At 31.8% G+C, this 141169-nt stretch overlaps 17 protein-coding genes, 1 long non-coding RNA gene and 1 pseudogene across 26 annotated transcripts; 9 read left to right on the top strand and 10 right to left on the bottom strand.

Moving 5' to 3' along the window:
- Window positions 1-1116: 1116 nt before the first annotated feature.
- LOC121218662 (hydroxycinnamoyltransferase-like) lies at window positions 1117-2953 on the top strand. The gene is made up of 2 exons (XM_041096243.1): window positions 1117-1532; window positions 2307-2953. The coding sequence occupies exons 1-2, from the start codon at window positions 1332-1334 to the stop codon at window positions 2343-2345; spliced, it is 240 nt and encodes a 79-aa protein (XP_040952177.1). The 5' UTR covers window positions 1117-1331; the 3' UTR covers window positions 2346-2953.
- Window positions 2776-3225, top strand: LOC107961081 (shikimate O-hydroxycinnamoyltransferase-like). The gene has a single exon (XM_016897321.1). It carries the CDS (start codon window positions 2776-2778, stop codon window positions 3223-3225), a length of 450 nt encoding a protein of 149 aa, XP_016752810.1.
- Window positions 3226-7056: 3831 nt separating this feature from the next.
- Window positions 7057-14251, top strand: LOC107960289 (transcription initiation factor TFIID subunit 12b). Of its 3 annotated transcripts, none has more exons than XM_016896603.2 (9): window positions 7057-7804; window positions 8993-9199; window positions 10507-11070; window positions 11173-11247; window positions 11809-11887; window positions 12320-12381; window positions 12693-12752; window positions 12817-13059; window positions 14047-14251. In XM_016896603.2, the coding sequence occupies exons 1-8, from the start codon at window positions 7145-7147 to the stop codon at window positions 12997-12999; spliced, it is 1890 nt and encodes a 629-aa protein (XP_016752092.2). In that variant the 5' UTR covers window positions 7057-7144; the 3' UTR covers window positions 13000-13059; window positions 14047-14251. The 3 variants fall into 3 exon arrangements, with proteins under 3 accessions (XP_016752092.2, XP_016752094.2, XP_040952178.1); XM_016896605.2 differs by having other exon boundaries at window positions 12693-12728; XM_041096244.1 differs by lacking the exon at window positions 12693-12752.
- Window positions 14252-17272: 3021 nt separating this feature from the next.
- LOC107960288 (lipase 1) lies at window positions 17273-20889 on the bottom strand. 2 transcript variants are annotated; one of them, XM_041096246.1, is made up of 5 exons: window positions 20511-20883; window positions 20094-20427; window positions 18677-18769; window positions 17604-17671; window positions 17273-17487 (listed from the first exon to the last, which is right to left on the bottom strand). In XM_041096246.1, exons 2-5 carry the CDS (start codon window positions 20319-20321, stop codon window positions 17370-17372), a joined length of 507 nt encoding a protein of 168 aa, XP_040952180.1. In that variant the 5' UTR covers window positions 20322-20427; window positions 20511-20883; the 3' UTR covers window positions 17273-17369. The 2 variants fall into 2 exon arrangements, with proteins under 2 accessions (XP_040952180.1, XP_040952179.1); XM_041096245.1 differs by having other exon boundaries at window positions 20094-20889.
- Window positions 20890-31627: 10738 nt separating this feature from the next.
- Window positions 31628-34238, bottom strand: LOC107960287 (pollen receptor-like kinase 3; annotated as a pseudogene).
- Window positions 34239-38998: 4760 nt separating this feature from the next.
- Window positions 38999-44628, top strand: LOC121218664 (oligouridylate-binding protein 1B). Of its 2 annotated transcripts, XM_041096248.1 has the most exons (13): window positions 38999-39279; window positions 40442-40503; window positions 40864-40966; window positions 41139-41215; window positions 41292-41353; window positions 41456-41543; window positions 41702-41777; window positions 41895-41925; window positions 42265-42384; window positions 42488-42573; window positions 42802-42978; window positions 44074-44378; window positions 44495-44628. In XM_041096248.1, exons 1-12 carry the CDS (start codon window positions 39178-39180, stop codon window positions 44356-44358), a joined length of 1269 nt encoding a protein of 422 aa, XP_040952182.1. In that variant the 5' UTR covers window positions 38999-39177; the 3' UTR covers window positions 44359-44378; window positions 44495-44628. The 2 variants fall into 2 exon arrangements, with proteins under 2 accessions (XP_040952182.1, XP_040952181.1); XM_041096247.1 differs by having other exon boundaries at window positions 44074-44628.
- Window positions 44629-47059: 2431 nt separating this feature from the next.
- On the bottom strand, window positions 47060-50231 carry LOC121218665 (protein FLUORESCENT IN BLUE LIGHT, chloroplastic). Of its 2 annotated transcripts, none has more exons than XM_041096249.1 (5): window positions 50032-50171; window positions 49330-49535; window positions 48591-48753; window positions 47835-48155; window positions 47060-47423 (listed from the first exon to the last, which is right to left on the bottom strand). In XM_041096249.1, exons 2-5 carry the CDS (start codon window positions 49513-49515, stop codon window positions 47221-47223), a joined length of 873 nt encoding a protein of 290 aa, XP_040952183.1. In that variant the 5' UTR covers window positions 49516-49535; window positions 50032-50171; the 3' UTR covers window positions 47060-47220. The 2 variants fall into 2 exon arrangements, with proteins under 2 accessions (XP_040952183.1, XP_040952184.1); XM_041096250.1 differs by having other exon boundaries at window positions 47139-47423; window positions 49322-49535; window positions 50032-50231.
- Window positions 50232-52300: 2069 nt separating this feature from the next.
- LOC107960284 (uncharacterized) lies at window positions 52301-55598 on the top strand. Its single transcript, XM_016896597.2, has 4 exons — window positions 52301-52530; window positions 52963-53541; window positions 54622-54966; window positions 55163-55598. The coding sequence occupies exons 1-4, from the start codon at window positions 52450-52452 to the stop codon at window positions 55436-55438; spliced, it is 1281 nt and encodes a 426-aa protein (XP_016752086.2). The 5' UTR covers window positions 52301-52449; the 3' UTR covers window positions 55439-55598.
- A 653-nt stretch (window positions 55599-56251) lies between these two features.
- LOC121218666 (trihelix transcription factor ASIL2) lies at window positions 56252-58092 on the bottom strand. The gene has a single exon (XM_041096251.1). It carries the CDS (start codon window positions 57654-57656, stop codon window positions 56484-56486), a length of 1173 nt encoding a protein of 390 aa, XP_040952185.1. The 5' UTR covers window positions 57657-58092; the 3' UTR covers window positions 56252-56483.
- Window positions 58093-66444: 8352 nt separating this feature from the next.
- LOC121218667 (phosphoinositide phosphatase SAC2) lies at window positions 66445-74645 on the bottom strand. Of its 2 annotated transcripts, none has more exons than XM_041096253.1 (16): window positions 74281-74645; window positions 72969-73173; window positions 72725-72890; window positions 71916-72087; window positions 71286-71362; window positions 70808-70995; window positions 70609-70706; window positions 70366-70499; window positions 70147-70272; window positions 69496-69802; window positions 68934-69055; window positions 68580-68690; window positions 68099-68269; window positions 67544-67717; window positions 67192-67282; window positions 66445-66851 (listed from the first exon to the last, which is right to left on the bottom strand). In XM_041096253.1, exons 1-16 carry the CDS (start codon window positions 74362-74364, stop codon window positions 66729-66731), a joined length of 2349 nt encoding a protein of 782 aa, XP_040952187.1. In that variant the 5' UTR covers window positions 74365-74645; the 3' UTR covers window positions 66445-66728. The 2 variants fall into 2 exon arrangements, with proteins under 2 accessions (XP_040952187.1, XP_040952186.1); XM_041096252.1 differs by having other exon boundaries at window positions 71916-72138.
- A 6029-nt stretch (window positions 74646-80674) lies between these two features.
- Window positions 80675-82450, top strand: LOC121218668 (uncharacterized). The gene is made up of 2 exons (XM_041096254.1): window positions 80675-80726; window positions 80979-82450. Exon 2 carries the CDS (start codon window positions 81033-81035, stop codon window positions 82356-82358), a length of 1326 nt encoding a protein of 441 aa, XP_040952188.1. The 5' UTR covers window positions 80675-80726; window positions 80979-81032; the 3' UTR covers window positions 82359-82450.
- A 5242-nt stretch (window positions 82451-87692) lies between these two features.
- On the bottom strand, window positions 87693-90972 carry LOC121203587 (ethylene-responsive transcription factor RAP2-12). The gene is made up of 2 exons (XM_041096255.1): window positions 90486-90972; window positions 87693-88806 (listed from the first exon to the last, which is right to left on the bottom strand). The coding sequence occupies exons 1-2, from the start codon at window positions 90778-90780 to the stop codon at window positions 87911-87913; spliced, it is 1191 nt and encodes a 396-aa protein (XP_040952189.1). The 5' UTR covers window positions 90781-90972; the 3' UTR covers window positions 87693-87910.
- A 2499-nt stretch (window positions 90973-93471) lies between these two features.
- LOC121218669 (translation initiation factor eIF-2B subunit alpha) lies at window positions 93472-97168 on the bottom strand. Its single transcript, XM_041096256.1, has 5 exons — window positions 96612-97168; window positions 95018-95170; window positions 94405-94546; window positions 94031-94272; window positions 93472-93912 (listed from the first exon to the last, which is right to left on the bottom strand). The coding sequence occupies exons 1-5, from the start codon at window positions 97074-97076 to the stop codon at window positions 93706-93708; spliced, it is 1209 nt and encodes a 402-aa protein (XP_040952190.1). The 5' UTR covers window positions 97077-97168; the 3' UTR covers window positions 93472-93705.
- Window positions 97169-99154: 1986 nt separating this feature from the next.
- On the top strand, window positions 99155-103951 carry LOC121218670 (uncharacterized protein C23H3.12c). 2 transcript variants are annotated; one of them, XM_041096257.1, is made up of 8 exons: window positions 99155-99851; window positions 99941-100005; window positions 100121-100219; window positions 101316-101363; window positions 102270-102339; window positions 102459-102530; window positions 103582-103644; window positions 103733-103951. In XM_041096257.1, the coding sequence occupies exons 1-8, from the start codon at window positions 99657-99659 to the stop codon at window positions 103874-103876; spliced, it is 756 nt and encodes a 251-aa protein (XP_040952191.1). In that variant the 5' UTR covers window positions 99155-99656; the 3' UTR covers window positions 103877-103951. The 2 variants fall into 2 exon arrangements, with proteins under 2 accessions (XP_040952191.1, XP_040952192.1); XM_041096258.1 differs by lacking the exon at window positions 99941-100005 and having other exon boundaries at window positions 99227-99851; window positions 100134-100219.
- A 746-nt stretch (window positions 103952-104697) lies between these two features.
- On the bottom strand, window positions 104698-108572 carry LOC107960279 (26S proteasome regulatory subunit 7A). The gene is made up of 10 exons (XM_016896591.2): window positions 108122-108572; window positions 107736-107817; window positions 106671-106762; window positions 106502-106579; window positions 106347-106408; window positions 106010-106154; window positions 105689-105907; window positions 105425-105606; window positions 105104-105279; window positions 104698-105011 (listed from the first exon to the last, which is right to left on the bottom strand). The coding sequence occupies exons 1-10, from the start codon at window positions 108206-108208 to the stop codon at window positions 104854-104856; spliced, it is 1281 nt and encodes a 426-aa protein (XP_016752080.1). The 5' UTR covers window positions 108209-108572; the 3' UTR covers window positions 104698-104853.
- Window positions 108573-109722: 1150 nt separating this feature from the next.
- Window positions 109723-113773, bottom strand: LOC107960278 (probable serine incorporator). 2 transcript variants are annotated; one of them, XM_041096259.1, is made up of 7 exons: window positions 113622-113773; window positions 112800-112986; window positions 111966-112205; window positions 111679-111790; window positions 111415-111589; window positions 110611-110851; window positions 109723-110227 (listed from the first exon to the last, which is right to left on the bottom strand). In XM_041096259.1, exons 2-7 carry the CDS (start codon window positions 112981-112983, stop codon window positions 109944-109946), a joined length of 1236 nt encoding a protein of 411 aa, XP_040952193.1. In that variant the 5' UTR covers window positions 112984-112986; window positions 113622-113773; the 3' UTR covers window positions 109723-109943. The 2 variants fall into 2 exon arrangements, with proteins under 2 accessions (XP_040952193.1, XP_016752079.1); XM_016896590.2 differs by having other exon boundaries at window positions 112800-113023; window positions 113622-113766.
- Window positions 113774-115522: 1749 nt separating this feature from the next.
- LOC121218671 (DNA-directed RNA polymerases II, IV and V subunit 12) lies at window positions 115523-118018 on the top strand. The gene is made up of 4 exons (XM_041096260.1): window positions 115523-115724; window positions 116579-116652; window positions 116745-116837; window positions 117720-118018. The coding sequence occupies exons 2-4, from the start codon at window positions 116613-116615 to the stop codon at window positions 117740-117742; spliced, it is 156 nt and encodes a 51-aa protein (XP_040952194.1). The 5' UTR covers window positions 115523-115724; window positions 116579-116612; the 3' UTR covers window positions 117743-118018.
- A 4685-nt stretch (window positions 118019-122703) lies between these two features.
- LOC107961532 (uncharacterized) lies at window positions 122704-123733 on the top strand. The gene is made up of 2 exons (XR_001701317.2): window positions 122704-123017; window positions 123294-123733. It is a non-coding gene; the product is annotated as an uncharacterized lncRNA (long non-coding RNA).
- A 5826-nt stretch (window positions 123734-129559) lies between these two features.
- On the bottom strand, window positions 129560-132874 carry LOC107960276 (transcription factor JUNGBRUNNEN 1). The gene is made up of 3 exons (XM_016896585.2): window positions 132586-132874; window positions 131196-131500; window positions 129560-130051 (listed from the first exon to the last, which is right to left on the bottom strand). The coding sequence occupies exons 1-3, from the start codon at window positions 132809-132811 to the stop codon at window positions 129635-129637; spliced, it is 948 nt and encodes a 315-aa protein (XP_016752074.1). The 5' UTR covers window positions 132812-132874; the 3' UTR covers window positions 129560-129634.
- Window positions 132875-141169: the final 8295 nt, after the last annotated feature.

A 141169-nucleotide genomic window follows, 5' to 3' on the forward strand; every position in this document is an offset into this window, starting at 1 on the left:
AAAGCCACGTGTTTTTTTTACACCTAATTTCTTCTGCCAATTATTGTCCGCACGTGTCAACTCTTTATCATCTTTTAATGACTTGTACGGTATAGATAGCATGTCTTCAATTTTTTTACTTGCCAAATTATGTTATTAGTCCTTGTATTGTATGTAGTTTGCGAATTTAATCTCTATATTAAAAAAATAGTCAATTTTAGTCCTTATACTTTTTAGCATTTAAAATTTTAATCCTCCACAAAAAGTAGTAATTAAATATGTTGGATAACTTATGTCGCTAATCTTGTAAACAGTATAAAGTTATTCTACGTTCTCCAATTTGATCATTCATAATTCTTATATTTTTTGAATTTTTAAAATTTAACAAGCTGATATAATATTACATATATAAATAATATTTTGACGTATAAGATTTTAAAAATAATAAAACTTAATGAATTTAATGGTTATCGTTTAGATCAAGATTGGAATTTCAAATTTAGAAAAATATATGGACTAAAATGATTAAATTAAAGTACATGGACTAAATTTACAACTTGCCCATTGCACAAGTATTAATAGCAAGATTTAACCTATTTTTACATTTAAACATGTAAAAATATCACCCATCCACTGCCTCCCAACAGAGAAGATAGGCTTTTTTTGAAATAATAATTATCTGATAAATTATTTTGTGGACATTTTTTACCTTATTATCCATGATTTTGTCAGTTAGAAGATGACATGTCATCTTTTTTTTTCCGTATCATATGTACATTTAGACTAAACTTTCAAATCAAAGATGACGTGTCTTATTTTAATTAGGAGGAACTATGGATGATGGAGTGGAAAGTGTCCATAAAATGATTTAACATTATTACATTGTCTTCGAACACAAAAACACAAGCATTAACAAACAGATTTCGCCCATCCGCTACCTCCCAATAGAGAAGATAGGTTTTTTTTTAAGTAACTCAATTTTTTTGATTAATTATGAAAATAATTAACTTAAAAATTATATACGTAAATGATTTGATTTTTATAGTGCTTGTCGATGCTTCCAAACACACCCGCGGCACCGGCCCATCATCAACCAATAATTTTATTATTTTAAACATTTTCAATTCATTCCCTAGTATATTTAAATTTAGATAAATTGAGATAAATTTTTGAAAGAATATTTGAGTAATTTAAATAAGACTTTTAACTTTATTGATTTCAAATCTGGAAGTGGTGGTGGCAACATCCATGTCCCTTTGCCGTTTTTCTACAAACCAAATGGCTCCTCTGACTTCTGCAAGCCTCAAGTGCTACAGGAGGCTTTAAGCAAGACTCTTGTGCAATTCTATCCTATGGCTGGGAGGTTGGGACGTGATGAAAATGGTAGGCTCGAGATGTTATGCAACGCAGAGGGTGTTCTGTGGATAGAAGCTGAAACTACATCGGCCATGGATGATCTTGACGGGTTGACTCCCTGCTCAAAACTGAGGAAACTGGTTCCCACGGCTGATTACTCAGGAGATATCAGTTCTTGTCCGCTTATTATGGCTCAGGTAAGTGAATGAAGAACTATTATCTTGTTATAGATGATAACAGTAACTTTCAGTAGGAGACCATGGATAAGCTCTGAGAAAACTCAAACAGCCTGATACTGAAGTTAAAGCACAAGAAAAACTAAGCTATCAGCTAAGAAGTTGATATATATACACGAGAATGACCCGTTTTCTACCTTAAAAGTCGGTGGCGCTAGACTAATTAGCGACACCGATATTTTTGTAGAAGTATTACCATCAACAAAGTATCAATACTTTCCGTTCATCTTCACTAGAAAGTGCTAATTACGGAGGTCCATAGTAGTGGCTTAGTAGTGAAGAAGATGAAACCTGTAATAATCCTCACCGAAAAAAAAGAAAGAACAAGATTAATCAAAGCGAACAAGATTATTACAAATGAGTCAGGCGAGATGTTCATTGAAGAAAAGGGTTTCGGTTTCATCTTCTTCACTGCTAAGCCACCACCATCGAACTCTTAGCACTTTCTCGTGAAGCTAAATGATACTATCAACAAAGTATTAATCCTTTTTACAAAACTGACATCGGTACCACCAACGAGTCCGGCGATATTAAAAAAATATATTTTTAAAAAACAATGGATGGTGCCTTCAATGGAAATGGTGGCACCAAATTTTATGATAGAAAATAGATTATTCTCGTATAAAATTTTACACTTGAGTAATTTTATAATTAATCAATTTTTTTGGTCAATTTTAAAAAAAAAATTAATATTTTTATTTCAAAAAGTCAATTGTTGAGTATATATTTTGCTAGGTACTACTCTTAAATGCGGTGGAGTCAGTCTTGGAATAGCAACTCACCATACTTTGACTGATGGCACAACGGACTTTCATTTCATTAATAGTTGGTCTGAAATGGCAAGAGGTTTGCCCCAAATTAGTATGCCACCACTTATTGACCGAACCCTTCTCCGAGCAAGAGTGCCACCAATCCCTAGATTTCATCATCTCGAAAATGACCCATCTCCTTCTTTAAACTCCTCTACGTCACTTGGCCCTAATAACCATAAACCCTCAACTTCAAGATCACACAAAATCAACTTAATACCCTAAAAGCCAAGTCATGGGAACATGGAAACAAAACCAATTACAGCACCTACACCATTCTAGCTGCATACATATGGCGCTGTGCAACTAAAGCTCGGGGCCTCTCATATGACCAACCAACCAAGTTAAACATGCCAATTAATGGACGTCCCAGACTACATCCTCCCCTCCCATAAATGTACGTAAGCAATGCAGTGTTTGCGGCTTCATTAATTGCTCTATCTGGCAATCTCCAATCAGAACCGTTTGTAAATACCCTAGAACGAGTTCATGGAACATTGAAAAGGATGAATAATGAGTATCTAAGATCAGCTCTTGACTACCTAGAAACACTGCCAGATATAACAGTTGCCATGAGAAAACTAGACAATTACCAGTGCCCAAACCTACATATCAACAAATGGACACGACTATCTATATATGATGCAGATTTTGGATGGGGTCGACCAATACACATGGGTCCAGCAAACGTTGTCCATGAAGGAAAAATATACATACTACAAAGTCCAACCGATGATGGGAGCTTGACAGTGGTAGCATGCCTACAGACTGCTCATATGAAACTCTTTGAGAAACATCTATACAAAGGCTTGAAGTCATTTGACAAGATCAAAGCTCGATATTAGTTGTTTGTTCTCTCTACCAATATATGTATAAACTTATGAATCTTCTACTTCTGTTTCTTTAACTAAAACTTTGTTTGAATCTTGTTTATTTGAAATTTAGCATCTAAGCTGCCCTGGATGACGGGTTTTTTATTGGTAATTGTTATACTTGGTAATAGTAGTAGGATTAACCGCAAAGTAATAGGAAATAAAAATAAAAATATATAGATTTTGCGTGAAAAATTCTTATCTAGAAAAAATCGTAAAGGAGAAGAAATTCACTAATGTTGAAAAACAATAATGCAAGAGGTTTTTTTACTACGCATTTTAATGATTAAACAACCTTTTCATAATCAACATTTAAAACGAGATCGCCCCCACATATCCTCCAATTTTGTATTTCTATTTCATTTCTTTAACAAGTGAGTTACACATCAAACTTTTCTGATCAGATCAAACGGGATTCAGATCACACAACTCTAACAATAATCCAAGCAGAGGAGGAGCAGGAGCTATAATACGGAAAGATTAGAGGGCCTGGGTATTCATAATTTTAACTTTAACCTTCTGTGGTTGATACATTGACAAGCTAAAGCCTTGAGAAGAAAAACAACTTATAACAAATGAACCCAAAAAACAATGTCAATTCCAAACAGCATCATTTGGTATGTTCTTTTTACTGTTTCAGAGGTAAACAATGGAGGACGGAGAAATTAGTGCTATATTAATACAAATTGAGCAAGAAGAAAACCAACAGATCGTACAAGTAGACATAAATATATGATTGATAATATTTTTAACATGATAAATGGATAACGACTGTATGAAGTAAAGATGTCACATCATCTTATATTTTTTATTAATTATTTAATGTCATTTCAGTATCTTTTTTTCAGGTCATTAACACATAATTTTGGTACTTTTTATAACTTAAACCTTAGACATTGAACCATGAACTCTAGACTCTAAAACCCTTTAATTTGAACATTGAATTTTGAACCCTTTATCCTGAACATTAGACCTTAGACCCTAGACCTTAAATCCTAACCTTTGATCCTATACCCTAAACCTTGGATCTTGTATCTTGAACCCTAAGTTCAAAGTTCAGGTTTTGGAGTTTAAGATTTAGGAATCAAGATCTAAATTCCAGAGTCCAGAGTTTGGGGACTAAGTTAAAAAATTATTAAAATTATGTGTCAATGACATAAAAATGCTGAAATAACATTAAATAATTTGTAAGTGATACATGATGACGTGGCGTCTCGTTTTCACACAATCATTTCTCATTATCAAAATGTTAAATTTTAGTTTATTTTCGATACTTTGTCTAACATGATTTTAGCCTATATACTTTAATTTTGAGACATCAAGTCCTTATATTATTTTATTTAAAAATCTTAATCATTCGTCTAATTTTGTAATTATAAAAAGATAGAATAGTTGATAATACACTTAATTGACATATTTTTATTATTTTATTTAATTAATTTTAGACATGTATTTTATCTAATTTAAAACTTAATTGATCAATTTTTATTTTGGTACAATTGTTATTTAATGTGTTGAGAAATGTGAGGATACTTGCATAAAAGATTTAACATGAGAACTTGAATTGAGGCGTGAAGGAAGAGGAGGCGCATTAGTGCACATTAGATCTGATTATAGGCAGGTTATCCATCCAGACCTAAAGGTCTGTTTAAAAAGTAAGAGGGTTTGAATAAAAATATAGACTCGAAAAATAAGTTTGAAAAAAAAGGGCTTCAATGGGCTGAGCCTTGGGTGAGTTTTTTTTCACTCAGGCCTGGCCTAAATTAGTTGTTCTGCTACCATTTCGCTATTATATTACTACTATTTTATTTTTGTTATTTAAATATTGTATAACTTTTATTTTATTGTTAATTTTCCTATTGTTTTAAAGGTATTTGCTTGCTAAGTTGTAACTATCTTAGTATTATTTAAATATAATAAAATTTGTAATGTATTTTTAATTTGTTGGGAAATATTTATTTTATTGTTTTTAGTGTAAAAGTTTATTTTATGTAAAAAATAATTTTAAAAAATTAATACAGACGTGTCGGATTAGGCTAAGTTTAGCAATTTTAATTTGGACTGGACTTGACAAATTTTTAAGCCAAATTTTCGAATCAAATCGGAACTAGACTAAAAAATAGACTAGAATTTTGTATCAACCCAGCCTAAACCGAGTCCATAATCAAGTCAAGTGCATACGCATCCCTCTAGCATTTATTTTTATTTTAGGATTAGGCATTAAAAAGGTGAGGAAGCACTTTGCGCATAAACCAAAAACCATTGTTGCTTCGTTTTTATGAAGTACTTTTATTTTAGGGGAGGGACTTTGCGCATAAAATTTCCATTTATTTTTATTTTATTTTTTCTTCTTTAATTTTATGAAGTAACTTGGTGGAGCTTTAGGCAGATTTTTTATTTGATTTTCGAGGATCGTGAGATTCGAATCTGCACATAAAAATTTTGATTTCGGTATTTGTTTAGGAGATAGATGTCGATGTTTCATAAAATTATATTGACACAAAGTAAAGAAAGGTTTGTTGATTCGTTTTTGATAAGTATACAGTTGGAAGAACTAATATTCGGTATATTGAAGAATACATTGGTGTGTCTAATGAAGTAGTTGGTTGGATTCATTAAGGAAAATAGCAATTGAATCTAAACGACCTACGTAGTTGAAGTTTGTAGTTTAATTTGGGCTCTTTTAGTTCACAAGGCTACTGGAAAGCTAAATCGTGGACACGTATTTTGTGATTGTTTGTTCAGGGAATGCTAGTTGTTGGGTGTTCTCGTAATTAATTTACACATGGAATGGTTGGCGGTCTAAGATATCCTCGATCACTAAAATCGACTTGTCGGTTGAAGGAGAAAACTTGTTATCAATGATTAGTTCGAAACCAGAGTAAAAATTGAGCCTGAAGCTAGAATTTGTTCATATCAATTTATTCAATTTAATTTTGTTTCTATTTATTTTTATTGTTATTTTGACTTCAATTATTTTTATTAATTTTACTCTTATTAGATTTAAATTCTCCCTTTTTATTTCTACACAAACGTCACATGTTGTGGGCACGATAGTTACTTGACATGCAATCTAGTTAAATCGAAATTATAATTTTAGATATCTTAATTTCTATGGGATCGATTCTACTCTCTATATTGTTATTTATTTATTGTTTAGGTGTAAAAATAGTGTTTTTTTAGTGAATTAATCACCCATCAATAAACTTTCTCAATCCTCAATATTTACAATTTTTATCAAATTGGTACTTACTTTTTAAAGGTACACAAAAATTATAAAAAAAATTAGAAGGTTTTTTTTTACATTTCCAATAAATCCTTAAAAATTAAATAATTTTATAAAGTCTCTATTTATAGGCATAAGAAATATAAATGAAGTAGAGCTCTACTTCTAATAACTATTAGAATTTAAAGTACATTTTGATGAACATCCATTGAATAAGATATTTTTTTTTAATTTAAGGAAAATTTTTATTTTTTAAAATTGCAAAATTTGAAGGAATTTTTTATTGAAAATATAAAAACATTTAATTGTTTTAATAAAATTTTTAATGCACTTTTAAATAGTAAGGACCAAATTGACAAATATTATAAACGTTGAAGGCTAAAATGGTTATTTTTATATTTTTATAATTGCAAATTTCAACAAAAGATTCAAGATTTTTAGATTAAAATGGTACAAGGATTCAATCTCTCAAAATTAAAGTACTATGACTAAATTTTAACTTGTAAAAGAACACAGGGACTTTTGAGAAATTTAAGCCTTCTTTTTTATTTCTATTAAAATCCTCTGCAGTGCAGATTTTCACCTTCAATAATTAAATAAAAAATTCTCAATTCCACCATGGATTAACAAAATTCGAGCTCCCCAAAAGGAAACATCAACAAAGCCATGGCTGAAACTACTTCTTCAACATCATCCCCCAAGCATCTCCAGTCGCCAAATCCCTTGTTGATGGACCCTTCATCATCGGTTCCGACACTGCCACCGCCATCGGCGGCGGCGTCAAATATTAACCCGACGCAGACGGCGACTCCGCTAACAGCCCCATCTCCGACAACGACACCAACAACAAATCCCTCAAGTGATCCCTCACTGCAAAATTTGCAGCAGCAGCAGCAAATCTCGCAAATTTCGTCTCCGCCTCTTTCAAATCTCGCCCAACAACAACAACAGCAGCAAATCTTGCAACAACAAACGCAACAAGGTGTTGGGGGTTTATCAAATTTTCAAATGCAGCAAAGCCTTCAAAGATCACCGTCTATTTCACGCATTAATCAACTCCAACAACAACAACAACAAAGCCAGCAGCAACAACAGCAACAGTCTCAATATGGCAACGTTTTAAGACAACAAGCTGGGTTGTATGGGCAAATGAATTTTGGTGGGTCAGCTTCAATTCAAGCAAACCAACAACAAAATCAACAGATGGGCAATCCTAATTTATCAAGGTCAGCTTTGATTGGGCAAAGTGGTCATTTGCCTATGCTCGGTGGTGCAGCTGCCGCCGCCGCTGCTCAGTATAATTATCAGTCTCAGCTTTTAGCTTCGGTATGGAACTCTATGCCTATTTTTTTGTTTGATTTTAGTGTTTAGAAATTTGGAGTATAGATTTAATGTATTTGATTCGTTGTTGCTTTAGAAATCATCATATTCCTTCTGTTTGGAAATGAGGAGGCAATTTAAGATCATGTAATTGCAACTTTTATATTATGTTTGGGGACATGAATTTGAAGATCTTGATTTGGATGTTATTTGCTATGCATACATTATATATGAATTAATTGAGATTCAATATGATTATATATTTGAAAGGTATTAAAAACACGAATTTCAATTTTCCAGGTATCTATAGGAATTTGAATTTCTTTACTATATAGACATCCGACAAATCAATGAATTTGAAAAACAATCATGAATGTTATATTTTTATGTGTTTATACAACTTCAGTACTTTTAAAATCTAAATTCATTTTTTGAAATTCAAGTTCCCAAACATTATCTTACACATTTTGTGTGCAAGTTTTTCTTTGCACAACCTGTGTGCAATCTGCAATTTTTAGGTGTTATTTTGTTTCCTTTTAACCTTTTACCTTCCTGCAGTGTTGGGGGATTTGAAGATTGTTATGTGCATGTTTTAGTAAGTGATTTAAGCAAGTTAAATTTGTACTGGAGGTCTTGCTGTTAGCTAAAGTTGGCTAATTTGATGATTGCCTATGTTTCTTTTAATTCCAAAAGATTACCGTTACCTAGTAAACTTGTACTGGAGATCTTGCTGTTAGCTAAAGTTGGAATTATTGATGATTGCTGATGTTTTTTTTTATCCAAAAGATTAAACGTTACGTAGTTGATGGTTTTTGTTGGCGAGTGCCTTAAAGTCAAATATAATTTGTGCTTTTGATTGCATTCCTTGCTTTTTGAAAGTAATAATTGCATTGTTTCTACCCCATAAGCACTTTAGAGTTACTAAGCGGTGTAATTTTTTCTGATATCCTTTCTTGCTACAAATCAATTTAAATCATGCTCTAGTTTTTGTCTAAAGTTATACGATATTAATGGTTTCTTGAGATAGACCTAGTTTCATATTGAATTCATTGTAATTGTTTTCTTAACGGTAGTAATAACCTGTTCATTGCAGAACTGATTACTTTATAGGGCTTGATAGATACCACTCCTTCCTCATTTCATATTTTAGATATAAATTTTCTTTTCTTAAAACGTCTGAGGTTTTCTATGTAGCCGAGGCAGAAAGCTGGGTTGGTACAAGGGTCTCAGTTTCATGCAGGAAATCCAACCGGGCAATCTTTGCATGGGATGCAGGCAATGGGGATGATGAATTTGAGCTCACATTTAAGGGCTAATGGAGCTCTTTATGCTCAACAGCAGATGAATCAGGGACAGATGAGGCAGCAGTTATCGCAACAAACTCAACTCACATCTCCTCAGGTATTTACTTCTTTTTTCTCTTCTTTCAATGATGTATTGACCACTTTCCTCATGATGGACCTGTGAACTAAATGTTTTTTTCCTAGTTTCTCTTAGTTCTTCAATTTGAGAAATCATTTTCATCTGTAGGTGTGATTTGTCCAGTTTATCTATGGGTAGTGAAGTTCAATTTGCACTAATATAGAAGTTACTTTATGTTTTATTGGACTCCTTAAGCTATGATGCAATTTTGAGATTTCAATCTGCTGATGTTAAGTTCCTAGGAGTACAGCTTTTCTTCGTTTACTTCACGTTGCTCTTTATGTTTGGCGAACATTAGTTTACTATCCTTTGACTTATGCCTACTCAGACTAGATGAAGAAAAGTTTTAATTATTTAATCTTATAACGGAAGCTTTAAGCTGCACATTCTTTTTGTAATATGTAAAGGATTAATACCTACACAGTGAAAAAGAAATCATGAATCTCTTTTGACACCACTGTGATAACAATTTTCTGGGTAAACTGGCTTAGGGAAACTGTTAAGTTTCACAGTACTCTATATACTAATAATTATGTTTAACTTCTCATGCAAACAATACTTTTCTTTTTGATCAAGCTGTTATAACCTTGAAGGTTAATTGGATTTCCTGTGAGACATGCTCCCTCACCTTTAAAAAAATAATTACATGTGAGATATTCTTTGTATTTATGGAAGTCTACGGTTAGCACTATTTATCTGGATTTTGTCATATGCATTGTAAAATGTTATTTTAATGTATCAAATGACCATTGACTCCATGATCATTTAATATCTAGTCTGTTGGTGAAGACTTGGAAATTAGTAGCCAGATTTTGCAACAAGTAACTGTTCCTTTTGTTCAATAAACTATTTCATATTGCACATTGGCTGAAGTAGAATCTTGTGTAAAATGTTTTCACAACTTTTCCATTATTAGATAAGAGTTGACATGTTTATGAATGATTACACTTCTTCTGGTGCATTGTTATTGTATTGAATTCCTGCAAAATTGTTTTATTTGTAAATGTCCTAATTTCCTTTCACTATAGTGAGAAGAGATGCAAGACTTACCCATGGCATGCGATTTTTAGGTTCGTTAATAGAGTTAATGTAAAACCAAATATGTTATGTTTTCCCTTTAATTGAATTTTATTTCTCAACCTGTCTTGTTATGCCATTGCACCTTTAATGAAAATTTTATGGGGGTAGGCAATAATAAGAGATTTTTGTCATGTGGTTTGGTTGCTTGTTTTCAAATTATTTTGTGTGCGCGATCTCATTATATGATATCCCCTCTGTAACTACAGGTTCAAAGCTTACAAAGAACATCATCTCAGGCATTTATAAACCCCCAGTTATCAGGGCTGGCTCAGAATGGACAACCGGGTATGATGCAGAACTCTCTCTTGCAGCAACAGTTGTTGAAGCAAATACCGTCAATATCTGGTCCAGGGTCAACTCCCTTCCGCCTTCAGAGGCAGTCACAAGTTCTCTTGCAACAGCAACTGCCTTTTTCTTCTCCTCAGTTGCAAAATTCTATGGGCTTGAATCCTCAACAATTGTCTCAGCTCGTACAACAACAATCACAAATGGGACATCCTCAAATGCAGCAGCCACAGCAACAACTACAGCAGCAGCTGCAACAACAACCTCAACCGCAATTACAACCACAACAATCACCATTGCATCAGCAACAACAGCAATCTCCGAGGATGCCCGGACCTGCAGGCCAGAAAACTCTCAGTTTAACTGGATCACAGCCCAATGCAACTGCATCTGGTACAACCACACCTGGGGGAAGTTCAAGCCAAGGAACTGAAGCGACCAATCAACTTCTCGGAAAAAGAAAGATACAAGATCTAGTTTCACAGGTTTTTCCAGCTTTTGACTATTTGTATTTCATTCTTTTCTATTAGTTTCCAATAATTTGCTTCCTTCTTTTGTTGTGGTATTCATTTTTTGCTTATGTCCAGGTTGATTCGCAAGGAAAGCTGGAACCAGAAGTTGAAGATCTACTTCTGGAGATTGCTGATGATTTCATAGACTCTGTAAGGCTCTGCTAAGCTATGAGTAAAGGCTTTACCATGTTGATATTGCCTTTCTCTGTTTGGGATTACAGATATGTGCATGTGCCGCTTGTACTTTTTAGTTTCTAGTGGTAATTAACCACATATCATAATATAAATAACCTTAACCTCTGAGATGTTACAAATATAGATATGTTTAGCATTAGGGTACTCTTCATGTCAAATATAACTTGAATATTGCAGAATATTTTTAAAAAACTATGACATTCTTTCTGCAATATTTTGTGCTTAGCCTGAAGAGAAATTGAATATTTTGGCCTCAAAGTTATTTGATTTTTATAACTATATTTTAGAGAGGGAAAAGAGTGTTTTAATTGCTTTAACCTAATAAAACTTCAAATTAGTGCTAACTAGCCATTACTCGTAGCTTGCACAATTAAACAGTCCCTACCTACAGCTTCATTATCTTTCTTTCAGTCTTCTTATTTTTTAACTGTTTCCTTTCTGCTTCTGGAGACTTTCATTGGTATTTAAGTAATGGTTTTCTTGGTTTAAGGCTTATATCATTTTACTTGTTTTCAGGTGACTACATTTGCATGCAGTTTGGCAAAGCATCGGAAATCTTCAACATTAGAGTCCAAGGATATCTTGCTACATTTAGGTATGCAATTTACTAACTTGCATTTCTTTGGAAGAGTTAAATGTTAACTAAGGATACAACAGAACTAGATAAATTCTGTTACTCGTGTCATGGGCCGAGACCAAAGCTCCAGGCTTGTGTGGCTCTTGAATCCTTGAATTTACTCTTCACAGATTCAAGATCCACCTTCTGGGCATGGAACTATAATGGCCCCATATAGAATTTCTGAAACTGTAATTTATGCATAATTTTTTTGCCTTCCAAGAGTTGCTTGTTATGCCCTTCCTATACTTTATATCTTATGTTAAATGATGTAGTACTTTACTGTAAATAGTGCGAGATTGCAAAAAGTTTTGTGTTGTGCCTAAATAAGACTACCTTTCAGAGTTTCTTCTGTAATTTCTAAGTGAAGCTATGAAGCTGTAATGATGTTTAACGTGGGATTATGTACAGAGAAAAACTGGCGTTTGACTATTCCAGGATTTTCTAGCGAAGAGCGGAACCAAACAAGACCGGTAAGGATTTATGTTTATCATTTTTGAGATCTCACTGCATAAAATTTCTTAGAATCTTGACTTTACTGAATCTGACGTCAAATTTTTCAAGGTGATTCGTTTCCTTATTTAGGAACTCGTTTTGACATATATGTGTGGTAGTCAAAATATGTTCTATTATCTTTCCATTTTACATTTTTATCAAATTTTCTAGCATTTCTTCTGATGTTATTAGCGTAAGCACCTTTTATTTGATATGGAAATCTTTGATTATTTGCTAAATAAGAAAGATTACAACTGATGAATTTGAATAATGTTTCTAAAACATGCAGTTATCGAGTGACCTCCACAAGAAGCGTCTTGAGATGGTGACTGAAATTTTCAGTACTAAAGTATAACTATTCTCTTACTCTCCTTAAGCGATAAAACTTTTACTCATGCAAATTTCTTGATTAGATACGGGCACTGATGGAATCGTCACAGCCCGAAATAAATGCAAATAATCCTAAAGAAATGATAAGACAAGGACTTGGCAACCCAGTTGGTGCAAACAATTTAATGAGACCTTCACCGAGTTCCGAGCAGTTGGTTTCACAAGCAGCTGGTTCACAAATGCTGCAGCAAATAACACGGTATTGATGGAAAGAAGTTGCCATTCATAATTTGCACCTGGATTCCTTGTTTATGGCTACATTGTAGGTGAGCAACATGATTCACTTTTGTGTCTCTCTTTCATTTATCACCATGCAGTTTATTACTATGTACTTGGACTTAGGTGTGAGGGTAGGATGTCTCTCTTTCATTTATCACCATGCAGTTTATTACTATGTACTTGGACTTAGGTGTGAGGGTAGGATACAGTCATGCAGTTATTCGTACGATATGGGGATATTTAGTTTCGCCAAGGTTATTTCTTTGTTTTTGGAGGGTCATATCTCCATGCCAATGTCCAGAAATATGTTGGACAGAGATATTTCAAGAAAAATAAAGAGTCAGAACGGCATAACTTTATTATCTACTTATCTATGCTGTATCTTGATCTTATAGGATCCGAAATAGCTTGACATTCTGTGCATTATTGGATTATAATCCAAGGGAAAAAAAGAAATCCGACATGCATTATCCATTTTCAAAGATGGAATATAAATTGTTTCTTCACAGAGAAACCATTCCAACCTGGATTAAGCATTAGTACTTGTCTTTTAGTCTAATGAGCCAGGTAGAGATTACATGCTAACTTTCTCTTATGATTTAAGTTGTATTTGATACCCAAACATTCTTTCCTTAAATCTCATTGGCACATTCTTCCACTCATTGATACCCAAACATTCTTTCCTTAAATCTCATTGGTACATTCTTCCACTCATTTTTCCCAAAACTTTGGTACTACTTATATGGACCCTTTATTTAGTTTCAGTCATTTTTTGGTTTAATAATATGTTACTTTAATCTAAAAATACGAATCATTTTTCTTAAAATCTTGTTCGGCTGCTAGTTTCCATGTTTCTGTGACTCTTGAAGTTCCCTTGCCCGACGCATAAATACAGGGATATGACCTATAAGGGTCTTCTAAATACATGGAAAAACTTGGAAAATTAACCCGATACATCGTTCAATGCTGTTGTTTGTTCTTTTGGCATTCATCCAATATAAGCTTTCATTCTAATTCAATTGCCTCCTTTGCAGGTTTTATATAGTAACTGAAGTTTAAGCTCTAATGGATTGACAAAAAGCTGTAATTACCTGGTAAGTATCATAAGACATTGAACTATTGAAAAATGATTTTACACCATTTTAGACCTTTTAATTTATCATTTTCCTATTCATGATTTATATTGTAAGTGTATTTTATTAATGGAGTCTATAAAAGCGAGTCTGTTCCCCGGTTTAAGCTTATTGTCCTTGGTCGCATATAGAGATCCACGTCATATTTTTCGTTATTTTTTTATTTTATTTTATTTTTTAGAAATATATATATTTTTCCTGATCCCTCATTTGTATTTTAGGCATAAACTACTAGGCTGTCAAAGCACATTGTTTCAGTGATATCAAATTTCTTTTCACTGAATGTTGCATTTTCTTAATCTATGGGATTGAGGATTGAAATATTGTTCATCATTGTTTGATGTTAACCTTACTGGTTAATAGACCAAACATTTTTCTTCTGGCTTAAATGCAAAAGTGGCCCTCAAATTATACTGTTAAGTGAGATTTAAATTACTAATCTCATCTTATTTTATTTTGAAACACGAAACCAGCTAATAAGAATGTGACATGTGGTACATTCTTATTGGATATCGTATTTTTTTGTTATATAGTTTCTTTATTTCGGTGGTATCAGTTTTTCTTGTGATTTTGGGAAAATATATAAAAAAAATTTTATACTAATATTTATTTCTTTATAATTAAATTTAAATAAACACTTTTTAAATTATTCAATAAATGCAAAATACAGAGTTTACAAAAAAAAAAAATGTTGTGAGTAGTGTGTATTCATTAAACGATTGTTGAGTTGCTCAGTTTTGTAGGTTTGGTCGGTAAAAGTTCTATAAAAGCTAGTATTATGTTTTGAATTGCATTTTAGTCTCATTATTGAAAAAGTGGATATATTATTATATTAGTCCTTGTACGATACTTGAGTGAGTAAAAGAGTTTTCCTGTTAAAATTTGGTGTTTATATTTTTAAGGTATAATAACAAATTTAACCAATAATTTTTACACATATTTTGTTCGATCCCTACTCTTCCATTGGAAGTAAATTAAAAAAAATTTTAAACTAACAGAGCTAAAAAATAAAAAATGTCTTGATAACAAATTAAAAAAAAAGTTTAGCCTTTTTAAATTTTAAAAATTATTTAAAAAATCATAAAAATTATAAATAAAGTTTATAGAAATATTTATAAGAATTTTATAATTTAAAATTTTTATTAAAAAAGTAACAATACCAAAACATTAAGATCTAATGGTTATAAAATTTTTAAAAAGAATTTTATCTCTATTCCTATTCCTTTTTGGGGTTGGCATTGTTATTTAATTTTAAATTTTTTATAAATTTTGTTTATATTTTATATGATTTTTAAATAATTTTTAAATTTTAAATGGGTTTAATTGGATTTTTTAAAATTTGTTATTAAGGTCTTTTTGACCTTTTAACCCTATTCGTTTGAAAATTTTTTAATTTACTTCCAATAAAAGAGTAGAGTCAAATTGATTAAAGGTGTAAAAGTTGAGGGTTAAATTTGTTATTATATTTTATATTTATACACCAATTTTTAATGGAGGGGCTCTTTTTCTCATTCATGTAACGTTTAAGGGTTAATTTGCATATTTTTTAGTAGAGGGGCCAAAATACAATTTAGGATATAGTAGAGGGGTTTTGTAGTAGGCTCGGTCCTTTTGAACTTGATTTTAAATTATTATTTTAATAATAAATTTTTTATTCAGATTAAATTATAAAAACCTATTAAGATGGAATAAATATTTTTATTTTTCAAAACAATAAAAAAAAATATGGATTTTGCACCAATTTGGACTTGAGTTATGAAGGGTAAGTATATTATTTGGATTTTAGTTGGGTGTCAATGTTTAAATTAGTATTTATTTTTGGTTTAAATTTGTATTTGAATTTGGTTTTCATCACATGTTTTTGCAACTCATGCTATATATTTTTCATATGCAATTGGTTGACATCATCTAATTTTAATGGAATTACAAAAATTAACTCAAATGTGTGATGAAAGTCTAATTCGGATATCAATTTAAAGTCAAACTTAAGTAAGAGTGGAGATCGAAATTAAATTATAATTTTTATGATAATAGAATTGTAATTTTACCATTTGAATAGCCTATATTTTATCATTTTTAAAGGATTAAATTAAATTTTTATCATTTTTAGGGGAAATTAAAAGTGCAATTTTATATTTACTAAATTAAAATTTTAAAAATTTAAATAAAAAATTTTCCCGGGGTCGATACCCTGCTAGCCCTCCCTAACTATTCTCAGAACTTAAGGATAAAAAAGGTTATTTACTTGATTTTAAACTTGTCATATTTCAAGGAAGGTGAATCACTGATAATAATCTTCGATGTAGCTAATAATTGGAGTAAAATATTCTAGGTTAATATTTGCTATTAGTTTTTGTATTGTGCGCAAATTGTGAATTTAGATTTAATATTTTAATTTGATATTATTAGTGTTTATATTTTTTAATTTTAAAGTTTTAGTCATAATCAAATCGTAGTTGTTAAATCCATTACGTTATGTTATTTCTAAAAACTTATATGACAAATATATTATTACACGTGTAATGTCATGTCGGTTTATTAGTTTTACATATTATTCTCTCACACACAAAAAAAAAAAAACTAACTAATGAAGGGACTAACAATGATATAATTGAAGAAGTGGTTAAATCTACAACTTTACATGTACAAAATTAATGGCATAACATAACTAAACAAAATTAGTTGTTACGATTTGATAAGTATATTGATTAAAATTGACCAACTTGAAAATAATTTTTTTATTAAAGTATAATAGTTAAATCCACAATTTATTCACAATATAGAGTTTAATAGTAAAATTGGAACAATATTATAATTACTATTAACAAATTCATTATAAGCTTTACTTTAACAAAAAAAAAATTTTAACTTTCATTTGACTTCTTAAATTCTAGATTTGAACATTCAATACAGATTCAGAGAGTAATATTTTTTTGAGATAATGTCGAGAATTACTTTAACTCCTCCCTAACTCATAGATAAGATGATAATGTGTTTTAGCGCACTCGAACCCACATTTTCCTGTATTGACAATAATATCCATGCCAATCGAGCTATGATTCAATCGACATATTCGATAATAATACTTAGTTTAATATTATTACAAAATTGTAAATATCATTCCTAATTTTACTAATAAAAAAAAAAGACACTTATACTTGATTAGATATGTCTGAAATACAAAGCTTATATGAAATTATTATTTGATAATCATTGTTTTATGATTAGGAACAACCTATAACAAATGAAAAAATCAACTTATTGAGTTCATCAGGTGACTCCAAATTTGCAGCATGTCCTACATTCTTGATTATCTCTAACCTTGAATTTTTACCCAAGTGCCTAAAATTTGTACCCCAAAAAATATTCAAAATTAGAAATTAAATAAAAAAAACTTAAAAATATAATTAGTGAAAATAAGGGGAAAAAAGATTATGAAGAGAATTTACTTTGTTTACCTTTGCAAGTTATATGCAAGTTCTAATGGGAAAACCTTATCTTGATCTCCCCAAATTATTAGTGTTTCCTTCAACCAAAAATAAACCCATTATGTGAATTAGTAATCTTTATTAAAACTAGTTTTATGGTAAAGAAATAAAAATAATATAAAATTTAAACAATTGTTCTTTTTTAAATTAATAATTATTGTTAAAGTAATAAAAATGTAAATAATTTTGATAATTAGATTTTGGTTGTGTTTGGGAATATTGAAATATTTTACCTTATGTAACCAAGTTAAAATCTTTTAGATTTTATTTTATTTTATTTTTTAAAGAAAATAAATTATCTACATAACCCTTTTAATACATTATTTTTTTTTTAAAAAAAATAGTAGTTTAGTAATCTTCTAAGATGGTGTTTATTTTAGCGACGAAAACATTTGTTGAAAATAATAAGGTTTTCATTCCAAAATGATAATTTTTAATAAGAAAAATCCATTGGAAATATTCAAGTTATTAGTTGGTTTAACTCGACTTTCTCAACCTTAAAGAAAATGATAAGGGCAATCTCAACATCTTAAAGGAGGTTATAATTGGGCGAGTCTAGCATCTTGCTATAAAATGTCGGGATAAAGTAACATTTAGTTCATAAATTTAGTAATTTTTTTCACCATAATCTTTCAATTTTTTATACTCCACATTAATCTCGAAACTTGACACATTTTTTTCAATGTGATCCTTAAATTTTAATTTTCTTATAGTATGAAAACGCGGCACTTCAAGATTGTACCAAGTCATAAACTTCTTTTTTCTAACTTTTTTTAAATATATATAATTTCTTCATATATTTTTAATACTTATTTGTTTTTTTTAGATTTTATATTATGTTTTAAAATTTTCTAGTGATACCATGACACAATCTCATAGTCACGTCATCACTCATGAGTGGAATACAAGTTCAAAGATTAAATTGAAAAAAATTATCAAATTTTAAGACTAATATGAATAAAAAATTTCAAGAACTAAATTAAAAAATTATCAAATTCAAGAACTAAATGTCTACCAGAAAAGAAAGGATTCAAAGAAGCAACCTGAGTTAGGACATGAAGGTTAGGATCAGCTTTCTTCTTCACCAAGTAATCTGCCAGCTCAATCTTTTCCTTTCGACAATGATCATACATTAGCTGTAAACATTCAATATAATTGGGTGAGTAAAGAAAAAAAAAGGTAAATTTCCATAGTTAAGTGATTAATTTTTAATTTTTCATAATTAGATAATAAAAAATACTATAGTTGAATAATTATTTTGTAATTTTTTTATATTTTTTAATAATTAGATGACAAAAAAAATACCATAATAACTATTAGTTTACACAAACAATTAAAGGTTTGAAAGCTTGAATTTTTATCTTAATTTGACATGTCACAATTGTTTTGGTATTTAATCTAGATTTCTATTTATGCTATTAAAATTATTTTAACCTATTAAATATTTTGGTAAATTACACCAAATGTCACTAAACTATTATTCAGATTATGTTTTTGGTTATATAACTTCAAAAAATTACAAAATGACTACAGAATTCTTTGTTCGTAATATGTACAAAAATGCCTTTATATATATGGTTAATATTTGGTACACTGTCAATAAAATTTTTAGACTACACAAGTAGGGTAAGAAGGTTAATATATAGGGTATCGTAAAATATTAAAAAATCAGATTAAAATCAAATTTTCAAGGCACTTATGGAATAGAAAAAATACACTGTTAATGTACCAAATACAAACCTAATATATATATATTAAAATTTAAGTTTAAACTAAAAACTTATTTGTTTCAAAATAATAAATAAAAGAATTAAAAATATAATATTATTTGTTTCAAAATAATAAAAAAATTAAATAATTAAATTAAAATTGAATTGGGTCGGGTCGGGTCGGGTCTCGTATTAAATTTCAAATTTAGGTTCACACACAACTTTTTCCGTAAGAGTTAGGATTGAATCAAGGTGAATTGATCTAAGCTTATAGTCTGGTAAGGGTGAGGCAGTACAAAATCCGCCGACCTCAACTCATTGTCGTCCCTAACTAAGCCATCCTAGAACTAAAAAGTATCCCCTCGTCTCATTGTGATCCCTAATTAAAGGTGAGTTTGGATGGGCGGTTAGTGTAAAAACAGCGGTGGCGGTGAGATTAGATACTGTAACAACACTGTAGCGTGAGAGAAAAAATAAGCTAAACGCATTGCACCGTACCCAATTATCCATCCAAATTCACCCTAAGCCATCCTCGGACAAAAAAGTATAACCTCAATTATGACCTAAATCTGGTTGCGTAGGTATGAACGCCTCTAGCTTACTTGAAAAGATTTTTGGTTAACACTAAAAAAAGTAGAAATTAAATAATGTCAAATTAAAATGAAATGACATAAATTTTAAATTTTAGCATAGTAGAGGGACTAAAATCAAAATAGACCATAGTTTTAACTCTAAGGAACATCAAACTCACCGTTATGAACTGTCGAAGCAAAAAATCAGGGACCCATTTGAGAGTACTTTGCTTAAACGTTGATAAATTCACCAATAACCTCAAATCATCTGGTTTCTTCGGAACCAAAATCTCCGACGGATGCCGTCCGATTGTTCTCAACTGTTGATCCCTCTGTTCATCTGTAAAAGACAATCCACTACTCACTATTGCCACTTTCTCCACCGCATCCGGCCGTATCTCCGCCATCCTGTACGCCACGAACCCACCGTAACTAATCGCGTAAACAGAGAACCGATCCACTCCGATCCTCTTCAACCCATCGGACAAACACTTAGCCTGGAAAAATTCAGATCTGAAGGGACTTTTGGAGTGAGATTTCCCAAAGAACAACAAATCAGGAATATACAAATTAAACCTCCGTGACAAAGGACCCACTTGATAAACGAATTGCCAAAGTGGATTCCCGCCGTAGCCGTGGATCATTACGAGTGACGGCCTGTCGAAACGGCGGTGATTGGTGACCCAAAAATGGATGGTGGTTTGATCGTCTAAATCAACGGCGCAGGGTGTGAGATTACATAAACGGAAATAAACGGATAAGATTAAATCCATGAATTTGATTATGAATGGAGATTGATTCAATGTGAGGATGTGAAGGACAAGGTGACGGAGAAGAGCAAGGGTGGTTGAGAGATAGAAGGAGATGAGTTGCCATAGATGTTTGGATTCCATCAACCAAATTTTTTTAAAGCTTTTTGGAGGAATTTGAAATCCAGAAACTGTATTTTTTGAACATTTATTTTGAACGCTTATATATATATAATATTATATATATGTATGTACATATATTTGTATCATCTTTGAGCACGTTGATTATTTTGGTTTTATCTGAATTAACGGATGGAAATTGAATTTTTTTAGGGTTAATATAACTTTTAGTCCCTGCACTTAGCAATTAGGTTTATTTTGCTATCTGTATTTTCTTTTTTTGTCTACTTTGGTACCTAACTTAGGGGTGTAAATGAGACACTAGTATTCGCAAGTTATTGGAGTTTGACTCGAAAAATATTCAAACTAGATTCGGTAATTATTGAGCCAGCTCAAGTTATCGATTGAGCCGAATTCGAGCTTAGGAATACTTGATATGGCTTGTGAGTCTTATTGAGCTTTTCATATTTTTTATATTATTAAGTTGCGTTATTACCAAAAATATATTATTAACCCTAAGTTTAATTATCGAGTCGGGCTCAAGCTTGAGTGCAAAAATTGACAAACAAGTTTAATCGAGCTCGAACGCTAGTAGCTTGATTACATCTCGAGCCGAGATTAAGCGTAAAAGCGGATGCTTGATTGAGCTTGAGCTTGGCAATATTCAAGCTCAGGTCGATTAGATTACACCTTTAACGTAACTTTGCAACTAAGTTTATTTTGATATCTGAACTTTGATTCCATCAAGATTTGATGATGTGACATTACGAATACAAAAAGTGGACAAAAAAAGTACAAGTATACGTCACCAAACTTTAGACTTGTTAAGTTTAGGGACCAAAATAGACTTAGTTGTCAAGCTTAGATACCAAAATACACAAAAAAAGGTACAAGTATCAAAGCGAATCTAATTGTCAACTTCGGGGATTAAAAGTTATATTAACCTTTTTTAAAAAGTTATTTGACGGTTATATTGGATCCTAATAAAATTTGGAGTCGAGTCATGTCCGACTCTTAAACGGGGGGCAAGCTCATATTGTATCGTTTTCTTCATCCATAAAATTGGAACCCAAAATTTTGCTTAAGGAACATCGAGCTCTTTACCACTCAACCCAGTAGACCTTAGTGAATTTGGTTTTATTAATATATTAAAAGAAAGTTTTCTATTTGGTTTGAAAAAAAATTAAAACTTTTTATTATCAATTGATTTGGTTCAAGTCCTTATGTAAATTATGTGTGAGTTCTCTTCAAATTTATTCTGCTTTAAGGCATACCATGTGTGAGTTGTACTAGAATTATACTTTTGTCGATAAAAGTATCATGGATGTCCTAATATTAGGGGTTGAACTATATTTTGCCCCTTTTTATTTAAATTTGACAAATTAGTCCCTATACGTTAGATCATATAGCAAACCAATCTTTTTATTAAAAATTGGTCTCTATATGTCTCCATAAGATACACGTAACACGTCACATATAACTGTCTAATTATCCCGTCAACCATTCCAAAATTTTTAATAATAAAAAAGGCTGAATTTTTTAACAGAAAGGATTAGCTTGCTCTTTAATCTAATTTACAGAGACTAATTTACTCAAATTTTTAATAAAAACGAAAAAAATACAATTTAACTCTTAATACATAAATTTTCACATTATTTTTACCTATTTTATCTATATGTATGTATATTTGGTACTATCCTTCTATATATAAATAATGTTACCTTTGGAAATATCATTATCTACACCTGAAATTAATCAGCTCCACATGCAGTTGCCGGCAAAAAGCGAGCATGAAAACGACTCAAGATACTTTGAATTATTAAATGAAATATAAATATAAAATTTAATTTTTGTATTTTTATTTTTTTAAATTAAGTCTAATTATTAACGTCATTAAATTTTTATTAAATTTGTTGGTATGAAGTTTTGAAATTAAAAAAAAACTCACTTAATAATTATGTAACTAAAAAAATAATGTTGTAATTAATTTTAATTTAACAAAACAAATAATTGTGTCAATCTGAAATGTAAAAGACTAATTTTTTAAAAATAAAAATATGAGGACTAAATTTTAAATAAATAAAAAGTACAAAGACTTACAACACACTTTAACTTAAAGATAAATAAATAAAAACAATATTAGCTCTATGTTTATATAAAAAGTATTAAAAAATAATTATTTAATTGAAATGGTAAATAAAAATGAGGTTTAAGGATTTTGGTGTTTTAAGTTAATATTTCATGGATTATATTTTTAAAATTAATTCTTATATATTTTATATAAAAATATAAAAAGATAAAATATTATTATAATAATAATTGTTTTTTTTCTTAATTTTTTAATTAGCTTATGATATTAACATCGATTAAGTCTTAACTGAATTGGTATAGCGTTGTTGTCAATGTTGGAGGACGTGGGTTTGAGTGCGCTGAAATACATTATTTTCTATTTATAGGTTGGGGAGGGACTATGGGTAGTTTTAAGCATTATCTCAAAAAGAACATCTATGATTAGAATCTATAATGAAATTGTTCAAAAAGAAACTTATATATTAACACAGAGAAGCAAAAATAAGAGACAAACAGTGATTTTATCCCCAAAATAATAAATTCGTTTAACCTTTTTAAATTTTATAAAATTGTAAATTAATATAATGGTAAAATTATAATTTAATCCCTTATAATTTTTTTTCTTTTCTTATAGCAATTTTATGAGAATCAAAATATAATGTTGGTTACATACCCTTAACATTTTTCTTGGGTATTATTTCATGAAAATGGAATGAATTTTGAAGTCCAATTGCTTAAAAACACCTTTAGGCTTTTCCATCCAATATATACGTGGAAGGCATGCAACCTTGCGGTGGAGCAGCACTGGTTTAGATGAAAATCAATTTTTTAAAATCGGATCGGTATTCAAAATCGATCACGTTATTGGTTTATTAATTTAATCAGTTTGACTATTTTTAAAAAAATAAAAAATTCAGTTCAATCACCGGTTCAACTAATTTTTTAGTTAGTTTAACAGATTTATATCGATTCTCGATGCAATCATTTTAATACCATTCTTCAAACCAATACTCTTAACCAGTTTCCAATTCAACCAGTTGGTCTAATCCGGTTCAGATATCATTTATGCAAAGGGTAAACTACTAAAATAGTCACTTTTGTTTCCTTTAGGTTATATTTTAGTCACTTATGTTTAAAATGTTACGTTTTAGTCACTTAAGCTATTGTGTTGTAACGTTTTAGTCATTGAACTGTTAATTATCATTAACGATGTAACCTTAAATCATCATTTCAAATAAAAGTTTCAGGTTAAATTATACAATCGATCCACATATCTTTTCGTTTTGAGCAATTTTTTTTCTTTTATGTTCTTTTAACTTTTTTCCCATTCTCTTCTGCTTCTCCCCCTATTTTTCTCCCTTCTCCTTCTCTTTTAACCTAAAAGAAAAAAAATTAAATTGCTCAAAATGAAAAAAAATATAATGACCAATTGCATAATTTAACCTAAAATCTTCATTTGAAATGATGATTTAACATGCCACACCAACTTACCATTACACCGTTGACGGCAATTAACGCTCAGTGACTAAAATGTTACAACACGATAACGTAAGTGACTAAAAAGTAATATTTCAAACATAAATGACTAAAATGTAACCTGAGAGAAACAAAAGTGACTATTTTGATGATTTACCCTTATGCAAATTATAAAAAAATATTTGCACTTAAATTAAGCGTTAGATGAGTAGTTAATGAAAATTTTTAATTTCTATTAGCTTGTGTTATGTAACACATCAAACCCAATCCTACAATAGGATCTAAGAATGATATGTCACTATTTAAAAACAGTCTGACTTAAAAACATTTCAGCGGAAGCTCTGAATAATTATTATAAAGTTATAGTTATAAAATATATTTCAACTGTTATTTTACTAAAGTAAAAGAAATATCATCAATTTGAAATATTATACGAGACATATGGCTTGTAAAGTAATAAAGTTTCAGCTCATGGAAGTAAGAAGGAACTCTCTAGAAACTCTCACACAAGTCTATAAAGTAAATCCCTTACCCTTATCACTTGGACCTTCGTTATCTTCTTGAGCTAAAATAAGGATAATTAAACATATCAAATCATCATTCTATTAAATCAGATCATGCATGCAAGAATCAACAACACTTATACAAAATCAGGAAGTTTCCTGCCTCACACACCATTCTAACACTTATGCATGCAGAACGAAGAACACGTAAATGACTTTAAGAATAACCTAGGGTTCATCAATAATTATCAGTAAGCTGGAACTAACATATAAGTTGGCTGAATACTGTGAACCTTACTTCAAAGAGATTTTTCTGAACTTAAGTTTTCAAAGAGTTTTTCAGAGAAAATCTTGGAAGAAGAAGAAATTGTAAAAGTGTTCAGAAAGACCATCATTTAACCTTATATACATAAGCTTGGAGACAAAGATTAATGGAAAAATTAGATAAATTCACACTAACTCTCTTGATTCCCATGATTAAGTGCTCTTAATTTAATTTAAGTCCTATCATCTACAGTACTAAGTCTCAACTTAACCTTATTTCCAAATATTATTCACTAAAAATCCAGTCAATTGGATTAATGATGGTCATTTATGTCAAGATTAAAATTTTAAAATTTGAAAAATATAAAGACTTAGAATGATCCAATTGGAAAATATGAACAAAATCTACAATTATATGCATAATATAAAACTGGTAATTGAATTTAATGTTGCGGAAGCGACGATAATATTAATAACAATATTATCAGAAATATTTAGATAATTATTATGCCAACAATTATACTAAGAAAATTCCCAGTTAAATTGGAGGGGTCACAAATGGTCCCACTTAAAACCTAACAACTAGACAGAACTCACTTAGTTATTTATAGCAATAATAACTAAATAAATATAACCAACATAAAGTTATTAAATATAAGCAAAAAAATAAGAAATAAAACACCAGAATTTAACGAGGTTCGGCCAATTTAGCTTACGTCCTCGGACACTACCATATTGCATTTTGCAACATTTGCATCTTGCGGAGTCTTCCCTTTTTTCTTCAATTTTGGACAATCTTTCTTCCAATGTCCTTTTTCTTTGCAAAAGGAACATTCATCTTTGGCAACAGCTCGACCTTTGGACTTTCTTCTCTTCCCCTTAGACTGACTTTGCTGACGACCTCTTGTTACCAATGTTTCCACTGCTGCTTCACCTGAACCTTTCAACTTATCCTTTCGGCGTAGTTCATAACTATACAATGCAGCAGTTACTTCATTGAAAGTTACTTCTGACTTTCCATGAAGTAGAGTAGTTTCAAGGTATTCAAACTCCTCAGGAAGCGATCCCAACAACATTAACGCCAAGTCTTCGTCTTCAAAAGTCACATCCAAATTCAACAAATCAGCCACCAGCTAATTAAAATTGGTAATGTGCTCGTTCATCGTGGTACCAGGAACATAACTGAAACGAAACAGTCTTTTCTTCATATGCAACTTATTTTGACTGTTCTTCTTCAGAAATTTCTCCTCCAATGCTTTCCACAATTTACTTGCAGAAGTCTCTTTACTGAATGTATACTTCTGCTCTCTGGAAAGACATGATCGAATTGTACCACATGCCAATCGGTTGATGGTCTTCCATTCTTTATCATCAACCCCTTCTGGTTTTTCTTCCTCAATGGCAATATCTAGACCTTGTTGAAAGAGGGCATCTAGAAGCTCACTTTGCCACATGCCTAAATGACATGTTCCATCAAAAATTTCCACGGCATTAAATTGGCCGAACCTCATTAAATTCTGGTGTTTTATTTCTTATTTGTTTGCTTATATTTAATAGCTTTATGTTGGTTATATTTATTTAGTTATTATTGCTATAAATAACTAAGTGAGTTCTGTCTAGTTGTTGGGTTTTAAGTGGGACCATTTGTGACCCCTCCAATTTAACTGGGAATTTTCTTAGTATAATTGTTGGCATAATAATTATCTAAATATTTCTGATAATATTGTTATTAATATTATCGTCGCTTCCGCAACAATTGGTATCCGAGCCAAGGTTTTGTAGTATGCTCTGTGTTTGCAGCTTAGTCTGATCTTACACATCAGAAACATTTCCTAAAGCTTGTGGGTATTCCGCATTTGGTGGCTATTAAATAGAAGCTATGGCAAAAATGACAGAATAAAAACCATCCACATCAACAACTTCCACCTCGTACATTTTGTCGAGGGTTGGAACTGCAAATACGAGATTTACAGTTGAAATTTTTGATGGAACAGATCATTTCAGCATGTGGCAAAGTGAGCTTCTAGATGCCCTCTTTCAACAAGGTCTAGATATTGCCATTGAGGAAGAAAAACCAGAAGGGGTTGATGATAAAGAATGGAAGACCATCAACCGATTGGCATGTGGTACAATTCGATCATGTCTTTCCAGAGAGCAGAAGTATACATTCAGTAAAGAGACTTCTGCAAGTAAATTGTGGAAAGCATTAGAGGAGAAATTCCTGAAGAAGAACAGTCAAAATAAGTTGCATATGAAGAAAAGACTGTTTCGTTTCAGTTATGTTCCTGGTACCACGATGAACGAGCACATTACCAATTTTAATCAGCTGGTGGCTGATTTGTTGAATTTGGATGTGACTTTTGAAGACGAAGACTTGGCGTTAATGTTGTTGGGATCGCTTCCTGAAGAGTTTAAGTACCTTGAAACTACTCTACTTCATGGAAAGTCAGAAGTAACTTTCAATGAAGTAACTGCTGCATTGTATAGCTATGAAATACGCCGAAAGGATAAGTTGAAAGGTTCAGGTGAAGCAGCAGTGGGAGCATTGGTAATAAGAGGTCGTCAGCAAAGTTAGTCTAAGGGGAAGAGAAGAAAGTCCAAAGGTCGAGCTGTTGCCAAAGATGAATGTTCCTTTTGCAAAGAAAAAGGACATTGGAAGAAAGATTGTCTAAAATTGAAGAAAAAAGGGAAGACTCCGCAAGATGCAAATGTTGCAGAATGGAATAGTGAAGCAGAGTCAGACTTTTCTTTTAATATGTCATCTTCAACATCACATGCAGATGAGTGGATCATGGATTCTGGTTGTTCCTATCATATGTGTCCCATTTGGGAATAATTCTTTGAATTTCAAAAACTAGATGGAGGGGTTGTTTACATGGGTAATGGTAACACATGTAAAACAGCCGGGATAGGTTCAATTAAATTGAGGAATCATGATGGATCTACTAGAATTTTGCAGGATGTACGATATGTCCCAAAGTTGAAGAAGAATCTCATCTCTTTGGGGTCTTTAGAATCTAAAGGCCTAGTTGTGACAATACGAGATGGAGTTCTTAAAGCAACTTCAGGAGTATTGATGATGTTGAAAGGCATAAGAAAGAACAATCTGTATTACTACCAAGGTAATACAGTGGTCGGGACAACAGCAGCAGCAATTTCGAGTACCAAGAAGGACGCTGAGGCAACACCTGTGGCATATGCGTTTGGGCCATGCTGGTGAAAAATCCTTGCAAACTCTAGCCAAGCAAGGATTATTGAAAGGTACAAAGACTTGCAAACTTGAATTTTGCGAGCATTGTGTTCTGGGAAAACAACGAATGGTGAAATTTGGCACTGGGATTCACAATACCAAAGGTCTTCTAGATTATGTGCATTCTGATGTATGGGGACCGTCCAAGACTCCATCACTTGGAGGAAGATGTTATTTTGTCACCTTTATTGATGATTTTTCCAGAAGAGTTTGGGTGTTTCCTATAAAGAACAAAGATAAGGTGCTTGAAGTTTTCCTTAAGTGGAAAACTAAAGTTGAAAATCAGTCAGGAAGGAAGATTAAGGTTCTCCGATCAGACAACGGTGGAGAATATAAAAGCGATCCATTCCTGAAGATATGCCAAGATTGTGGCATAGTAAGGCACTTCACCGTAGGTGGAACACCGCAACAGAATGGGGTGGCAGAGCGTATGAATCGAACGCTTGTAGAGAAAGTTCTATGTATGTTATCTAATACTAGATTAGATAGAAAGTTTTGGGCTGAGGCTGTGACGTACGCTCAACATCTCATCAATCATTTGCCATCATCTGCTATAAATGGCAAGACTCCTTTGGAGGAATGGTATGGAAAACCTGCTACTGATTATGACACCTTGCGTATTTTTGGTTCTATTGCATATTATCATGTGAAAGAATCAAAGTTAGATCCAAGAGCAAAGAAGGCTCTATTCATGGGCTTCAATGCTGGTGTTAAGGGATATCGTTTGTGGTGTCTAGAGGCAAAGAAGACGATAATCAGTAGGGATGTTACCTTTGATGAATCTGCCATGTTGAATAAGGTAAATCCAGAAGGAGTGAGTAGTACTTCAGAGCAGGTGGAGTGTACTCCGCAGTAGGTGGAGTTTGAGCAGAGTGTAGTAATTCCAGCAGAAGGTACCACTAGTGATTCTTCATTGGCAGATGCAGAGTCAGATGAGGAAGAGGTTTCTACCCAAGAACCTCAACAACAATCAGAGCCAATTGCAGTCAGAAGGCAGAGACGAGAAATTCAGAAACCTGCTCGTTTCACTGACATAGTAGCTTATGCACTTCCAGTTGTTGATAATATTCCGTCCACTTACACCGAAGCCATTCAAAGCTTAGAGAATAATAGATGTTAGGTGCAATGGAAAAGGAAATGCAATCTCTAGAGAAAAACAAGACGTGGAAGCTGGCACAACTACCAAAAGGGAAGAAGGCGATTGGTTGCAAATGGGTATTTGCAAAGAAAGAAGGATTTCCTGACAAAGAAGATGTTCGTTACAAGGCAAGGTTGGTGGCTAAAGGCTACGCTTAGAAGGAGGGAATTGACTATAATGAGGTATTTTCTCCAGTTGTTAAACATTCCTCCATTAGAATTTTGTTGGCCTTGGTAGCGCAGTTGAATTTGGAGCTAGCTCAACTTGATGTGAAGACCGCGTTTCTACACGGTGATTTGAAGGAGGAAATCTATATGACTCAGCCAGATGGATACAGGGTTGCTGGTAAAGAAAATTGGGTTTGTAAACTTAGCAAATCGTTGTACGGATTGAAACAATCTCCGAGACAATGGTACAAACGATTTGACAGGTTCATGAAGGACCAGAAGTACAAAAGAAGCAAATACGATCATTGTGTGTATTTGCGCAAGCTTCAAGATAGTTCCTACATCTACTTACTCTTGTATGTTGATGATATGTTGATTGTAGCAAAGAGCCAAATGGAGATTGATAGACTGAAGGCTCAGTTGAGAAAAGAGTTTGAGATTAAGGATTTAGGGGAAGCCAAGAAGATTCTCGGCATGGAAATAACTCTGAATAGAAAGAGGGACAAACTTTGGCTGTCACAAAAATAGTATTTGGAGAAGGTACTACAACGTTTCAGTATGTCTGAAGGTACAAAACCTATAAGTACCCCACTTGCTCCTCATTTTAAACTGAGTAACCAATTGTCTCCAACGACTAAGGAAGAACGAGAGTACATGGCAAAAGTCCCATATGCAAATGCAGTTGGAAGCTTGATGTATGCAATGGTATGTACGAGACCAGATATTTCACAGGCTGTTAGTGTTGTTAGCAGGTACATGCATGATCCGGGAAGGGGTCATTGGCAAGCTGTGAAATGGATTCTGCGGTATCTCCAAAATACCATAGATGTCGGATTGGCATTCGAGCGGGATGAATCACTTGGTCAATGCATAGTTGGATATTGTGATTCTAATTATGCAGGTGATTTGGATAAGCGACGGTCTACAACTGGCTATTTGTTTACTTTAGCAAAAGCGCCAGTTAGTTGGAAATCTACCTTACAGTCCACAGTGGCTTTGTCTACAATAGAGGCAGAGTATATGGCAATTACAGAGGCTGTGAAGGAAGCAATTTGGCTTCACGGATTGCTTAAAGACTTGGAAGTTGGTCAGAAACAACTTAAGGTATATTCTGACAGTCAGAGTGCTATTCATTTAGCAAAGAATCAAGTCTTTCATGCACGAACGAAGCACATAGACGTTCGCTATCACTTTGTACGGGAAATTCTCGAAGAAGAGGAGATACTTCTCCAAAAGATTCACACTACGGAGAATCCTGCAGATATGCTGACTAAGGTGGTTACAAGGGCCAAGTTTGAACATTGTTTAGACTTGATCAATGTCCGACACATTTGATATGGCGTCGTTGGCGCAAATTTGAAGACACTATTGAAGTTTGTGTTATGAGAAGATGTTCGAAGATGTGGAATATCGCCAAGGTGGAGATTTGTTGAATATTGGCAATATCCCACATTAGGAAAAGATAGAAAGGGAGGGGGTTTGGTTTGTTATATATAGAACCCCTCCCCCTTAGGTTTCATCATCCCAAAAATCTCATTTTGAAAATCCAAGTAGCTAATTGTAACTTGGTGTTGATCTTCTCTTTTGTAATATTTCTAGCGGAAATATTAATTTGGTAGTGTGACTACCAAATTAATATTTACCAAATTAATATTTCCGCTAGAAATATTACAAAAGAGAAGATCAACACCAAGTTACAATTAGCTACTTGGATTTTCAAAATGAGATTTTTGGGATGATGAAACCTAAGGGGGAGGGGTTCTATATATAACAAACCAAACCCCCTCCCTTTCTATCTTTTCCTAATGTAGGATATTGCCAATATTCAACATTTAATCCAGCAGGTTTAAGTGTTACTATTTGAGTTAAGACTAAAAGTGATCAATTCATAGAATACAATGACTAAATTTGATCAAATAAAAGTATAAAAATTAAATCCACAACTTTCGTATACGTACTAATAGTAGAATTTAACCTTTTTTTCAAACATGTTCATTTTTACTCATGTACATCAATGGCCTTACAAAAAAGCATTGTAGAAAGCCACTTGCAACTCATTTTTCACTGTGGGAACTATATGCATACAATCATCCTAAGGTAAAAAAAATTAATCTTTACATTGGTTTGTGCCTGTAATTGCTTTGTAGCCCAATAAATTATCACCCCGTCTCGATGGCGGCTTGATTGATCTTCGAAAATTTTTCTAATCCTATGTATCATCGTTTGCGTGCTCACACGTTGCTTTCTTGGATGCTAGACAAGTCGCTGTTTGATTTTGCATCACCAACTTCATCTTGAACAGACGGTGAAACTTGGATTGTTATAGCTTGAGGATCAGACTCCGACTCGGAGGTGTCGTTGTCTACTCGTATTTCTTGTATCATTTTAATGGCTTTTTTCAAGTCTAACCTCTCGTCTGGGCTTGCTTGCGTGCAAAGCGAGCCTACTTGAAGGAGTTTCTCCATTTCTTGAAGCGATTTTGAGCCACTAGCGATCTCTGGATCAAATAGATTGGCTTGCTTCCCTTCGTAAGTTGTCGTTGTCACCCAATGGACTACATCGATTCCACCTTCACCGTTGTCGAGATATTGAGAAGGGAATTTCCCTGTAAGGATCTCGAGAATGATGATTCCTAAGCAATATACATCACTTTTATGACATACTTTTCCATGTTGTATAGCTTCAGGGGTCTTGTAAGCAATTAGGGTTTTGGCCCCTTCGGTGCTTACCACCGAACAAAACCCGTACTCCGAAAGCAACGGTTGGTTATCTGGACCAAGCAGAACATTGCTCGATTTAAGATTTCCATGAGGCACATCAATAGAAGCAAGTTCAACGTGAATATAATCAAGTCCCTCGGCGATTCCTTGTACTATATTTAGTCTCGTAGGCCAATCAAGTGCAGAAGATGATGTTTCGTGATCACCTAGAGAAATTGTATGCATTTTTCATCAGAATCCATGGATGACGATAAAGTATTGCAAACAAATATATATGAAGTTTTCTCATACCGTGTAATAGGTAAAGCAAGCTGCCATTGGCGATGTAATCGTAAACGAAAAGCTTTTCTTCGACCCGGTAATGGTAAGCCAAAGGTGTCAAAACATTAGGATGTTTAAGCTTCCCAAGCCTTTTAGCCATTACATCAAACTCATCTTTACCTATTGAATTCATCTCTTTGGTCCTTTTCACAACCACGGCAAAACCGTTCGACATTGTGGCCTTATACGACGACCCGAGCCCACTGTTTCCTAGTACTTGGGCCGTTGCTTTCATCAAACTTGGCAAACCAAAGACACCCTATTCGTCATTCACCATAACTAGCTCGGGCACCGCACCACCACGGACCATCCCATGGTAATTACCAGGCCAAGCCTGATGGCTCGCGGTCTTCTGACCTACTTCTCTGATGGTAGCCGGCAACGAAACTTGGATTTCAACTGGCTCATTGGATCTTCCCCTTTCGACGGCAGCAGCCCCGGGGGCACTCTTTCGCTTCTTTCCTCTCCATTTCATTACAAAGAAGATAATCATTGCTAGAAGCATAACACCTAACGTTATTACAGCAGCAATGATCTTCTTAATGTCGTCTTTATCGTCTCGTCCGCAATCAATCCCTATTTGTGATCGACAAAGACCTGGATTCCCTGCAAATGCATTTCCTTTGAATTTCGATAAACTCGAAGGAATCTCCCCCTCGAGTTTATTGTTCGATAAATTGATGGAAATCAAATTTTGCTTATGAAAATCCGGGATTTCCCCGGAAAATTGATTATTCTCGAGGCGTAAATAGATAAGACGGGAAAGTTTAGACAAAGAATCCGGGATTTTCCCGGAAAATTTATTATCCGACAACCAAACTTTCTTCAACGATCTCATTCCGGCGAAAAAATCTGACGGGATTTCACCGGAAAACTTGTTTTTTGACAAGAACAAAGATTTCAAATAACCCAAACGATTGATTTCCGGTATGTTTCCGGTGAAAGAATTGTTTATAACACTAAAAGATCTCAATTCTTTAATCAAAAGCAAAGCATCAATGTCGATTTTCCCTGATAATCCCATCCCTTCAAGGCGTAAACCCATTAATATCCCATTAAAACAAAGTAAACCTTTCCAATGACCCTCTTTATTACAAGGTGCAGAATCAGGGTTCCAAGAATCAAGAGCGCCACCACCGGCATTGTCGAAAGATTCCTTAAGCTTCAACAGAGCTTGGGAATCCGACACTGCACACACCAATCTCAACAACAACAATAACAATGAAACAAAGAGAAATGGTCTGAAAAACCTTAAAGAAGTAACAATGGCGGCCATTACTTGAACCAAAAGCAAACACAGTGAAGCTTTGGGGTTGTTTTGAACAATGAAATCTCGGTGTTATAACTGTTGGAAACACTTGTTTTGATGATTTCTAGTGTTCCTTTTGATTGTCGTAGGGTGGTGGTGTTCATGGTGGTCGGATTGTTTTTGCCTGGTGCTTTTTTTTGAAAAGAAAAGGCTTAGAAACAGGGAAATGGCCTGAATTTTGAACAAGTCAAGCTGTGAAAAAACAAAGAACCCATTATTCACGCTAATATGTATGGATTGAAATGATGATCATTGCTCAAAAACTGGGGAATTTTTTTTGCCTATACTTTCTGCAGTAAAATAGTGTCTCCTTTGACTTTCATAAGACAATTCACTTCGTACAGGTTTTCATGATATAACATGCACGGGCGAATGTAGGCGCGTGGTGGCAGGGGCCTGCACCCCTAAAATTGAAAATTTTCTATTTTAACCCTTTAAAATTTTTAAAATTTTAAATTAGTAAAGGTCAAATTATAATTTGGCCCCCTTAAAATGATAAAATTTTAATTTAATCTTTTAAAAATTACATTTTTACATTCATAAAAATTACAATTTAATTTTGGCCCCCTTAAAAAAATTTTCTGACTTCACCCCTGATAACATGCCAGATAAATTATTTAATCAATAGATAATTATTTTTTTTTTAAAAGAAGGCTTAATACATCATGGTGCTTCAGTTTGACACTTCTTTTTTTAATGTGGTACAAATGTTATTTTTTGATCCAATATGGTACATGTATTTAACAAAAGTAGTACATTGTGGTACTTGAACGTAATAATATTGTTTTTTTAGTGTTTAATTCGAGTTTTATAGTTGATTTGATGAAAGTTTCTAATTAGCTAATAATATTAGGAATTAACCTTTCATCAAATCAACCCTAAAACAGGAATTAAATATAAAAAAGTTAAGACACTTAGTATCAAAATATGTAATTTTTATCAAATACAGGTAATAAACTAAACAAAAAAATAACACAAATATTATTTTAAGAAAAAGTATCAAACTCGGATACTAAATAATATGTTAAACCTTAAATAAGAAAAAAAGCTTTTTGATGCCTAGACTTTAGCTATGTTGGTCTTAGTAAATCCAAAAGCTTTATTATTTAGAATAATATTAAAAGCAATGTCATATTAAATATTTTTAAATTAAATTTAACTAAAATTTTTATTCATTAAAAATTAACAAAAAAAGTCTGGGAATTGTTGACAATGATGTTTAATTTGGATTCGACCGAACTAGTTGATTGAATTGGAAATTCAAGCGGGATACAAAAATGAAGAAAACCATTAGATCAGTTGATCTAGGAATTGATACAAATTGGTTAAACCAACAAAAAAATCGATTGAATCGAATTTTTGAAATTTTAAAATATTTTTTTATTTTAATAATTCATTTAATTGAATCGATTTGACCAATAATTCGATTTTGAAAACCTTGATTGTTCACAATTTTCTCCATTGCGTGAGGAGTAACTAAGACTTTAAGTTGCCCAAATTGTATGAGCAAATGGACAAAAAAATAAAAATAGTAGTCCGTATACATTAGAAAAAAGAGTAAAATGGTAATTTTTATAATAGTTGACATTAGTTTAAAACGCGACATGGTATGTTCACCTAATTGATCCATTATAGCAGAGGGGTCAATTGCTCAAGCCAAACAACCCCGTGGGCATGCAGTGATTTTGATCCAAAGCTTGCACTCTCTCGGTCGATTGATACTTCCTTGATCAGGGGCGAAGCCAGAACAATTTTTTAGGAGGGCCGAATAAAATTTCAATTTTTTATAGTCTATATCTTTATAAATTTTAAAGGATTAAATTGATTTTTTATAATTTTAGGGGGGCAAAGTATAATTTTACCTTTACTAATTTAAAATTTTTAAAAAAATTTAAGGGCTTAAATAGTAATTTTATATTTTAGAGGGGCCGGGCTCCTGCCAGCCCCCTTAGATTCGCCACTGTCCCTAATCATCAAAACACAACCAAAACAAACCATAATACAACATAAAAACTAAAAACACACACCGTAGTGTCGTATGCTACAAATGGCAGTTGATTCCCCGATTAGATTGAAGAAACGAGCTCTCGACAAAATCTTTCGAGCCTCAATTGATGGTGGGACAGTAACAAGAAAATCCTGCTAACGAGAGTTGATCATGGTGGCTCAGTCCGAAGGTCCACCTGAAAAGTGAGAGAGATTGGACAAAAATATAAGCCTGATGAAAATAGGCTTGGACAAAAAAATAAAGCTCGTTTTCTAAATGGGTCATGTCTTGAGTAAGTTTTTTTTTTGCCCTGACAGGGCTAGCCCCAAATTTACAAAAAAAAAATGTTGTTGTTTTGCTGCCATTGATTTTAATGTTTTTAGTGTATTTTATATATATTATATTTTTTAAATTTAATTTTTTATAAAAAACTAATATAACAAATTTTAATACGGATGGGTCAAGTTGGGCTCGAGTTTTAACATTTTTATTTGAATTGGGCTTGGACAAAATTTTAGGCCCATTTTTTAGGCTGGATTGGACACAAACCTAAAAAATGGGCTTAGAATTGTTGCCTTGCTCAACCTAATTCGGCTCATGATCAACTCTAGTGCTAACCATAATGTTTTTAGTGTATTTTACGTATTATACACATGAAACTTGAATTGTAGTTCATATGTATACATGCAACTTTGATTTCGGTTCAATCTTACACATTAAAGAAATAAATACATACATTTATTTCCATATTAGATTAATATAACTTTTTGTGTATGCAATATATCAATGTAAAATGGTAATAATCCGATTATATTATTAAGGGTAAACTACCAAAATAGTCACTTTTGTTTGGCTCAGGTTACGTTTTAGTCACTTATGTTATCACGTTGTAACATTTTAGTCATTGAGCCGTTAGTTTCTGTTAACGGTGTAACAGTAAACTGATGTGGCACGTTAAATCATTATTTCAAACAAAAATTCTAGGTTAATTTATACAATCGGTCCTCATATTTTTTCGTTTGTAGCAATTTAAATTTTTTCTTTTATGTTTTTTTAACTTTCTTTCTTTTCCATTCTCTTATGCTTCTCCCTTTGTTTTCCTCCCTTCTCTATTTCTTTCAACGTAGTTTTTCTATGTTTTATTTTTTGAACAATTTAATTTTTTCGAGTGAGGCGAGCTTGTAGACTAGTTACAAATGGAAAGCTTAGAAAAACTATGTTAAAAGAAATGAAGAATGGAGGAAAATAGAGGGAGAAACATAAGAGAATAGAAAAAAAAGTTAGAAGAAATTTTTTTTTAAATTGTTGAAAATGAAAAAATATAGGAACTAATTGTAGAATTTAACCTAAAATTTTCGTTTGAAATAATGATTTAACATGCCACATCAACTTACCTTTACACCATTGTCGACAATTAACGACTCAGTGACTAAAATGTTACAACACCATAACGTAAGTGACTAAAACGTAACATTTCAGATATAAGTGACTAAAATGTAACCTGAGTCAAACAAAAGTGACTATTTTAATAATTTATCCTATTATTAAGGATTTTTGAAAATTGAATCAAATCACGAAATCAAAATTTATATATGATATTACATATTACGTTTAAAATTCATGTATAATTTTGAAATTTTTTTTTTTTTTTTGATATTATAATTCTAATAAATCATACCTACCGACAGCAAAAAGAAAAAGTTTCAAGAAACATTCGTACGCACGTGGCATCTTCTGGTTCATTATTGCCAAACACAAGTAACATTGAAAGGTGATCTTTTCCTTTCCGTCAATGATAATTTACTGTGCGAATTATTTTTATTAAATTTAATTATAAATATATATAAATATTAATATAATTTTTAATTCTAGATTAACGATAATTCGGTCCAAAAAATGGACCCATAAAAATTAAATTTTACATGAAAATAGAAGTCCAAGACATGAAAAAAAAAATTATAAGTTTAAAACATAATCGTATCATCAGTTGGATCAAGAATCAATCCGTATATCGACTTGAATAAATAATTGGACTGATTTTGAATTGGGTTGTGAGCGAATCGTGCGGAATCGATTGAACTAAACTAAAGAACCGATTGAATCAATTACATTGGTTTTTCTCTATTTTAATATATTATTTTTTATTTTATGATTCTTAATAATTTATTTAATTAAAATCGGACCAAAAGATTGAATCAGTCGAACTGAGAATTGATAGTTTGATTGGTTCAATCATTGATCCGATTTTAAAAACATTGGTATAAATTTAATTAAATTTTTATACAATTCCTATGAATTTTTAATCCATAATTTATCAAGGATGTTTGGACTGGGAGCCGATTAGGGTATCTGTTCGAAAAATGACATTGAATCGATTGGGTGAGGAATTACTGGTTGAATCAACTAAAAAACCAATTGAATTGACGATTGAACTGAATTTTTTTTCAATGTATATATTTTTAAATAATTTTTTATTAACTTGATCAATTTAATTAAAATTGGACCGAACGATTGAATCGATCGAATTGAGAACCGATAGTTTGACTGGTTTAATCATTAATTCGATTTTAAAAACATTGGTATAAAATTAATAATTTTTTGTGCAATTCGTATGAATTTTTTATTCAGAATTTATCAAGAATGTTTGGATTGGGAATTGACTAGAGTACCGGTCCAAAGAATGACATTGAATCGATTGAGCGAGAAATTGGTACGGGCCGGTTGAATCAACTAAAAAACCAATTGAATTGATTGATTGATCTCAAATTTTTTTTAAAAATATATAATTTAAAATTTTTAATAATTTTTTTATAAATTTTAAAAAATAGATACAATATTATTTCAATTAAATATTTATTTGTTTCTGTAATTATTGATTGATCTAGTACTGGAATTTAATTCAATTTAATGATGAAATTATATGTAATTAAACAAATATTGGTTGTGATTAGTGCAAAAATTTCCCAATTTAGTAATAAGCCACTTTGATTAGACCACACACATAGCTAACACCCAACTTAAAAGGCCTCATTTATTTTCTATCGGTTTTATTATTTTCTCTCACTTTCTCGAGGCCCTTTACAGTTGAACCCTATCGAAGGAGGAAAAAAAAGGTAATTTTCTCGGATACCAAACAACCCGATTAATTTTCCCTGGAAAATCGCCTTGTAAAAGAAAATTAGACGGAAAATGCAGCACCAGAGGCTGAAGCAACAGCAACAAGCCTTGATGCAACAAGCTCTTATCCAACAACAGTCTCTTTATCACCCAGGCATCTTAGCTCCTCCTCAGGTTTTCCACTCTTTTGAATCTCTTATCTATTTAATGAGTTTTTGATCCGGTCTTTAGGAATGATTTGTTGGATTTGGCGAAATCGTGTTTTGATCTTCGAGCTCGTGTTGATCTTCGAGCTCGTGTTTTTTTTTTTGTAATTTGACTGGTGGAGCTAGGGTTAGTTGGGGGAATTGAATGCGATGATGATTTAGCTTTTGAGAAACAAGCTTCCTTTTTTTTTTCTATTGGTGTTGCTTGAATTCGGTGGATTTTGCTTCCATTTTTGTTTCTTTCAGCTCTTTGAATGCATTATTGATCGGAAAGTTGGATTTTTGCTTTGTTTCTGGAACTTAAAAGAAGTCTTTGTCTTTGATTTCTTAATATTTTTAGATTTTCATCATTGATTGAAGTTCTGATGTTATTTCTCTTATATGATGTTGCAATTGGCAAGCTAGTAAGTTTTGCTTGTGTTTTTATTCTCATTTATTTGTGTTTCTCACTACTTTTGGTTTTGTATGTAACTTACTGCTGATCCAAATCTTAAAGTTGTTTTGCAAATATTGAGAAATGATTGAATGTGGTTTAGTACCCAATTCCATCTCTCTTGTACTACCAATCCTTCTATGTTTCTATCTTGATCTTTTGCTTGCAAATATTGGGTAAAAATTGACAATTTCTTTCTTTCTTCCGCTCTTTCTTATTTCAAGTGTTAGAGCAGAAAACATGGTTCCTGAGTTTCATTTTGGGACTCTTTAGGTTTACGTTGCTGGGATATAACAGCATGAAGCAAATTTATGAAGTATAGGGTACTTCCAATATATTTGATTCTTTCAAAGTTACATTTAGGGTAGACAACACAATTCTGCTAATGTTCTTTCATTTAGATGAGGTGAAATATTTTGGTCTGGTTGTCACCAAAAAAACCAATATTTTTTTTTGGCTTTAAGTTGAAAGTGTTTTCAAAGAGGTTGGAGAAGTGATGCACTTGTTTCTGATGGTTGTAGTTAGCATCTCGTTTGTTTTTTATAGGTTGAGTGTTGGGATACCTTCAAAAATCCGTCTTCTTTCCAGGATTTGAATGCTTTAGAGTTGAGTTAGGTGGGAAGGGACATTTTGTACATCACTTCTTTGTTTTCCCCTTTCTATTTTTCTATTTTTTTTTCACTTTTTTATTTTGCAGATAGAGCCAATCCCAAGTGGAAATCTGCCTCCTGGTTTTGATCCAAGTACTTGCCGCAGTGTGTGAGTGTTTGCCTAGATGTTTTTACTTTTTTTTTTAATTTCCTTTTTATTCTTTTGCTTTTTGTGTGTGTCTTATTTCCCTTTCTTGACTAAGCAACTTCCCTAGTCATTTTTATGCTTATAAGTATACACATTGGAGACACTTTCCTTCATTAATCTGGTGATTGAAAATGTCATTGCTACCTTAATGCTAAATTCTGAGCTATTATCTGTTTTATTTGATGGTTGAATAGTTTTGGGAATGTAATAGATAGTTTTTATGTTCTGTGCTCTTTCTAACAACTCAGAAAGTTACTTATGGCCATTTATTTTTTTTTTCTTTTTTTTTAAACTTCTAGCTTTTATTTTGAGAAACTGCAGGTATGTTGGAAACATCCATACACAAGTGACTGAACCACTACTCCAAGAGGTTTTTGCAAGTACCGGTCCCGTTGAAGGCTGCAAGCTTGTCAGAAAGGAAAAGGTATTGTTTTCAAAATAGTATCCTCTTTATATGCATGTGTATATATCTGGAACTGTGAGGATGCTCTAATTGTGCAATGGTTAACTTTCTTTACTTAGTTTTCTCCCTTTTCCTTTAGCCTATTGATTTCCATATGATTGGCATGCCTTTTGTTCTCACTCTACTTATGCAGTCATCATATGGATTTATCCACTACTTCGACCGCAGATCAGCTGCTCTTGCCATATTATCTCTAAATGGAAGGCATTTGTAAGTATTGATTTTTAGTTTTTTCCCTCTTACTTTATTTTGATCGTGCTTTTACCTCATATCATGTAATCTGCAGATTTGGACAGCCTATCAAGGTCAATTGGGCATATGCTAGTGGTCAGAGAGAGGATACATCAGGTTTGTGCATGTTTTTGTTTGCAAAGTTTTGCTCTGATATAGTTATGATGTGCTGGCAATTATTTTATAATCTACTTTTTGATACTATCATGATTGGTGCAGGACACTTTAACATTTTTGTTGGGGATCTCAGTCCTGAGGTTACTGATGCAATGCTGTTTGCGTGCTTTTCTGTCTATCCTAGTTGTTCGTAAGCATCTTTTACTTTGGTATTGATTTTAGTAAATGCATAAACTTTCAGGAAAACCTATTTGTTAGTAAACCTTGATTCCTGTATTCATGTTGCTTAAAGTAGTGATCAATCAGTGTCACAGTGAATAACAAAGCTGATACCTTTACTGATTGCAGGGATGCGAGGGTAATGTGGGATCAGAAAACTGGGCGTTCAAGAGGATTTGGGTTTGTTTCATTTCGCAACCAGCAGGTACTGTTGCTTGGTTAAGTTTCTGGTGGCTTTTTGTGTTTCTCAGTCTTCCTTGATAATGTTCTTCCTTGATAATGTTCTTTCATCTATTGATATCAACTTTTTTTATCTGTCCAGGATGCACAAAGTGCAATTAACGACTTAACTGGTAAGATTTATGTTCTTTGCTCAATAAATGTACTTCTTTATCTTATTGAGCACAGCTTTAGCTCATCAAATAAGCTGTGATTTTTAGTGTATTTCATAACTTGCATGCTTTGAAGTAATCTTATTTTTTCTGAAAAAGATTTTCCTCTCTTTTTAGTCTGTTATTCTTTCACGATTTTTTCTGCAATCACCTTGTTTGTAGCATCAGTTTATTAAATTTTTGCGGCTGAGCTTGCTGAATTGTAGTTAGCACTAATTTTTGAACAAACCTCGACTTGTATAGATTGCTATTAGTTGTTATTGCAGTAAAAATCATACGAGCTTTGATTTAATTATATAGGAAAATGGCTTGGCAGTCGACAAATTCGTTGTAACTGGGCGACAAAGGGTGTCAGTAGCAGTGATGACAAGCAGAGCTCTGATGCCAAAAGCGTGGTAGAACTAACCAATGGCTCATCAGGTGTGTTTATTGAAGCTTTAAAATCAAACATTCACATTTTTATTGTTTCACTAAATTTGTGCCAAATATGAAATAAACTTACATATATTAGCGTGGGATGCAGAGGACGGTAAAGAGACGACCAATAATGAGGCTCCTGAGAGTAATCCTCAATATACTACGGTTTATGTCGGCAATCTTGCTCCAGAGGCAAGTAACCATAAAGATCTTCAGAACTCTTTCTAATAAAGTTTTCAACCAATGATGATATGAGCTTGAACCGGCTATCCGTATTTGGACCTCAAGAACTCCCATGTTCTAATACGGTTACCAGTGCTTGCAAGAGTTGGCCTTGTGTTCTGCAAACTCCAGTTAACTTTGTACCGTAAAGGAACATGTTAAGTTCTCAAATAAAACCAATTATTTTTATTCCTGCAGGTCACTCAAGTAGAACTCCACTATCACTTCCATGCTCTTGGTGCTGGGGTGATTGAGGAGGTCCGTGTCCAGCGTGATAAAGGCTTTGGCTTTGTGAGATACGGTACTCATGCTGAGGCAGCTTTGGCTATTCAACTGGGGAACACACACTCATTTCTATGTGGCAAGCAAATTAAGGTTTACTCTCTTCTTTTACTTAAAATTTGACTTCCTTTTCTATCTCAGAGATGTGACCCTTTTTTCCCTGGAAATTACAATCATGATCTATCATTACTTCCATATATCACCGAAAACTAACTGAAATGTCAAACTAATAAATCAGGACGCATTTGGCAAAACTTCAACTAGACTAAATCTGGATAACTCCAATATAAAAACCTAACTCACACTTGGGGAGGCTTGAGCCTGTTATCTCAAAATTGCCTCTTTGCTGTTAAATCAGGGCCCCATCAGCTATTTCAAAAAGGGTAAACCGCTTTTTGGAGCTTGAACTTGACAACAACTCTCACATTGGGGCTTGAACCTTTTTTTTTTTTTGACCAAGTTAGTCCTTGAACTTGGCTATTGTTCCCACATTGGGGCTTGAATATTAGGGTTTTCAAGGAAATATCATGAACTAACTTGGACAAAAAAAAAGTTCAGACCCCAATATTGGAACTGGGAACAATTGCCAAGTTGAGAAACTAAATTGGAAAAAAAAGTTCAGGCCTCAATGTGGGAACAATTACCAAGTTTAGGGACAAACTTGGACAAAAACAAAATTTAGGCCCCAATGTGAAATTAGTTGCCAAGTTTAGGCCCTAAAAAGTAATTTAACCTTTTGAGAAATATAACCATCTGAAGTAATGTGCATGTTTGAAGTCTTTGGAGGAAGATGTTCAAAAAATTCTTTGATAGGTTTTATGTTTATTGAATCTTTTACCCTTAAGTATGCTAGAATGAGCCATGGAATGAGTTCTATTATTGCCTAGGAGTCAAATTTTCATTAGATTCATTTTCTCTAATCTAAATTCTTTTAGTTGCAACTGTTGTCTATGTTGCTCAGATTCTTCATTTTCTTGAGGTACTCATGCCCAACACACGTGTTTGAACCGATATGACCTCCAAAGATCTTTCAAATACTTTTAAAAACTTAGAAGAATTTTATTATAACTGTGTTAGATACATACCAGAAACCTGAGTTTGAGTAGCATAAGTTGTAGTTACAACTTCATTCAAAATTTAATCCCTTGGATAATTGGAAATTTACATTATTAATTTGTTTTTGTGTAGTGTTCTTGGGGCAGCAAGCCTACACCACCTGGGACAAGTTCAAACCCCCTTCCCCCACCTGCTGCCACACCTTTAGCCGGTCTTTCTGCCACTGACCTTTTAGCTTACGAGCGACAACTAGCCATGAACAAAATGGGTGGTGTTCATGCACTAATGCACCCTCAAGGACAACACCCTCTCAAACAAGCGGCAATGGGAGTCGGTGCTGCTGGAGCAAGCCAAGCCATATATGACGGTGGATTCCAGAACGTGGCGGCTGCCCAGCAACTAATGTACTATCAGTGATCAAAACTAGAGTTTGTGTGGTAATTATATATATCCTTAATTTCCTGGCATTTGCAGGTTTTATTTGAGTTCTAAAGAAAAAAAAACATTTAGGAGGCTTTTTAATGTGTTTATCCTTTTTTTCTCTTTTTTTTAGGAGCGAGATTGCTTTGCGCCCTGCTTTTATTTATATATATATATATAGCATGCATATGTGTTTGCCTGATTGTATCAATCTCACATATTTCTTGATATTATTTTGAGTTCTAAACGGCTATGAAGCTTTTTTAATGTATTTCTCCCAATGAGTGTGTATATAATTTTCTGATATATATTCCATATGGTTCCCAATGAGTATGTGTGTGTGTGTATAAGCAATGCTTGGCCCGTAATAGTAGTTTGTAATTTTGTTTGAGTTCTGTATTTGTAAAGGTTAAATTCTGGTATTAGTGCCTGTAATTTGGGAAAGTTGTGGATTTAGTTTTTATATTTTAATTTGATCAATTTCAGTCTTTTTATTTTTCAAATTGGTCAATTTTATGTCTTATACTTTTCAAATTTTATTCCTAACCCAAACGGTAGCAAATACGTTCAATTATTGTTGTATTATTTGTATAGTTGTAGATTTAGTTCATGTTTTACAGTTGGATAATTTTAAGCATGCGCTTTTCGAATTTTGAAATTTTAATCTCGACACAAATGACAGATGTTAAATCATTAATTGAACTTTTAAGTAACATATGAAAATAATAAACTGATATGATGATAATATGTTTAGTGTAGACCTGTCCATGGGCCGGGCGGCCCAGCTTGGCCCGACGGTCCGCCCGGAATATGAGAGGGTTCGGGTAAAAATATAGGTTCGAAATATGGGCTTGGGCAAAAAAATGAGGCCCGTTTAAAAAACGGACTGGGCCTCGAGCACTATTTTTTTGGCCCGGGCCGGGCCGGCCCGAATATAATAAATATATATTTTTTATTTTATTTTTTAATTTTAAAATACTTTTTTTATTTTTTTATTTTTAAAATAATTTTTAATGTTTATTTTAAAAATGGGCCGGGGCGGGCTCGGGCTTATGATATTTTTCCCGGGCTGGGCCTAGGCAAAATTTTAGGCCATATTTCAGGCCTAGCCCGGGCCTAGGAGGCGGGCCAAAAAATTTTGGGCTCGGCCCATGGACAGGTCTAGTTTACTGCATTAAATTTTGGAATTAGTAGGTAAGAATTTATATTTTAAAATTTGAAAAAGTACAAAATTAAAAATTACGAAACTAAAGTATAGAGATTAAATTCATAATTAAAATAGACTAGTATCAAAATTAACCATATCTAAATTGGCAAACTTTATTTAGTTTAAGGATACCAACAAATTTGAATATGTTAATTTGCTTTAAAATTCAAAATTATCAAAATTTTCATAATTGATCAGGTGATCGGATCAATCAGGTCATCGATTTGTTTGGCTTAATTAAATAAATTATTAAAAATTAAAACAAATTTTGACTCAATCGCCCAAGTCAACTTATTCGTATCAATTCTCAAATCAATTCTTAAATCAATTGGAACTAGTTCTTATGTCAATTTTTGGTTAAACAGATTGATTTGATCCGATTCAAATATTATTGAAATTAGTTTATTATTTGAATATGAAATAATAAATTATCCATTGAATATTTGAATTTGTTAAATATCAACAAGTAACAAATATAAAACTATTTTTTAATTAAAATTTTATTTTATTTAAAAAATTAAAGCAACACATTTAGATATCCAAACCTGAATATGTTATTCACAAAGTAAAATAAATTCGGTTATTTATTATTTGAATTTGCATCCATAATAGAAATATTAGGATTAAAAATTGCATTCATTTGATTTTTTTTAATATAATTAGAATATTTAATTTTAAATGTTATTTGAATTTAAAATATCTGAATCTACAAAAAAAAAAAAGTTGAATATGTAATACTATTTCGTACTATACATTGCCATTCTAATTTATTCCGTTCCTTTTTTTTTAATTTTGTATAAAATGTTATTTCTATTTAATAATCATATATATATTATTTAAAAAAACTATATTTTTATTTATTAAAAATTTTAAATATAAATAATATTTACATTTATATAAATTACATCGTATATAAAAATAAAACTAAGGGACTGGTAAAATTAGAAAACAAAATCGAGTTGAATGATATTCGAACTTCAAATATTTAACCGTTGGATCGGATTTGATCATTAAAACTCAACCTCGACTTATTTTTTAAATGGATTTATTGCTTTTGTCTAACTTCATCTTTAGACCTAATATTTTTATCTAAGCCCTCTAAAATAATCCTCTCATCCCCTCAAATATTGTCCAAGAACTTGAATCTAGACAAACATGGGTAAAAGTATCATCCATGCCCTTGTAGTATAAGTCAGATTGCATTTTGTCTTCTTTGCTCGAAAAATAGGCATTTATCCATTTAAACTATTAGAAACTGATGTGACTGATGAAATAATCTGGCAATGACAGATGACATACCATTTGTACCTCATGCTGACGTACAATGATCATTTCTTAATAGTAAAAATGGATAAAAATTTATAACAAAAAAATCAATTTGCTCTTCGATCGTGCAAGAACTAATTTACCCATTTTTTGAGTAGAGGAGATAAATGCAATTTAACTCATAGTATAAGGATCTCCATGGTATTTTTACCACAAACGAGCAGATTACGAGAAGTATCATGCACTGTTACCCAGATTTAAGCATGATTATCTGTTACGTGCATGTATACGACAAGGATCGATATATGTTGAACACGGATACTTCAGAAAAAGAAAATGAAGAGTCGAAATGTGTACAGCTAATTTGGAATCTCTAAGTTGCTTTATCAGTCTTTTTCTAACCTAGCAATATATTTATCATAGAATTTACCTGCTTTTTCGAGGTCTCCGAGCTCGGTGTAACAATCGGCAATCGCTCCGTAAGCTTCCATGTTTCCTGATTCCTCTCTTTCTCGATCGGAGATTGCTAAAACCATCGAATGGTATTTAATGGCGTCTCGATATTTGCCTTGCCTTTGCAATGAAGCACCTAAATAAACCAAAACTCATGTTTAGACTTCAATGTATACTCCAAGTCCCTGGTATGTTATCGTGGTGCTATGCCAGAGGCAGACCGAAATGGTCTCTTAGGGAGCCTTGATCAACCAAAATTTTGAAAATTTTTAATTGTTCCCTTGAAATTGTTTTCAAAAATTCTCATTAAACTCCTAAAACTTTTAAAAAATTTATTAGACCCCCCAAAACTTAACCTCAGTATCCACCACTATGCTATGCTATTACCAATGATGGTATTTTTCGTTAACGAATATATGGTTCTCGTTGGCACGATCTTTTGAGATTGAGATGATGACCAACGACCTAATGGAGCAAGTGGTTGAGGCTCCTTGTTGGCACATTAAGGACAAAGGTTTAAACGATGGATAAACCGAGAGATACATACCTAAACCCCGAGCAGCCTTTTTCTCCTCGATAGGATCTTTTAGACTCTTAGCAAGCTCCAAGGCTGTTTGAAACTTGAGAAAAGCCTTCTCGTGTTCTTGATTCCTTAAAAAGTTCTTCCCACTCTTCAAACAAGAAATCAACTCTTCTTTTCTTGGATCCACGATTATGTCCTCTTCCGATATTCTACCGACAACGGGAGCGTAACTCAGTGTGGGAGCATATGACTCTATCTTTGCCTGCCTCTTTAGAGCGGCATTGATTTGGCGCAGCTGCTCGTTCAGTCGCCGTAGTTCCCCTTTCCTTTGCCGTGCAAGCAATCCTAAGGTACAAATTGTGGATCATCAACGAAAAAACAGTTTAAGCAAAATGGTTTTCTTGTTTGAACAACGAAATACCAATAGCAGAATTGTGTTTTGTATGTCATTTTCAAAGCAGTCAAAGTTGTATTACCGACGAGAAGAAAAGTCGATAAAAAAAGGGTAAACTATACCTTAGGTCACTAAACTATTAGTAAGTTTACGTTTTGGTCACTAAACTTAAAAAAGTTACAAATGGTTGCTGAACTATTCTAAAGTTTTTATTCAATGGCTTAAATGAAAACTTTTGAATAATTCAGTAATTTAAATGAAAACTTTCAAATAATTCAATGATTATTTTATAAATTTTTGAAGTTAAGTGATTAAAACGTAATCTTACTAACCGTTTAGCAACTTTAAGTATAGCTTACCCTAAAAAAAATTACAGAGACATGTACCTCCCACTGTCGCACCAATAAGGGCTACAAATAGAAGTAAAGGCATGTTGAAAATCGAGTTATCCGCTTCACATGCTTCCGCCACGGCTTTGAAAGGAGCCGTATATATAAAGATGTTAGTAGCAAGAAATGCCGTCACCGGAACTCTTAACTGTTTACCTCCCTGCCCCAACACCAGCGGCAACCATTTAAAAAAGTTTAAAAGGCATAGGCATATAAATACACATATACGGTAAAAGTCTCATAGAGGCCCCTGTACTAGAAGCTGGATTGCATTTTGCTCTCTCTACTTAAAAAATGAGCAAATTAGTCTTTATATATCAGATCAAAGAACAAACTAATTCTTTTGTTAAAAATTTCATCAATTTCTACTATTAAAAACAGATTCGTGTACATCAACATGAGATACACATGGCATGTCATGTGTCATTGCTCGATTGTTTTATTAGCCACGTCAGTTTTTAATAGTACAAATGGACAAATGGATGGAATTTTTAATAAAAATGATCAATTTACTCTTGATCTAACCTACATAGATTAATTTTTCTATTTTTTAAGTAAAGGGGACAAAATGCAATCTAATTCGCTTCCATGATACATTTACGACACATATACACACATATATACATTCATATTGAAATAAGCTTAAAATACGAAGCTAACTAGCTCGATCTTTTATACCATGATTCAAAACTAATGATAATAGTAAAAAAGCTGCCTAGAGGACTCACCATCGTACCTCAAGAGCAGCTAAATGTTGTGCAAATTCATTGTAATGCAATGAAATACGATCCGAGACCCGATCTCCGACTGACTCTTGGAGATGGGGTAAATACCGTTCACCCGTTTCTCGGAATAGACGATGAATCTCAACCGGCTCATTAACATCTTTGAAGGATGATCCAAAATTTTCCACTTTACACATAAAAGATGACAGCTTCTTCCCTGTTTTAAAATCATCAATTTTTTTAAGGATAAAACAGATGAACATGGCATATAACTAAATTAAAAACAACCCCAAAAGCTTACATTGTATCATCATGATAGTTTATTCCACCACTAATTCAATTCTATTAGTTTCAATCCATTGTTTAGCTAATTCTTCAAAAAACCAATTTTCAAAACCTTAAATTTATTTCCAATTTTGCATAAAAAAATCATATTTTTTTCAAGGACAAAACACATGAAACACGAAATATAGCTGAATAAAACGACCCCAGAAGCTTACATTTCAATGCCTCCAAATTTATCCCAATTTTGCATCAAAAATTCAATTTTTTTAAGGATAAAACAATGAAATATGAAATATAGCTAAATTAAAAGAACCCCAAAGTTTACATTACAGCAAAAATAAAACACTCACAGAAAAGTTTTTCTTTTTAAGAAAATAAAAGAAAAACTACTTAAAAAATGGGAAAAGAAAAAGTGATGGAGCACTAACCGTGAAATTGGGGTTTGGTGAATAAGCCTGGAGGAGTAAGAAAGCAAGAGGCAATGGATTATCATGGATGCCATTGCTTTGGATAAAAAGTTTTACATTCGATAAAATTAAACGCAGTGTTTTATTATTACGTAACGTGTTGAGAGCAATGAAAGACAGATATGACCTTTTGTCAACATCACACTTACGCCATTTGGGTCGAGTTACCTGTTCAAACTAAAATATTTATTTAAATTCGAAATTTAAGAAAATTTAAATAAAAATATTAAATTTTAAAAATGGTTTTTGACAAAAGAAATAGCTTGAGTAGTTAGAGTTATTAATTGAGTCGAATTCGAATAGCTCGCGAGTAGAATTGTTCATGAGTCGGGACACTCGATCTGTCCCGAAGACCTCCCTATAGGCTCAAAATATGAGCTTAGACAAAAAAAAAAAAACAAGACTCGTCTTCTAAATGGGTCAGGCCTTAAGTAAGATTTTTTGGCCCAAACCCAGCCCAACCCGGATACATGTCTATTTAAATTTTGTTGGAAAACATATGTTTCAATATTTTTAATGTATTTTCAATTTGTTGAGAAACATTTGTTTTAATTTTTTTGTGTATTTGATATATTATATTTTTTAAATTTATTTTATATTATAAAATAAGTTTTTTTAAAAACTAATATGGGCTAAGTCCGAGTTTAACATCTATAATCTAGGTTGAGCTTTAATAAAAATTTAGGTCCATTTTTTAGATCGGGCCAGGCTTTAGCCTATCCATTGGGCCTAAAATTTTGTTAGGGTCCGATTCATGGACAAGCTAATTGAGATTTTCATTTTAATATATTTCAGGGTAGAGGTCCACTTACATACGTTCAAAACTAAAGTTATTTTGTACTCTTTCATATATCTTTGTATGATTAATATTTTAATATCAAACCATTGGAACTATCGATATAATTGTACTTGTCATGCATGTAAATTTTCGAATTGATCCAATATCTCTATCGTATCGATATACAATACTCAATATATTAATATATTTAATATTTTTTTACAAAGAACAAATAGTAGTGAATTTTTAATTTATATCAAATTTGACATGTATGATCAATAATAATAAAATATTAAATTTAACGGTTAAATTATTAAAATATTATTTTTAGAAACATATACAAAATGGTGTAAAACTAAGTAGTTTTACATCGGTGTAAATGGATTCCTTATTAGAGGTGTTCATGGGCCGGGCCGGGATGGGTTTGGGCCGGGCTCATAAAATTTTTGGCCCGCATACTAGGCCCGGGCCTAGCCCAAAATATGGGCCTAAAATTTTGTCCAGGATCGGCCCGATAAAATATTCTTAGGCCCGACCCGGCCCATTTTTTTAAATAAACACCAATTTTTAAAAATATAAAAAAATATTTTAAAAATATAAAAAAATATTTTTTATTATATATTCGGGCTGGGCCACCCAGCCCATGAACACCTCTATTCCTCATCTATATTTTATATAAAATATAATTTTATCATTATTATATCGAGAGAGCTTATGTACGATCAAGATTAATTAAGTTTGAGTTTGAATATAAAAAATGATAAACCAGCTTAATCGATTCGAGTTTGAGTAGTTCGATTATGTCTTGAACTAAGCTCATACTTAAAAATTGATGTTCAAATGAGTTCGGGTATCAATATTCAAATTCCCAGTTGAGCTCGAGCTTACTAGTATTCAAACTTGGCTCTATTACACTTCTACTCGTAAAACGACTTAATATATACTATAGATTTTTAATTAGAACAACATTCTTTTAGAAAAGGAAAAAAAAAGTATAAAAATTATTCTTAACTTAAATGCACATAATTTTCAAGGTAAATGTACTGGAAAGGTCCGTCTATTATAAACATCTGATCAAATTAGTTCCACTACTATTAAATGAATAAACTCAATCCCTATAGTATTAAATAGAATCAAATGAAGTTAAATTAAAATAGAATTAATATTTACTGTATAGCAGAGTTAATATTTTTAAAGTTTTTATAGTTCTGCAATTCAAAAATATAAATTTCAAGATATTTTTTAGATATTTTTTTATATAGTAAAGATTAACTCTATTATAATTTGGACTTATTTGATTCTTTTAAACCGTATAAAAATTAAAATCCATTTAATAATAAAGAGACTAATTTGATCAAATCCCTATAATATAGGGACCTCCGAGAAATTTTGACCAAAATTTAATATCATCGTTATCATATTAATAATTATTTTAATATTTTCACTTTACTAAAATAACTTATTTATTGCATATAAGACTCTTCGTTTTTATTTAAATTTGAGTTCAGAAACATATATATATAACCTTTCAGATTTCCGCCCAATATTATTTCCCCGCCAATATCCTAAACCCTCTTTCCCCATTTGATTCGCCGGTGAATATGTATCGTGGCCGCGGTTGTACCACTCGCGGCGGCCGGCCCTTCTATCGCGGAGGTTATTCCGATCAGAGTAGCAACCCCGTAAGTTCCTTCTCTAACTTTACCAATTACTCCTTTTTTTTACCTTTTTTTTTGGTAAATTACTTGAAAAAGGGTTTAGTTCTTACTAATAATTGGAGGCGCTCAGGTTGCTAAGTTTGAAGAAATTTTCTTATTCACCGATATTAAATTTAATTTATATAATTAAAATTTAATTATAAAGAAAGTAGATTTGTCGAGCATGTTTATCGTTGTTACAAAAGTATTAATAAACTTTAAAAATTTTTGGTTAATTATGAGTTTTTTTTTATAATGGAATCTTTTGTTTTAACTACGAAATCATGATTTTTTTTTCTATGTATGGATGGTGCTAATGCTTTTGGCAGATTTTTTTCGTATTGATGTTTGGAATTAGGTCATAAGTGATGAAAAAGTGTTTTTTTTTCTTCTTTTAAAATAACTTTGATTACTTAGGATTATGGAATGTCTGAAAGCCGAGGAAGGCGATCACCGTGGAGCGGGTCAAGGCATTCTAACCATGAGAATGCTGCCGTTTATAGGCCGAGAATGCCGTTGCCTGTCGGATCTGGATTACGAGGGCAAAATGATACACTTGAAACCCAAGGCACCTCAGATGCTTTATCTCATTGCTCGAGTTCTATGGGCTTAAACCCTAGTGTGGAAGGAGAAAAGATTGAACTTTCCTTAGTTGAGGTGACTGAGAGTTGTGCTGTATCTTTACTGCATCATGATCTTTCCCACAACGTTAACATCTCCGGCTCAGTAGACAAGTCTGAACCGTCCCAAGAAAGGAGTCCCCCCCAAAGTAGTTCAGGTATTGATGATTTGAATCAAGTCAAGTGCCAAGCTGTGATCGAGCCTTTTGACATTTGCTTGCCCAAAATCGGAACTCCCATCATGCTTAAACCGTCTTTGCTTGTAAAGAACAGAGAAAAGAGGAACGAAATCAAACGATCGGCAGAAGGTCAAATAGGAAATGTATTGAGACCCGGGATGGTGCTTCTAAAGAAATATCTGTCTTTAGGTGATCAGGTGAGGCTTGCCCTATATATGTTTTTAAAGAATTCTCTTGATAATTGCCACCATGCCTCCAATTTAATCATGCATCTTATGTTTATGTTAATGAGAGTCAGGTGCAAGTGTCGGTTATGACTTTGGGTCCATACATTAGAAATAGTAATTTCCCCATGTTGTGTAAAACCCGCACTGAAAAAATGGAAAAAAGAAAATTTTCTCCTATCAAGAACCTTTTTTGTAAAATCGCGTCTACTAATACAATAAGTTTATATTCCAACACGGAGCCAAAAGGACTACATACAGGATGGGTAGAAGAAGTTGTGATGATTGGCTTGATCCATGCTCCGAAACCGTGGTATATAGGATAGAAAAGAATACACCAATCCTAAGGATCCATAAATAGGATTAATTATGGACCCAGGAGAAATTTTGAGTTGTATTTAGTCTTTTATTTTTGTATTTAAGATCTTGTATATCTAGATAAAAATATATCTATCAAAATATAGACAATAGAATTGGCTCAATCCTTTTAGTAGAAGATTGGGCTGAGTTTAATTGCAATTAAACAAACCGATAGTAATTACTGGATTACAAAGTATCCATCGCTTCGAATTCAAACTTGATTTATCAAGCTGGTTTATCTAATTTATCCACTGCGTCGAATTTAAATTTGATTGCCTCTTATACTTCACAAGCAGCAGCTAGTTCAGGACTCTATTTGCTAGCCTCGCGGATAATGTATGGTCAGATTTTTTAAAAATTTCTTCTTTTTATGTATTTCGAGAGTCTTTAAGAGGTCATATCTTCATACCCCACATGTTGGACATAGGTGCTTTTAAGAAAAATGAAATGTCGAAGCAACATGGTCTTATTCAAGTAAAGCTTGTCTAAGCTACGGTTCTCATGGCTTTAATAACCATGATGGAACTTGCAGCAACCAAAGGTACCCGTATCAAACACTCAAGTCTAAGTAACCGAGGTTGTTGGTGTTTTCTATATGTTTTAAAGTGAATTCTTACCATGTTATAAAAAGTTGATTGCAACCGAGGCTTCAATCTCTGTTAATTTACTTTGCATCCTCGTATATGTGTCTAGGTCAAAATTGTAAGAGCTTGTCGAGCTCTGGGTTTGGGTTCAGGAGGTTTCTATCAACCAGGCTACCGTGATGGAGCGAAGTTGCATTTGAAAATGATGTGCCTTGGTAAAAACTGGGATCCTGAGACAGGTAATTATGGAGATCTTCGACCAATTGACCGTGCTGTTCCCCCTGGTATTCCTCGCGAATTCTTTCAGTTAGTTGAGAAGGTGATAAAAGATTCACATTCTCTTGTACAACTAAAGACCAAGGCTAGCCATGTAGAACACATTCTCCCATCGATGAAACCAAATATCTGTATTGTGAATTTCTACTCGGCAAGCGGTCGACTGGGTCTCCATCAGGTCTGCTCTTTTAAACCATTTTTTTATCGTAGAAAGTCCTTGCCGGTATCCAACTCTTTCAGTTTTAATCGAATCACAATGAGTTTTATTGTGCTGGACAATCATTTCTCTAGGATGGCTTAAATTTAATTTTACTCCCCCATTTGGAGTATATCCTTTCCATCTCGACTGAAAGCTCGGGTTGTGTTGTTTGCAGGATAAGGATGAAAGTCCGGAAAGTCTACATAAAGGATTACCTGTGATATCCTTTTCCATTGGCGATGCAGCAGAATTTTTATACAGTGACCAAAGGGAAGTCGACAAGGCTGAAAAGGTTGAACTTGAATCTGGTGATGTGCTTGTATTTGGTGGGAGCTCTAGACTCATCTTTCATGGCGTGACTGCAATTAAGCAAAAAACTGCACCCGGGAGTCTCTTGGAGGAAACGAACCTCCGTCCAGGTCGTTTAAATCTAACTTTTAGAGAGTATTAAAATCCTGTATAGACATTTGAGCTACAATCAGTCTTTCTAGGTATGATCTTTTATGCAACCGACTCTTCTAATCTAAAAAGAAGAAATATCTAAGGTTATTTATCATGTGTGATTTCTGTATGAATTTGTGCCTAACAGTAAAAGAAACATGCTTTGGATACGTTGAATTGGACAGTTCTACGAGTTCAAGTCTTATTCCATGTTGATGATCTGCCATAATCTGAGACCCCATTTTTCTGATGCCCTGTTTTGGCAGCCAAATTTCAACAGCCATAACCAAAAAGCCTGTGTTTAGCCATGGTTTCTTGATTTGCATTGCACTCACCAGCCAGTCAACTATGACTCGAGCCTGAAAACCCTGTCTGATATGAGAACTTTCCCAAGCCGAACCTGAAAATGACCTGAGTCTAGAATGACTTGAACCAAGAGCCAAACCCCAAAAATGATCTGAAGATTTGACTTGATAATCTTAAAAGATTCGATCCTGGAATGATCTAAACCTGAAATAGTTCAAAAATTTTGAAACCCAAATAGACTTAGCTTGACCTGCCCAATTGAGTTTTCGGCTTCTTTTTCTGCTTATCACACCTGTGTGAATGTGCATGGCTAGTCCCACATGCAACTGCATTTCACACAAGCAGTGTACCCAACAACAGATTTGATCATGTAAAGTCAACAATCCAACTGCCCAGCACAAACCCAAAAATAACCCGAAATGACCCAAACTAGAAATGTGAGATGGAGTGAGGGTATTAAACCGATCCTTTCAACCGGTTCATCTCACAAAAGCAATGTAGCCAAATAACAAACAGATTTCATGTGACAATATGCAACAACATTCACATTGAATTTAAGAGAGTTCTTTGGATTACAATCTAATTCATAAGAATCTAATTACCGGCACAAAGTACACACACATGAAAACTACACTTGAAGGAAAAAAACACTACCAATTCCAATACAAATCTAATGTCTTTTTTACTCTTTACCCACAAATAAACACACAGAAATCTAAAACCCTAATCAAATTCCAATTCTAAGAAACTTAATTACTACTATCACTATTGTTATTGTTGTTATTATTATTAGCTTTACTATGATGATTTCCAGAGTTGAAGATACCAACACCTTTTTTCCCTTGCTTCAATTGTGAAATCTCTAGTTGAGTCTTCATGAAAAACTGCATCCTCTGCAACTCAAGCTCCTTAGCAAATTTCATCCTTTGTTTCTCCATTTCGACCACTTGTTGAAGCTTTGCGGTCTCCGCTTGCTCGTAAGCTTCACCGAACTGTAATATCGCCTGAGTCAGTTCCTTAACTGAGTTCCCCCATTTTCTTCTTTTTTCACCTGCATTGACACTCTTATTATGAACCACCCTTCTTGCCCTTTTCCCGGTTGGAGGAGGCGGTAAACTATCGAACGAATCTGCATCATCGTCACCGTCATCATCGTCATCCTCGGAATCCATATCCACTGGACCTTGTTTCCTTTGATTCTTTAATACAACCATTCTTGGTTGCTTTTCTTGTTGTTGTTGTTGCTGCTGCTGTTGTTGTTGTCGAACCTGAGAAACTCGAAATGGGTTCAAACTGGACCGGATCCCGACCGGAATCCCCATCGGTACTTTAGACAAAAAGTCAGCACTTCCACCACTACTACTACCACCACCACCGGAAACGGCCGCGGTAGTACTAGCAGAAACCTTCGCTGTTGGCCCTATAAGTTGATCCAATTTCTCAAAAAACACCCATTTACTCGGTCCACCACCGGCGGCAACCTTAGCTTTCTCTAACTTATACTTCTTCTTCACCGTATCGATTCGATTCTTACACTGTATATCTGTCTTAGGAGTTTTTGTATAATCCTCTCTGCTACTCACAATGTCTGCCACTTCTTTCCAATGTTTCTGCTTTAAATTCCCACGGCTGAGCTCCAAATACCTCTCTCCCCACGCGTCGATCAAAACCTCCGTGGCGCCTTCGCTCCAGCAGTCCTCCCTTCCACCGCCGTTGCTCTTCGGCTTCTGAGGCGGCGGAAGTGCCAGCACTATAGCCTTCTCGTGCTCATGCGGCTCATCCGTAGGTGGCGAATTTGGAGGAGGAGCAGCGGCTACCGTTACGGTTATACGACTATTAGACGCCGGTGACGGCGACGACGGCGATGAAGATCCGGTAGCGGCAACCGACGGGTACGATTGGATCTCTTCGTCTTCCTCCATTTGAGATCCAGAAAACTCGATGATTTCAGAGGAAAAAAAGGAAAAAAATTTAGGGTTTCGACGAGAATTTTTTTTTTTGGCTTTTTATTTTCGGTTTCATTTGTTTTTTTATTATCGGTTGACGGTACGGAAAGTAGAGTGGGGCGGGAAGGGAAATGACGGCGTCGGTGCAGGAGGCATTGCATAGGGACACGTGGAGAGATATGATGACGTGGAAGGATTTGATTGGTGGAATGTGGAGATCCCGTCACCGGCGTTAAATTTGGTAATATCGGTTTTGTTTTGAGCGTTCATTTTCCGATGGTGTACCGAAATTACCCTTTCTTTACCCTATTTGTAAATAGCTCTTTGTTGGTTAACGTCAACACTTAAAGTCAAAATATATCATCTTTCTTTTTTTAAGTAGAAAAATAAAATATTAACAATAAAGTTTTTTGGTATAATGATAAATTTAGCCCTAATCTTCACATATTTTGTTAATTTGACCATTTATTCTTTTTTTAGTTAAATTTGACCATTGAAAGGGCCAAATAAAATGTGATTTTTTAACGATATTGGAATGAAATTTTACGTAGCAATCTACCTGTGCTTCATGTCGACATGCCATTATTTGTCTTATATGTAATATCACAAATAATTTAAAAATTATAAACATATTAAAAAATTAAAAATATATAAAAAGTTCGTAAAAAAATCACAAAAAAAATTAGCTTAAAGTATACATGGATTGCTATGTGCGTATTATATAATTTATTATAATTTATATCACATAAAAATTATATTTATAATAATATAAAATAGGGTAAATTATATTAGTAGTCACCTTGTTTTGGTTTTTTTTTCATTTTTAGTAATTCAACTATGAAAAGTTACAAAATGGTCACTCGACTATTCAATTTTGTCTTTTCTGATCACTCAACTATCTTGGATTTTTGGGTGTTTCTATTTTTACGTTAGCCAGTTAGTGACCAAAAAAGACAAAATTAAATAGTTGAGTGACAATTTTATGACTTTTTATAATTTGATAACCAAAAAAGAAATTTACTAATAGTTGGGTGACCAAAAAAGAAACATAATTGGGTGACTTCTACCGTAATTTACCTTATAAAATATTATAATGTAACATTAAAAAAATACGTTAATTTGTTTATATATTAAAATTTTAATAAAAATTATATATAATTATTAAAGATCAAAATAAAAATAGCACAATTTATTGTATTTTTTTTATAAATACGATGGACTTATAATAAAGCAAAATTTAAAATTCGTATTTCCGATTGAACCGAGCTTAACTAAATATAAATTGAAAATTCTATCATACACGCATGCGTGTGGAAACCATGTATTTAGAACGTATGGATATGTTTATAAATAACATACAATAAATAATGAAATGTAATGTTTTTAACTAATAATAATAACACATATGCAATACGTACGAAATTACAATTAAAAATAGTTTAAATTGCTAGTAAAAGGAAAGTTAAATAGGTAAATATCATCATTGTCATTTTTCTTGAATTGGAATCGAGTTGACTTGTGATACTAATTCAAATAAAATTATAGCATACCGACAATGTGGGTGAAAATATTTATTAAGAACTCATATAAAAATCAAATCTTACTTTAGTTGAAATAGGAAAGTCCAGAAAGTATATGTTTAGTGTTTTGGGTTTAAATCCCATTGTAAGAATGATTTTTTTAAAAAAATTTATATAAAAAGATAAAAATACCCTTAAATTAATATCTATTGCTTTGTTCAATTAAGTGTATTTTAGTAATTTAATAGTTGAGTTGGAACCTAGAGAAATTATTTTATGGATCATTCTCATCACATCATCCATGGTTCATTTTCAATTATCTAATGACATTTCAACTGATTTTTTAATGTCATTAATACATAATTTTGGTAATTTTTTTATCCCGAACCCCGAACCCCGAACTCTAAACTTTAAATCTCAAACTTCGAACCCCAAACCCAAACAGTTTGTATTTGGGTTAAAAAATCATCAAAATTATATATCAATGATATGAAAAAAATTGGGCAAAATACCATTAAAAGCCCTTTTTTTAAATTTACCAAAATGGGCTCGGTATTTTATTATTTACCGAAATGAGCCATTTTCCCTGAAAACGCGTCCATGTCAGCTCGATGTCAGGGGACGTGTCAGCAAAACACGTCCCTGAGGGCGCGCTTTGCCTACGTGGCAACAAAGCGCTCTTACGTGGACGCGCTTTGTTGCCACATAGGCAAAGCGCGCTGACGTGGACGCGTTTTGCTGCCACATAGCTCGCCCTTGGGGACGCGTTTTCCCCGCACGTGAACAGTGCAACGGTCATTTTTTTACTGTTGCCCCCCAACGGTAAAAAAAACTATAAAACCCCTCCACCCTTTCATTTTTTTCACAAACTAATCCTCTCTCAATTATTTTCTCAATTTCCTTTCAATTTGCTCTCAATTTCCTTCCAAATTTCTCTCAAATCCATATTTAATTTCAATTTGCTCTCAATTTCCTCTTAAATTTATCTTAAATCCCTATTTTTAATTATTTTTAAAAAAATTAATTTTTTTAAATCGTAAAAATTTGTACGAATTTAGCAATAGCAGGAGAATTGATTTGTCTTGATAACCAGCACATATCCGTCGAACAAATGAAAATGGTAAGTGTTAAATTTATTTTTTAAATATTATTTAAGATTTTTTATTTATGCATTTTTAGATAATTATTAATTTATTATTTGTTATAAAAGTCTGTAGATCGGATATTGGAATGCTATATCCGGAATATGCATGGTCCTCCATCATCGTTGGTAGAGAATTACTTGCGGGAAGCGGGTTTTTGGCACGTGGCGGTGGTAGGCCGGGGATGCAAGTTAGACCCAAAACTTATCAGTGCGTTGATCAAGATGTAGAGACCCGAGACGCACACATTCCATCTTCCATGTAGAGAGTGCACTATCACTTTGGAAGATGTCAATCTGCAATTGGGATTGCCGGTGGACGGGTACCCAGTCACCGGGTCTGTTCAATATGGCGATTGGGGAGCGGTGTGCTACAAGCTTTTGGGCGCTATTCCGGAGAAAATTAACGAAGGTCGGATCGAGATGGGCTGGTTATGAGATACATTCCCGGATCCGGATAATGATTCAACCGAAGTAGAAAGAATTCGATATGCTTGGGCATACATTCTTCAGATAATTGAAGGTTATTTGATGCCGGACTTGTCACGGAACTTCGTACATCTAAGATGGTTGCTGAAACTTGTTGATTTTAGAGCAGCTGGTGAATTGAGTTGGGGGTCTGCCGTCTTGGCAACATTATATCGGGAGATGTGCGGGGCGACGCAACCGAGTAAAGCGAAAATCGGAGGTTGCCTGTCACTACTGCAGTCATGGGCACAGTTTCGCTTTCCATTTCTACGTCCTCGAGTGGACCACCCATATACATTCCCACTCATAATGATGTAAATTTTATATTAGATTTTTTACAATTATTATGTAGATTTTTAAAAATAATAGTATGCTAAAAATTTATTTAATTAGGTGGAACCATCCGGCAAGTTATGCTCGATTACCTACCTCTCTTGAAGATATACGGCTTCTATTAGACCAACAGTCGGAAGCACATGTAAGTATTAAATAAAATTGATATTTCCATCATGAGCTAGTCGATTGGTATTTAGTATTTAGTATTATGTATATAACTAATATTTCTATCATGTTCATATAGTTTCAATGGACACCATACGAGGATCCGGCAATTCGGACAGTAATTCCGGATGAGTTCTTCCAAAATGCAAACGCTTGGCACGCGAAAGTCGCGTTGATCAGCTATGCGACCGTGGAGATGCACCAGTCAGACAGAGTGTTACGGCAATTTGGATGTAGACAACCGATTCCCGTGGCACCTGAGGTGTTTGATGATCACCACAAAATCGACTTACGGCAATTGCAAATTCTATCATACGTGCATGCGTGTGGAAACCATGTATTTAGAACGCATGGATACGTTTATAAATAACATACAATAAATAATGAAATGTAATGTTTTTAACTAATAATAATAACACATATGCAATACATACGAAATTACAATTAAAAATAGTTTAAATTGCTAGTAAAAGGAAAGTTAAATAGGTAAATATCATCATTGTCATTTTTCTTGAATTGGAATCGAGTTGACTTGTGATACTAACTCAAATAAAATTATAGCATACCGACAATATGGGTGACAATATTTATTAAGAACTCATATAAAAATCAAATCTTACTTTAGTTGAAATAGCAAAGTCGAGAAAGTATATGTTTAGTGTTTTGGGTTTAAATCCCATTGTAAGAATGATTTTTTTTAAAAATTTTATATAAAAAGATAAAAATACCCTTAAATTAATATCTATTGCTTTGTTCAATTAAGTGTATTTTAGTAATTTAATAGTTGAGTTGGAACCTGGAGAAATTATTTTATGAATCATTCTCACCACATCATTCATGGTTTCTTTCCAATTATTTAATGACATTTCAACTGATTTTTCATGTCATTAATACATAATATTGATAATTTTTTTATCCCGAATCCCGAACTCTAAACTTTAAACCTCAAATTTGAATCTCAAACCTCGAACCTCAAACCTCGAACCTCAAACCCAAACAGTTTGTTTTTGGGTTAAAAAATCATCAAAATTATATATCAATGACATGAAAAAAATTGTTGAAATGTTATTAAATAATTAGAAAAGGACAAAAAATGATGTGATGAGAAGGGTCCATAAAATAATTTCTCACGATTATGGGTAACTATTAAAAACTATTAATATTTTTATGTTAATTTAAATAAAAATATTTAATTGTTTATTTATATAATTGTTCCCAGCTGGTGTTTCTTCTTGTGTTTATATTGTCACAATATATAAAAAAAATAAAACTTTCTCCATTATTTATTAAAGGAAAAATGGTTGTACATTTAGGTAGGGACCCTTAAATTTTGTCTTTAACAAACAACTTAAAATTAATTTTTGGACAAATTACATCAAAAGTCATTAAACTATTAATAAGTTTACGATTTGATTATTCAACTTCAAAAGTTACAAAATAGTTACTAAACTGTTCTAACAACTAACTAACTTCTCAGCTTCTGGAAATACAAGGACCAAGTTATGACACATTAAAGTGGATAAACTAATTTCTCAATTTTCGTAAAGTAAAAAGATGAACCTTTAATATATTTTTGTTGAATATTAATCTCATTATATGTTTTTATTATATCTGCTCTTTTTTTATACTATGCCTAGAATTACCCATAGCCCCTCCCTAAATAGGAGGATAATGTGCTTCAACGCACTCGAACCCACGTCCTCCTGCACTGACAACAATATTAATATCAATCGAGCTAAGACTCAATCGACAACTTTAATATTTAAACATCGAGTAAATTACACTGCATATGTGTTACAAGGATAAGTACAAAACTTGTACCTCTAGAATGTACATTAACATGTTAGGATTCAAGAACGTGGAAGCAACCCAATGTTATTTACCTAATAAACAAACATATTAGCTAAATACATTAGGACAATTTGGATTATTTCTAGATGAATTGTGGTCAAACATGTACAAAAACCAAGCAACAACGTTAATCCCTAAATTAAGGACACAAAATTTGTCCTTAATTCACAACAAGTTATTCTAAGTTGATGGGTTTTGAATCTTCATTTCATTTGAGGTTAAAGTTTGTCGCAAGTCCTTATACTAAATCATAAAGTTCATTTTGATCCTTCTATTATTGAAAGAAACATTTCAATTTCTTTAAGAAGTTGATATTTTAGTCTAATTTGTATGTTAATTTGTTGTTAATGGAATAGCGTGACTTAACGTTGTTGACAGCAAGTAGGGAAAAATTGCAATTTTACCTCTAAAATGTATAAAATTATAAGTTAATAATGGTAAAATTGTACTCTGACCCCAAAAATGGTAAGATTCTGATTAATCCTTTCAAAAAATTATAAAGATATTAGCTAATAACTATTATTAAGATATATAACTTAATTCCGATCTCTCAAAATCTTTTTCTTACTTCGCCACTAGCTGAGCAAGTTCAATAACAAATTTGAAGGCTAAGTAGAGGTAAGAAACTGATTTTGCTTTTACCCCAAATTGTTTTCGATTTTATTTAATTTTTGCACATAATGGTTGTGCTTAAAATATTTGTAATTTAGTCCACGTTTAATCATTAGCCAAATTATTACATTTGTTTTCAAGACCAGTAAATTTTTTAATTTGATTTAATACCGCGTTAACCACCGTTAAACCATGTCATTCCATTAATTATCAACAAAGTTAACGTGTATGGACTAAAATGTCAACTTTTCAAGCGTATAAAGACAAAATGTTTTTTTTAATAATAGAGGGACTAAAATGAATTTTTGATATGATACAAGGACTTGAAGTAAATTTTAACCATGTTATAATCAACATTGTTGTCACGGCATGTTGCCTTCACCTACCATAATTTTATTTCAATTGAATATAATAAATCGCTTTCACTAGGATAATTACTTGTATATATAAAGGGTTAAGAAATTACATTGTGTTCAATATAGATCTTTTATTCAACTAAGTTTTATTTTTTTTATTTTTATTTATAATGGGGGTAAGAGGGAGTAAGTTGATTGGAGATCGAGCGTTTAAGCGAGTTGGGTTTCGTCCGTTAACACCTAAAGGTTACATTCCGGTATGCGTAGGGTTCAATGACGATACGAGACGGTTTATCGTGCACAGAAAGGCTTTACGCGATAGAGATTTCTTGGAAATGTTATATAAATCATCCGAGGAATATGAATTTCATTACGAAGGTGTTTTGAGGGTTCGTTACGAAGCAAAGGATTTTGAAGAGTGGATTACAAGAAAAATGAAACGGAAGAACATCATTTATGTCAATTGAGCATTTATTAACAGTCAATTTATCATCTTCGAGCCGATGGCAACTAAATATTAAGGTATGCTTGTGTTTAGAAGAGGGGTGTTAACAAAAATGAAGTGATTTGAATATGTTTTAAAAGTAAATATCTGTAGATATACATTTGGTTTTATTTCAAATTTGTAATTTCAAGCTTACATTTTACATTAAGAATAGATCGTTTTATGTTTCGATAGTAGATTATATTTGAATTAATTATATAGATTAAATATCAAATTTTAAATATAAATTATTTTATTTTTAATTTATAAAAGAATTCGATGACAAAATTCAGAAGAAAACACCCAAAATGTTTAAATTTCTCTATTTTTAATTTCTTTATCCATGCCAAAATATACAATTACGAGCATCAAACATGAATATTTAAAAATAAAAATAAAAATAAAAAATCAAATAAAGTTTATTGTATCTTCTTGCTCTCGCAGATATAAACTAAATTTCTTTCATTAGTTTAATTTCTCTAAGAATGAATACTAAAAAAATGTAAAGAGATGGGTTACTTTACAACTGGTTTCTCCATTAATGACGACATTTAATAATATTTACTTTTTGAATAATGAATTTAATAATTTTCGATTAAGTTTGACGTTAAACCGAATTAGATATTTAAATTTAATAGTTCATAACTATTTTTCCACTTTTTTTAGAAAAAATCTGATTAATATATTACTCTAAAAAAATGAGTCTCTTATAAATATTTAGTCATAATTTATATTTTATTAAATTTTAATTTGATTAGTATAAAAATTCTTGTCAATATAATAAAATGTAAGTTCAAATATGTTATAAATAATTCTAAATATTATATAAAAAATTAATAATATAATTTACATAAAAGAATACTTGATGTGTAAATTTCTATATGTTGAAATATGGATGATCACATTAATCAAATTAAATTTACTAGCTTTTCACATTTGAAAAAAAAAATAGAAGTTATAAAAAATACATATTTAAAAATAAAAAGATTGTACTACTTCTAAAGTTTACTGTTACTTGAACAATTGAAGCATAAAATAAACGGAAAAAATTATGGCAATTGTAATACTAATTTAAATTATAATAATCAGTTAAGATTTTGATGTAAAGAGAAATTAAATTAATTTTAATTGATGTAAAATAAGATTATTACTCTTAATTATCACTTAATTAATTATATTAATTGGTTATTGTTCTAAATAATGTTACTTATAATATGTTAAATTTTTTAATTATAGTTAAAAATTATTATAATATTAATAGGTTTTAATTATATTTAATAATTCAAATAAGAGATATTATTTTATTTAATTACTACAATTAAAAATATAATATTTAAAAAATTAATTAAAAATCCAACAATGTACAAGACATTAAAAGCTAATATTTAGTATTTCTGAAAGTTGAGTATTTTATTTATTTATTTACATATTTAGATTTGATTATGAGCATAATTTCTTAGACGAAATTAGATTAAAGATCTTACTAAAACAGCCTCTTCATCATCTTTAGGCTTGCCTTCACAACTTTAAACCTACAATCAATGACTCGCTTAATAAATATTGACTAATATTGATAGGTTTGATATTTTGAGTCAAAAGTGTTGTAAAAATCTCGAGCTTAATATAGAAAATTAATTCTGATAATATTTTCAGTAATTTAATTTTTTTTAAAACAGTACATATTATAAAAATATTTAAAAATTTAAAAATAATAAATAGATTTAATTTTTTTTTAATAATAAAGAACATTTGGTTTCAAAAAATTGAACATTAATAGACTAACAAAATTTTTCAACGATTTTAGTGAAATAGACTAAAATAAAACATAAGATGACTAAATCATATCAAATTAAAAAAATTAAATTCTAAGTTAAGTATAAAATATGGCTATAATTTAGCTACTTAATTTTATATCTATTTCTCAATGTAGAAAAGATATGCTACCTCTAACATAGATATATCTACTTAATAAAATATTCACAGCATTGAATTAGCTATTATGTACCACTTTCCATAACCCTTCTTTGTCAGCCAAATTCATATTTTTTACTATCTTGAAATTGAACTCACATCCTTTGGACGGGTTCGGGTCGTCGTTTGAAATGAATTTTTTAACTACCTCGAAGTGATCATTATCGGAATAAGCATATCTCCGTGAGTTACCCAGTTCACAAAGATCTCGGTGAATTCGGCCGGGATATCATCAAAAGTGAGTTCGGATGTGGTTCGATACCCTCCCTAAACAAAAGGCAGGAGAAACATCAAATGGATCTAAAATCATGTACTTGATACCTCTTCAGGTTGATAAAAAAACACAAGAATGATGAATAGAACTCTTTCAGATGTGGTAATTTACAGGGATGAAGCTAAAAAAATTACTTTAAGGGTGGCTAGAGGTAAATCATAAATTATTAAGAAGGCCAAAGTGCAATTTTACCATTATACTAACATGTAATTTCATAAAAGTCTAAGGGGATAAATGAAAATCTACCATTTCAGGGGGACCAAGGCCACTGCCTGACCCCCTTTGCCATTAGCTCATATCAGTTAATCAATCATTAAACAACTATTTACTAACCTTTATGCTTGAACCAGACTCACTTGAAGATGTTGCAATTTCGGTTTTTAGTTCCACACCGATGTTTTCAGAGAATGGACCTGTTGTTGACCTGCAAGCAATAATACAGACTCATTTACGAGATGACAATGCAGTCAAATGAAGGTCTTCGAAAGCAACGTAAATTTCCTACAAACGCTGCACATATAGAGTTTTCACCACAATTAACCTTATTTTTACCAACATTATTACAGTAAAAGTTGAACATACACAAATGGTAGTTGGCATAATGATCATTGGTTTACGAAAAAAAACATCTGGAAAGTTTTCTGCTTTCTTAAAGTAAGCTTTACTGAAGATGACATTTAACTACCTGTCACATGTATCATCGTCACATGAATTTCCTGAAGATGAAAGCCAGTCCATATCGAAATTGGTGCAGTTACATTCATCTCCATTTTCATCAAAACATATGCGATTACCTTCGAAAAAATGGTCCATCTCCATATCTCCAAAAAGCTGCTTGCAAGACATTCTGGTAGTAAGACTAGAAAACCAGCCCGAGTCAGTTTAATGAAGGTGGTTTGTTACTGTAGTTCCTCGGTACAACAACCAAAAAGTTTCAAAATATTAAGATGTTGCCACCTTTAGGATAGCTATAAACCAGAAAATTTGAAGTCCAAGAGCTACTGTTTTATTATATTAACCTTTATGCAGGGGCGTAGACAGGGGGCAGTGGCAAGCCCAAAATGGTAAATTTACCTTGTAACTCCTTTAAAACTTTTAAAAACCATAAGTTAGTATAATGGTAAATTTGCACTTTGGGCCCCCAAAAAATTTATGATTCATCTCTGGTCCCCCTAAGGCAATTTTCTAGCTTTGCTCTTGCCTTTAAGATAGTAAACTTGGAAAAATAGTGTGTGCACACCTAGAATAAGAAATTTCTGAAGTTGGCATCTCCGAAGAGGAGTCTGAAAGACCTCGAGTAGCTCCTAAATTTTCAGACAAAGGCTCAAGGTGTCCAACATTTGAAGCAGCCACAGGAGCGTTAGTTCCGTAAAGAATGTTGCCATCAGAGAGTGATCTTTTGAAAGATGGCCTGCAAATATTTGAAATTGATCTCATTAGCAATTTATGCCATATTAAACTGGGATCACAAAACAGCAGCAACATTCCTTTCCCGATTGATTAAATCCGAAAGTTGTGTAGTTTCTGAAACATGGTGATAAAATCGTAAAATTTTTAGATTTACAAGCACAACATTGTATATAAAAACATTAGAACATAGTTAAGCATCTGCATATTCTATTCAGAACTACATTTATTAGGCAATACGTAGTCTCAAAGAAATAATTTGAACTGGAAACTTTGTATAAAATGTATTTACGACACAGAGATTCGATATATACTTTGCATACTCGTCGGAATTAAGACCATGACTTCCAACGGTATAGTGCTGGTCTGAATCCAATTCCCAGAGTGCTGGTTTACCTTGTTGTGGCTGAAAGTGACCCAAGAACCTGCATAGCATAATGCAATTTTCTAGGAGTGTTATCCATCACAATCCGTATGAACTACGAGTGCTTTTGGTAGCACGTGGCAGTGTGGTGGAGGGACTCCCCATCACACTGAGCGCTCCGTGTTATCGCACATCCCTAAGCATCATACATCAAAACTGCAATTTGCAAGACACTAAAAGATGTGCTGTCATAAGCCACTAAAGGCACACTGTATACGAAGAACGAGGCTAGTTTTTATCTTACAAATTAATGGCACTTTGCTTCTCTGCATCCAAGTACGCGTTCCTATAGTAACGTTGCAAAGTTCTAAAGAACTCCTGGGACTGAATTGCTGCTTTCCATTGACCTCTCATTTGGCAAAATATCTGTTTAACACAACCAGTGCAGAATAATATACTATACTTCGAACCTAAGACTTTAAGGTTCCAGTAAAAGAAAAAACTCATGAAACTCCCGGCCAGGGGGGGGGGCAGGCAGTGGTCTTGGCCCCCACAAAAGTGAAAAATTATTTATATAGTCCCTTTAGATTTTAGGAAATCACTAGTATAATGATAAAATTGCACTTTGACCCCAAAAGAAATTTATTCATTTTTGGCCCCCTAAAGCAATTTCTTGGCTTCGCCCCTGCTCTAGGCTAGCCACTCCATGTTACTACTACCCCAAGGTTTAAAGTCTTATGCTAACATCTTAAAACCCTAAAAGGTACATTAATAGCATGGATGGAACATATATTAATTGGTTTTATTATCATCAATTTCTTTTCGGGTGACTACAAAAGGTCCCAAAATGTCTTAAGAAGAATTACCTTGTTGTGTGCTGCAGACCCACCATACTGTAGAGCAAGTGTGTCACCCATTTCTTCATAAACTGTCATTAATTCATCGACCAAAGGACTATTTTGATCAATAGTATGGGATTCTATGAAGCTCATAGCATGGAGCTGGCGTCCAAGAGCCATCAATCCATGGGCATACTGCGCAACATTTGTTCGATCTAGACAATCAATGCAGTTCGTTCTAAGGACTCCATTTTGAAACATGGGTGGTTTTACATTCTCACTAGAGTTCTGTTTATCGTTACCAGCATCCTTTCCCAATTTCTCATCATTTTGCCTGAAATAAATAGTTAACATGGATAATCTAATAAGCATCCGCAAACCAATATAGCAAATACCTAAAAGGCTATATTTTTCAATAAGGAAGCAAATGAAAGAGGGACAAACAGCACTGTAAGTTAAGACATTTCTAAATGATGTGCATGCTATTGTAATTACAAGTTGAGATAATTCATGACATAAAGGGCAGAATAAACAGATATTTTTTTTATCAAATAAGTAGTAACAAAAAGATAAGGAACTTTACAGTTTATATTTGAAAATTGAACTTTTAACAAAGAAGGAAGAAAAATGTTACTTACAGGATCGTGAAAACATGATTTAATAATGTACAAAACTTACACTAAGCAAGATAAATTCAACAACCCCTCTGGTCTACAATTTGGTGTAACTTGACAGTAAAAGATTCCCGTTAAGTTTAATGCATAATCAGCCACTCTGCCCAGAACTGCCACCGACTTTGTAGCTCTGCAGAAAAAGATCACGTAAGTGAACCATTGTATAAAAGATCAGTAAGCAAGAATTTTGCAAAAGCAAGGGGATTAGGGGACATAAAAGTACTTTCTGGAGTGTCGACTCAGGTCCCAGTGAAGGAACCTCAGACAGTCCTCCTCGGTTAAACTCTTATTGAGAATTCTGATGGAATTTGCAAACTCAGCACGTAGAATAGTTTCACGAGGTTTCTTCTCACACCTCTGTTGACCACCAGAACAGAAAACAGAACAAATCAGGAAACCATTGCTGCTAGAAAAAGAAACATCACAAAGTTTATGGAAGCTAATACACACTTGGCACAAGGCCTACCTTTATCAAATTCAATATGATTATTGGATTTCCATATCTCCTTACAAGATTTTCAAAATGTAGTCTTGTGGCATCATAATTTGGATCCTTCTTTGATACTGGAAACAAATGAAGAAATTAAGAAAATTTACACTAGTTAGCACATAAAACTACAGATTTGTGGCTCTTGGTGCATTGTTAAACAAGAACGAACTCATACATATAATGTCAGGTCTCAAATTCAAACGTGAAGTTTCTTGCGACCAGAAAAGTGGGATAGAGCCTCTATTCTGGACAACAGAACTTATTTGTGTGGGGCAGCCTTCAGGAACATCTTCAAACACAATTTGTTCAGTCTCAACATCATTTGCTACTCTACCTTTCTCATTCACACCACGTTTCAGATATCTATGCAATAGAAGAGAAAAAAGAAAAGTGAGTTCATTTTTTGAATCAAGAGCAACAACAGAAGTAGGTGAAAAAAAGGTTTATCTATAATATGACAGGAGCAATTACAAATTAGAACTCAAAATTAACTGAAGCATACACATAACAAGGTAAAATCTCAAACCATTTGACAATGGAAGATAGCAAAAGGGTTAATTTTCCCAATGAATTGTGGACCAAAGGAAATGGCTAAGGGCAGTTCTAACTAATCCAGCAGAAATTTAAATCAGTAGCAAGTAAAGCATCTAAACCTTGTTCCAGCATAATGTCGGGAACGTCTTGCAATGAGAGTAAACATAAAGTCCCTGCCAGACACTGAAAGTTTGACCTGGATCTCAAAGTAGGGAATAATGAATGTTAGATCAAAACTTTAAAACCATGAATCAAAAGGAAACAATAATTCTAGCAAACATGTATAGCAAAAGTTTGAAAGTGAGAACCTGCATTGTTTAACAGCTATAGTAAATTTTAAGGTGGCTAAAGTTATAAGAGAGCGCTTTGTAAATGGGTCATTTATACTCTTAAAGTTATTGACCATGGAACTCTGTTTAATAAGATAGAACCAAAGAAATTATAAATTTGATAATTAGTTCAAAATTGAGGATTTAACAAATAAAAATACCAGTTTGTAAATGCAAAGCAACACATCGAATTCGAAAGCTATTCCATACCAGAAAACATCCACAGCCGCTGAAAATGGTATGAAAGTTTAGGGTTATCAAGATTCCTCTAGAGCAACATGTTTTATACGTTAAACAATCCATAGAGATGGAAACTGAAAGAAAATAATATAACTACTTCAACTTAACCATCTTCCTCCAAATCCTTACTTCCCTTTTTCACTTATCACTAACAAATAAGAAGCCTAAAGTGTATCATACCTGCTTGAAAAAGCCATATACCAAAGCAACAGTCCACAGAGTATTATTGAGATTATTCCGGATTCCGCGAGTTAAGAACTCATTCCAGACAAACATTGTTTCATAGTGACCTAGTCCTGTCTCATTCTTACGTAAATTTCTTTGAAGACTATGCATGACATTGTATGAGTAGCTGAAAAAGAAGTCTTTCGTAAGATCCACTGCGCAAAGGAGCTTCTTATATCTAGTTCCACAAGTAAAAAGAAGAAGAAAAAGGGCAAGCCACGTTAATGCATGTTTAGTCATTATTTTAAGGAACAAATGAAATGAAACAATTACTTAAACTATAAATTTTAACTGGGAAATAAGAGAGTAATTTCCCCCAGAAACCCTGATGATTGTTGTTTCATTCAGCATGTTATACTAACATGACACAACAATGAAGTTTGGCCCTGTACATATGCAGGAAATGGTCTTACAAAAGGAGGAAGAAGACTCTAACCAGAAAAAGTGCTTTAGATAATTTCAAGTTGCATGGGCCCATGTCAATGATATAACATGAAGGAATTATCAGAAAAATAGAACAGAAATACCTCCTCACCTTCTACTTTTAAAAGAGAACTCCAGAAATCGATTATAGCCCCAGAGATCATAATTAATTGAGAATAAAATAAAATACGAGAAAATAACATGATTACATCTAAATACAATGGGCAACGGATACTTTCAGTGCTAATCTCATAATGTATCCTAACTTCTGTGCTAGTCTCATATGTCTCCTGTTAAGTACCAAGTACATAATACATTTACATGCAGAATTGGCAAAAGACCTCTTTTCATTCTTAGAATAAGCCACATTGGACTGGTCAGGAGAATTAGAAATTGGAATCATCTCGCTCTTTGTAACGGCATAGATGTTATGGCCACAAATTGCACCAATCTTCCTTCTCTTCTTGATCAGCAGCATGTAATAAGGCCCCAAAAATTTTACAAACCCTAAATTAATTGGGAGAACATTAGCTTATACTGAAAAGGACAGAGAGAAAGGTGGAGAACCTGACATATATAACATACCAACGATTCCATAACAAGCTGTAACAAAATTAAGTCCACCTGTGGACCTGTTTCCATCATGTATCCGTCTTAACAGATCAAAGCATTCAAATTCTGAGTATGTTGTAGGATCTTCAAGAATGGTTAGTTCAGATGAATCTAGTCGATGAATCTTTAGTACCCTCCAAACAGTTTGGTTCTTATCTCTTCCTATCATATAGAAATTCTGTTGCACACCAGGAAAATACAAATGTTGCATTAATCTTGTGTAATGGGAATGGAAACACCATTTATTAGCTCAAAGAAATTTTGAGGGGAAAGGAAAGAGATATCAAATCAAAAAGCTGCTCTTATCTATTCCTATCAGCACCATAGCGAAAACAGGAAAACAACAACATTGTCTGATCATCTAGGATTTGTTCAAGGCATAAAGACTTTTTCTATACCAAGCAAGAACATGCTTGTGACCTCCAAAGCACATTAACAAATAACAATCCCAGCCCATAACCTCCGACACAATGAACCTACTTTATCAAATTAAAAACAGTCTAACATTTCGTAGGAGATGATTGCAGTTAAAGAGAAACTGTACACAGAAGTAAACCCGAACACAAAAATACCTACATTCATAAGCCTATTTATTAAATGAAGACTTCACCTTGTTAAGTTTAATTTAGAACACTGAAAAGTTTGAGTGGAGAAATAACTAAAGAATTCTAAAATGCAAAATTCAATCCCTATGATAATAACAAGCACTGATATTTTTTTTTAATACAATACCTACTAAAGAATTCTAAAACATACTTGTGTGCTCGCACCCACTTGCTACGGATTGCTACAATATCAATTGTGCCAATAGAGCCATTGAGCAACAAGCAGGAATGTTGAAACAGGTAAATTGCTTACTTAAACTTTGTATTGCGAATTAAAAAAAAAACTGGTTCAACCTCACAAAATACGATACCACAACTGATCAATCATCCATTTAGTAAAAAATTCAAATTTTATTTAAGAAACAGAAAATTCAAATAATTCCAATATCAAGCTAACAAGCAAATCATTGACCAGCTTTCAAACCTAAAGCTAAAATTCATAATATATACTAAAAAAATTTCATTTCCTTTTATAAATGAAAGAATTTGGATAAAAAATCGCCAAAAAAACAGCAATGAAAAACATATAATCAACTTCAATGATCAAAACTAACAATTCAAAATTCTCAAATCAACATCCGTATACGCGTTAAAACAAATACACAAGCATACGAATATTGTACAAAAAAGTATATACATACATATATATTTGTGTGTGAATACATATAGAGGAAATATACCGAGCATGTCGAATATAATCCGAATTTCTGCAAATAACAAGGATTCGAGTCGGGTCCACCATTACTGTAATTCTCGGCTGCCATTTTTCGGATCCTGAGTCCCGAGCTTCGAAGCTCCGGTTCACTCAATACACAGATCACCAAAAAAACAGCCAAAAATAGTTACAAGAAAAACAAAAACTCTATTGCTTTATAATGTTCGAACTGTATAAATACAATATATATATGCAGATAAAAAACAGAAAATCAGAAAGAAAAAAAATTAATTGGAGAAGGAGGCAGAGCTCTGATGGAGACTGTAAACTCAGAAAGTAACAAAAAATGATTATGAGAAAATATTATTTTCTGAAATTAATAAAAATAGGAGAAAATATAGGGGTATTCTCGTCAATAGGAATCTCCGTTTTTCGGTTTCTTTTTTTTTTTTTTCCTTTTTTGTTTGGTTTAATGATTGGTTTGACGAGTAATGACTCGTCAATAGAAATTATTATAACTCGGTTGAAACACTCCACATTTTTACATATATTTGGTAAATTTACCGTTGAGACCCCTGTATTAAGAGTTTGATTGAATTTTATCTTTTTTATTTAGAAAATGAGTAAATTAGTCATTTTATATTAAATCAAAGAGCAAACTAGCCCTTATAATTGCAATTTTCATTCATTTCTATTGTTAAAAACCGACATAGTTGATGTAATAACTAGATAATTACATATGGTGTGCCACGTGTATCTCGTATTGATGTATAGGGACCAGTTTTTAATTATAGAGATAAATGAAACTTTTAATGGAAGAATCAATTTGCTCTTTAACCTATAAGAACTAATTTGCTCATTTTCTGAATAGAAAGACAAAATGCAATCTAACTCCTATGTATTTTTAATTGGTTAAAATATGCTCCAAATACTCGTATTCTTCATACATTTGAGACTTAGTCACTCTATTTTTCAGATTTTAATTTGCAAATTCAATCATTCTCTTAAATTCGTCAGTCTGACATTTTGGAACAGAAAATTTTTAACGATGTTAACAATTAAGCTCGCAATTTTAAATTCAAAAGGTATAGGGATCAAAATTCAAATATAAGAAGAGTAAAGGGGCTTTTAACCTTTTTAATATTATATATATTTAAATATGTTTCAATAAATATATTATTGATATGATATTTAAAATATTTTTTTTCGAACTATTAAAATAATTTTTTAGAGTAATATGATATTTGAATTCGTATTAAATACTATCTAATTTGAATAAATCTTTAGAAGTTATTTAGTTTAGATAATACTTAAACATAATAATTTGAATTTTTTATTTTTAATATTATAAAAAATAAAATTTTTTTATTTTTTAATATATGATGTTGAAATAAAATTTAAAATAATAATTTATAAAAAGTGATTACATCACTAAATAATTGACTCTTAAAATTATTGAAAACTTAAAATTTTAAATTTTAAAAAAATAATTAATAATAAATAAGTTGGGAAAATAGTGTTTGAAAGTGAAATCTTTTTAAAATAAAACAGAACTATGACTAGCTGGAAAAAAGGAAAAAAAACTATAATAAATCAATATTTTCAAAACTTTACCTAAAAAGTAAAATTTAATTGATTGCAACATTAATTAAATTTATTGACCATTAAATCATATATGGAATAAAAAAATATGTTTAAATCTCCAGTTGATATGTATTTCAAATTCAATCTTTAATTAATCTTTATTCCTTATTTAATATAAAAATATTAAAATTATCATTTAATTTCAAGGAAAATATTAAATTATGTTGATTGATATCAATTAAGAATTTATGATTTTTTTAAAAATTTAAATTTAAATTATTTTGATTGATATCAATCAAATCATTTAAATTTTATTTAGAATAATACAAAACATTTAAAAAATAAGTAAAAAAAATTAATAATTATATTTCATACTTAATTTTGAATAATATATTAAAACAAATTTTATAACTTAAATTTAATAAATATTTTTTTGTGTCCAGAACTGCCTTTCATTATAGGTTCTGTTTATATCTATTTTGTTCTTTTTACATAATGCCATACTAATCGAGCTCACATCCTCCAGCATTGACAACAATATCTATATTAATCGAGTTAAGACTAAATCGGTAAACACGATGGGATTTAAATATGAATATTTAAAGACACAAAATCATTGACTTAATATTTATTTTAAATTTACACCAAAAAAATATTTATTTGAGGGTAAACTATAAAAATAATCACTTTTGTTTGCCTCAGATTACATTTTAGTTATTTATATTTGCATGTTACGTTTTAGTCACTTATGTTATTATTTTGTTATGAAATAGTCACTTTGCCGTTAAATTTCATTACCTCCCTGACGGCAATCTTACGTGGCAGTTTAAATGGGTTTTAAATGTCAACTTGGATGTCCAATTAGGATGAGAATAGTTTTTCAGTCAAAATAGAAAAAGAAAACTAAAAGAAAAAAGAGATGAACTATTTTCTTTTATCGTGTAATTAATTTAAAATTTTTAAGTAATTAAAATTATTTAATTAAAAACCTATTCTCGTCCAAATAGGACATTCAAGTTGGCATTTAAAACTCATTTGGATTGCCACATAGGATTGCTGTTAGAGAGGTAATGGAGCTTAACAACTGAGTGACCACCTCGTAACAAAACAATAACGTAAGTGACTAAAACGTAACATTTCAAACATAAGTGACTAAAATGTAATTTGAGACAAATAAAAGTGACTATTTTTAAATTTACCCTCTATTTTAAAATAAAAATAATATTTAAATAAAAAATTATTAAACCAATTAATAAATTATTTTTAAAATTTGAGGATAGACATGAACAAAAAGCAAAAATGGCTTGTGATGATCTTTGCATGAAAATTAAACAAACCCCTAACATGGGGCTTAGCTATTTCCAACGTCACAACCTTTATTTTCTTCTTTTTTTTTCTTTTTAAATTAAATTACTTTTCTCAGATAAAGACAAATTTTTAATTTTTACACTTTTTTAAAAAAGTTAAATAAAAAAATTACATTTATTAATCTTTATGTTCAATCACAAGAAAGAAATAAAAGAAATAAAAAAAAGTCGACAGTGAAATAAAATAGACTATGGGGGAAAGCGAAGTGGCCAAAATTCAACGTGGCAATGATCTGTGGCGTAGCTGGGGACAGCTGGCATTATGACGTGTGCAAACGTGGATGTTTTACTTGCGAGGCACGTGATATTGTGCTATTTCTTCTTTGGATTAACTATGCCGGTCGTCCTTAAACTATTGATTATGTTTTAAATTGATCCTTGAATCTTAGAAATGTTTCGATCAAATTCTCAAATTAAAGGTATTATTTCAATTAGATCTTTTCATTAGTTAAGTTTATTGGTTTTAGTTGTAAGTGCTTGATTGAATCTAATGTGGCTTTGTTTTTTAAATATGTTGAGGGTCAAGGGAGAAATTAGACATTTTATAATGGTGGGCCGAAATTGAAATGAAAAAAAATTGGGAAGGGCCAAAATAGAAATCTTATCATTTTTTTACTTATAACATTACAAATTTTAGTGTCCTAAAAAGTAATTCCACCAAATCAAATAATTCTAAGGCCTCAACTTGCTCCTTTGGTGTCAACTATAACCCATGTTAAAGATTGCTAAGTCAAGTGATAGCATGTTCCTATTAATGATTTATATGTCATAGGTCATTGAGTTGAGTCAGACAATTTGCACATTGTTGAGGGGAATCGACTCTTTTTGGAGAAATCTTCGAAGTATCATTCGTCAGGTAGTTGATACTACCCTCAACAATTGATGGTATTATCTTGTGTTGGGATTTTACCTCTCGACTTCATAAAGAGCCTTATGGGTTCATAGAGTGGGAGCATATTCGGTTAGTGGAGGTATGTATTTGGAAGAGAGGTAGAATATTAATCATAGAGAATACACGCTTTGGAATTCGAATCACCAACGAAGGCATAAGTAGCCTTTTCCTTGGGAGCATGGTACCACATGGGCAAGCACTACGGAGTACTCTCGCTTGGTGAACTCGTTAGGCCTCTCAAAAGAGTAAGAAGTTAAAATCCCAACCAAAGACAATATCAAACTTGTTAACAGAGGCAAAGCTAGAAAATTTTTCTAGGTGACAAAATTAAGTCGTATAATTTTATGAGATCTAAAATACAATTTCATCACGTTTGGGGGGTCATAGTGTAACTTTACCATGTACTAACTTAAAACTTTTTAAAAAATATTAAAGGGCCAAAACTTAAATTTTCTATTTTAGGGAGGACCGACAGCCCCTTGCTACCACCCCTACTTGTTGGTGCACCCTCAACCTGTGAACTAGTAAGGTTCTTGAAAAAGTCAGGGCATATAAACAAAACACGTATAAATTAATAAATATTTTAAAATATATTAGATCTAAATTGATATTTAACACCAAAGATTACTAATAGACTAATGAAATGAAGGGATTAAATTGAAATATTTTAAAATTTAGGGACTAATTTATAATTTTGACTTAATATAGTTTATAAAGGAAGTTAACCTTTTTGTTGTATTTTTCTTGTGCCGACAGTGACGCCCCTTGTCCACCACGTGATTGGTTTAAATGATTGAAACAAGTTTACAACACAGAGCACGTGCATTGTCGGGTTGTACACTCGCAGGTGTTCTTGGATGCCTAAACTATCGCTTTCTTTTTTACGTTAAAATGCATTTTTAGGATAAATTTCAAAATTGGTCCTCAATTTTCATAAATTTTCATTTTAGGCACAAAAAAATAAAAGAATTGCAAAAAGGGTACCATCGACAAACTGTTTTCATTTTGGTCACTTTTCTGTTAATTTGGGGTTAGACAATGTTATATTATTCATTAATTTTAGTCATCTAATTTTAATAAGTTTTCATTTTAATGGCTCATTTTATCTTTTTAATTTTTATTATTTTTTAGCTTTTTTGGTAAAGGGGGAAAATCTAGGTTTTATAGAGATAAACTTGAATTTTTATGAGGAAAAACATGAATTTTTACATGAAAAAAGCATTTTATTTTTTTTATTTTTAGAATTAATTATAGTTTTTTAATAAAAGGAAAAACTGGGTTCTATAAGAAATTACTTGATTTTTATAGGAAAAAATATTTTTATTTTAATTTCCTTTTTTTTCCTTCTTTAGAATTAATTTTAGCTTTTTTTTCAATAAAAATAGAAAATTTTGAGATTTTTACAAGAAAGGAAAAAAAATTAAATTTTATTTTTGCAGCTAAATAACTTGATTTCCCATAAATCACAGGTCTCCCCATTTTCCTAAAAAATAAAAAAAATCTAAAAAGGAAATAATCATTTAATTTTAATATTTTCATTCACCTGACGTGATAAAATCTAGTACTAATAATGTTGTTGACTGAAATTGTGTCACAAATTAACTCGACACCAATTTAGGGTTGATGACAATATTATGATAAATAATTGTATTCATTTAGTAATTTTGCTACGATGTATTCATGTGTTTTAATTTCGTTTTACTTACAATTTAATCTATTTTTTTTATTTTAATATCGTACATATTTTATGTGTTATTATTAGTAGTATTTAGTTTCAAACCATATGTTTCATTATTTATTATATGTTATTTTTAAACACATATTTGTGTTCTAAATACTTGGTTTCCCCACGCATACGCATGTGATAGAGTTTCTAGTATATCTAATAATCGAAAGTTTTTTTATATAAAAAAATAATTAAACATTTTTAATTGCGTTAATAGTTTGTGAGAATTGGATCAAATCAAAATTTCTTGTATAAAATTGCATGTTAGACCAAAGTTAATGTATAGTTTTGAGATTTATCCCTTTAATAAAATCTTATATACTACAAATATAATATATACTTGTAACGGGATGAACTGGCCAATATATATTTGAATTGGATTTTGAATGAATTGTTCGAAACCAATTAAGTTGGACTAAAAACCGATTGAATTAATTTTCTCTATTTTTTATTTTTTATGACTTTTAAATAATTAATTTAATTAGAAATGGCACCAATGATTTAAATGATTCCACGACTACCATTACAGAAAACTTGATTGCTTTTACGGATTGAGATCCTCTCCATTACTCTTTTACCAAATGGGAAATTATGGTCATTTTTAATTATTAAATATAAACTTTTTTTCTCGAAATTATTAAATATAAAATTGTTATTTAATCAAATATTAACATATATAAACATATTGAACTATAAAAACATTTACATTATTATTTAATTATACAAATTTTATTTATTCAAAAAATTATAATTACAAAATAACCTCATAAACAACAATATAAATAAATTTTAAATGAAAAATTATGACCCTAAATTTAAATATAAAATCATAAACTATTAAATTCAATTCAATTGACCTCACATTTCTCTCCCTCATATTTTCTCCTTTACTCATAAATAAGGTAATCTTCCAAACACTAAACTTAATTTGAAGATTTCTACTTGAGTAATGAGATTCTGAGTTATTTGCTTCACTTTCGTATTTAATTTTCTGTTTTCGTTATTACTCTACCACCATTTGAAACCCTAAATAGTGTAAATTTTTTTGTTCTTTAAATTAATTAGGGTTTCGATTGTTTTTGCGGTCATCTAATTACTATTTTGTGATAACATGAATAAATATCTAATACTTTTCATAATGTTCATTTGTTTAGAATTCTGATTAGAAATAAGGAATCGCCCAACTAGGGTTACAAGTTGGGGGTGAGATGGTTCCTAATAGATGGCTTGGCGTGGGATCGAGAATGTGGAATTCGAGATATTATGACCCATCCGTGGCTGATGCTAGATTTCCTTTGGCCGGACAGAATCAATCATTTTGTCCCGTAAATGAACAAGCTGCGAGTCATGGTTATCTTCCTCCGCTTCCTTTACAAGAATCGCAGGCAGATGGTAATAATCGGTTGAATCGAGCTATCCAACGGAAGGTTTTACTTGCTTATATCCAGTGCAAGAATTCAGCGGCAGTTTCGGGGAATGACGCTCCGGCTTGTTTTGCGAACTATTTGCATTCGACTGTCTGCTGTCGATATGCCTGTAGATGCACCAAATTCTTCTCACTTGCATCCCATTATGACGGCTGTCATGATGCTAGATGTGACATTTGCAACACTGTTGGGTATAGTGCTGTCGTCGATACATTCCATCCTGACTTTGAACATGTAGAAGGAGGTAGTGGAGACTCTGGCCAGCCCACATATGGTAGTTCAGAAGCCATGCAACCTTTGCCGAAGCGTTTGAAGCTGGAAAACCCTACTGCTCCTGTATCTTATAATTCTGAGGAGGGAGTTGAATTGCTACCAAAGGTTTTAGATGATTGGACCATTGCCAACAGGATGGGTATGAATATGGAGCTGAACACTGAATTCCTACCATATCCTACAGAAGATTCTACAAGTGCTAAAGAAATGAGTGCTCCTGTATCTTATAATTCTGAGGTGGGAGTTGAATTGCTACCAAAGGTTTTAGATGATTCGACTATTGCCAACAGGATCGGTATGAATATGGAGCTGAACACTGAATTGCTACCATATCCTACAGAAGATTCTACAAGTGCTAAAGAGATGACTGCTCCTGTATTTTATAATTCTGAGGTGGGAGTTGAATTGCTACCAAAGGTTTTAGATGATTCGACTATTGCCAACAGGATGGGAATGAATATGGAGCTGAACACTGAATTCCTAACATATCCTACAGAAGATTCTACAAGTGCTAAAGAGATGAACATTGAATTGTTACCAAAGCCTAGTGAAGATTCTACAGGTCCTAAAGAGATGGAGGAGTGGAGCATGGAATGGATATCAAAGCTTATAGAAGATTCTTCAAATGCTAAAGAGATGGCAGAAAGTTTTCCTGGTCCTCCAGAGGTGGCTATCGCTGGTTATAAAGTGGTGGAAACTGATGGTGTTGGCAGTCATAGAGAAGAGGATATCGGCTTCATAAATGTTATTGATAATGCAAGAGGCCACTTCAACAATGCTTTGCCCAGCTTCTCTGAAGAACTTGCAGCTGGTTGTGAAGAGGGAGAAACATGAGCTTAGTGATCCACATACATTTATATCTTTTTCATGAATAATATTTTAATAGTTTTGTGGTTAAATTTATTAATATAATTATATTTGTAAAATTTTATATCCATTTTATATATCCTTTAAAAATATCACTTTTATATATATATATATATATATACTATTAATAAAATCTCTGAATGAGTTGGTCAGAGTTTAAATGTATAAATGAAATTTTAATTTGATTCAATCATACATATTTAAAGAAATAAATACATCAATTTATTTTTATATTGAATAAATTAATTACTTACGTATGCAATATGTAAAAACAAAATGATGTTATGTAAGTAATTGCGTTAATAGTTTGTGAGACTTGGATCAAATCAAAATATTTTATTGTATAAAATTACACATTAGACTAAAGTTCATGTCTAATTTTGAGATTTATCCCTTTAATAAAATTTTATATACTACAAATATAATATATACTTGTAACGGGATGAACTGGACAAAATATATTTGAATTAGATTTTGAATGAACCGTTCAGAACCAATTAAGTTGGGCCAAAAACCGATTGAATTAATTTTATTTTATTTTTTTTAAAATTTATGACTTTTAAATAATTAATTTAACTAGAACCCGGACTGATCAATTTAATTGGAACCAATAATTTAAATGATTCAACTACTACTGTTATAAAAAACTTGATTTCTTTTATGGATTAGGATCCTCTCCATTACTTTTTTACCAAATGAGAAATGGTTGACCATTTTTAATTATTAAATATAAATATTTTTTTCGAAGTTATTAAATATAAAATTGTTATTTCATCAGGTATTAACAAATATAAACATATTTTTTTCGAAAGCAACAAAACATATTAAACTATAAAAATATTTACCTTATTATTTAATTACATAAAAGTTATTTATTTAAAAAATTAGAAGTACAAAAGTACCCTCATAAAAAGCAATAAAAATAAATATTAAATAAAAAAATATCACCCAAATTTTAATATAAAATCATAAACTACATACATTCTTCATATATTTTTCTCTCTCGTGTTAAATAAGGTAATCTTCAAAACACTAAGCTTAATTTGAAGATTTCTACTTGATTTTGAGTTATCTGCTTCACTTTCATATTTTATTTTATGTTTTCATTTTTGCTGCTTGTAACTCTCTCTCCTTGTGGTTAAGTTTTTTCTTATCATGACTGTTTACTCCACTGCCGTTTGAAACCCTAAATGGTATTTTTGGAGTTTTGTGTAAATTTTTTTGTACTTGAAGTTGACCGGGGTTTCTGTTGTTTTCGCTTTCATCTAATTAATTACCAATTTGTGATCATCTGGATGAATGAATATGTCGTGCTTTTGATAATATTCACTCTTGTAGAATTCTGATTGGGTCAAATCAAAATTTCCTGTATAAAATTACACATTAGACCAAAATTAACGTATAATTTTGAAATTTATTCCTTTAATAAAATTTTATATACTACAAATATAATATATACTTGTAACGGGATAAACTAGCCAATATATATTTGAATTGGATTTTGAATGAACCATTCAAATGTACTAATATTGAATGTAATATTCAATATACTATGATGTTAACAGCAATATTAGTACTATGGACAGTACTGTCACATAAAATTTTATTACACATGAAAAATATATAAGCTTATGTAAAATTAATGAATCAGTACTCCTCAATAATATTTATACACTAATGCAATTTTAAAATTGTGGCTTCTGTTTCTCCCTCTTCACAACCAGCTGCAAGTTCTTCAGAGAAGCTGGGCAAAGCATTGTTGAAGTGGCCTCTTGCTGTATCAATAACATTTATGAAGCCAATATCCTCTTCTCTATGACTGCCAACACCATCAGTTTCCACCACTTTATAACCAGCGAGAGCCACCTCTGGAGGACCAGGAAAACTTTCTGCCATCTCTTTAGCACTTTGAGAATCTTCTATAAGCTTTGATATCCATTCCATGCTCCACTCCTCCATCTCTTTAGGACCTGTAGAATCTTCACTAGGCTTTGGTAACAATTCAATGTTCATCTCTTTAGCACTTGTAGAATCTTCTGTAGGATATGTTAGGAATTCAGTGTTCAGCTCCATATTCATTCCCATCCTGTTGGCAATAGTCGAATCATCTAAAACCTTTGGTAGCAATTCAACTCCCACCTCAGAATTATAAGATACAGGAGCAGTCATCTCTTTAGCACTTGTAGAATCTTCTGTAGGATATGGTAGCAATTCAGTGTTCAGCTCCATATTCATACCGATCCTGTTGGCAATAGTCGAATCATCTAAAACCTTTGGTAGCAATTCAACTCCCACCTCAGAATTATAAGATACAGGAGCACTCATTTCTTTAGCACTTGTAGAATCTTCTGTAGGATATGGTAGGAATTCAGTGTTCAGCTCCATATTCATACCCATCCTGTTGGCAATGGTCCAATCATCTAAAACCTTTGGTAGCAATTCAACTCCCACCTCAGAATTATAAGATACAGGAGCAGTAGGATTTTCCAGCTTCAAACGCTTCGGCAAAGGTTGCATGGCTTCTGAACTACCATATGTGGGCTGGCCAGAGTCTCCACTACCTCCTACATGTTCAAAGTCAGGATGGAATGTATCGACGACAGCACTATACCCAACAGTGTTGCAAATGTCACATCTAGCATCATGACAGCCGTCATAATGGGATGCAAGTGAGAAGAATTTGGTGCATCTACAGGCATATCGACAGCAGACAGTCGAATGCAAATAGTTCGCAAAACAAGCCGGAGCGTCATTCCCCGAAACTGCCGCTGAATTCTTGCACTGGATATAAGCAAGTAAAACCTTCCGTTGGATAGCTCGATTACCGATTATTACCATCTGCCTGCGATTCTTGTAAAGGAAGCGGAGGAAGATAACCATGACTCGCAGCTTGTTCATTTACGGGACAAAATGATTGATTCTGTCCGGCCAAAGGAACTCTAGCATCAGCCACGGATGCGTCATAATATGTCGAATTCGACATTCTCGATCCCACGCGAAGCCATCTATTAGGAACCATCTCACCCCCAACTTACAGCCCTAGTCGAAGTACTCCTTATTTTGAATCAGAATTCTAAGCAAAAGAATATTACGAAAAATATTAGATATTCATTAATGTGATCATAAAAATGGTAATTAGATGAAAGCAAAAACAATGAAATCCTAATTAACTTAAAGCATAAAGAAATTTACACAAAACCTTAAAAATGTCATTTAGGGTTTCAAATGACGGTGGAGTAAGAACATAACAGAAATCAAATATAAAAGTGAAGCAGATAACTCAAAATCTCATTACTCAATTAGAAATCTTCAAGTTAAGTTTAGTATTTCAAAGATTACCTTCTTTATGAGATAAGAGAAAATAGGAGAGAGAAATATGAGTTAATTGAATCAAATTTAGTAGTTTATGATTTTATGTTAGAATTTGGGGTCATATTTTCTCATTTAATATTTATTTATATTTTTATGAGGTTACTTTTGTAATTATAATTTTTTGAATAAATAAATTTTATATAACTAAATAATAATTTAAATGTTTTATACAATAATTTCAAAAAGAAGAAGTTTATATTTAATAATTAAAAATGGTCGATCATTTCTCATTTTGGTAAAAGAGTAACAGAGAGGATCTCAATCCATAAAAGAATTCAAGTTTTTAGTAACGGTAGTCATTTAAATTATTGGTTCCAATTCAATTGATCGGTTCGTTTCTAATTAAATTAATTATTTAAAAGTCATAAAAAATTTTAAAAAAATAGAGAAATTTAATTCAATCGATTTTTAGTCTAACTTAACAGGTTTCAAACGGTTCATTCAAAATCCGATTCAAATATATATTGGTCAGTTCATCTCGTAACAAGTATATTATATTTGTAGTATATAAAATTTTATTAAAGCAATAAATCTCAAAATTATACATGAACTTTGGTCTAATGTGCAATTAAAGGGAAAGTATGAATATTAATTTTTAAAAATTAAATATTTTGTATACTTTCAAAAGAAATTTAAATAGTATGTAAAAAAATATTATAAGTATTATTTTGTTAATTATCTATTTAAAATATTATTTTTAATTACAAATTTAAAAATATTTATTATTTTATTTTTTACTATATATCATTAATTCCGTTTAAGGATAAATTAGACACTTTATATGTACTCCTTATCTATTCTTTAATAGCATTCTAATCAACCAAACAATGCATCAGTATTTTTTACGGAATTAGCCTGTAATGACTATTTAAAGAATAGGCCTTACAGCCAACCGAACAATTGAATAGTGTTGCCGTGTTGAATAAGGTAGGAATGGCTATCTTATTCATGTAAACCAAATTTTGTAAACATTATCGAATCGAACTCAAACTTAGAGTTGAATTTGATTACCCTAATATTATCTAAATTGAATGGGTAATTTAGATCCTAAGTCACTAAACAACAATTTTCATGTAGGTCGCAATACTTTAATTCATAAATTATATCATTGGAATTTCATACATATTCAACCTCTTTTTTAATGGGAAAATCCGAATTATTTAATGGAATTGGCATTAGTGACTTAATTTGTTCATAATTTATTATTTAATTATGTAAAAGGTTTAATACCCATCTGAAATTTGTGACCTCAAATGTAGATTACCCTTAAACCACATTATTGAATTAATGTCCAAATCACCAATTTAATTATAAAACCACAAAAAAATACATCATTTTTTAATAAAATGATTGAAAATTATAAATTCGAAATTACAAAAGTCATGTGATTTTTTTTTTGTGTGGCCAAAATATGCTTTTATGTCTTTGACACTTACTATATTAGACTTTGAAAATGATACATTATTTAAAACTTGATAAAAATAGAGACGATGTATAAATATATCAAAATTTATATATCAACAACGTGCCTGAGCCAAAAAAAACATACACCCCAATGTAAGAGAAAACTCGATCCGACCCGAATCTGAACTCGGCCCAACCCAACCTAAATTGGCTACTTATGGTTTAAGCACTGAGCACGAAAATAACCCAAACCGAAATGACTCGAACCAATGTGAAGACAAAATAACCTGACCTCAAAAACTTGATTGCCAAACTAAAATGACCCACACCCAACCCAAATAGATCATTTATGGTTAAGGCCTAAACCCGAAAATGACCTAAACCAAAAGCCGATTTGATCTGACCCAGATTAACTCGATCCAAAACCAACCCAACCAGCTCGATCAACACTCGAATGTGTAGTCACAAGATCATTACACTTTAAGGATAAAAACCTAACTTTATAAAAAATATGCAAGAAACAAATAGCACAAGGTTAAACATTCATAGGAGTTTCAAAATTTCATCATAAATCACACATAATCAATGTTCTAAGTTCTAACAGTCACTTGAAATTTAAATTCGAATTTTTCGATGTTAGAGATATCAAAATAGAAACAATAGTCAAGCAGTTGCCAGAGGGTCGAAACTCGCTAACACGATGCCTTATTTACGGAAACGGATAATAAGTAAGGAGAGTTTGTTCAGAAAACACCTCCATCTATGGAAGGGAAGTCATCAAAGCTCCAAAAACCCATTTCGTTTCCGCCATCCTGAGTTGCATCTCCATTAAGGAAGTCATCGATCGAAACATTCCAGTTCTCGTCAATAAATGGTGTCTGAAAGTAGTTCACATGATTGTCCATAGCTAATAGCTCATCGGATAAACTCTTTACCGAATTGTCTCCTCCAGTAGGCATGACATTATTCGAGCTTGGTTTCAACTTCTTTGTAGGGTTTGCGTTGTCCAGAAACTCGTTGACCTCTAGAGTTGGTTCAAGAGAAGATGATATTTCAGGAGTCTTGGCACCCTGTTCTCCCCAGACAAGGTCGGAACTGTCAAAGTTGTTACTTCCCTGGTCTGAGTTAAAATACAAAGCGGTATTCTCAGGTTCAGCAAAGGGTTTTAACCCATCATCTACAGCAGCTCTAACAGGGTCTGCATATGCAAACTGATCCATTAGTGACTTCTCTTCTATGAAACCCATGGTATCATAATAGCCCTGCTCATGTTTGTTTGAGTAACTGAAATCTGGGTTGAGACTTGATTGAACAGAACTCAAATTTGACCCAGAAAGAGGTTTCTGGGAATTCATTTTAGCAGCATTCTTTGGAGAGGTACGTGGAGTCTCATCAGGGAAGTTCACCTTTGCTTTCTTACCCCGAATTCTCAGTGCCTCAGCATCATAAGCTCGTGCAGCTTCCTCAGCGGTATTAAAAGTTCCAAGCCACACCCTAACCCCTTTCCTTGGATCACGGATCTCAGCAGCCCATTTACCCCATGGACGCTGGCGAATTCCGCGATACTGGTTCTTCCTCTTTCTTTTTGCAGATTTCTCAGCTTGACCATTGAATTCCACAGATTTTATGGAGTTTGAACCTTCAATATATATATTTAAAAAATCATTATATAACATTAAATCAATGAAAATGTATAAACCACTAAATCACTTTCACCAAGCAATAAAAGAAAATTTATCAATTTCACCATTTGGACATTAGAAAACATGACCCTTCTAAGCTATGTTACTCAGACGCAAGTGCGAGTGTATGATTTAGGTATGTGTTTTTCTAAATTTATCTACGTATTTAAAGCATCCTTAACAGATCAGATCCCTATTCAAAAAAGTGAATAACCGGAGCAAACTTATTATGATTTCAAATATCAATAGACAAAAAGGAAAGTAGAAATATAAGAACCATACTGATTAAAAGTTAATCTTAACAAATTGTACGTAACAGGAAAGATCCTTTTAAGCTATGTTACTTGGACGCAAGTGTCCCATTTAGGTATGTGTTCAATACAGATATGGTTAGGTTTTTCTAAATTTATCCATGTAAATTGAAGCATCCTTAAAAGATCAGATCCTTACATCCAAATGTTGAACATGAGTACTTCAAAAAAGTGAATAATCGGAGCATCATAGACTCTACGTATTATGGTTTCAAACATCAATAGACAAAAGGAAAGCAGAAATATAAGAACCATACTGACTAAAAGTTAATTTGAACAAATTTGTACGTGACCTGAAAGATTCCAAACAAATAATTTACACAAAATGATGTCAAAAAGGATTGAACAACATAAATTACAATTCCCTATATTAAATTCTCAAGGAAAGATGAAAAGAGAAACAAATGATCTTAACATAAAAATATGCATTGATGCACCTAAAAATGATCATGAGTGCTTACCTATAAATCAGATCATATGTGCTTAACTATGTTATACGAGACTCCCCGTTTTCCACGAGTAATACATATTCAGACTCCGGTTACACAACTCTCCAATAATATGAAAAAGCTTCAAAAAAATTATGCATAGGCGTGCTGTACACACAGAACGATGACTCGACACTCACCCGAGTTTTTGTTCGAGTAACATAGATGCTTACATAAAAGCTCAACATTATTAGTTACTGCAGATCATTACTTGTCTTTTTTTCTAGACAATTTCCAGCTAATAATCAAATCTTTAAGGGCATGAGGGACATTATCAAATAAATAAAAGCATATAAATAGAGAAGGAAAAAGGGAAATGAAAAAAGAAGAAGCAAAAGCTTATATATTTACAACTGAAAAAGAATCCATTGTTTTTTAAAGAAAAATATTAGTAAAATTTAAGAATATTAGTCAATGCATTCAAAAGGCCTAGTTCAATCTTCAAACAATAAAACAATCCAGGTAAATTTAATAATTATTCAACAAATTTTTTTTAAAAAAAAAAAGTAAAATTCATGTAATCCAATATTACCCAATGACCTAACCCAAATAAACCTTCAAAGTTTTCCTGGAAAGTTCACAATAAATTAACTAATTTTGACCCCAAAAATTTACATATTTTGCAAAAAAAAAAAGGAATAAATTATTAGTGTCATTATTAATATTTTACCATGATAAACAGCAGTAGCCGATGATCTAACACATATGAACCTTCAAAAATTTTCTCCAAAATCAAAGAGAAGAAAAATCGCAATAAATTTAATTTTAACCCAGAAAGTCACATTTTTTGCAAAAACAAAAGGGATAAATTATTAGTATTATTAATAATATTTTTACCATGAGAAACAGCAGGAGAGGGTTTCTTTGTAGCAGAGAAAGCAAAGGACTTAACATCAGCCAAAACATCATCAACATCATCATCGAAGTCATCAACATCAGAATCCTCATCCTTAAACACCTGAAAATCAGCCTCGAAGTCATCTTCAAAGCCGACCGCCGGCTTCTTCGAGTGCTTTCTACCCGACCACTTTTTAGAGCAGGATTTTTTCAGATCCGGCCACAAATAATTCGCCGTCACCAGTCGCGACCGCGCAGGCGGAATGAAATCGGAGATAATCGCACCTCCACACATGGCGAATTGGATTTAAAGTATGGGATTTACGAGATTTTTTAGAGAAATTTAGACGCAAAATTAATTTTTTTCTTAATTGCAAATTTTTCTTTTGGTGATTGGTTTTTGTAGGCGGTGAAACTGAAACGAGGGTATTATTATTATTATTATTATTATTATTATTATTATAGGGGTTTTAGAGTGGGTTGGTGGCCGCAATGGCCGTAAAAATCGCTGATTTTGTTTGTTATCATGTGGTTTTATTGCGCTTTCAATCCCTCTATTTTTTTCATACTTTTAAAACTGTTTTTTCTCTTGGGTAAACTACATAAGTAGTCACCCAACTATGATTTATTTCTTTTTTCTTCACCCAACAATGATAAGTTACAAAATTGTCACCCGACGATTAGAAATTTTCTTTTTGGATCACCTAACTATGAAAAGTTACAATATAATCACTTAATTATTCAATTTTGTCTCTTTTGTCACCCAATTATCTTGGGTTTTTTGGTGTTTTCATTTTTATGTTAGCCAGTTGGATGACCAAAAAAGATAAATTTGAATGGTTGAATGACCATTTTATAACTTTTTATAGTTGGGTGATCAAAAAAGAAAAAAATCATAGTTGGGTAATCGTGTTATAACTTTTCATAATTGAGTAACATCTACTGAAGTTTATAGAATTATCAGAATTATTAGAGCTACTACTACTATCTATGGTGTCATAGTTTAACATATAATGATAATTAAATAATACAAACAGGTCTTTATGTTTTTCATAAAGTTATTCAATTAGTTTTAGATATTCTATTCTTTCATTTTTATCATATGTTTTAGTGAATTTATTCTTCCAATGTTCTATAAGTTGTTTATAGGATTGGAAATCATATTTTTGTTTATAAGTATATTTTCTTTTCTGTTTTTCGATTTTTTGTCTTTTATTTTTGGAAGATGATTCTTTAGAGGAAGTGTCTTATTCTTCTAACAAGGCTAATATTATGTTACTATTTCCATAATATAAAGGTCTTAGGTCTATTTTCTGTTATATATTTTTAATAATAAGAACTTGTTCTAATTTATTATTAACTTCAGATAAGATATCTTTAGATTCGTTGTTCAAATCTAATTCTGTAACTTTCCCTAAATTGTTTATTTGTTGTTCTATTTTGCTTGCTTTATTATATAACTTATGAAAATATATAGAAGTAATATATATTAAACTATTAAAACCCTTACTAAGTGATGAAATATTGTTTTCATTCTTAGAGTCAATGCATAGCATGAATGCAAATTTTATAGACAATCAGTTTCTTTTATGAAATTTATCTTAGGTACCTAAATCCGTCTGTTATCTTTATATTTTCTTACTTTAAAATTTTCTAAAACTAACTTCGATGCCTTTCTTAGGCTTCCTTTCTTTCTATTTATAGGAGAAATTCTGAACTTTGTTTATTTTCTTTGAATCTCGTACAGTTTTTTCTGATAAGGATCATATCTCTTTATTGATTTGATGATTTTTTTTATCTTGATGTGATTGCTTTCACGTTGCTTCCTTTTTTTGTTTGGACATAGATCTGGTTACTTTCTCACGTTACTTCCTTTTTTTAATTCTTGAAATTTGATATTAATCAAATCAATCTCTCTTAATAAATAAGGTAATTTAATTATTGCCAATTTTAAAAGTAAGAAATACAAACAATAATTCACAACTTTTAGTTTTTTCGTCGATTTATCCCACTTTGGGTTGGTATAATAACAAGTTTAATATTCAATGTTTACAAATTCTATCATTTTCATCATGACTCTAGAAATTTCAACAAATGTAGTGCTCATTAGATACCAACAAATTTAGAATCAAGATCAAATTGACAGAATATGCAAATGTTCAGAGTTAAATTTTTAAAAATTAAGACAAACTTAACAAAATATTTAAACATTGAGAGCTGTCGTAACCGATCGAAAGCAAGATAAATTGACAAAAGAGGTGAACACCATGAATAATTATCCTTAATAGCTCACTTTTGAAATTGAAAATAGATTAATATATGAATAATTATTTTGAAAAATATTTGAGCCTAATCCAACATGATACGTTATGAGCTCTAAACTTGACAATTAAATTAAGTCTATTTTATTGTACAATATTCAAACAATCAAACCAATAGTTGAATTGATCAAACTTGATCAATTTAACTGCTATATCAACAATAATAAAATAAATAATTAAACTTTTAAAAAATGAAAATATTATTAAACCGATTACTAGTTTTTGTCATAATTTTTTATTTTTATCAATGTCATATAGATTTCAATTCAATTGGTTCAACCCCTTTGTCTGAATTAATATACTAGTCATTCAGTTGATCCGACCAACCAATCTAATCATGTTCCAAAAACACTCTACACATCATCAAATATTGATAGAATGCAAATCCAAAAACAAAAATGAATCTCCTTGCCAAATTTAAGTACCAAAGTGAACAAAAAGAACACAAATACAAAAGTAAACCTAATTGACATATTCAAAACAAAAAATTATATTATCCCTAAATCAACAAATAAAAATTTTATAAACGAATTCAACATTTGTTTTTTGTTTCAATTTTCGTTTTCGGGTTCAATCCCATTGTTCTTAACCCAACCAATTCAATTCCAACAACAGCGCATAATAGATGATTACACTACAAACAATGCTTGTGCTTTACCTTTTCATTGAGCTTTAATTTTTCATTCATTCCATGTAATAAAAAATGGCAATCTTTGCATTCTTCAAAATGTTGTGTATATACACACACACATATATATAAATATAGTTTATTTTTTCCTAAACCAGATGCATGTCATGCAAACTAAGTGATCAAATCAGATTGAAACGAATTTTATAGCATTACTCTCACTTACTGCATATGGACCTAAACCGTAAGGAGCTTCGTCTGCAATTCGACACTATAAATATAGCTGAATAAGCTCATCGCTAACGACAGAAGGAGTAAGCACACCTAAATCTGTAAAGAGTAGAGTCAGATATTGAGGAGGCGTGTAATCTCGAGCAGATTTTTCGACCTCGACCTTTGATGGAATAGGTACCCCGAAATCAATAGTGCGCAAGGCAGGACCCATATCCTTTTGGTCCAACGGATAAAGACGGGCAAACTGCAAAAGAAAATAATCAATTCGATATTTGATTCCTTCTTAGGTTTGTTGTCTATATGTAATTTCCTAGTTCAGGTACTGCCGAGAAAACAAGAAAAAGAAATGAAGTTTTGATTACCTTGTAGCTTTCGGCGGCCACATAAACAGGTTTATTCATGCTATGTGAGACCAACGCAATCTGGTATGTTCCCATCATATTTATAATACCCCCACTTTCAACAACTCCATCAGCTCCAACAAGTACCATGTCTACCTCGTCCATTGTATATGCCACAGCCGAGTCTATTAGAAGCTTTACGGGGACATCAAGCTTGGCCAGCTCATTAGATAAGCGTAATCCTGTTCTGTCGGGCCTTCCTTCTGCATTGACAGCATGGATAAAAGGTAAGACGGACTATTACATAATCGCATCATAAACATATGCAAAAAAGCTGACTCCTTTTACAATGACAGCACATTTGACTTAGTCCTGAGGTATGTAGAAAGTCAAACCTGTGCAGAAAACTCGAAAGTGTTTCTTGTTTTCCGCGGCTGTCTTCAATACTTCTAGGACAACTCTAGAGAAACCGTGTACCAAAATGGTACAACCATCGAATATAAAATCTTGACTTAGCATTGCAATAATCCGACGTGCCTGCAAATTTTTGGCAATAATGTCTTCAGGACAGGAATGATCGAAGTATAATTTATGTGAACAACATGGCAATGAAGGGTAAAAGTATCATGAAAGCCTTTATACTAGGAGTAAGATTGCATTTTGCCTCTACTAAAAAAATCAGCAAATTAATCCTCATACATTAGACCAAATAGCAAACTGGTCTTTCTATTCTACTGTTAAAAACTGATCCCTATACGTCAAAATGAGGTACATGTAGCATGCCACGTGCAATTGTTTGGTTATTCCGTTAATTATACCAGTTTTTAACAGCAGAAATGGATAAAATTTTTAATAGCAAGGACCGGTTTGCTCTTTAATCTAACATACATGGAGTAATTTGCTCATTTTTTGAGTAAAGGGGGCAAAATGCAATCCGGTTCCTAATAGAGGAACCTTCATGGTACTTTTACCAGTAATGAAGTGGTTAGCCACGATTATTTGAAATACCTTGTAAGATATTTCCCCAAACTTCTCTGCACGTTCAATCAACCGATACCTAGCTGAATTAAAGTCCTCATACTCTAAAGCTGATGTTCGAGTCACATATCGCATGAAGAGATCGCAACCTGCTGTCAAAGAGATTGAGGTCGCGTCCCATGCCTGGAAAGCAAACATCGGGTGAGCAGTGATGCAAACGAAGATACATTTAAACATCAAACTAAATGAAAATGGTTAGCAGATGGCAATTTAAATTTCTCAAGATTAAGTCAGGCAAAAACCGAGCACAATTTGACATTAACTGGGGTAACTTCTACATGTTACCCTCTAACATGCAATGGCAACGGATAAGGACAAAGCATCTTGTATATTTATCATGCCACCCAATCTTTTCGCTCAAAACCATTATATCATCTTGCCAAGCACCTAATAACTTATCCTTTAAACATTTCAGACATGTTTTCTCATAAATAAACAAATGCTAAACATATAGAAGTAACATAAAAGGATTGCATTCAGGCTCCATCTTTTACGAGTTACATGAACGTTCTTTTGACAAAAAGCATAATATACATATCAAACCAGACTGAAAAACTGAAGCTTATTGCCAATGACTTATGATCCCAGACACCTAAGGACAAGTATGGCTTTATATCAGGATACCTAAGCAATTTATAAACATACTTTCAATAAACAATGTCCACGGGAAACTCAAGAACAAACTCAGAATATGTACTGCAAAAAGCAGCACTATTAGGTTTCTACAATCATAAAGGCATTAGCATTTAATCACATCAATGTCCTCCATAGCAATACCATCAACATTAGACATGGAAAATTAACTTCTGCCTTTACAGAGCAGCGATGAGTGAAAATTGTTCGCCGGTTATTATGTACAATTACATAAAAATCATCATTGGAACTCTCATATAGTTTAGCTTGAACACGACTCGTGTGAGTAACTTAAAACCACGATGCTCCAAATCTTTACTTTTTCCTGAAATACGTGTTTCTGAGGCATATTCAGAAATGGGGAATACCATCCTCCAAAGACACAGGAAATCTTGGAAATTTTTGAAAGTATCTGTGTTGGACACATATTCATATCTTACAAGTACAGTAAATCAAAGTACCAAAACATGTTCGAACAACCACGGAGTAGAATAAGCTGTTATATAAAAAAACAGATTAAAAACTGAAACAATCAAGACTAGAGCCGACTAAACGGACTAACACTCACTAATGGCAACAGCACATGGTTGCTTGGAGAACCGCCCATATAATTACGCATTATGGGTCTCGAATCTGGCACTTAGGACATAGGACCTCCGCCTTTGCCAATTGTGCCAGGGCCTCATTAGCTTTAGTAAGCCGGTACTTAAATACACATGATTCTATAAAGATACAAATGTATCCCCATTGAAAATGAACTAACATGTGCTACTAAAAGATCAATAGAAGTATGATAAATGAAATAAATTTTAGTATTTCACTAACTTTCACAGTATAATCTATCAGTCACTATCAAAGCAATGAAAAATTACTAACATAAAAGGCAAATATTCGGAAAAAAAAAAGCAAAATAAAAAACTAAATGGCTCACTTTAAGCGAATCAGAAGCCTTTTTAAGCTCAATTTCAAGTTCCATCATGGTAGTAGCTTGGCTAGCCCTAATAACAGCAGCGAGAGCGCGAATAGCCGCCACAGCCTCCGCCAAATCCGGCTGTTTCCTCCAGCTATTGAACTCATCAATGACGCTAAAAGTCTTATTATCCCCACCAGTTCCTCCACCAGTCGGAGCGACTCTTCCGTCACTTCCCGACGAGACATCGTCGTTGGTCTGGAGGCTAACGGCAGCCTGGGCCTGGGACAGCCAATCGCTCGTTACGACGGCGTGGTGGGCGGCGCGGGTCTGGTAATAGGCGGAAATGTCAGGTTTAGGGTTTTGGAGAGAATCGGCCATGGAAGGAGGTGGAGATGAGAGCAAAAGCGATTCAGGATTTGGGGGATAGCTGGTGTTTTGCTCTTGCTGTCTGTCGAGAATAAAAGAAGCAGATCTCCACCACATTTAATGAATTTTTTTTATGTGATTCGAGTGTCACTTTCTCGGGAAAAATATTAAGGAATGTGAAGGAAAATAACAAAGGCAAGGTTCCTTGTTTAGCGCTAACAGAGAGAGATTAAGATTATAAATAATGAAATTAATAATTAATTAATCGAAATCAGGCTCTCATATTTATGGCAATAAATAATTAATTATATGTACCAAAGAAAATATTTATATATTTCTAAAAAATAAAATAATTATATAATATGATTATTATTAAATAGCTTAGATTTTAATTTTTTTTAATTATAAAAATATAAAATAATCAAGATTGTGAAATCATACTGGAATATATATCTTAATTTAATTTATTTATATTTATATTCTAAAAATTTACTACAAAATTTGAATATATTAAAAATTTTAAAAATAAATAATAATTTTAAATATTAAGAATAATTTTAAAAACTATTTATAATATTTATTTCCATAAATAATTTTTCATTAAAATTATGGGCCTGTATTAATTTAATACGTAAAATCCTTTTTCACTTATAAATTTAAATATGCTACCTAGAATTATTTGTAAAAATCTTGTAATATATATAATATAAGTATAATTTGATTACTGGTTAAGTTTTAACTCAATTAGCGATAAAATTATCATCGAGACCTTATATATTTTTATTCAAAATTTTGATAATTTAGTCATTGTACGTTAGATCAAATAACAAACTAATCATTTCTGTTAAAATTTTTATCTATTTCTACTATTTAAAATTGGTGTGGTTGATAGAATAACTAGACAAATACATGTGGCACACCACATATATCTCACTCTGAGTTCCGATGTACAATGACTGTTTTTTAACAGAATGACTAATTTACTCTTTAATTTAACATACATTAATTAATTTACCCATTTTTTGAGAAAAAAAATACAATTAGACTCCCAATACAATAACATCCATAGTACTTTTAACTAAATTAGTATTATAATATTGTTATTGTTATTCCGTAGTGCTAAGAGTTGTTAGTGTCTAAAGTGTCATATGTTCAAAGTCAATAAACCACTCAATGGGTTGGTATTATCTACAAGTTGACCCGAGGCTTTATCCTGACTCTAATGAAAGATTGAATATCTAAAAGGATCATATGTGACGTAGGTTCACAAAACGGGAGCACTTCATCAAATCAGACAATGCATGGTGCATGACCACCTACCAAAAAATATATAAACATATGCACTTAATAGAGTTTGAACCCAAGCACTTAAATGGCATCAATAACATTTATGGTACCACTTTATCAAAGCCTATCAAGCACAACTTCTCATGTTCCTTTGATAGGTGACCACGTGCCTCACACAAGATTCGATTTGGTGACGTACTCCCATTCTATGAACTTGTCCCAAGTGACATTTCTAAAATCTTAGACTCTCATCAAGGTCGGAAGAGAAAATTTCAGTTCAACCTAAGAACAATACCAACCTATTGATGAGTTGGTGAACACCAAACAAATAACACTTCAAAAGACTTATTCGAAAAGAGTTGATTTTTCCAAACAATTATAGCCCTAGAACAATAAATTAACATCTAAAAATTATTTTATGAAATTAACCCATAAGAAAAATAATAAATAAATAAATATGGATAAACTATAAAAATAGTCACTTTTGTTAAACTACAAAAATAGTTACTTTTGTTTGTCTCAGATTACATTTTAGTCACTTATATTTGAAATGTTACGTTTTAGTCACTTACATTATCGTTTTGTTACGAAGTGGTCACTCTACCGTTAAGCTCTGTTACCTCCCTAATAGCGGTCCTACCTGGCAGTCTAAATGAGTTTTAAATGTCAATTTAGACGCCTTGTGTGACAGTTCAAATTAAATTTATTTAATTAAAAATCTATTTTCATCCCAGCAAGACATCCAAGTTGGCAACCCATTTGGACTGCCACGTAGTATTGTCATTAGGAAGGTAACAAAGTTTAATGGTGGAGTGACTATAACAAAACGATAATGTAAATGACTAAAATATAATACGAAGCAAACAAAAGTAACTACTCTTTTAATTTACCTAAATAAAAATACACATTGGAGTGATCTAAATTCTAAATTAATTTGACAATATATCCCATATTCTCTCAACAAAAATTTCAAACTTTGAACTTTTCAATCAAACATAAAAAAAGTAATTGCATTTTTCATTTTTTCTTTTCTCTTTTTTCTTAAGTAAAAATCTTTTGATTTTTGGTTAAAATTAGTTTACGTTTCCCTATCACTAGCATCTTGCATTCTCGCCGCTTCTCTCACCAAAATTCTTTTGTGAACATTTTATCGATTTACACTTGTTCATCGAGTGTTTTTAATTCATTACAAACAAAACCCATTTTTTGTTTCTTTGTAAAATTGTTGAATCCTTTGTAAAAACAAAGAGGATCTTTTGATTCTTGTTCTTTAGCTTTTGAATATACAGATCCTTTTGATTCCATCGATTTTTAATACCCCAATACCCAAATAAACAACACTCTTTCAGTCTCTACTCATCGCCGTTAAATTCTTCTTCTTCTTTTCTCTTTGACATTTTATCATACATTATGAAGGCAAGATTGGTGGTGTTTCCAATTAAGGGTAAAATCTGGTGTTTTAGCAGATCCATTGATCAATCTGCATCAGCATTTAACTCTGCTAACACTCCTTCCACTGTTAAAGAACTTTGGAAGAAGATTTCATCAAATTCAAAACCCCTCAATGCCAATGCTGAGCTTCTTGTTGATTTCATTTCAAACAAGGTCCTTTTTTTTTTTCATTTCATGGTCTCATTAACTTTCAATCTACATTTTAATATGCTTTGATTCCATTTTTTTTTCTTTAATCATAGATGAATAATGCTTGGGTTGGTTTGGAAAAGGCCCCTGAGGGTAGTTTCAAGAACAAGCTTCATGGGTATTACTTAAAAATCAAATATGATTAGTTTAAATTATTGGGTTTTCTGGCCTTAGTTTATTGTTGATCTTTTTTATTTTTTTTATGTGTGTTTTTTTGGTTTTAACATATGTAGGTTTGGATTGCAGCTTTTAGCTCGAGTTAAGCCATCTGAGATTTTGTTGAAATCTATAAGTAAAGAGGTCACTAATGTTAGGATTACATACCCCCCCAGGTTATTTATTTTCTCCTTTTTTCTAAAAAATTCTATTGCTAAATGTTCTATTTTATACGTTAGATATAGTTATATTTCATAATCTTGCTAATGTTTGTATTCAAATGTTCTCTGGGATCTATATTCAAGTATAAATTCATCTTTCATTACATCTAGCTTTGATAATCAGTTCCCTGGTGTAATTTTTTTAGAATAGCTATACTGTTATTGGCATAACCTATGTGCTCCGACTCGGGTATGGGTGTTAGATACTGGTCTGTTCTATATATTATTAAGTGTTCTCGTGCATTTGGAGGGTATTGGGAATTAGAATAGCTATATTGTTATTGGCATAGCCTATGTGCTCCAACTCAGCTACAGGCGTCAGATACAGGTTTTTTCTATATATTATAATTTTGTTTTGTGAATTTGGGGGGTTATATCCCTTTACCCATGTCTGAAAATGTGTTGAACAAGGGTACTTCAAGAAAAACGAAGGAGCATAGCACGTAGGGCATAACATGTTGTACATATTTTCGGCCAATATAACAGCTCATATATAGCAACGCGAATGGAAATTTTGGTACAAAATAGAATAGCTATACTGTTATTGGCATAACTTGAGTACTCAGGTACGGCCATACCAGTTTGTTCTATATATTATAAGTGTTCTCGTGTATTTGGAGGGTTACATCCTATACCTGTGTCTGAAAACGTGTCGAATAGGGGTACTTCAAGAAAAAGGAAGGATCAAAGCACGTAGGGCATAACATGTTGTACATAAATATCTGGCCAATATAACAGCTCATAAATAGCAAATGCAAGTGGCTTTTTAATAAACAATCGTTTGCAATAATGTAGGTGGTAGTGTCTTTTCTTTTGCTTGTTTTCAATTTTGTAAAATTTCTACTTAAATTGAACTTTTGCAATACCTGAGAATGAACAATGGTAGGCATCCTTCTATGGTTTCTCCCTATGTTGAAATCTAGATGGAATTTAAGCTTCTTTTATGGAAAAATTAACATTAAAGATCCTTGAGAATACCAGATTTCGGTTTTCAAGTGTCTGGCACTTTGGGTGATTGCTAGTTTGTTCCTAATACTTATAAGTTTTGCAGTTTAAATTCTAGGCTTGTGCGGCGAAGATTACGACATATAGCCATGAGGTAATTGTTTTACTTTCTTTCTATTTGCTTCACCAATATGCAAGAGATTAGAATAGTTTCCCGTGTGCAAACAGGTGTTTCTACACAGAAGGTTTCTATGTTTTTAAAGAATGAACATGAGAATAGTGGTCAAGGTTGTGTAACTTGGTTTATGGCATTTCCGAGGTACCACTTTGGAGTTATTGGGAATGCCCTTCTGCTAGAATCATCATGTATATCTATGGACATCGAGTGTCTCTATACAGTTTTTGCCTCAGTGGACTGTTTATTGATGTCTCGACATTTAACAATCCAATGAAAATAAAAAGATGGTTTTCGACGATTGATGTTGTTTAATTTATGTTCATATGTTTTTTGTGTATTGTTTGAGTTTCTGCAAGCTATATAGTTCCGACTCTTCGTTTTCCAAATACATGGAAAAACTTTAGAAATAATTAAACATGCTATTTGACACTCATGCCTAAGTTTGAGTAACATAGCATGCGGTAAAAGTACACCATAGAAAGCTCATTGTGATAGGAGTCAGATTGCATTTTGCTCCTCTACTAAAAAAAAAAGCAAATTAGTCTCTATTTATTAGATCAAAAACCAAACTGGTCCTATTAAAATTTACATTCATTTTTATTGTTAAAAACTGATCTCTGTATGTTAACATGAAGTACACGTGGCACGTTACCTATAATTGTTTGGTTATTCTGTTTGCTAGATTAGCTTTTTTAACAATAAAAATTAATGTAACTTTTAACAAAAAAGATTAATTTGACGTATAGGTACTAATTTGCTCATTTTTTAGTAAAGGGGATAAAATATAATTTGACTCCTAGTAAAAGGGTCTCCATGGTATTTTTACCCATAGCATGCAAGAAACCAATATTATTTTTAAACATATTGTTCTTTGATTTTCAGGGGTACTGTTATACACAGGAAATACTTTTATGGTTCAGTTACGTTGCTTCCACTGACTACTGCACTTGCTGTACGTATGTGGTTACTTTTGTTATTCCATCATTTACTGTTCAATGACCTTCCTTCTTGACCCTTTTTTTCTCATTCCGGTTTTGTCTCACATCCTTGTTTAATCTTCTTTCTCACCAGGTTCTACCTCTGCCTAACATCCCATTCTTTTGGGTCCTGTTTCGCACTTATTCACATTGGCGAGCTCTCCAGGTGAGGATTACTGTTCCTAGAGATACTTTGGGGTGGTTTAAAAGATACTGTAGTCGAGAGGTTTGTTAATGTGGGTAATATTTGAAATGAACAGTTTAGCATAACCTATGTTGGCCGCCCAAGTTGTTTTATTCCAACTCTTGTTTTTCTTTAAGTAATTGTGTCCAAGTATAGAGATATGACCCTACAAATGAATGAAAAACATAGGAAAAAGTTGAATACACCCATATTCAACCCTGACAGATGAGTCCGAGTATATGTAGTGCCTAACTCTGATGAGATATTCACAAACACTACTTCTCTATTGAGGTTCCTTGCCTTTTGCTTTCCACTTCTCTTAAGAGCTCGGCATGCTTGCTTAAAGTTTGGAAGAAGATCCAGTTTCGTTTCTAGGTGAACGAGGAAAAAAGGAACCGTTCTTAGTTGTTAGTTGTTAAGCAATAAAGAATTCAGAGTTCCATAGTATGTATACCTTAGTTTTCGGTGTCAAATCTTCGAATTTAATCACCAGTTTTTGAACCTCCCACTCGGGAATGGCAAAACCCGAACTGTCCATGGATTTAAACCGATGGAGTGGATTTTCTTTTTGAAAAGTGGATATAGGGTGAGCTGGGTCGATTTTTTCTTTTAAGCAATGAGTATGAAGTGGTTATGATAATTATTTGTCCCGCCATGCTCCACTATATAAAACTATCATTTTTTCTTTGCTTATATATAACTATTAAAATGGTTAAAATGTAATATCATATTATAGAAAAATTCATATATTTCATGTTTAAATATTTACTTAACTTTAAAAATATTGAAAATATCAAAGATATGTAGCAAAAATTAAATTGAAGCGAAATGGGGAGGAGCGGAGATGGATGCATTCAACATCCATGAAAATAGTAATGGATTTTAAGATTATACAGAGGCAGGACAGGTGGTGAAACAAAGTGTATCTACTATGGAACCCTGCCTTGCTCTATTATCATCCCTACTTCCACCTCGTATAATTCGTAGGCATACAAAATAATCACCCACTCACCGTTGTTTCCCCATGCTGCAGGGAAGTGAGAAGCTCCTTGAACTAGTCTCAGATTACTCCCGAGCTCAAAACCCCTCTGCCGAGGTTTCCTTTTCCTGTTTCATGCTCTTGATGTGTGAATGTTTCCCATTTTATATGGGAGAATAACATTGTTTATGATTGTGCTGATTAGATGATGGAGGCATCGAAGGAATTGGATGAGCTTCTTCGCAAAGGATATGAAAATGGCAGCGTTAATGAACAGGCTATTTCAGATATATGCATCCAGTTTAAGTTGAATAAGATCGATGTTTTGAAGTGGAGAGATCTAGTGTAATTTCACTCATTTCTTCTTGTTGTTATCCATTTGGAATATTTCATTAATTGCAATTTAATATTCTTTTTTGCCTAATACTCTAATCTATTAATATTGTATTAGTGTAAAAATTAAAATAAATTTACGTAATATTTTGTACAATTGTTATATCTATGAAGAAAAAACATTCGGCAAAATATATATTGATAATGATGGTATTGAATTGAAACTAATACAATTATACATCTTTCTTAATAGTCTGTGATGATAAATCATTAAAAATAAATTTCCATTTCAACTTTAACTTTAACTGTGTTTCATAGTTATTTTAATTTTATACTTAAAATAAAATAAAGATTTTAAAAAAATATTATATTCATCATTCATCCAAACCATCCAAATTAATATCAAACGTTATATTAATAATATAAAACATTACATAAAAAAATTAAAATTAAATCGTTTTTAGAAAAATTAATATTTACTTTTATCAAATAATAAAATTATATTCAATACTTAAATCTGCTAGTTTACCAATTATAAAATTTAACAGTAAAAATTCATTTTTTATGAAATAAATAATATTATCTTAACGATGTTTTTATCTATATTCCTAATGAAAGAACATAAATTCAAACATTAAAAACGAAAATCATAGAACCAATTTTTATCTTTTCCTATATGAAGAAAGTACACACAACGGAATTTAAACTTCAAATACTGATTTTATAAATACCTACGTTGTCATTTTAACTAAATAATTCATTTTTATATCAATTTCTAAGGCAATTCTTAGACTAGGAACTTCATGGTACCAAAAATAAATAATATACGAAATGGAATATGCAAATATGAAATCCCCATTAAAACAAATTTAAAACCAGCACTGTAAATATATATAATTCCAATACACTGAATATATATTATGATAGAATCAAATGCATGTCTTATAGGAGTTCAGGAACTGCAAATAAATATGGTCTCACCAGTTTCTGGGTTTAATTGTAAACCATGTATTTAGGTGTTGCACTGAACTTTTGATATCCCTTTATGACTTTGTTCACTGCATCAAGGAAGTCTTTTTCCGTCACTGTTTTTCTTCGAGCCCGAATGGCATACATTCCGGCCTCAGTACACACACTTCTTATATCGGCTCCTGTGAATAAAATACCATAAAAATCTCGAAATCACTCTTTGTAAGTCAAACAATATTCGAAACAAGATAAAACTTTGGGAAAAAGATTCTACCTGTGGAATTTGGGCAAAGTCGGGCTAAAAGCTCGAATCTAATATCACGTTCACAATTCATTGTTCTTGTATGGATTTTGAATATCTGTGTCCGAGACTCTAAATCAGGAAGACCAAACTCAACCTTACGATCCAGTCGTCCAGGACGTAATAATGCAGGGTCTAGTGTGTCTGGCCTGAAAAATGAATGAAATAGAGTACAACAAAAGCAGTAAGCATATCCTGTTCCGAATATTCGAGTCAGGATGGCTTGAAGGAGCAAAAGATGATGCAATGCTTCGTCGAATATAAAGAGTTGAAATCGTAGGTAGCAGCTTTGACCTGTTTGTTGCCATCAGGACTTTGATGTTTCCACGAGCATCAAAGCCATCGAGCTGGTTCACAATTTCAAGCATGGTACGTTGAACCTCATTGTCTCCACCTACACCATCATCAAAACGTGCACCCCCAATCGCATCAACTTCATCAAAGAACACAATGCATGCTTTCTTTGATCGTGCCATCTGCGGTAACGCCAAAATAAAATAAGTAGCCTAGAATAACTTTCAAGAGAAAAGTTAAACAACTACTTTAGCAGGTTATAACCTGAAACAGTTCTCGGACCATTCTAGCTCCTTCACCAACATATTTTTGAACGAGCTCACTTCCAATAACACGAATGAAGCAAGCATCAGTTCTGTTTGCGACGGCTCTTGCAAGAAGTGTCTTACCGGTTCCAGGAGGACCATAGCAAAGAACACCCTTAGGAGGATCAATCCCGAGCTTGACAAATTTCTCAGGATGAAGCATGGGTAGCTCAACAACCTAAAGGAAAAAAGAAAACTCATCAATCCATAGTATGAGAAAGCCTGAAAGTTTTCTATGTGTGCGCGTGTACATATTAAAAGAAGATGGTGCCATACATACTTCTCGCATCTTTTCGATTTGTTCCTTGCATCCACCAACATCATTATATGTCACATCTGGCTTCTCCTCAACAGTCATCATGGTTACACTTGGGTCAATTTTTGGAGGCAAGGGAATCTGTATCTGATATTTGTTGCGGTCAACCCTGCAAAGGCAACAAATAAATTCAGGTCATGCAAACATACACCTATCTAAAAAATTTCTGAGGTTACAAATGAAGGAGGCAACAATACAACTGCAACGGGAGAAATAAACTATTTTCCGGATATAAAAATCTAGGAAAAGCATAAGAGAGTAACGTTGAAACGTATATACTTTCAACATATTGAAAACTTACCCCACGCGCATGCCTTCTTCAATATCAGTGGGGGAAACTTTGTCACCAAGCCCAACAACAAACTGCAGTTAGAAGCCAAATGCATATCAAATAAAAAATTTCTGATGCCTATCCAGATGGGAAAATATTAAACTCAGAGATGCATAGATACATACCTTGGCAATTTGCTTAACATTTATAACATATTTGGCATCTTCGGTATTTGGATTAATTATCTTCGTGCATCTTGCCACCTGGATGAAAAAATAAAGCCAATACTCAATGACTCGAGAAAGCAACATAAATCCACAATTTTCTTGAAACCATTTTAGTATATCTTAATACCTGAAGTGGTTGCTCCTCCTGCATCATTTGCTTATCGGAGACAAGATCCCATTGGCTAGGCGCAGCTAACCCAGTATCAGATTCCTTGATGCCTATTTAGCAAAGTATACCAGCAAAGAAAAGGGAATCCGTTAGTATGACAGCCACAACTGCTAAACATAATCACATGATGCTGTGTTCACAGTAGCCAATCAAGAAGTCACAACAGTAAGAAGAGGGATTACGGAAACATATTAATGCTTAAAAATTGTATGCAAAAAGAAAGCTTTTCCTAGTCAAGATTGGTCAGATACTGCAAATTAAGGTTTTTAGAGACAAGCAGGCATGTTCCCTGAAGAGCTAACTTATGCTCCACCAACCACAACCCAATACACAGATTTTTCACATGATAATATAAACTAATATGCCATACAATATATTATATTGCATCATTAATGCTGTAACAAGCACCAAAAGCAAGATTAGTTCTAACTCTTCACTTGGTACCAAACAACAAAATTTATGAAAATATACAGTTCAACCCCAATTCTACACAAGAAAACAGAAAAAAAATAAGGCAAGCAAATGACTTCGTAAAACAGCAACATAAGTAGGGGTGTAAATGAGACACTAGTGTTGGCAAGTTACTCGAATTTGACTCGAAAAAAAACTCGAATTCCAGTTAGTAATTATCAAGCCAAATTTGAGCTTAGTAATACTTGGCTTGAACAGCTTGCAAGCCTTATCGAGCTTTTCATTTTAATATATATTTAAATATTATATATTATGTTATTGCCCTTAATATATATTATTAACTCTTAGTTTAATTATCAAGCAAAGCTCGAGCTTGAACACGTACAAACTTAACCAAGCTCAAGTTCCAACTCGAGTGCAAAATTGATAAACAAGCTTAATCAAGCTTGATTAGCTCGATTATATCTCGAACTGAGCTCAAGCTCGATTGAGCTCAAGCCAAGTATCGAACTTTGAATTTCAAGTCGATCTCAAGCTTGCCAGTATTCAGACTCCACTTGGCTCGATTACAACCCTATTCGTAAGCAGTGAAAGAAGGGAGAAATCATATACCGCATAAATCATTTACATTCTTCGCCATTTCCTTAATCTCCTTTTCAACTTTCTTAATGCTCGTTGAATAAGGACCTAAACCCTGCCACACAAAAAAAAAAAAACGAAAATTCTCATGTATTTGTCCACATAATCAATACTTCTAAAGCAAAAAGGAGCATCAAAAATCAAATCATAGGATCTTCAACAGTGTATTTCACTTCATAAACCCTAAAAATTGGCGGTTAATGTTAACAAGCACATCTCAAACATATAAATACACTAAATTAAAGAATTAAAAAAGCGAACTTCCGTATCTTAAACAGATCTGAAATGCGAAAAAGAAACAATAAACGAAAGATTCAACGAAAAACAACGAGCAGAGAGAAAGAGAGTTCAAAATTTACATAGGTTTTGAGAAGCGCGATATCATCTTCGTCAAGAGGTCTAGGGTTTTTCTCGTCCTTGAACTCATCTTCCGGTTCAGGCGCCATTTTTTTTTTTTTGCTTTCTTCTACTTTTCTTGAGCGGAAAGATATCTGAAACTGAGAAAATAAGTAGCTAACAAAATAACCACACCATCTACAATGGTATAATTTGAATTTCTCCCTCCATTTTACGGAAATTAATAACTTAGTCCCTTTATTTTAATTTGTCTGAATTTGATTTTTTTTAGTTTACGAAAATTTAGAAATTAGTACAAATTAGTAGTTCGAGTTTATGTTAACCGATATTTGGACTAATTTTTAATTTCCATAAAGTATGAAGCCAAATTCTAACAAAATAAATGAACTAATTTCTCAATTTTTGTAAATTAGAATGCAATTTTTGTTAGGAGCCATAAATGAGTTAGAGCTCGGTAAAGAAGCTGTAATCTATACTACTATATATAAAAGGCTAAGGCTTTCCTTAAGAAGCCACCCATCCTTCCCTTTCTTTTTACACTGAGAAAAAATGGCTAAATTTCAGTTTTAACCCCTCTGTTTTTTTATCATTATATAAACATGGCTAAATTTCAGTTTTAATCCCTTTATTTCACTCAAATTTGATATTCAATTTCTACGCTTTGATTTTTACATAATTTAGACTCCTTTGATTTTTACATAATTTAGACTCCTGTCCGTTCTTTTTCTTAATTTTCTTTTGACATGAGAAAACAATGGCTAAATTTCAGTATTAATCCCTCTACCTTTTTGAGATTATATAAGAATTGTTAAATTTCAGTTTTAATCCTTATATTTTGTTCAAATTTGAGATTTAATCTTTATATTTTAATATTGACATAATTTTCTTTTGACATGAGAAATAATGGCTAAATTTCAGTTATAATTCATCTACTTTTTAAAGATTATATAAGAATGGTTAAATTTTAAATTTGGTCCCTATAATGTGCTCAATTTTAAGATTTAATCTCTATACTTTGAGTTTGACATAATCCAAATTAAAATGCCGAGGTGAACTTTTAAGAATTTAACAATATTAACAAATGGATCTAAATTTTAAAAATTTGAAAAATAAAAGGATTAAATTCTTAAAAATAAAAGTATGGAGATTAAATTCAAAATATATGAAAGGCACAAGAACTTTGAGCATATCGTAATCTTTAATTTTTTTTACCCTCTAAATTACTCAAAAAAATAAGTAACCAATCTAACACGAAATGTGTGAGGAAACCATACAAATTTGAGCATAATGAAAAGGATTGAAAATATAACTGCATCGGTTTCAACCGTTCCGTTCCAACCAACACAAACCATCCCAGTAATAAATCGATGCAACTCTCCCTTTTGCACTAGCTAAAGTTTCGATCTATATCAATCGCACTAGTTTATTCTGCTCAATTCCAATTGCACCGACCAAAACATTGTACATTCATTGATGTATGAATATTTTATATTTGAATATGCATATATTAAATATTTTTTAAAAATACCGATAAATTTGGAACAATACATTGAAATAAACTGATACAAAAGACATTACGTCCACAGGTGCGATACTATCTATCTTGGGTGGAGGTAAACATTTTCTTCAATATTGTGATAATTACATAATGAAAATATTAACAATAAGGAGTGAGAACAAATCCATCATTAATCACACATATATTCAACTTCTCTTTTGAGACGCACATAATATTTTTTTTTAATCCATCTTGGTCAGTCAAATCACACACACACATATAAACTAAATTTATTGCAACAATGGCCAATAACTTACTTTGGAGACCTAAAATTCCCTCTCTGGGAAAAGAATAGGAGCAACTAGAGACCATACATAGAGACCTGCTGTTGCCCACCCAGTTATAATCCGAACCCACACCGATGGCCATCCTACGTCGACTAACTTGCCGCTTTCTCCGACCGAGGTTGACCATCCGGTTAAAAGCATTGCTGAGTACATACTTGCAAGAGAAAAGATTATGTGGAAGAAGGCATATGAATAGGAGACCGGCTTGTTCTTCTCTTTTTCTTCGTGTTCATCTGCCTTGTCCATTGGAAGCAAAGGCTTTCCTGCACCGTCAACCATTCAAATCAAGATGTTAAATTGTACCCTTAAATAGGAAAAAGAACATGCTTAAACATGCTCGACCCTACGTGCTCCTAGTTGCTGCAATAGCAATGCTGTCAATTGAGCTAAAGCTCAATATATGATAATTTTATCTTCTTCCCTTTTTTTTTCTTTTTTTTCCGCCATAAAGAACCTCGGTTTAGCTTGCAATAAGAAAGGCGGTAAGGAGCAGAAAAGAAGGGGAGAGGTAAACCCCAAATCTGTAATTTGGAAACCAACCCTTATTCTCATCCTGAAAAATGTGAAATTTGTAAAAAAAACTTGCTTAAATTTTAAGAAAAGAACACAAATGAATGGCTATTTTAGTGGTATAAGGTAGCAATACCTGCACGAGGCGAGCTTGGTGGGGAGAGTAAAGTTGTTGAAGACCCAGCACGAACAGCAGAGTAGACAACTGACAGGACAGTGGTAAGCAGACCTAAGGTCAAGGTACCAGTTGAAATTGCTTTTGAATGCTTGTGAAGACCATTGCATTCGTAATCTCTCGGTTCACTTGCAAGTCCACTATAGCATAGGTACATGCAGTACAGTGATATAACTGAAGCTGGCAAAATGCTACCGCCAACCTGTTACATGACAAAAAAGAATAAAGTATTTCATCATGATATACGTATTGGGAATGAACGGAAGCATCTCTATAGTAGTGATGACTTGTGTAAACACAGTGAAATATGTGAGGAGAGTGAGAGATGAGACTTCAATAATTCAATTTTATAGAACACAACAATGAGCATTCTCACAAGGTCAAATAGGAAAATAGTTTGTCCAATCTAAGCCATCTTTGCAATTGACCTATTCTTATGTCGGTTCTATATTATATCCTTTAGTTGCAATAGGTTGATCGATGGGAAATAGAAAATACTTGTTCGAAAAGGTATTTAGTCTATCGAACATGGAAAAACTATCAATTATCTAACAGAAGCCATCAACTCGAGCTAAGCCCATCCCAGCTTCCATTAATGATATGCAATCCACAAGAATTCAAGCTGGTCTAAAATTTAGCAAAGGGTGGCCTTGACTTTACTCCAATTAAAATTTTAACTCTTACACATTTTTATTCCACAAAACACTAATAGAATTGATAATGATGGGCTATTATGATTGCGAAGACGTAAAAACAGAAGCTTACCGCAGGATGCAGTGCAACTATGGCAAACAAAAGAACAAGAGTCAATGTCATAACGATAAAGAAGGTATTGAGTCCACAATCTTGTCCGGATGGAGTGAACCAGTGGAAGAGAAGTCCCGAGAAGCCAAATGTTGCCAAATAACAAACAAGAGAAACAACTAGTAGCGCAACATACCTACAAGAAAAAGCAAGCATGGCACCTGATCTGAAGAATAGAAAGAAGAGATACCATAAAAAAAATCATAAAAGAAAAAAAAAACTAACCAGAATTGCTCATCATATCCAACCCATTTGTCATTCCATCCATGAACAAAGTCGAGTAAAAGCACGACTTGAACCAAAAGAAACAGTCCTGCACCAAACTTTGATGCTGACTCTGTAAAAGCAAAATTTAAGTGTCATATTAAGTTAACTATAGGTGCTTTTAGCCATATTATTTTCTTCTCTAATCGTTTAAATCTTTAATAAAATTCTCTCCTATAGCATGTAAGATACTTCAAAAAGGACCATAGTCTTAATTTAGTAGAATGGTCCACCAAAACATAGCTTACCATAGAAGCTGATAATCTCGTTTGGAACAAAAAACATCAAAATCACTAAAATGAACCAGCAGATAATTTTCATCATCCATCCACCATGGTGTACAGCATCACGAGGATCCCTCTGGTTTTTCACACCAACCATTGAGACAGATAGGATAGTAAAGAACAGAAAGTTTCCCAAGCTAACCCGCAGCACTGCATCCGTTTCAAACCATTCCCTGTCGGGTGTTTTATGGAAATGGTTGATCCCTGAATAAATAACAACAACATATTCACTAGATCAGCAAAATAACTCCAACAAGCTGACCTTCAAACATTATATTAATGAAATATGGGACCCCAAACCAATAACTAAGGACAATCTAAAATGGGGCAGCACAGTAGATCAGAAATAAGGTATGAGTACCAGTTACCACTCAAAGGAAAATGCGGAAAAGGGAAAACTCCAAATTATCCACGAAACAGGATCGATTCAATAAACCATGGCCCCAAACATAGTGAACGGTGATAAATTTCATGTTCACATGGAAATCTGAGCATTCTTCAGATTCCCTAAAATACTCAATACATCAACAAATAATGTAAAAGAACAATTAGCTCGGAGTGATCCAACAGTCATGAGACAAATGACAATAAAAACTAAAGCCTAAAGAATTCATCTTCCCTGCCCATTGCATACGCCAATGCTATGATACTATCAACAATTTAGCAGCATCATTTGCTCAGTTAAACATTAACAAAAGTTTTTTTATACTATCAACTCAAAACAGGCTAATTAAGCGAATCACACAATGCAGCAATAATAAATAAATAATAAGGAAGGCACAGTTTAACGAAACATACAAGGGAGCTTCTCCATCAGAGGGGCGGCAACCTCGCGAAGGATCCACGAAACAACAAGAGAAAGAGCAAAAAGTCCACAATAAGCGATCCTTGCAGATCTCCGACTAATCCCCGAAACCACCGTTCGGCACGCATCACAGGCGCATGCCGCACAACACGATGCAAGACATGAAGCAGCCCACATCCTCTTCAACCACAACAACAATCAATCAACCAACCAACAACTACAACAAATAAAAGAATCCCTTTATCTAAACATCAAATAAATCATTAAATTCCATAAAAAAAAACACTGATTGTTGAAGATTCAAACGGGAAAACCCTCAAAGTTGTTTCCAAACTATAAATAAATTTAAAAAATCAACCAACAACTACAACAAAAAAAAAGAATACCTTTATCTCAACATTAAATAAATCATTAATTTCCAACGGAAAAAAACCCTAATTGTGGAAGATTCAAACGGGAAAACCCTCAAAATCGTTTCCAAAGAATAATTAAATTAAAAAAGCCACATCCTCTTCAACTACAACGACAATCTTTATCTGAACAATAAATAAATTATTAAATTCCAAGGAAAAAACCCCTAATTGTTGAAGATTCAAACGAGAAAACCCTCCAAATCGTTTTCAAACTACAAATAAATTCAAAGCAGCCCAATCAATCAACTAACAACGACAACAAATAAAAAAAAACCCCTTTATCTGAACATTGAATAAATTATTAAATTCTGCAAAATTAATAATATTTGTTGAATATTCAAGTGGGAAAACCCTAAAAATCGTTTTAGAATATATGAAGAAATTTAATTATTCTTTTCTTACCTGAGAAATTCAGCGAGATAATGTAACGCAAAGACGATGATCGGTCTTGGGAGGCACGAAGAATATAGGAGAAAGGACTCGAAAGCTTAAATCACATACGGTTCATTGTATACTAGAGCTCTTGTAATTCACTGATCAAAGCCGTTGGCCCACGTTCGGTCCTTTTAACATGAACGGCATGCATTAATTTGTTCCTTCGGGCCGGGCTTGAGCGGCTAGCCTAGTTATATAAAATTTAGGTTAAATTCTGCTATTAGTTTCTGTACTTTGTAAAAGTTGTGATTTAGTCCATATACTTTAATTTAATCAATTTTAATTCTTGTATTTTTTTGAATTTTGAAAGTTTAGTTCTAATCTAAACAGGGAAAAATTAAAACCATTTGGTTAAATTCAATTACTAGTCTCGTATTATGCTTATAATTATAGATTTAATCTATATTCTCCCATTAGATCATTCTAAGTCCCTATACTTTTTAAAATTTGAAATTTTAGTTTTGATGTAAATGATAGTAGGGTGAGCGTTCGATCGAAGCGAGTGAAAATTTTTTGAGTTAATCGAGTTGATAAGTCTTATTTTATCATCCTAACTCGATTTGAACTTTTTTCGGATCGAGTTGAGTAAAATAAAGTTTGAGTCGAGTCGAATCAAGTGTAATTGTTTGAGTTAAATTAAAAAATTAAACATATCAAATTAAAATATTAGTAGAGTATAACTAATTCCATGTTAAAGCACATAAATGTAAAACCATATATATTTGAAAAAAAATTCAAAGCAAAATAAAAAAATAATAATGAACTTGAATTAATTAACTTATTTAGGTCCCAAAATTATTTTTCTAGAAATTTTTAATTTTTTTAACTTTATTTATATATTTTTTAGATTTTTTTTGTTGAGAGAGAGACCAATTTGTTAATTTTCAAACTAAGCAGGAACCAAAAGGGTATTTACACCAATCTATTATTCGAATTATTTAAGCTGTTTGAATTGTAAAATTCAACTCGATTCGAACTCAAAACTCAAATTACTTATTCGAGTTTACTTGAATAATTCAAATAACTCAAATAATTTGATTCAATTAACTCGAAATTTGATTTTTTTTCGATTTTTTCGAATCGAAATGAGTTTTGCTCACCCCTAAATGATAAATCGTTAATCTATTAACTAAATTTTTAGTAACATGTGAAAATAATAAGTTGGCATGAGAGGTATGATAATATGTTTGCCTATCAGATTTTAGAAATAAAAAATTAATTAATTGTTATTATTTTGTAAGGATTATAACTTTAAATTTTGAAAAAAAAACTATACAGACTAAATCTATATCTTTAGTAAAGTACAAGGACTAATAGTGAATTTTAACATGAATTTTACTTCTATTAAAAATATATAAAAACGTTAATTGCACTTAACATCCCCAAACTATGATTTTCATTTAAATTTGCTCCTCAAACTTCAAAATGTTCTAGTTATACCCTCCAACTATCAATGTTATATCAATTAAGTCCTTTTTATTATTAAAACCGTTAGTTTACTCTCAAATCTTACGTGACATAATTTAAAATAAAAATTTTAAATACAAGTAAAACATTCCTGCATAACGTTTAAAAGTTAAAATTAAAAATAGAGTAAAACTAAAAAAAGAAGAAGAAGAAGAGTGAACGATAAAACTTTTGTAAAAGTTTCGAAAATCTCAAAGCAAATAGTTTTACAATTTTCATTTTTCTTGAAATTTTTCATTTTAAGTTATGTCACATTAGATCCGACATTTCATTTAACGGTTAAACTAATAATTTTAGTAATAGAAGGAGCATATCGATATAACATCGATAATGTAGGGATGTAATTAAAATGTTTTAAAGTTTGGAGACTAATTTAGAAGGAAGGTTATAGTTTGAGATGCATGGGGAAATTAACTCTACAAAAAATGTTTTCTTAAATTTCCTTTAAAAGCCCAACTCTCAATTCTCTTAGACATCCACGCCGCCAAACAAAGCCTCCACCTCTCCTCCTCCTCCTCCTCCTCCTCCTCTTCCTTTGCTGTTCCTAAAATTTCGTTCTCTCTTAGCTGCCTGACCGTCCTATTTTTCCCTCTCTCGTGACTCGTAAGTTCTTTTAATACCCAGCGTCAATTTACTGCTCTTCATCTTCTTTCTCTTCTTGGAATATGATTACTGAATTAAAATTAAATATTTTTTTTAAATTAAGGTTTAGGGTTACTTCTGTTGAATCGATTGCTCTTTTGAACGAATTAGGTTAATGAGTGTAGTATTTACAATACATTAGTAAAAATAAAGAAATTGATGATGAAATTGGGATGATTGGGCACCCAAAGTTTTGGAATCGTACGAGAGAATTGGACTTACCTGATATTATTTGGTAGAGTTTTGTTGGATGAGTTTTCTGGTAATGAAGAGTGTTGAGGGGATGCCGAATCCTTTAGAGAAGTTTTTGAAAGCGTCGTCCGTTTGGAGCAGACCGAGCCGACTGATCCATTACGTTGGTATTTTCCCTGGGTCGAGCTGAGGTCATCTCCCAAATCTATGGAGAGCCCGAGGTTTTGCCATTGGTAAGTGACTGTGGATCATGCATGGTCCATTCCAACGAGGCGTTCCCTCTCTCTATAGAGTTGGAAGACGACTCTGGCCTTGACTCCATGAAAATTCTGACCTGTTGAGGGGTCTCCAAAAGAAATCGATCTCTCTTCAATGAAGTGCATAAAATTAGATTATGGAACCTATGTAGGGTAAATTATAGGAAACCATCATCGTTTACGCTGAACTTTCCTCTTTGTTTGCTCTGAAACATTCATCTAATAGTTGTACTTGACATATAGTAGGACATGGATATCAATGTATGTTTCTCCAACTATATTTGAGAACATTAAAACAAAAAAAGTTTTGGGGTATTTGTTCATTTAAATTTGACTTGTGTGAAAATCTCTTTGACCTTTGAGCAGGTTCATCAGGAAAAACTTGTTTGAGTGAGCATCAATGGATCCACAACCTGAACCTGTTACCTATATCTGTGGAGGTTAGTATTATATAGCCTCTTAGCTCTTAAATAAACCCTGAGTTTTGGTAAAGTCTTTTGATTTTTTGTTCTTTTGGGGTGATGTTATAAAGACTGTGGGCAAGAGAACACATTGAAGCATGGAGATGTGATACAATGCCGGGAATGTGGTTATCGCATTCTTTACAAGAAGCGAACCCGAAGAAGTAATGTTCCTTTCTCACTACTTTTGTCCTTTTCCTTAATTTTACTATTTTTTATAGTAATATTTGTAATGATTTATTGTATTTCATTGCTTATTTGTGTCACTATCAAGAATGAATTTAGGAGATATTTTAAAAGTTCTTTTTTTCAAGGATCAGGAACAGAATAGAACCATAGTCAGTACTAAATTTAACTTAGGTGAAACATAAAACAAAATGTGATATGAGATTATTATTCCGATATTTGACAGTGTTGAATTGAATGCAACTTTTTTCCCGTAATTATGAACTAGATTCAAATAACTTAAAATTTTAGGATCACTCCTCTTATATTAATACAAAATCTCTCATCCTGAAATTAAACAACATCAAGATGGCATGTCAAAGACAATTACATTATGGTCTTCATTCTCTTTTTCCTTTGCTTTTTATACTTTGTGAGAACACACCATTATCAGACATTCAACCGGGACATTATCAAGTATCAACCTTCATCAATCTACATTGATTGTCCATTAGAACTTAATGATTCTCCTCTTTGCTATTGTGAACTTACAGTATTCCAGAGACCGACCAAACATAAAACTTTTGATGCATATTAGACCATACACAAGTTTTCTTTTTTGGTGTGTATCCGTTTAATGTTTGAGTTTTTTTATTAAGTTTCTTGTTAATGCTCGGGATGTGTTCTTTGTTGCCTAATGTTGCCTGAAGTGTGATGTTTCAGTTCTACAATTTTATTCTAGCCAAAAGCAGATCTATAGCTTTGTTTAACATGCGAAACGAATTTCCTCATGGTCCTTTTCACATCTCGAAGAGAGATGAACTTGCTATTTCTTTCATTATTTTGACAATTAATGTTGTAAAACCTTGTGTTTGCTGCAGTTGTTCAGTATGAAGCTCGCTGAAAGTGGTGTTTGGAGAAGGGGAGGGTATGAGCAAACAATCTCTTAGTCAGTAGTTATGTGTTTTGTATATGGTTGATTATATCAAGTGTGGATAGTGAGGTTTTGAACACTAAGTTCTGTCCATGGATGCTTTGCCTAGCAACCTAAGTGATGTCTATTGATTTAGAACATCAAAAACAAGTTCATGCTTTTAAAGAACTGTCTATGTTATGTTTCTTATTGTGACTGCTTTTAAGTGATTTCTGGTTAAATGGTGAACTTTTAAATCTTTGTTTATATATTTTTAAGTTTTGGATTTGATGTTTGGTTGATAGAAATATGTGAATGATATAAAGGTTGTTAAATCATCTTTTGTGGGTGAAATGTGCTGTTCTTGGTAAAATTTGGCACGGTATTTTTCTCTTGAGATGTAAAAGTTTAAATTCTGGAATTAGTCCTTGTATTGTTATGTTTAAGTCACAAATTTAGTTTTTATATTTTAATTTGGTTATTTTTAGTTGTAGTTTGGAATTTTGAGATTTCTAACTATTGTCAAATTCTATTGTTTTTAAAATTTATGCGATAGATGTAGATGTGTAACGAGATGTCACTTTATTGGTTTTTCATAATATTCATAAAAAATTTTGAGGATTAAAAATATCAAATTGGAGAATATGTATAATCTAATGGATTTAATCATTATTGTTCATAATTAATTAATACTAATATTTGACTTTGAGTTGGTGAAATATGTTGGGATTAAACCAATGTTGTATAATTCATTGAAGTGGTTATATTTATACATAATTACATATATTTGCTTAATAATGGTTTTCCTCTGAGAAATGCCTTTTGTTTACTCTGTTTTTTTGGTAGTTTATAGGTTTATCTAAGAGTTCTTTTTTCTTTTGTTCGCTTATCCTAAATCACTGACATTCGGGTGTAAGAGTACAGTACTCCATCAATCATTGTAGGCATAGCGCAGTAGACATCTTCCTCCAATAAATTTCTTATATATGTTGGCGGATTTACATGAATAATCAACTGTTTCATTTCGCGTTCAACTTCTTTAATGATGCGATTTACCATTTTGTTATTGTCTATCAAAATATATCGGAATTTCATGTTCAATCTTTAGAACACTAATCATGTATAAGTTTAATTTCGCCGCAATTCCCCATTCTATATTACCTAATTTAGGTGCCTATTGATAGTATATATAATATATTTATAAGTGTTTCAAACTTAAATATGTCTATAATTACTTATCATTATTTTATTTCGTTTCATCCCATTTGTTTACTATATACTTTTTGAAAATTATATATATATATATATTAATTTATTTATGAACATAATTTTAGTTTATATCTAGTCTTTGAAATGCCTTCGAATTCTTGATTCAATAACAAAATGAAAGAGAGGTAAGATAAGAAAAAGAAGGATTAGGGGTATAGAATACAAATATCATTGAATAGCTTTGGAAATAATTATTTCTAAAAGTTTTATCGTATGGGTCTAGTTTATCGGTACGGTCCAAAAAACCTAGTTGAATATATTTTAAATCTATTTATTTTTTTATAGTATATCTTGTCTTTATCACGCATTATTTTCCTTGGTTAACAATAATTGTAGTTTTATCAATATCTATAGGTTCTTTACTTTTCTCTCTTCTTCGTAGAGAAAATAAGCAAATTAAGTGGTATACAATATGTATATGTAGTTTTGAACTCCTTCTAACAACTTATACATTTTGTTATCATTTTCGATTGGACAATCAATTAATCTAACTAGCGGAAGATTATAAATGGATAAATTTATTTATTTTTACTGGAGATTGGGAATACCTATTAGTAATTCAAGTTTCGTATGATGTCAAATGTGATGAATGATGGTAATTTATGTATCATTGTTAAAGTTCCAACAACTTTATCTGTATTATGGGTGTGAAATACTCACAAAAAAAAATGTATTCTCATTTAGTAGGACAATACTACGTGATTTTGCTTTGTAAATTCATTGTCATAATCACAATAAACACATAAATTTCAATTAAAATGATTTTTTTTCAATACTTTTTAAAAATGATTTTTGAATCTGGGCTCCATGCAATTAGGGATTATCATTTCTTAAAATTAGATTGACTTTTCGTGATGTCGAGACATGCTCATATTGAATGGCAAACACTCTTCTCCACTATATGCTAGTTGCTATGGAAAAATCAAAATTATTTTGCTTTTTCTAATAGCCATAATTGTGTACAAGATCTTGAGGGCACAGGTTTTACTTGGGCGAGGAGTTATACAATGTCGATTTCCAATTTGCTTCAACCTAATCCTATGGTCATTACTATGCATTTGTTGCTATCGGGGAGAGGATGGATTAAACTCAACACGGATGGGGCAACGTCATCAAATAGTTCCAACGCATCTATTGGAGGATTGCTTAGAGATTCAGATGCAAATTGGTTGTGTAGTTACTCAATGATGGTCGGTAAGGACATAATATTTAGGATTGAAGCAATATCTGTTTTAGAAGGACTACGCATAGCATGGGAGAGGGAATTCAGACAATTCGATCTAAGCAAAATAAATGCAGATCAGCTAAGCGAAAGCAATACTAGTGGAGATGACAAGATAAGTGAAACAAACGAGATAGTTAGTGTGATGGAGGAGATGGGTGTGAAGGTGGTGCTAAGGAGATTGAACTTTTGGTTGTATTTGGTATTCTTCATCCTTTGACTTCTTTGGCCGCCTCATACCATTAATGGTGGATTGCTTTGTCTCAAGGAAATAATAAATAACTCTCTTTTTGTCAAAATTATCTATCTACTATCTTCAGTCATTGATCATATTACAGAAATGACAATGTGGGGTTAGTTTATTATAGGTTGACCAATGCATGAAAGTAGCATATTTAATTATACTATAAATGGTGAAATTTCAGGAGAAAATACATGATATCAAGACCAGCAGGTAGCATTAATGGTTCCAACAGGAGCAGCCTTCTTCCTATTACTTGTCAACGACAATACCGTCCTATGGCTTTATATCAGCACCGCCACCATTGGAATGAGTACGGGAGCAATGACTTCCATATCTGTATCTTTAATGACGGAACTGTTGGGGACGAAAAATTTTGGCGTCAACCATAACGTTTTGGTGGTCAACATTCCCATCGGATCCTTCCTCTTTAGTTACCTGGCAGCCATTGTTTACCACTAGGAAGGAAATGTAGAGGGGAAATGCTTTGGCATGGAATGCTACAGGGTGTTGACACCATTTCTTTGACAAAACGGGGTCGACTTATATTTTGAAAAAGAAAACGAAAAATGGGAGTCGCCACCAATCTTTTTTGATGAGGTGCGATCGGGTCACCTCGTGGAACGGTTATTTTTAATAATCGATTTAGATTTATTAAAACAATGCTTTTGGTCTGCGAAATTCAGAGAAACAGGTTCGGGAGTCGGTTACGTACGAAGAAGGATTAGCACCCTCGTAACGCTCAAAATTGGTACCTAGTTGATTATTTAGTGTTTTAGTGTCCAGAATTAGAAACTTTAGAGATTTAAAAATACGATCCTTTATTGGAATGCTAAAATATTTTAAAAAAAGTGCATATTTCACGCAAATCGAGAAAGAAAATTACGTCCCGTAAGTTAGGACACAATGTCTTGAATTCTCGATACGAGAATAGATGCCAAAGATTTACTCATTTTTGAAAGATGTTTGATTATTTCGAGTTTGTAAGAAAAAATCACGTCCCGTAAGTTAGAACACAATCTTTCATTAATTCCCAGGATCATTTAAAAGTTTAAGTTTGAAAGGACTCGTATGTTTAAATTCGTCGAGAAAGTTGAAACCCTGTAAGTTAGGGCACGATCTTTTCGAATATCAAAATACGAAAATTTACTTATTTTAAAGCCATAATTTACATTGAATAAAATTAATTTAACATAAAATGGTAGGAATAAATACAATATTAATATGTGTAACAAAATGATAATGAGCATGATAATACAAGCATAACTAATATGAGCAATAATCAAAAAAATAAAGAAAAATAAAATACGTAAAAAACAAATCAAGTATATATGAAATAATAAGTAAATAAAAAAGGAACTAAAGCATTTCCTAAAAATAATGACGAGCACATAAATAAATGAATAAATAAATGTCAAATAGAACGACAATAACAATACGAATAAAAAATAAAATATCTATGTATGTATATCAATATACTTAAGTTATAAGTTATAAGTTATAAAATATGTGAATGTATATATATAAGAAATGCATATCTATGTATATATAAATTATAAAGCGTAAAAAACATAAGTATGTATATCTGAAAATATGCAGGTATGTATATAAATTATATGAAAATATAAAAAACATATAAGTATGTGTATGGATATGTACGGATTGTAAAATATGTGCGTATATATAGTATAAAAGACATGTATATATAATAAAACTTGGGATTAAAAAGTATACGTAAATATTTAATAATAATAATATTAGTGATGTTATATAATAATAATAGTATTAAAATAATTAAAATAACATACAGAGGATTAAAATGAAACTGGACAAAATTTTAGGGCAAATTAGTAACACATAGAAGAAAAAGGACCAAAACGATATGCGTGACAACTAACAAGGCCCAAATGAGCAATAAAACCCAAGTCGTACACGCGTCATTCCCTGGGGGGTCAGCATACGAAGGACTAATATTGAAAGAGGATTAAAATTATATGGTGAAATAAGAAAAATAAAAAAAATAAAAAGAGGACAGGATTGAAAATCGCGAGAGAAATAGAAGGACTCGCCAAGAAAATATCCCGTTAGTATGGAAACACGCGGATCATTGGGTGTGGGTCGGGTCGCCCTCGGGCCGCGCATAACGGCGTCGTTTTGGCACTAAAACCCCCAAGTGAAATGATGTCGTTTTATTAATGCTATAAAAGCCAAATCTCTTCTAATTCTTTCATTTTTCTCTTCCTCAAAACAAAAAAACTAAAAAAGCTCCCAAACCCCATTCTCTCCCCAGAATTCGGCCAGAGGTACGGCCATCGGCCGCCGAGTCAGCCGCCGGCCACCGTTGACGGCGTTGCCGTACACAGTGGCCGGAGAGGGGAGAAATTTCAGATCTAGTCCTTTCAACCCTCCTAAGCCTGAATCCGTGTTCAAAATTCCCAAAATGTTAACAAAAATGCCCCAAAGTTCAAGAAACCTTTCGGTTTCTGGTCACCGATCATCGGGGGTGACTCCCTCGTTGTTTAAAACATGTACAGGTTTGTCCTTTCTTCTTTCTTTTTTGTTTCTACTTCCGTATGTAAATAATAAACACAAAAAAAAAGAAAAAAAAAGTAGATTAAAGATGGAGTGTAAAAGGGTAAATGTAAACCTTTAGGATTTTGATTTATGCTTTCTTGTTCTCAAAATGTTCCAAAAAAATAAAAATCCCCCTCTTGAATTACATTTGGTTCTGCCTTTATAGCCGATTATGTTGCTTTTTTTCTACTGTTCTTTTGCCTCTATTCTCTTCTATCGTTTTGTCTTGTTTGCAGGTTTTGGGCAAGGTCAACGAGTGTTGGAGGGATAACCCGGACCATTTTGGTGCAAAGCGGATGATGTCCGTCATGCTTCGGGCGTCGAGAGCGCTGCAAAGGCATGAGGGGAGGTACGGCGCACATGGAGCACTGGTGCCGTTAGGTTGTGGGATGAATTGGGCTGGGGTTTTGTTATTGGGCCTTTTGGGTTTGAATCGGGTTGGTATTTTGGGCTCAGGTTTGGGTTTCACTTGGGCTATCTGATGTCGGGTCTGTTTGTAGTTGGGTTAGTTGGGCTGCTTGCTTTTTGTTTATTAACCTTAGTTTGGTCCGGTTTGGGTTTTGGGCCCCGGGCTAAAATTGGGCCTTACACAGGGGTACTCTTTGTTTTATTAGGACCTTCCTCACCTTAATCCTTTATGCTCATAAGGGTAATAGAAGTTAATTATATTTTATTATTTGATATTCATACAAGAAAAGCTATCTAATACTTGAACCTCAGTATCTCTATCCAAAACCGTCTTAGTAAGTTTATTGACAACTTTATTCTTATCTCTCGAAATATGTTTGAAGCACCACTATTCAACATTTTGCAAGCTCAAGTGAATTCTTCTTACCAAGGTTGAGGGTGAGTTCTCCAAGTGATTAGCCTGCAGCGCTTTGACGACCTTACCAAAACATTCTTATGTCCCCTCTCCTGAATAATTGCCAATCAGTCAAAGACCCCCTAAAGTTTAACCTCCAAAACTGAATAAATCCCCAAATAACGATTGTATCCAAGGATCCATTCTCCATTTTGTCCACAAATAACTCCACCAGCAGTAGTATAGCCAGACTCCGTCTTAGTAGACCCATCAGTATAGAGATGCACCCACCCAACTCCCTGCCAAAGAACGTCCGTAGTCTAAATCCAACCGCCTAGCCTGAACTCCCATATGAGCTAAGTTATACTGCTTTGCCCAACTCACATATATCTTTATAGTTTTCACAAAACTCCATGTTATTCTTTGAAAGACAAAAAAATTTCTGTTCTTCCATATATGCCAAGCTAGTAAGCCAAAGAGAATAGATCAATGATAAATTTTATTCTTTTATATGTTGATGTGGTAAATATATAAATCTATCATAAAATATATTAAATATATGTTTATTTTCATAAAATTTTTAACATATTTTAATATTTACTATAATAAATTTTATTATTATAAAAATTTATATGAATTAATTATAAATAAGTAGATATATGAACTATATGTAATGTAATTGTTTATTAATAAAATTTTTGTTTAACATAAATAAAAAATTAATATATATTATTTAATATGGAATATAATTATTTATTTTACATATATAATTTAATTTAATGTAATGCCTTTAATAATAATTTTTTATTCTCACCTCATCACTACAGCTATGTTTGAATCTAAACACACACTCCATCACTGTTTTTAATCTCACTGTTATCGTATCTAATATTATCGCTACAGTAACTAATCTTACCGTTTTTCATGCTATATATGTGTTGGTTGTAAACTGTTTGAAAATCTATTTAAATTTTATAATTTAATTTTCCCTCTAAAATAAAATAAATTTTTGGTTTCCTCCCTAAATTCATTTATGCATTTTAACTTTAAATTTCTGTTTAAAGTTTAGAATAATGTTTAGCGAGAGGTAAAGTGATGTTTTAAACCTACAATTTTATTCTGGCTAAAAGCAAACTCATAGCAATGAGATCAGTGGCGGATCCAGAAATAGGATTTAGGGGATAAGAGCGAAGTTAGAAATTTTTTGAGGGCGTGATGATGATCGAAGATTTGAAGAATGAAGATCGAAGAATAGATGAGAAATTGAGAGGAGAAAACCCTAAAAGAAAGAGAAATTTGAGGACGAAAAACTGTGTGTATTTTTGCTTAACTGCCTCCCCTAAATGGATTGGCTAATAAAAGTAAATAACGGTACCCAGAGACAGCCTGGCCTACCCCCGTACGCACCGTTTCACTAACATCTAAAATAGGTCGCTTAACTCTAGCATTTACCCCTTCCCCAGTACGCATCGTTTCATTAATAATAATCAAAAACACAATGTTTTAACAGAATAACAAACATTAACAGAATTATAAATGAAATCAGGAAATTAGCCGTTGAAGTCTGCTTAATCTTGTATCAGGGCGGAATTAAATTATATATTTTTATGATAATAAAAATATAATTTCGTCATTTTAGTAGCTTATATCTTTATAATTTTTAGAGAATTAAATTAAATTTTTGTCAATTGTGGGGGCCAAAGTGTAATTTTACAATTACTAATTTAAAATTTTATATATTATAAATGGCCTAAATAAAAAATTTACCATTATAGAAGAGACTGAGACCCTGTCAACCCCTAAATCCACCCTTAAATGGGACATTTATGCATTTTATTCTTTCACAAATGTCGTAAATATTCATTTCCACGAATGTTAATTACATTTATAATCACTTCACATTAAATGTATCATTTCACCTCATTTTTAGTATTGTTTTAAATTTAATGATGATTAAGTGTTATCTCGGTTTGTATTGTTGTTGTTATAATAATTTAAAGGACGTAAGTTCAGTTGTATTCAAACACACAATATCTTCTCTTTTAGGGATTAAGAACATTGTATCTAGAGAAAAAATATATAAATAATGTATTAAAATAAAAAAGAAACAAAAATTAAGATCCGATATAAAAATAGAAGTCATTTTTTTCTTTAAATTATCACCTATTTTTATTTAATATTTAAAAAAATAATTTTTTATCAAAACATTTTTCTCATATAAATGAAAACATTAAGGGCTCGCGAGGAGAGCTCGTGAGCTAGGTTCGTATGCATGTTAGTGGGGGTTCGTTGGTAGAGGATGTAAAGTTAAACGCGTGGTACGATAAACATATGTTAAGTCTAGAACAATATATGTGTTGGCGTGCATGGAGCCTACCTAGAATATTATTTTGATGAATGGTAACCGTATCTTATAAATACCCGACTCCCCTCACCATATCTTATAAATACAACGAAAACACTCAACAATTCTGAATGAAGGTGAGTTGTGTTTTTAATTACACTCATTTCGACCTCAATGCATTTTAGATTAGTCAAAGTTTTAGGTTCATATTTTAAGTTGGACTTAAACAAGCATAAAGTGTGTTAACAATGGCAAAACCAGGGAGGCTGACAGAGGCCTGACACACCTAAAATGAAAATTCTTTCATTTAAGTCCCTTTATAATTTATAAAATTTTAAATTAGTAATGATAAAATTACATTTTGACTTTCCAAAAATGATAAAAATTTGATTTAATCTTTTAAAAATTGTAAAGATATAAACTATTATAATGATAAAATTATATTTTTACTATCGTAATTATATACAATTTAATTTCAACCTCAAAGAAATATTCTATCTTCACCCCTGGATATTAATATCATATTTAAGTTAAATCTATATCTGACTTAACCCGACCAAACGACAAACATAATATTAAGCATGGATTGTTAAGCTGAAATGGGAGACTCATACCAATCACTTTACCAGCAATGTCAGCATACTTTGTTTGAAAACTTAATCTACTTTATCAGCAGTGTTTCGGTCGGCAAGGTGAGTCAAACTCCATCACCGGCCATGAATTTTAGCAAAAGATGTTGTATTCAAACCCGGTTGGTTGCTCAGTCGGCAAGTCACATAAAAAAAAGTAAAGGTTAAAATAACCTAATGGTCCCTGCACTTTTCAAAAATTAGGAATTAGTTTCTCTATTTTTCGGATTTCAAAATTTAAATTAATGACAATGTCTTTTTTAATTACATGATTATCAAATGAGTAGTTTTTTTTATATTTCAAAATTTCAAAATAATAAATTTAACAAAAAAAAATTAACTGTATTAACAGGGACTATAGGCACATTTTAACAAAATAATTTTTGTTTGGTCAAAAAAGTTAGGGATAAAGTCTTACATTGATCATATTATTTAAGTGTTATGAAATTACGATTAATATAATTATGATGATACTTTTGCTTCTTCTTTTTTCGTATTTTTATATCATATTTAAATAAAACAATTATAAATTATAAATTCAAGGATTAAACACGTATTTAATATAATATTAAAATACAAGTTCATTACCATTCGACTAATATTAATTATTGAATAAATTTTAAATGAATAAATTTTTTATATAAAATATTTTCTTTTATAATCTAGTGTATATAGAAGGGATTTACTTGCAATAATAATTAAATTAATTTATTATGAACTATTATTCTATTGATCCTCTTAGTTAAATGTTTTAACTCTACAAGTATGCAAGGGTGAAGTTAGAAATTTTTTTTAAGGGGTTCGAAATTAAATTGTAATTTTTACGATAGTAAAAATACAATTTTATCTTTTTAATAGTCTATATCTTTATAATTTTTAAAGGATTAAATCAAAATTTTATCATTTTTAGGAAGGTCAAAGTGTAATTTTACATTTTATGGGGCGAGCCCCTACCAGCAGTATGATTAAATGAATATCATGTGTTTGTTTTGATTTTTTAGAGGTAATTGCATTAAAATTTCCTAAACCATGGACTTAATTCTAAATTGGTCCCTAAATTTCAAATCATTCTAATTACATTCCTAAACTATCGAGGTTATATCAATTATGTTCTTTCGTTATTAAGATCGTCAATTTAAATGTTAAATGACACATTAGATCTTATGTGTCATAATTTAAAATAAAAATTTAAAATAAATATTGTAAAAATAGACGTTTTTAAATGAAGTTTTCAAAGCTTTTACAGAAGTTTTATTATTCATTCATTTTTAGTTTTTACTTTTAAACGTTATGCGACAACATTCTATTTCTTTCAAATTTTCTTTTTAAATTTAGCTGCGTAAGATTTGACATGTTATTTAACAATTAAATTAATAGTTTTAATACCGAAAGGATTTGATTGATATAATTCGATAATTTAAGATGTAATTAAAATGTTTTGAAATTTGGGGACCAATTTAAAATAAAAATTATAATTTGAGAATGTCTAATGCAATTAACTCTTTTTAATACCACATAAAGACGTTACCCTTGGTTTTGGTAGTAGTGGACCAAATAAATTTAACATGTGTTCTTTGTTTAAAGACATTACTCTTGGATTGCAAATGTGCATAATCTCTTTCTAGTCTTGCTAATAGATTTTTATGTCCCTAAAATTTTCAATTAGGTATATTTTGGTACCTGAACTTGATAACTAGGTCCGTTTTAGTTCTTAAAGTTGGATTCTATTAAAAATTGATAGTGCGACACTCTAAGGTTGTGCTATGTCATCACCTGAATATTTTTAAAAAAAATTCAGGTGATGATATGGCATAATCTCAAAGTACCACGTTATCGACTTGTTGACATTTGTTAAGTTTAGAGATCAAAATGAACTTTTTTTTATTTCATTCACTATTATCAAAATTCATGTAACGAATGGTTATAAAATAAGCATAATGCAAAGTTTAGCCCTCAATGTATATATTTTCTGTCAATTTGACCCATTTCTTTTAGTTAAATTTAGCCATCAACTATTCAAGAAGAGTCAATTTGTTTTTTTTTTTTAATAAAAATGTTGAATAAAACATTAATTTTTAACGGTATTAGCATGGTAACCTGTGTGGTAGTCCATATGTACTTCATGTTGACATAACACTATTTGTCTCATATGTCATGTCAAAAAATAATTTAAAAATTATAATAAAATATTTAAAAAGTCAAAATTCAAAAAGCATATATATATTTAAAAAATAGCATGAAGTACAAGTGGATTGCAATGCGAGCTGTTATGTTTAAAAAATTAATATTTTAGTCAATATTATCGTTAAAAAAATAGCAATTCGACTTTTTTTGAAAGATTGATAGTCAGATTTGACTCTTTTTAAAAGGTTAAGAGTCAAGTTTAGCTCGTAAAAAAAAGCCAATTTAACAAAAGATTTAAACGTTAAAAGCTAAATTTATAATTACACATTATAAAAGTAATTATTTAAACATGAAACAAGTTAGAAACAAATATTTTAATTTTTTAAAATTTCTTTTATACATGTAAATGGCTATATAATCTTTCACATATACGAGTCGGTTGAGTATTAGCTCGATTGACATGAGTATTGGTACCTATGCAAGACAACATGAGTTCGAGTGCGCGCTGAAGTGCATTATCCTCTTATTTATGGGTTGGGGAAAAACTATGGGTAGTTTTAAGCATTATGTCACAAAGAGCAGATATGAAAAATCATTCACATATATAAAAAAAATTAAATATATTCATATTAAACACATACAACGATTCGATGAGTTAAAAACTACAATAAAAAAAATCTACCAATCACTATAAAGCAATGAATCACCAAAATTATAATCTACAACTGGCTTGAACTCATCGTTCCATTGTTGTTGTCCAAAGAATAATCCATCGCCATTATTAGGGTTTGAAAAGCTTAAAACTTGAGATGTTCCTTGATGATGATGATGATGATGATCACTTGTAAACGAAAATTGATTTAATTTTCCAGGAAAATTTTCAATTTCTTTCTCACCTAAAAACTCCAAGCTGTTTTCTGATTCTTCAGTACTGCATGTTCTTGAAATTGCTGAAATATTTTGCATATTCCAATTAATATTAATATTATTATCATTATTTTTATTATTGTTATTTTTCTTCTTGTTTTGCCAATCTAATGCATGTTTTCTGCATGTAACATCACGTTTAAAGATTCTGCATACTGTCCAAACTTCCTGCAAAAAATAAAAACAATTTTTTTATTGTTAATTTAGTATTTCTATTATTCTATACTTTTTAATTAAATCTCGAATTTACAATCACGATAAACACGATGAGAACAGAAAAAAAAAAAACAGGTTTAACACTTGTTTGGGTTCTTGTACTATAGTGAAATTCTTGCTTTTGGGTCATTTTACGATTTATTTTGGTCGCTTTGTACGTCTATTTTCATTCTGTCTATCACGTTAGTTCTTGACGATTTTTGTTAAAAAAAATCTCTTTGAGGTTGTTTAAGTCAATCAAATGAGAACATGTGGACAATAATAAAAGGGCTAAAGTGAAATTTTCACTATAATACAAGGGCCAAAACACAATATTAAGTCTATTATCAAGGGGTGAATATATGTGGGATTTTTTTTTTAAATGAAAAAGGTCAATGAAGTTAAAGTGATGGAGGAAATGAAAGTGGGGAAAGAAAAAGTGACTCAAAAAATAGTAAAAGAGTCGGAATTTCACTATAGTATAGGGATCAAAGTGAAATTTACATTATAGTATAGAGCTAACCTGTTTTGGCCCCTGTACTATAGTGAAATTCTTGCTTTGACCCTTTTATTTATTTATCACTTTTCCCCTCTCTTTTCATTCCATCAATCACGTTAGCCCCTTGACTATTTCCGTTAAAAAAACACCATGTAAAAGGACGAAATGAGAAAAAGTTAAAGGCTAACGTGATAGATGAAATGGAAAAATAATGAAAGGAGCAAACTGAGATGGACAAAACGAAAATAGAGGAAGCAAAGTGACCCCCAACCAAAAAAAAAAGAAAAAAGAAAAAGGGTAAACTACAATAGAGGTCATCCAACTATGAAAAGTTATAAAATGATCATTCAACTATTCAATTTTGTCTTTTTTAGTCACCAACTAGTTAACGTAAAAATGAAAACACCCAAAAATCCAAGATAGTTGAGTGACCAAAACAGACAAAACTGAGTAGTTAAGTGACCATTTTGTAACTTTTCATAGTTGGGTGACTATTAATGTAGCTTACCCCAAAAACAGTAAAAGGACCAAAGTAAAAATTTCACTACAGTAAAGGGGCCAAAATAGAAATTAAACCAAAAAGAAAGCAAAGCAAAGAAAGGGAAACACTGGTCTTACAGCTTCTTCAAAGTTGTCTTTGGCGTGATTTTGATCAAGTGGGAGACGAAATTCATGCATCATCCAATCAGTTTTAGTACCTTTACCAGCACTTCCTCTATAATAAACCAATGATTTCTTCAAACCAATGATGGAGTTATTGTGGTATTCTCCGACACCATAGATTGGTTTGTCGATCCCAGTTGCTTTCCAAAACCCTGAAACTGTAACCCTGTTTGGTCTTATGCTGTTCTTGTACTTCCTCCCTCTCTTGCAAAAGAAATACCATTCTTTCTCTCCCACTGTGCTGCTGATTTTGCTAACCCCTGCAAAATTTTAATCCATTATCATTCTATATGTATGTATGTATGTATATGAAATCATAATTGCTTTGAAAATTAGAGATGCGTAATGTAATTTTACCATTATAATAATATGTAATTTCATAAAAATTTAAGGGCTAAATGACAAATCTACTGAGCTACTTCATGAATTTTGCACCCACAAAAATTGGGTGTGTGCAATGGAGAAGGATAGTTGTTGTAAATTTTTGTTTTGTTTTGTTGGCTCGATTTTTTGGAAGTTAAAGTCTATTTTATCATTATACTAATTTATGATTTGATAAAGTTTAAAAGGTCTACATAGTAAATATATCATTGGAAGTGGCCAAGGCCAGCTTGCTCCCTTATCTTTGCTTCAGTTAGGGGCCGAGCCTATCTAAAATGAAAAATTTTCTATTTAAGTCCCTTTTATAATTTATAAAATTTTAAAATTAGTATTGGTGAAATTATATTTTGACTTCCTCGAAAATAATAAAAATTTAATTTAATCTTTTAAAAATTATAAATATATAAGCTATTAAAACGGTGTGATTATATCTTTACTATTGTAAAAATATATAATTTAATTCTAGTCCCAAAAAATTTTATGATTTTTCCCTTGAATAACACATTTAGATGTGCTTAAACCTTAACCTCTAAGTTATTATAATATTAACGATGCAAACTAAATTAGAACATGAATGTTTTGAACACGCATGCAAATGAGAGAATAGGTAGATGAAACAATCCCAAGCCCCAAATAATCGAAGTAGAACATTGTTCATATACTATATATATATATGGGTGGATTTAAGGGGCTAGCAAGGGTCTACTTTCTTAAAATGGAAAAAAAATTATTTAGACTTTTTATAATTTATAAAATTTTAAATTAATAATGATAAAATTAAACTTTGATCCCTTAAAATGATAAAATTTTAATTTAATCCTTTAAAAAAATATGTAATTTAATTCTGACCCATATATATATATATACTCTTTAATCCATTTTTCTTCAAGAATATGAAACAAGAGCGAATCAACTCAACCAAAAATTTTCAAGAAAAGAAAAAAAAAGAAATGGAAAATCATACTTGGAAGATCCCAAGGATCAAATTTGTAGATATCAACATGCTTGATTAAATCAATGGTGAAGAGCTTCTTCTCCACTTTCCTCTTGAGATAAAACCCTACTAGTTCTTCATCTGTGGGATGAAATCTAAAACCAGGTAGCAATATATCTTCTTCTTCTTCTTCTTCTTCTGCTGCTGCTGCTGCTGTATTACAACTTACCATTTTCTCCATCTCCACATCTTCCATTTTCTTCTCCTTTTGTTATATATATTTTCTCTTTCTTTTTCTTGGGGTGTTTGCCTTTTTATCACTTTGAGAATATAGAAGCATACCTTTATATAATGGTATGAAAATTCTTTTGTTTTTTAGTCTAGGTCATAGTCTCTGACTGAATACATATGGGGTTTGCTTGCTTGCTTTATTCTTCAATTCTTTATTTTATGTTAAACAACTTTTTTTTGAAGAAAAATGAGGAAATTGTTTCCTTTTAAGAAGTAATGGTTTGTAATTATAAATAATAAATGCGTTATGGAGGTCTCGGTACTAAAGTTAAATTGCATTTTGCTCCCTCAAAAATGAGTAGTTTAATTTCTGTACGTTAGATCAATTGATCATTCTGTTAAAAATTACTTCTATTTCTATTGTTAAAAATATTCTGTCAACAATGTCCGTTTTTAATTTTAACAGAAAGGACCAGTTTGCTCTTTGATCGAATATACAGGGATTAATTTACTCAAGTTTTTAGTAAAGTGGATAAAATACAATCTATTTCTTAATATAGGAACCTCCATCGTACTTTTACCATTACAAACCCAATACATCCAAATCATTGTACATTGCATATGGTTTTCGTAAGGGTTTGCTATTGTTATGGTTTAATTCAGATAGGTAATCGAATTTTGGCTTAATTATGGTTTTAATCCTTAATTTATACTAAAAGTTTAATATTTAATCTTTCTATTTTAATTTGGCATAATTTGATCTCTCTACTTTTTGTGTATATTTTACTATCATCATTAAAGTGATGATGTGGAATCTTCTTTTATTATATATTATTCAATCACACAAATTAGAATTATATAAAAATTCAATCAATTTGGACCTATTGATAGTATATAAAACAAATATCGAATTTTTTTAAAAATCTCGTTATAGGTTCTGATCATATCTGTTCTTTTTTATCAGAATGCCTAAAACTACTCATAACCCCTCCCCAATCCATAAATAGGAAGATAATGCGTTTCAGCGCACTCGAACACACGCCCTCCTATATTGACAACAATATTCATGTCAATCAAACTAAAACTCAATCGACATTAAACCTTGAATTTTAAATTTTGGTGATCAATTAATTAATAGAAATCAGGTGCTTCACGTTTTCTTTGTGATTAATACATGATTTACACTCCAAATATCAAGGTTTAGTAATTAATGATTGAATTAAATATTGTGAGCATCGGTAATCAAGGAAGTATTATTATAATCTTATTCGCTTTGATCCAAAAGATTTTTTATGAGTTTTACGTTAGCTCTTATATTATTAGATAAAATAATATTTAGTCCCTGAATTTGATATTTTTTTTTAAATTTGGTCTTTGAATTTTGATAGTTCGGTAAACTACATCTGAGGTCACTAAATTATTAGTATGTTTACGTTTTGGTTACTCGACTTTAAAAAGTTACAAAATAGTGATTAAACTATTCGAAAGTTTTCATTTAAATCACTAGGCTGTTAAATCATTGTTGTATGACCTTCTCTGTTCGCACCGTCTTCACCAATCGAAAGCTCTCTTCCACAATTTAGTTTTTTTTCATGGAATAGCTTTGAACGTCAGGAATCTGAGAACCAAAATCCAAATGGTTTTATTTTTCGATCTTCGACACTGACTGTCAAATCGACTTAGATTTAAGGTATGCACTTCTACTCGTCAATTCGTATCGACCCACCATGCTGATCGTTGAATCATAAGTTGGAGCTCTCTAGCCAGACTTTTTAAAAAATGAAAAACTTAACGACCTAGCGACTTAAACAAAACTTTTGAATAGTTCAGTGACCATTTTATAACTTTTTTAAGTTGAGTGACCAAAAACTTACTAATAGTTTAGTGACCTTCATTGTAATTTATGATGGTTTACATTAGTCCTAGAACTTGACAAGTTTTCTTAATTTGATCCCTGAACTTCAATTCCGATAAGGTATGATCCGGTGACACTCTGAGATTATGCCACATCATTACTTGAATATTAGACATATACATATTTTTTTTTAAAAAAACAACTAAGTACTAGGACCAACACCAAAAAAAATTAAAATATCAAACTAGGAAAGTTTCCAAATTAGTCCCATTCTAAATATAAACTCAATTTTTAAAGCATTGTCGGCAAAGGTGATGCCATGGGCAGTTGGAGTCCTTTTTTAGAAAAAAAATAATTATAGTTTTGGTCTCTAGCAATTATAATTAATTCAATTTAACCCCTTTTTAAAAAAATTATTGACTTTTACTTAATTCAAAATTTTATAATTTCATTTTCATCCTACGAAATCTCTTGGTGTGTGTATATTGTAGCAGACCTCAAAAAAATTTTAACGTGGGATTGAGGTGTATATATAATATATGTATGACTAGTATAAATGTGAAAGTACTTTTTAAGTCCCTCTATAATTATAAGACTGAATCAATTTAGTCCTTTCATTCAATTTAATCATTGTACTACTACAAATAATAAAATAAGACCAAATTGTAATATAATTAACAATTATTGCTGAAAATGACACGAATTTTTATAGTTTAACTCCAAAAAAAAAAATGCCATTTGCAGAACCATTAAAACATTCAAAATATTAACTTTGTTAAACCGTACATGTTAACTTCGTTGAAATTTGGTCTTATTTAATTCTTTTTATTACTATAAAGAATAAATCGATCCATTTAATCGTAGATGAATTTCAATAGATTTTTGTCATTTGATTGGAATCCCAAAAGCCATAAAAGTTTGAATGCTTTTACAAAAAGTCATGATTTTTGTTTGAGTTTTGATTCTGTGTTGATCGATATGATACTGATAACTTTAACTTTTCATTAAAGAGTAAAAATTATTATCGGGTTTCGATTTCCAGTATTAGAAAAAAAAGTCAGTACGTTCATTGATATGATATTAATAAATTTAACTTTCTGTCAAAAAATGAAAATTATTGGTTTGGGATGAAAATGAATTTGTGGTTAAAATTGAGATAAGTGATTTTTAAATTAAAGCATAAAATTAGGATAAGATAATGCACTTGAAATACACCAAGACATAAATATAAATACAAAAAGATAAGATTAATCAAAGATTCTTGTGGTCCCAAATAATAGAGGTTGGATCAAATTAGGTTTTGGATTATTAAATGTATTAATTTGGTCTTTATTTAGTAAAAAGAATCGAAAAAGTCTAAATTGGAACGAACTTAACATTTACTATATAAAAATGTGTTGAAAATTATTATTATTTAATTGCAATTCAATTCCAAATAAATGATTTCATTTACAGGGCCAAAAAAACTTTAAAAATATTAATTTTTTAAACAATAAATGTTAAATCCATTCTGATTTGACCTTATCTGATGACCTTCTACTACATTCACCTCTCTCTCTCTCTAGTAGAGAATATGTTAAACATGTAAAGTTTGGGTGTACATCATGATTTTCGAAACTGGATCGATTAGTCAAACCAATTGAATCGGAAACTGATTAAGATTAGGTCGATTGACCCATGAACCGATTGAATTAGACTAAATTATTGGTTGAACTAGTTTTTATTTTTAATAATTTTTTGGTCTGAAATATGACCCATAAATATGTTTGTTATGATAATTATTTTTTTTAATTTTTTGAAATATTTTTAAAATTCATATCTTCATGTTTATGTGATTATGTCAAAATATATATTAAACAATGGACTAAATCAAATAATATAAAAAAAATTATAGATAAAAAGAAAAAAAAAGAGCAAAAATGAGTAAAATTTTTTGTATGTACCTTTCTTTCTTTTCAAAATTTAAAACTTCTAAATGTGAAACATTGAAAATATTTACTCATTCAAATTAAATTAATAATTTTACTTTTAACTTTACCTCTATTTTCTTTTTCCTTTGCTTCTAAGAAAGAAGTTTAAGATTCTAGAATTAAATTATTGATATGACTCAATTTAAAACAAAATTATATCTAATCAAAGTTTGTATTTTTCTTATGGAAAAATAATAATTTAGAACCTCATGTGTTAGCCTGATGATCAGGGTGTTCATCGCCCCAGGTGTAGTTTGAGTTCGAGTCGCGCTAGTCGCATCTATTAGGGTTTTGCCCTCCTCTTATAATTCAAAAAAAAAAAATTATTATGCTTATTGTAAGTCTTGGCACAAAGCTTAAAATTGTCCATAATCCTTCTCTAGAGGTGCTCATGGGCGAGGTTTGAGCTTAGGCCCGACTGACCCGAAATATGAGCTTAAAATTTTACCCAAACCAGCCCATATTTACAAAAAGACTAGCTCAAGCCTATTTTAGGGTTGTCCATTTTTCGAACCTAATATTTTTACTTAAATCTCCTCAAATTTCGGGACTTATCAACAAATTTACCCTTCTCCAACCTATAAATAGGAGGACAACACGCTTTAGCGCACTCGAACCCACTTTCTCGTGCATTAGCAATAATACTCATGCCAATCAAGTTAATATTATGATTATTTAATTTTTACTTGCATGCATAATATTCAATTTATTATATAATATAGAAACAAAGGCAATAGACAAAAGAATTCTTGTCATAGATATAAATGTTTATTTTTTTTTATAAAACGTGTTTTTTTAAAATATATATTTATTTATAAATATCAATGAACAATTATTAGCACCCAAAGGTCAAATGTTAACAAATTAAAAAAAAATCTCATTACGTCGACAATAAATTATTAAAAGTAGAAAGAAAAATAAATTAGCAAAGCCATGTGTTAAATTAAAAAATAATTAATGAATTAAATAATCAAATGTAATTATTTAATTACTTTTAAGTTCAAACTATTGAAGAAAAACAACAAAAAGGTTTATGATTAAAATAAATAAATGTTTGATTTTTTTATTAAATAAAATAATTAGCAATTAATGAAGCTTTGCCAATAAAAGTCTCATTTATGGGTCCCATTGAATTTGTCATCTTTTAGTGATTTTTTTTTTGCGAAAAAAATATGATAAAAGCTTTCAATGAAGTAAATGTTAAATATATTATATTTTTTAAAAATTAATTAATTAAAATATTTAAAATAATGGTAAATTATCAAAATAGTCACTTTTATTTACTCCAGATTATATTTTAGTCACTCACGTTATCGCGTTGTAACATTTTAGTCGCTTAGTCGTTAATTGTCGTTAACGGTGTAACGGTAAATTGGTGTGGCACGTTAAATCATCATTTCAAACAAAAAAATTCTGATTTTCTGGTCGAGTTAAAGTTTATATTCGAGTTAGGTTCTTTTGAAATAGAGTTTTGGGACGAATCAAGGTGGTTTGATTTTTTTAATTAATCGGTACCTTGAAATAATTATCAAAATGTCTTTTTATATATAGTGTAAATAAATATGATAATAAATTTTAATAATATTATTAAAAATGATATAAATGAAAAAGAAAAATGATTATTTTGTTTTGATAAAAAAACATTTAAAAAAAATTATGACATATTGGATTCAGTCAGGGTGTAGCTTTAATTTCTCGAGTCAAATTCAAAATAGAAAAATTAATATTTAATTTTAAATCGAAACCAAATTATATTAAAGATATATCATATCGGAGTCATGGCTGACGAAAAGTTGTCTCACCCTACATTATTGTCATCTCTATTTCAAACTTCACTCAGTAAGAGAAAATGGGAACAAACGGAGAAAGGGTTATTTTTTGTTTTTTTGTTTTTTTTTTAACAATTTCATTATAAGTTCGGATCATATCTGCTATTTTTAACACAATATCTAAAACTACTCATAACCCGTCCCCAACCCTTAAATAGGAGGATAATGCGTTTTAGCGCACTGACAACAATACCCATGTCAATCGAGTTAAGACTCAATCAATTTTACTTTGTATTTTAAAAACTTGAAGAAATGACAAACAAATGATATTTTTTTGTTCTGTAAGTCTAAAAAGGCTTACAAGCTAACGCAAACATGTCAAAGTATTTTGTTTATAATAAGAATTAATGGAAGAAATTTTCTAAGTTCAAACTGACATAGAACTTTGATATGACACATAAATGTCATTGAAAGATATTAAATTTATTTTGATGCAGTTATATAGATATAATTAGTTGCCTTATTTATGTCGATTGAGTCTTAGTTTAATTAGTATTGGTATTATTGTTAGTGTAGGAGGACGTGGGTTCAAGTGCGTCGAAGTGTAGTGTTTTCTTATTTAAGAGTTGGGGAGGAGTTATGGGTAGTTCTACACGTTATATTAAAAAGAGCAGAAAAATTAGACTCTTGTTTCCTGGATTCGAAAGAGAGTACTTGGGTTCTCCCAATAACTAAAAAGTGTATCATGCCTGAATCTAACCGGGGTTCGCAGTGGTGGAGGAACTGGATCGGAAAAAAGAGGGATTCTAATTGTAATATATCTAATGAAACTGTCGCTGGAATTGAGATCTCATTCAAAGAGAAAGATATCAAATATCTGGAGTTTCTTTTTGTATATTATATGGATGATTCGGTCCGCAAGGACCATGATTGAGAATTGTTTGATCGTCTTTCTCCGAGTAAGAGGCGAAGCAAAATCAACTTGAACTCAGGACATACATATCAATCCATCGTTAATTATGCCATGTAAGATTTGCATTGAGAAAAGTGAGTTTACATTTTAACCAATTCAATCGGCTTTAACACTAAATGAGAGAAATTGGTTTCCAGAAGAAAAAAAATAACGTATTTGGTAACCGATTAAACGACCACAATCTCTTCATTTTTGTCTTTTAATCATAACCGTTGATTTAAAAAGGATCTCACAACATCCCACTATAATAATATCTCACCTTATAGGTTACCATAATTTTTACAATAAAAGTACTATGGAGACCCTTATACTAGAAATCAGATTGCATTTTGCACTATTTACTCAAAAAATAGACAAATTAGTCCATGTACACTAGATCAAAGAGCAAGCTGATTATTTTCTGTTAAAGATTCCATTTATTTCTACTATTAAAAACTAGCATCACAGACGAAATAATCAGACAGTTAAACGTTACGTGCCCTCTGTACCTTATACTAGAATTTTTAACAAAACGACTAATTTACTTTTTGATCTAATATATAAGAATTAATTTATTAATTTTTTAAATAAAAAAAAGTAAATTGTAATCTAACTCTTAAAATAACGATCTCACGTCAATACCATTATTACTTGACACTAATTCCAAAAAAACATTTTCTTCATGCCAAAAGATCTTAGAATGGACCGACCAACCAAAACACAAGGTTTGAAATCTTGACTTTGTATAATTATATTTCTTGTGCCGTCTTTGTTTGACCATATATATTAATTTTTAGTAAATTAATGAACCCAACCATAATTTTTATGTGACGTCAAACCTTTTGTCTAGATTGAATAATTCACATACTTTTATCTTTTTTTTTTTGGAACCAAACATATTTTTATTATGTTTGTGTATTTTATATATTTATAAATTACTTGTTTTCAAAGTGAATAAGTGTCGGAATTGAATTATAAATTTTTAAAAAGTTAAAATATAATTTTATCACGTATTATGATTTCATTATTTTAGAAATGGACTAAACATGGGTCGGTCCAACCCGGAGGCTTGTTTGAAAAGCAGGGGTTTGAACAAAAATATAGATCTAAAAAATGAGATTGGACAAAAATATAAAACCAGTTTTTTGAACGGGCTGGGCCTCAGATTAACTTCTTTTAACTCAATCTCAACCCAAAAAAAAAACCGTTGTTACATTTGTTTTATTATTAATTTTGCTACTATTTTGGAGGTGTTTGATTGTTAAGTTACACTTATCTTAGTTATTTAATTTAATTTTTTTCATTTGTTAGGAAATATTTATTTTAATGTTTTTAGTGTATTTGATGTATTATATTTTTAGTTTTTTTACATGAAAAATTTTAATACGGGCGGGCCAAGTCAGGTTTGGACAAAATTTTAGACCCATTTTTTGGGTCGAGCCCAAAAAACAAACCTAAAACTTTTACTTAGCCCGGCTCAGCCATGGACAACTCTATTTGGAGGCTGAAGTGTATTTTTATTATATATAAATTTATAATTTAATGATTTTTAAGGGGCTAAAATGCAATTTTACATTTTGGATACCCCTCTTTGCATTTGCCCCTGCTAATTTCTGATTTTACACGTTAAAGTTTTTAATTAGTTTTGTAAAATATAGTATTCATAATTACTGTAATTAGAGTAAAATAATATTACTTAATCGAATTGTTAAATATAATTAAAATTTATTAAGTTTTTGAATTTTTTTAATATTATAATAAAAATTGAAATAAAAAATAAATTTATTTTTAACATTTTAGAAAGAATTGTTCAAAAATTTGATTAAGAGGGGCTTTT

This window comes from Gossypium hirsutum, chromosome D06 (genome assembly GCF_007990345.1).
Source record: "Gossypium hirsutum isolate 1008001.06 chromosome D06, Gossypium_hirsutum_v2.1, whole genome shotgun sequence".
In the NCBI taxonomy this organism is placed as follows: Eukaryota; Viridiplantae; Streptophyta; class Magnoliopsida; order Malvales; family Malvaceae; genus Gossypium; species Gossypium hirsutum.

Bases quoted from the DNA above. Each gene is read 5' to 3' on its own strand.
- LOC121218662 (XM_041096243.1), top strand. From the start codon at position 1,332: ATGGCTGGGAGGTTGGGACGTGATGAAAATGGTAGGCTCGAGATGTTA. The intron at 1,533-2,306 runs GTAAGTGAATGA...ATATTTTGCTAG, and splicing joins GTCCGCTTATTATGGCTCAG to GTACTACTCTTAAATGCGGT.
- LOC107961081 (XM_016897321.1), top strand. From the start codon at position 2,776: ATGTACGTAAGCAATGCAGTGTTTGCGGCTTCATTAATTGCTCTATCT.
- LOC107960289 (XM_016896603.2), top strand. From the start codon at position 7,145: ATGGCTGAAACTACTTCTTCAACATCATCCCCCAAGCATCTCCAGTCG. The intron at 11,248-11,808 runs GTAAGGCTCTGC...ACTTGTTTTCAG, and splicing joins CTGATGATTTCATAGACTCT to GTGACTACATTTGCATGCAG. The intron at 12,753-12,816 runs GTATAACTATTC...TTTCTTGATTAG, and splicing joins CTGAAATTTTCAGTACTAAA to ATACGGGCACTGATGGAATC.
- LOC107960288 (XM_041096245.1), bottom strand. From the start codon at position 20,807: ATGGAATCCAAACATCTATGGCAACTCATCTCCTTCTATCTCTCAACC. The intron at 18,770-20,093 runs GTGAGTTTGATG...GAATGTTTACAG, and splicing joins TGCTTCGACAGTTCATAACG to CTAATGTATGATCATTGTCG. The intron at 17,488-17,603 runs GTAAACAAAGTA...TACAAATTTTAG, and splicing joins CTTGCATATAACTTGCAAAG to GCACTTGGGTAAAAATTCAA.
- LOC121218664 (XM_041096247.1), top strand. From the start codon at position 39,178: ATGCAGCACCAGAGGCTGAAGCAACAGCAACAAGCCTTGATGCAACAA. The intron at 39,280-40,441 runs GTTTTCCACTCT...TTTATTTTGCAG, and splicing joins GCATCTTAGCTCCTCCTCAG to ATAGAGCCAATCCCAAGTGG. The intron at 42,574-42,801 runs GCAAGTAACCAT...TTATTCCTGCAG, and splicing joins TCGGCAATCTTGCTCCAGAG to GTCACTCAAGTAGAACTCCA.
- LOC121218665 (XM_041096249.1), bottom strand. From the start codon at position 49,515: ATGTGTAAAGTGGAAAATTTTGGATCATCCTTCAAAGATGTTAATGAG. The intron at 48,156-48,590 runs GTACATGTCTCT...TTTGTACCTTAG, and splicing joins TATTGGTGCGACAGTGGGAG to GATTGCTTGCACGGCAAAGG. The intron at 47,424-47,834 runs GTATGTATCTCT...TGGTTTATTTAG, and splicing joins AAAGGCTGCTCGGGGTTTAG to GTGCTTCATTGCAAAGGCAA.
- LOC107960284 (XM_016896597.2), top strand. From the start codon at position 52,450: ATGTATCGTGGCCGCGGTTGTACCACTCGCGGCGGCCGGCCCTTCTAT. The intron at 53,542-54,621 runs GTGAGGCTTGCC...ATATGTGTCTAG, and splicing joins ATCTGTCTTTAGGTGATCAG to GTCAAAATTGTAAGAGCTTG. The intron at 54,967-55,162 runs GTCTGCTCTTTT...TGTTGTTTGCAG, and splicing joins GTCGACTGGGTCTCCATCAG to GATAAGGATGAAAGTCCGGA.
- LOC121218666 (XM_041096251.1), bottom strand. From the start codon at position 57,656: ATGGAGGAAGACGAAGAGATCCAATCGTACCCGTCGGTTGCCGCTACC.
- LOC121218667 (XM_041096252.1), bottom strand. From the start codon at position 74,364: ATGGCAGCCGAGAATTACAGTAATGGTGGACCCGACTCGAATCCTTGT. The intron at 70,996-71,285 runs GTTTAGATGCTT...TCTATTGCATAG, and splicing joins CGACATTATGCTGGAACAAG to ATATCTGAAACGTGGTGTGA. The intron at 69,803-70,146 runs GTAAGTTTTGTA...TATTTATTTCAG, and splicing joins TTGAATTTATCTTGCTTAGT to GCAAAATGATGAGAAATTGG.
- LOC121218668 (XM_041096254.1), top strand. From the start codon at position 81,033: ATGGTTCCTAATAGATGGCTTGGCGTGGGATCGAGAATGTGGAATTCG.
- LOC121203587 (XM_041096255.1), bottom strand. From the start codon at position 90,780: ATGTGTGGAGGTGCGATTATCTCCGATTTCATTCCGCCTGCGCGGTCG. The intron at 88,807-90,485 runs GTAAAAATATTA...TATATATTGAAG, and splicing joins CTCTCCTGCTGTTTCTCATG to GTTCAAACTCCATAAAATCT.
- LOC121218669 (XM_041096256.1), bottom strand. From the start codon at position 97,076: ATGTGGTGGAGATCTGCTTCTTTTATTCTCGACAGACAGCAAGAGCAA. The intron at 95,171-96,611 runs GTGAGCCATTTA...TTTGCTTTCCAG, and splicing joins AGGCTTCTGATTCGCTTAAA to GCATGGGACGCGACCTCAAT. The intron at 93,913-94,030 runs GTAATCAAAACT...TTTCTTTTGCAG, and splicing joins TGGCCGCCGAAAGCTACAAG to TTTGCCCGTCTTTATCCGTT.
- LOC121218670 (XM_041096257.1), top strand. From the start codon at position 99,657: ATGAAGGCAAGATTGGTGGTGTTTCCAATTAAGGGTAAAATCTGGTGT. The intron at 100,006-100,120 runs GTATTACTTAAA...TAACATATGTAG, and splicing joins TTCAAGAACAAGCTTCATGG to GTTTGGATTGCAGCTTTTAG. The intron at 102,531-103,581 runs GTGAGGATTACT...CCCATGCTGCAG, and splicing joins CACATTGGCGAGCTCTCCAG to GGAAGTGAGAAGCTCCTTGA.
- LOC107960279 (XM_016896591.2), bottom strand. From the start codon at position 108,208: ATGGCGCCTGAACCGGAAGATGAGTTCAAGGACGAGAAAAACCCTAGA. The intron at 106,409-106,501 runs GTATGTATCTAT...TTCTAACTGCAG, and splicing joins ATGTTAAGCAAATTGCCAAG to TTTGTTGTTGGGCTTGGTGA. The intron at 105,607-105,688 runs GTTATAACCTGC...GCGTTACCGCAG, and splicing joins TGGTCCGAGAACTGTTTCAG to ATGGCACGATCAAAGAAAGC.
- LOC107960278 (XM_041096259.1), bottom strand. From the start codon at position 112,983: ATGTGGGCTGCTTCATGTCTTGCATCGTGTTGTGCGGCATGCGCCTGT. The intron at 111,791-111,965 runs GTAAGCTATGTT...TTGCTTTTACAG, and splicing joins CGAGATTATCAGCTTCTATG to AGTCAGCATCAAAGTTTGGT. The intron at 110,228-110,610 runs GTATTGCTACCT...TTGACGGTGCAG, and splicing joins ACCAAGCTCGCCTCGTGCAG to GAAAGCCTTTGCTTCCAATG.
- LOC121218671 (XM_041096260.1), top strand. From the start codon at position 116,613: ATGGATCCACAACCTGAACCTGTTACCTATATCTGTGGAG. The intron at 116,653-116,744 runs GTTAGTATTATA...GATGTTATAAAG, and splicing joins TGTTACCTATATCTGTGGAG to ACTGTGGGCAAGAGAACACA. The intron at 116,838-117,719 runs GTAATGTTCCTT...TGTTTGCTGCAG, and splicing joins CAAGAAGCGAACCCGAAGAA to TTGTTCAGTATGAAGCTCGC.
- LOC107960276 (XM_016896585.2), bottom strand. From the start codon at position 132,811: ATGGAAGATGTGGAGATGGAGAAAATGGTAAGTTGTAATACAGCAGCA. The intron at 131,501-132,585 runs GTATGATTTTCC...AAAATTTTGCAG, and splicing joins TGATCCTTGGGATCTTCCAA to GGGTTAGCAAAATCAGCAGC. The intron at 130,052-131,195 runs GTAAGACCAGTG...TATTTTTTGCAG, and splicing joins AAGACAACTTTGAAGAAGCT to GAAGTTTGGACAGTATGCAG.